Source organism: Panthera pardus, unplaced genomic scaffold, assembly GCF_024362965.1.
Source record: "Panthera pardus isolate Hobbes unplaced genomic scaffold, ASM2436296v1 HiC_scaffold_17, whole genome shotgun sequence".
NCBI lineage: Eukaryota > Metazoa > Chordata > Mammalia > Carnivora > Felidae > Panthera > Panthera pardus.
In genome coordinates, this window is record NW_026526732.1 from 62446268 (window position 1) to 62590446 (window position 144179).

General features: G+C 39.2%; 1 protein-coding gene across 3 annotated transcripts; it reads left to right on the plus strand.

Annotated features, from left to right (window-relative positions):
• The first annotated feature begins 29518 nt into the window (after positions 1-29518).
• FBXL4 (F-box and leucine rich repeat protein 4) lies at positions 29519-111860 on the plus strand. Of its 3 annotated transcripts, none has more exons than XM_019442922.2 (10): positions 29519-29669; positions 35304-35395; positions 47098-47215; positions 47871-48454; positions 57120-57465; positions 65268-65512; positions 73131-73344; positions 94285-94356; positions 98452-98764; positions 111310-111860. In XM_019442922.2, exons 4-10 carry the CDS (start codon positions 47943-47945, stop codon positions 111471-111473), a joined length of 1866 nt encoding a protein of 621 aa, XP_019298467.1. In that variant the 5' UTR covers positions 29519-29669; positions 35304-35395; positions 47098-47215; positions 47871-47942; the 3' UTR covers positions 111474-111860. The 3 variants fall into 3 exon arrangements, with proteins under 3 accessions (XP_019298467.1, XP_019298468.1, XP_019298466.1); XM_019442923.2 differs by having other exon boundaries at positions 35304-35377; XM_019442921.2 differs by lacking the exon at positions 35304-35395.
• The last annotated feature ends 32319 nt before the right edge of the window (positions 111861-144179 follow it).

The following is a 144179-nucleotide window of genomic DNA, read 5'->3' on the forward strand; positions in this document are numbered from 1 at the left end:
GGGGAAATCAGAGTGAGGGCGATGTGCTTAGGTGACGTGGCTCAGCAGTAAGGTGGGGAGTTTCTGGGTCAGAGAGCTCTGAAGGGCAACAGGGGTTTGGCTTCGTTTATAGCTACAGGCTTTGTCTTATCTATGGTGAGCAGATATTGGGTGGCTTTCACGGGGTATGTAAAGTAGTTAGGCTCCAAATAGGCTAAAAATATGTTTATTTGGAGTCTATTTAAAGCAATTGGATGTGTGAAAATTTGAGTTTGGTGCTGACAGGCTTTGGGCTAAAGGTCTTAGCCTGCTGTGAAGAAGTAAATAGCACGGGGGCCATTTTAGGCTACCAGGGGCTGTGTCTGGCTCATTTACATAACTCTAGCTCTGTTGAATTTTGTTTCTTTTAGATGTAAAAAATGTCTCTTTAGGACTAATGCACCAAGGTTTGTTCTCTTCCAGCACAGAAAAGTCTCTGGGAGTAGAAGTTTTGCCTTGAGGAGTATGGCCTATAAAAGGCCTGCAGTGAAGGCACTTTTCTGATCAAATGAAGAGTTCGTTCTGAAATCAGTCTAAGCACATGGCTGCTCATTTCACTTCCCACAGGGGCTCTAAAGACCCTTTTTTGATGGAAAGCTTCCTGAGGGCAGAGAAGCCTTAGGGACATCTGGAACGGGTCTTTCCCCTTCAAAGCAATGACTTTTGCCTCGGCTTCAGCTTGTGGCATGGTAGTTTTTCTTTGGCGCTGAGATTATATGTGTGAATTTGTCTAGTCAAACCTGGGGTGGACCAGCCGTGTTTCTAACGCTGTCTGTGGCCAAACCCTGCCTGTTGGTCTGTGGCCATAGCTGCTCCTTGCAAGAAATAACCGTCTTTGTCCCGGGGCTTTTGCTGAAAAAATTGTTCCTTCTTGCATGACAATTGCAGTCTACTACTGACAATAAATATATGTTGCTGTTGCAGGATTTTTTACCTCAATACCCGGGGTTCGTTGTCTCGCTGCTTCGAAGAATGAAGAGGTGGACACAAAATGAGCAGCAGGCAAAAGTTTATTAATGTATAAGATGGGAAAGGAAGAATAGTATGAAAGCTCTCTTTACAGAGAGGGGACATTAGAAAGTGAATGCCCTCACTGTAGGCAAAGGGCTTTGTTTTATAAGGTTCTGGTCAGCATGCTCTTCCCTTCTCCCCCACTTCCTTCTTGGGTCCTACCCTTAAAGGCTTGATAGCTCTAGGTGCTGGGTGGTCCATTCCTGATTGGCTTGGTTCCACTATATGAGGGGTAGCCTATGACCATGTCATTCCTTGTGAGTCATACCTTTTATGATCCAACACTTATTTTTAGTCTTTTGTCAAATTCCTGAGGGAAACCTGAGGGGGAGTGGGTGGTGTCTTTTACATTCTTAAGAGGAACCTTACACCTGAGGGGCTTTGCTGTGGTCAGACACTGCCAGCGTTGTTCCAAAATATGTGTCCCCCCCCCCCCCCACCCCAAGTCATGAGATCAAGACCTGAGCCTAAGTCAGACACTTAATGGACTGAGCCACCCAGGCACCCTTAGGGTTACTTACTTCTTTAGCTTGTTTATGTTATCTTTTTGCTCTCCTTGTTTATTTTAAAATTAGGAAAAGATTATAAAGTTATAATTAGGAAAATAAATTCAAACAGTATCATCAGTTGCTCCCTGGTTTCTCTCTCTTGACTGCTTTGGGGTAATAGAAATAGATATATTGGTCTCTGCTTCTGGTTCCTGACACAGAGCCCTTAAAACTCTTATAAATTCCTAAGTGGTAAGAGCACTAAGAACATCTTTTCTCCTATTGAGATCACTGTGGGTGGGCTCCTGGATGAGGACAGGTTACTGGAAAGACAAAACCTTGATTAGAAGTTGGGAAAAGTAGTGATTTTCATCCTTGCTCCTCATTCCCTAGAGAGAAGAGAGAGTCAATGATTGATCATACCTACATGAGAAGCTTCCACAAATCCCAGTGATAGTGGGTTCGAGAACTTCCAGGCTCGCAAACACACTCATATCTGAGAAGGTGTTGCACCCCCATCTCCACAGGGATAGAAGCTCCTGTACTCAGGAGCCTCCCAGACCTGACCTCACTCTATGTATATCTCCATCTGGCTGTTTATTTGTATCCTCTATCATTATCTTTCAATAAACTGGTAGATGTAAGTGCTTCGCTGAGATTTGTGAACTGCTCTAGCAAATTAATTGCCCCCAAGGAGAGGGTTGTTGGAACCTGCAATCTGTTACCAGTTGGTCAGAAGCACAGGTGACATACTGGACTTGCAATCGGTGTGTGAAGTTGGGGCAGGGAGGGAAGAGACTACAGTGGTGTGGGACTAAACTTTAACCTGTGGGATCTGGGATCTGATACTATCTCCAGGTAGATAGTGTTAGCACTGAGTAAAATTGTAGGATACCCTGCTGGTGTCATGGAGAGTTCCTTGCTGTTGTGGGGAAAAACCTCTACACATTTGATGACCAGAAGTGTCAGACGTGTTCTGTGTGAGTAGAAAAGGAGACTCACTAGGGAAAAAACTAGTAGTAGGGAGGAAGTAGATTTTTCCCCTACTTAAGGAGATGGAAACTGAGTTTTTCCTGTGCACTGCTGGACTGTGCTTTTTAACTCTGTTGATCTTATTCTTAGACTTGAACTCTTCTTGTGGTTGCAAGATGGCTGCCATTTGTCCTTGGGAAATAGCCTTCGTGGCTTATGCCCACCAGGGAAGTATGAGAATATTTTTTTCCAGTATTCTCATGAAAAGTCCTGACATTTAGTCTGATGGGACCAGGTGAAGTCATGAGCCCATCTTGGAACCAATCACTACAGTCATGAAATTTAACATATTGATTAGTGTAGGTCTGGGTTTACCCCCTTGGGCTAGCAGAGGTCTCATCTGACCTCTGATAATGAGAACTACTAGTGGAGGAGAGATGCATCACTAATCAAAAATTATCCAAGCAGTGTACAAGTGTCTACTCTTTCTGGCTATCTTCATTTGAAATGACCAAGAAAATATACACCAAAGCCACAATGTTGATAGTCTTATGACTCTTGCAACATATGCCTGAATTACCTTTCCTGTGTTGGCCACGATTTTTGCCATGGAGAGTTTAAAATGTGATCTTATTTTCTAGAAATTTCATATTGCTTAGTGTGCAGCATCTCGAGTCCCAGTTGTAGTGTTTTTTTCTTAAATTTTTTTTCCTAAAAGCCTGTGAAGAGTATGAATATGTGTATGGTCACTCTTAACTTTTTTTGGAAGGCTAATTAACAATGGTAATCAATGATGATAATAAACTCTTTACAATACAACTCATTACTTTTCTATCCTACATATATCTTCTAATAAATCATGATGGAAATTTGGTCACATCTAGAATATTTAGATACAAATTTTGACAAAAGAAGAAAATGACCAAATTAGTAATATATCAAATTTCATGAGGTTAATGCTTAGGAAAGGTAGCACATGTCCTCTGGATGCTTCTAGAACTGCGTTTTAAAAAACAGCCACTCAGGGTACCTAGGTGACTCAGTCAGTTAAGCATCTGACTCTTGGTTTCAATTCAGGTCACGATCTCATGGTTCATGAGATCGAGCTCTGCGTCAGGCTCTGCTCTGACAGCACAGAGCCTGCTTGGGATTCTCTCTCTCCTTCTCTCTCTGTTCCTCCACTGCTCTCACGCATGCTCTCTCTCTCTCTAAATACACATTAAAAAATATAAACAATGAAAAACAGCAATTCATTAAAGTACGCATAGAGTCCTGTAAAACATACAGGTCTGCTAACTCAACTTTCGATAGATCTACAGTGAGGGACTGAATGTGCAAACAGACAATGGCCAAGACATAGATAAAAATAGAACTCTGATATGAATGCCAGAACGCTAGAAAATAGAACGCTAGAACTGGATATGCTCATAACTTTATATCTCCACTCAGGTATAAGCTTTATGAGTGAAACATCTTAGTTTTATTCACTGATGTATCCCAAATACCTGCGTAGGTAGCAACCAGCCCAGGAAACGATACATTACCTACAGTAGCTAGCCTAGGAAACCAAACTGCTATAAGTCAGACTTGTGGAAAGTCCGATCACTATCTCTAGCAACTAATCCCGGAAGCCAAACAATAACATCTGTAACAAAATGGTCAGGACTTGATTGATAACTGACAGCTTCCCTAATTCTTGTCTCTGCTCCCAAGAACCAGCCAGAGAAAACCAAATATACACTCTTAACCCCTCACTTAGGATGCCCCACTTCTCGCTAGTCTGTTGACAGCTTCCCCATGCCAACAGCCTCCAATCAGAGCACACCTAAAAGGTCTCCTTTTTCTACTATAAAATTTTCCCACTCCTCTGCTTGCCTTTGGTCTCTGCTACAATGCAAGTGATGGTGGCTGACTCCCTTGCTACAGCAAGTTCTGAATAAATAGCCTCTGTTTGTTCTCATTTAGACTGTCTTCATTTTTTTCCACAACAGTTACTTGAGAAGTCACCTGATTGTCTAGTGCATGTATTCTCTGATGTTTTCTATGCATGCAATGAAAACTGCAATTTTGTTCACTTAGCTGGTATTTTCAGTTGCATAATATCAGATGCTCTTAAAATATTAATTAACTCTGCCAGGGTCCTCATGTTGGTATCTCCATTTTATAAATGGAGCGACCTGAAACCACTAAATTGAATAACCTGTAATAAATGAAAGGCAGAGTTAGAATTCAAACTTGACATTTTCGTTTCACAACTGATCTTTAAACAAACATATAATAGGAATTGTAAGAGAAAAATATAGCTAGAACTGGATTTCATGTTTTCTTTAAATCAAAGTCTGAGGAGAGACAAGATTGAAGTTTATAAAATAAAGAAAAGTGTGTTTACCATGGGCATCCTCTGATATTTGAAAGGCAACATAAGGGCAAATGAAAGAAATCACTATTTTATTTGACTGATTTAAAACATATTTCTTAGTTGCTGTGTTCTTTGGACTGGTAAACGATAATAGGCAAGTGGAAAAATTGTGTAGTTAAATGAAAATCAAAGGCCTAAATCCTGCCCCAGGACTGATCATATCTACCTGAGTAACCATGGTCAAGAAGCTCCACCTCTCTGGAGCTTAGTTTCCTCATTCTTCTAAAGTGAAGTTTATAACCTCTATCTGCCAGACTCTTGTAGGAATTAAACGAGATAACGTGTAGCATCTAATACATATTGGTTCTTCTTTTCTTTCTGTTTAGAGTGCTGTCATTCTCAGAATCCTAGCTGTGTATCCATCCTGGAGTATCACTGTTATTGATTTGCCGGCCATTTTCTCTCCAGGTTGAACTCCTCCAGGATAGGGAGAGAGTCTTATTTATCTCTGTATAACCAGTTATATTTAACTGTGAAGGCTAGTTAAATACGGATGAAGCAATTTCGGACTTTAGGAAGCATAAACTCTATAAGAAAAGAATTACATGTGTGATGTAATAAAGGAATGATACAAGACAGCAAACATTTGAGGGATAAAATGTGTGGCACTGAGTGAACGAAAAAAAAATGGGTCAATACATTTAAGGAAAACATCACCAAGGATGGATGAACCATGTGGTAGACCTTAGCAAAGGAGAAGATTTTGCTACCAAGATAAAGGTACAAAATATGGTGCCATGAGGAATGTACAAAGGCATACAGGTAGAAGTAGACGTGAATGGCTTGGAAGGGTGGTGAATACATGAGCTTAACAAGCAGAAAATTTGGGGAATGGAAGAGTGAAGAAAAGGTTGCATAGTTATGGCCAGATAAAAAGCCAGTTATGGCCTTGAGGTTGTCAACAGGCATGTCAGAGCACCTGTCCATGCTTATGCTTATGTCTATGTCATGCCTATGTCCTCTGCGACCCCCCCCCTCCACCCCCCGCCAAACCTCCCTACTTGCTGCTTCTGGAACATTCTATCTTTCTACTTCTATCTCACCTCCTCCACAAGGTCTACCTTGATCTCTATATTTAATATAGCCGTTTCTCCACCCCACCTCCTCTCCTAATTCCTCCCTAGCCTACTCTATAGTTTTCCTGTTCTCAGAGAACTAATCACCTCCTCATATACCACAGATAAACTTATTTATTATGCTCATAACTTTATATCTCCACTCAGATATAAGCTTTATGAGTGAAACATCTTAGTTTTATTCACTGATGTATCCCAAATACCCGGTACACAGTACGCCTAAAAAGGAGTTATTGAATGAATAAATGGAGAAGAGGAAAATATTTGAAAACGAGACTGAGGTCTCAAATTTAAGTAAACCCTCTGCCAGCCGGTATTAGGATTATTGACATTTAAGACTCTGACCATTTTGGCAATACCTGCTAAAACCTAAACACAATCTGGACTTGTATTTATTCACCTGAAAGTCAGTTGAACTTTATAGAGGTCAGAGGAAAAAAGAGAAAGTAATGGATAAAGAGCGACAGATTTCACACTGACGTTGGGTGAGGCTGAGGAGACAAATGGAGAACAGAAAGCTCTCAATCAATGAGTTTAGTTTCAAATGTGTATTAAGAAAGCCTGAAGTCTTAATTCCTTTTCTCAGAAATGTAGAAAGGTCAGGAACCTTTGTGACAGAATTGCGTTTGATCTCCCAGCTGAAGTTTCCAAATGTTTTGCAGACATTTAAATGTGGATAAAAGGTCAAACATCTCCAACCAGAAGTTACAATCAGGCTTTAAAATTTGGTGCATTAAATGGTTACACAAACTAAATCTCCATTCATTAGGGAGCAAGAGTAACTTAGAAACAAAAGCAAATGGCACTTAAACATCATCAGCACAAACAGGAATTTGGCAATCAGCTTAATTCTGGGCAAGAAAACTTTCTTTCCCAATGGGAATAATGGTTGTAAATATAATGAGACTTTTGTGCCAAATGGAGAGAAATAATTTAACCATACAGTCAAATTCAGATTGAAGTTCCTTATTAGAATGAATAATATTTATCCATGGGACTCCAGTCATGTGACTTTGGTACTTAGCCAGGAATTAAGAGTTGGAAGTTTGACTCATTTTTTCCCCCCTTCATACATTGTATTCTATTAATCAATCATCAGAATCTATGGACTTTCCTTTTGAAAGTTCACGAGTGCTTAGGCCTCTCCTGTTCTGTCACATCCTACTTAGAGTACGTTGGGTTTTGGTTTCCCCTCTATCCAGGGCCTGTGACTTATTGCTTCCAGAATAATTTTCCTAAAATTCCTCCTCCAACGTTCAACTTAATAAAGATTTATTAACCCCTCCTATGTGTAGTCTACCATGCACGGGTTAGGTCTTCCTATGCATTCCCTACTGGAAACCCAGGACTGATGCATTCTCTGCCTTGCTCTCATCTAACCCAGAATGTGGCCATCATGCCAGATCCTTTCCAGCATGTCAGTTTTAGTCTCTGAATATCTCTTATCCAAATTCCTCTCCACTCCTACGGTTACTGTCTTTGTTCAGTAGTTAGTTTTTGCCTTAATTAATGCAGCAACCTCCCAAATTGGCATCCATTCTTGTTTCCCTCAGTCCTCATTGTGTTCAGAGCAATATTTTAAAAATATAAACCTTAGTCTGCAGTGGCCCATGTAAATTCCTTCAATAACTTCTCAACTCCAGGATAAATCCAACTTCTTTAAAATGGCATGCACTATTTTTCTTGGTCTGGCCTTGTCTAACCTGAAATGTTGAGAGTGGGCCTTTTGGTGTCATTAAGATTGGCATCATTTTCATCTCCACCCTTCGTGTCCCCAGACCAAAAATTCTGGTTATGAGGGAGATAGGGCATTGTCAATCCAGAATACATGCTTTGTTTTGTAGGGTCAAAGCCCAGGCTTGCAAAAGATTGTGTCTAAAGTCGTCTAGTTAAAGGGGCACCTGGGTGGCTCAGTCTGTCCAGTGTCTGAGTCTTTTCTTTTTTTTTTTAATTTTTTTTAACGTTTATTTATTTTTGAGACAGGGAGAGACAGCATGAACGGGGGAGAGTCAGAGAGAGAGGGAGACACAGAATCTGAAACAGGCTCCAGGCTCTGAGCCGTCAGCACAGAGCCTGACGCGGGTCTCGAACTCACAGACCGCGAGATCATGACCTGAGCCGAAGTCGGATGCTTAACCGACTGAGCCACCCAGGCGCCCCCCAGTGTCTGAGTCTTGATCTCAGCTCAGGACATGATCTCAAGGGTCGTGGGATGAAGCCCTGTGTTGGGCTCTGTGCTGCCAGCTCAACGGGATTCTCTCTCTCCCTCTCTGCTCCTTCCCTTTGCACTCTTTCTCTCTCTCTCTTTCACTCTATCTCTCAAAATAAATTAATAAACTAAAAAATACTACCGTAGTCTAGTTAAAGATTAATTTCTGCTTAGTGCCAAAGAAGAAATTGAAAGCAGTTTCTTTTTTTCTAACCAAATGTATCTTTTCACGAGAAATCCAACTCACCAATTCCAAACCAAACCCAGGCAAGCTTCTTTCTAGCTTCCCCAGGCCCTGTGAATGAGGAGGAGGGGCTGTGTTTCTAGCCCGGAGCACAGTAGAGGGCTTCACTTCTTATCTTTTTAGGCAGGCTACATTGCGAGCTAGAAGTAATGGTGACAAGTGGGAGTCAGAGTGGCATCACCCCAGGAATGATGAAAATACCTAATCTGAGCAGAGAAGGGTCAGCCTTTCAGCCACTGGGTGTTTCCTGTTACTTCAGACTTCCTGGGAGAAAGTCATGGTGCTCTTCCTCTTCTCATTCTAGTTGGGTGTAGACCAGGTACTTAGTGATTGCAGCCGGGTTCTCAGGACTTGGGCTATAGGGGCAGAAAAGGGTTAACTCAGCAGACCACCATAGCTCCAACTCAGTACATTCCAAAGACTTGTCTTCAGCCTGGCCCTTAGCTAACTGCTAGGAGAGAACTTCTGAAGCCTTGGAATATTCTGCCTAATCAGTGTTTTCGTGTGCCTCAGGCCTCGGGCCATGCCACACCTGTTTGACCAAGTAAGCTTGCTCTAAAGGTGTGATTTATAGGTGAAGGTACAGGAACTCTCATTCATTGCTGGTGGGAATACAAAATAAAACAGCCATTTTGGAAGACAGTTTCTTATAAAACTAAACATATTTTTTTTTTTAACGTTTATTTATTTTTGAGACAGAGAGAGACAGAGCATGAACAGGGGAGGGGCAGAGAGAGAGGGAGACACAGAATCTGAAACAGGCTCCAGGCTCTGAGCGGTCAGCACAGAGCCTGATGCGGGGCTCGAACTCACGGACCGTGAGATCATGACCTGAGCCGAAGTCGGACGCTTAACCGACCAAGCCACCCAGGCGCCCCAAAACTAAACATATTCTTACTGTGTTCTTACCAGCAACTGGGCTCCTTGGTATTTACGCAAAGGAGTGAAACACATTTCCACAGAAAAACCTATATGTGGATGTTTATAATTGCTTTACTCATTATTGACAAAACTTTGATAGTTTTTTTTAATGTTTATTTATTTGGGGGTGGGGAGGGGCAGAGAGAGGGAGAGAGAGAATCCGAAGCAGGCTCTGTGCTGTCAGCGCAGAGCCCAATGTGGGGCTTGAACTCATAAACCATGAGGTCATGACCTAAGCTGAAACCAAGAGTCGGATGCTTAACTGACTGAGCCACCCTGGCGCCCCTATTGACAAAACTTTAAATTCACCAAGGTGACCTTCCGTAAGTGAATGGATAAAATACTGTGATAATCCAGACAATGGAATACTATTCAGTGCTAAAAGAGAAATGAACAAGCCGTGAAAAGGTATAAAGGAAAGTTAAATGCCTATTACCAAGTGAAAGAAACCTATTTGGAAAGGATACATCCAAATGATTCCAACTATATGACATTCTGAAAAAGGCAGAACTATGGAGATGGTATAAAGATCAATGATTTCCAGGGGTTAGAGAGACAAAGGGATGAATAGGCTGGGCACAGAAAGTATTTAAGGCAATGAAATTATTCTGTATGATGCTATAATGGTGAATACTTGTTATTACAAATTTGTTCAAACCCATAGAATGTACAACACCAAGAATGCACCCTGATGTAAACTATGGACTTCTGGTGATAATGATGTGTCGACGTAGATTCATCAGTTGTTACAAATGTACCACTCTGGTAGGGGATACTGTGAATGTGTGGGGCAGGAAGTAGATGGGAAATATTTGTATCTTCTATTCAGTATTTCTGTGATTCTAAAATAGCTCAAAAAAAAAAAAAGCCTATTTTATTTTATTTTTTTTTTATTTTTATTTTTATTTTTTATTTTTTTTTATTTTTTTAATATATGAAATTTACTGTCAAATTGGTTTCCATACAACACCCAGTGCTCATCCCAAAAGGTGCCCTCCTCAATACCCATCACCCACCCTGCCCTCCCTCCCACCCCCCATCAACCCTCAGTTTGTTCTCAGTTTTTAACAGTCTCTAATGCTTTGGCTCTCTCCCACTCTAACCTCTTTTTTTTTTTTTTTTTTCCTTCCCCTCCCCCATGGGTTTCTGTTATGTTTCTCAGGATCCACATAAGAGTGAAACCATATGGTATCTGTCTTTCTCTGTATGGCTTATTTCACTTAGCATCACTCTCTCCAGTTCCATCCATGTTGCTACAAAAGGCCATATTTCATTTTTTCTCATTGCCACGTAGTATTCCATTGTGTATATAAACCACAATTTCTTTATCCATTCATCAGTTGATGGACATTTAGGCTCTTTCCATAATTTGGCTATTGTTGAGAGTGCCGCTATAAACATTGGGGTACAGTTGCCCCTATGCATCAGTACTCCTGTATCCCTTGGATAAATTCCTAGCAGTGCTATTGCTGGGTCATAGGGTAGGTCTATTTTTAATTTTCTGAGGAACCTCCACACTGCTTTCCAGAGCGGCTGCACCAATTTGCATTCCCACCAACAGTGCAAGAGGGTTCCTGTTTCTCCACATCCTCTCCAGCATCTATAGTCTCCTGATTTGTTCATTTTGGCCACTCTGACTGGCGTGAGGTGGTATCTGAGTGTGGTTTTGATTTGTATTTCCCTGATAAGGAGCGACGTTGAACATCTTTTCATGTGCCTGTTGGCCATCCGGATGTCTTCTTTAGAGAAGTGTCTATTCATGTTTTCTGCCCATTTCTTCACTGGGTTATTTGTTTTTCGGGTGTGGAGTTTGATGAGCTCTTTATAGATTTTGGATACTAGCCCTTTGTCCGATGTGTCATTTGCAAATATCTTTTCCCATTCCGTTGGTTGCCTTTTAGTTTTGTTGGTTGTTTCCTTTGCTGTGCAGAAGCTAAAAAAGCCTATTTTAAAAAAATAAAATGTGATTTGGAATACCCGGTTTTAGTCTGGGCAGGTAGTGGATACTGAGTAGCTGTGATAGTGCAGCCGTGCATGTCTACATGACTGACCTCCAGTAAAAATCCCTGGACACCAAAACTCGGTTGAGCTGTTTATTTGGGAACACTTTATATGTGCTGTCAAACATTGGTGCTGGGAGGAGCGCCTGGGTGGCTCAGTCCGTTAAGCATCCGACTTCGGCTTAGGTTGTGAGCTCACAGTTTGTGGGTTTGAGCCCCGCGTTGGGCTCTGTGCTGACAGCTCAGAGCCTGGAGCCTGCTTCAGGTTCTGTGTCTCCCTCTCTCTCTCTGCCCCTCCCCTGACTGTGCTCTCTGTCTCTCTCTCAAAAATAAATAATAAACACTTAAAAAGTTAAAACAAAACAAAACATTGTTGCTGAGAGTATGAAGTACGTCCCTGTGCAGTCCCACTGGAAGGCGAGACTGGAAACTTGTGCCTGGTATTTCTTGACCTTCACCCTGCATACCTTTACCCTTTGCTAATCTTCATCTGTATCTTCTCACTACAATAAATCACTACAATGAGTCCTGTGGGTCCTTTCAACAAATCATTCAGCTTGACAGTGGTCTTGGGACTCTTGAAACAGCTGTCTGTACACATAAACCACCTAAGTATATTTTTATGCTTAGATTTCAAACGTCATGTTTTCACTTAAATTTAAATTTTTTTTAAGTTTATTTATTTCTTTTGGGGGGGGGGGAGGGGCAGAGAGAGGCAAGAGAATCCCAAGCAGGCTCCGCACTGCCAACGCAGAGCCTGATTCGGGGCTTGAACCTACGAATTGTGAGATCATGACCTGAGCCCAAATCCAGAGTCAGCCTCTTAACTGACGGAGCCACCTAGGCGCCCCTTAAATGTAAATTTATCGCATCATAAACAATGGTCATCATCTACTATTACTTTAATGCCTACAGGCTCCACTATAAGGCTGCCGTCGCTTCACATACCAATCTCTTCCCCAGTCAGGAGTGGCTAGAGCAGCCCGTGGTTTTCACCTGAAGCTGGGGACACATCTCATCCCAGCTTTTGAAGAAAGAAAAAACAAAACCAAAGAAAGCAGTTCAGGAGACTCCCCTTAGTGGCGGGCCCTTAGGTCTTCATGGTGTTGTGCCACATGATCAGTACCTCCCTCTCTCTCTACCTTACACCTTGTATGATGAACTTAATTATAAATAAATATCAAACACTATAGCACATACCCAGGATGGTTCCAGGTGTAGCTAAGGTAATGGTTTTTGTCCTGCCCTTGTTTGGATGCTTTTCTTGTATTGAGCTGGATCACTTGGTTTTTTCCGTTGCCCACTGTTTGGGTCCTCTATCACCTAGGTTAAAGCATCACCAGAGCTGTAGGGTCAGTTCCAGACAACGAAGAGCGTTTGCATCGGCATTCATTCCATTAGTGGTATTTCTCCCTGACAACATGCTCATTACAATGCCTGCCATGGCTTTTTGCTTTCCTAGGCGTGGGGTTTTTATCCGTGGGCCACGTTCTCTGCTCCCTGCATTGTCTCCCTGACTCTATCTATGCCCACTCTGCCCCAGGGCAGTGATATGGGTGGTGCTTTGCATTTCAGTCTCCATTTCTGGGAGGAAGGAGAGAGAGAATTGGGCTGAAGCAGGCTGGTCCACATTCAGAGTATCTGGAGTTTATGATACCTTGTGACATCTTGGGGTGTACTGTCTATTTCATACCCATTTTAAGAGCAAGTTATAGTTATGCCAACCATGGAGTGTCTGTGCATCTTCCTAGTTCAAGTTTATAAAAATAAAGGCCTTTGGGGGCGCCTGGGTGGCTCAGTTAAGCATCCAACTTTGGCTCAGGTCATGATCTCAGGGTTCATGGGTTTGAGCCCCATGTCTGTCCTGACAGCCCAGAGTCTGGAGCCTGCTTCTGAGTCTATGTCTTTCTCTCTCTCTCCCCCTCTCCTGCTTTCACTTGGTTTCTCTCTCTCTCAAAAATAAATAAACATTAAAAAATTTAAAAAAAAAATGAAGGCCCTTTTTTTTCTTTGCAGGACAGGATAATAATATAATTTCCCTTTTTATCTCTTAATACATTTTACACTATTGAACTATCCTTGCATTTTTGAAATTACCTTTGCTGGGTCATTCTTTAACATTTAAAAGTATTCAAAGTAAATGGGTTGATCTTTTCCTTGGGAGTTTTGTGTCAGTTCTTTCAAGGGTGATTGGTCTGAAGTTTGCACTCTTCTTGTTAAATGGATGCTAACTTCGTATAAGGAAGAGAAACAGTTTCTTTCTTTATCTGTGTTCTGGACCAGTTTATATAACATAGAAACAATTTGTTCCTGGAAAGTTTGAAATAATTCATCTGTAAAACCATCTGGGTCCTGCACATTTTTAAGTAGTAGTTCTGTGACAACTTTATTTTTTCCATGAAAATTGATTTATTTAGATTTACTACCTCTTCAAGGGCCAATTTTGGAAATTTATATTTTCTTAGACTACTGTTCATTTCTTTAGATTTTATTATTATAGAGCTGTGCAAAGTATTTTCTTGGTGTTCTTTTAATATCCTCTTTGTTCTCTTTTTCATTTCTAACTTTGTGTATAGGGCACTTCTGACAGCATAATTGGTTCTTAAAGGATTGTTAGAAGTCGAGTCATTCTTAGACAAATTCTTTTCATCTTATAGATATAGTGTTATAAATCAGAGTTCTGGTCCTATTCATACTATAAAAATAGTAATGTTAATCATTGAAGTAAATGCCAGGAAAATGCAAAATATTATTGTTAACTAGAAGCAAATATTTATAAATTTATGAAACAAATATTTAGAATAAAATATAGATTGCAAACACCTTTTTTTGAGGATTCCGCCCCCCCCCCCCCCGGGAATTATACTGGATAAACTTTCTTAAAAAGAATTCAGAAAATTTTGATTGGGATAGTCTTTTTCTATTCCTTGAAGCCGATAGAAATGGTCTTCGTTGATCACTTAAAATTTTCTGCCTTAAAAATTCCATTGTGCCAAGTTTTCGAATGGAAAGTTCTGCAAGGTGGGATTCTTTTTCATGATAAATCCATATGGCTGATCAGAGGGTCCAAGGGGTAGAGATGAATCTGGAGAAAGAAGTAGAGAGGAGATTACAATATGTCTCATATGCTATGTACCATCTATAGAATTTTGGGCTAGGTCCTACAGACCATGAAGAGCCACTGAAGATTCTTAACTATTCGTGCGGTAAATATAACTCTGGTAGCAATGGGTCAGAAGGGAGACAGCATGAAGGCAGAGATACCAGTTATAAAGGCAGGGAAAGGAGTTAGGAGGCAGGAGGACTGATTAAAATAATATTTACAGGGTAAAAATTCCTAGAAACCAACTAAATGTAAGGGGTAAGGTAAGGGGAGACATTTAGATTGCTTTCCAGATTACCCATGGCCTGAATGATTGGGTACATGATGATATCATCAGTTAAGGCAATTTGGAAAAGGAACAGGTGACAGTGGGAAGATGACAAATTGCTTGGCACACATTGAGTGTTCAATGAACGTTCTGTGGAACATTCAAGCTGTATCTGGGATCCAGCTGTGTGTCCTGAAGTTCAGCAGAGAGGTTTGAGCTGGATTATGAATTTCGGCACGATTAGAAAATGCTAACCAAAGCCATGAGATGAGTTTACACAGATAGAGTGTTTGGGGAAGAAATGTAGAGGCCCCAGGACCAAATTCTCATAAGTACCAACATTTCAAAACAATTATATTTAAATAAAGCATTTTAATTATTCCCTTCCCAAATTGAATACTTTCTTCTGACTTTTTTTTCAAGTACTCAGGCTCAAAGTTGGGAGTTGGAGTCCTTGCTCTCCTTTTGTGTGCAATTTTCAGGTACCACGGAGTCTCCTTCTATCATGTCTCCCACTGCCCCTTACTTTCCATTCCCCCTGCCTCGCCGTAGACCCCTAGCATCACCCACCTGGCAAGAGCCCTCCAGACAGTGAAGAAGCTCTTGTCTCTGATCATTGGGACCAATGGCTTGTCAGTGTTGTTTACAAGTATGTTTCAGCAAAGGATTATAAAAACAATACCTTGTGAACATATGAATGTTTCTTCACGCCCTTACGTTTTAGTGTAGCCGTAGCTTCTTCCCTTTATTGGTGTTCTGCATTGTCCTTCTTTTAAAAGCCATATCTACAGTGCATAATAATGATTAATAATAATAATAGTAATAATAGCCTTCTTTAATGCTGTCTAGCAGGTACTCCTTTATGCACTTTACTAATTTTACCTCTATTAATCCTCACACCAACTGTGAGGTAGGCACTATTAGTAACTTTTTTATAAATAAGGAAACCGAGGCACATAAAGGTTAAGTAAATTACCCCAAGTCACATAGATAGCAAATGGTCGAATTGGAACTAGTTTCATTAAATTTAGCTCTATGGGCTCTTAACCACTGTGCAACACCATAATGTCTATTCTGAAAGTGCAAAGCAAAAATCTTTCCAGATTTTCATTCCCCTGCCCCACTCCAACCTTTTACTTTTGCTCCACTCACCCTTAATCCTCCAGCAATTATTAAACCCTTTTTCGGTCTTTCCCAAGACAGGTAGTTTGATTTTCACAGAAACAACAACCCTCTTTCCTTTTACATCATCATTACTTTTGTCTTGAAATATTTAATTAAATTATGTAGTTGCCACTATGGCTCATAAACAGATTTGGGAACAAACATCCTGACTCTCCGTGAGCAAGCAACTCGTCTGGAAGGAATAGGAATACAAGGGAGTATTAGGGTGCACCTCACTGGTCTCAACATCCAGGGTGTCCGGCACACCAGTCCATGAATTTTGGAGACAACATTGAGAGCTGGGATTAATGAGGCGTTTCTGTTCAAAGAATTTCTAGTGTAGTCCCCACAGTTTAATTTTGCTTTTGTTTCCCTTGCCAGAGGAGATATATCCAGAAAAGCGTTTCTATGGCCAATGTCAAACAAATAATTGCTTATGGTTTCTTCTAGGAATTTCATGGTTTCAGGCCTCACATTTAGGTCTTTAGTCCCTTTTGAGGTATTTTTTGTGTATGGTGTAAGAAAGTGGTCCAATTTCATTCTTCTGCATGTAGCTGTCCAATTTTTCTAATGAAGACGTACAGATATCCAAAGACACGTGAAAAGATGCTCAATATCACTCATCATCAGGGAGATGCAAATCAAAACTGCAATGAAATATCACTTCACATCTCTCAGAATGGCTAAAATCAAATGCACAAGAAACAACAGGTGTTGGCAAGGAGAAAAAGGAACCCTCACACACTGTTGGTAGGAATGCAAACTGGTGCAGCCACTGTGGAACAGTATGGACTTTCCTCAAAAAATTAAAAATAGGATTACCATATGTTCTAGTAATTCTACTGCTGGGTATTTATCCAAAGGAAATGAAACACTAATTTGAAAAGATCTATGCACCCCACCCACCCTGTGTTTACCACAACATTATTTACAATAGTCAAGATATGGAAGCAAACCAGTGTCCATCCATAGATGAAGGGATAAAAAAGATTTGGTGTGTGTAAAATGGAATATTGTCCAGCCATGGAAAAGAATGAAATCTTATCATTTGCAACAACGTGGATGCATCTAGAGAGCATAATACTAAGGGAAATAAGACAGAGAAAGACAACACTGAAAGATTTCATTCATATGTGGAATTTAAGAAATAAAATAAACAAAGAAAAAAAGAGACAAACAAAACACCAGACTCTTAAGTATAAAGAACAAACTACTGTTTGTCAGAGGGGAGGTGGGTGGAGGGATGAGTGAAATTGGTGAAGGGGATTAAGAGTACACTTATCATGATGAACACTGAGTAATGTATAGAATTGTTGAATCACTACCTTATACACCTGAAAATGAATATAGCATTAATTATATTAACACATTAGTACATTAATTATGCTTGAATTAAAAAGGAGAGAACTTCTGTTTTCTCTCAGTTACCAATTTCTTGCCATCTGGCCCAGAGCTTTAGGAACGTGTCATTTTCTGGGGTGCCTCCACGGCTCAGTTGGTTGAACATCCAACTCTGGTTCAGGCCATGATCTCACCATTCATGAGTTCGAGTCCTGCATCAGGCTCACTGCTGTCAACATCGAGCTCCACTTCGGATCCTCTGTCTTCCTCTCTCTCTGCTCCTCCCCTGCTTCTGCTCTCTCTCTCTCAATAATAAATAAAACATTAAAAAAAAATGTGTCGCTTTCCAAAATGATTATGTCAGTCACCTGATTAAAACTGTGCAGCCATTTGTCCATTGCCACAAAACAAAGTCCCAAGTCCAGCATAAAACCTAAATTCTCAGCATGGCATTTAAAGTCCTCAATGATTTATCCCATGCTATCTCTTCAAATACTTTTATCCTTCCCACGCTCTAGGAATATGAATCTATATTGAGTTTGAATTTTGAAAACCCATAATAAGCTTTATTAATAATTCCCCTAAGCAGAGTCCAGGCTTCTTGTTAATCCTCTGTCTCTCTCTTCATTTAAGAAACCACAACAGTTACAAAAGTACAGGAGAGGGAGGGAGAGGGGCAGTAAGAGTTTGTTCTATGAACTCTTTCGGGCCCTCTGGCAGACCTTATTTTCCAAATATGGTTATAGCGGTAATTCTGGTTCAGCCTGCCCTTCAGAACCTTGCCGATCCTCCTCCCAAGTGGTGGTGTCTCTGTTTTCTCACCTTCAATTTGGGCAGGAGCTTTAACCCCTTCCACAGGCAATATATGACAGAAGTGATGCCGTCTGACTTCCAAAGCTAGGGCACAGAAAGGACATGTGGCCACATGCGGCTCTATCCCTTTGCACTCCACCGCCATATTGTGATGAGGCCAGACAAGCTTTTTTTGCAGAGACACCACATGGAGAGGCCCAGGTGGAGAGGAACTCTGCAGCCAACAGCCAGGGTTAACTACAAGATACGTGAGAGAATGAACCTTCAGATGATCCAGTCCTCACTTTCAAGTCTTCAGGTGAGGCCCAGGCAGCCTAGAACAGAGACACCAGCTGGTGCCACTGTGACGTCAAAAACTTGGCCCACAGAATCTATGAGTGTGATAGTTATTTTTCTCGATGAGGTTGGAGAGTAATTTGCTAGGCCGTCACAGAAAATGGAACAGGCCCTTTGGGCAAATGAGTAAATAAATGGTATATCTGGGGGGTTCCCTTCCCAGAATTTTGAGTTAGAAATGGCGGAAGAAACCCGTCCATTTCAGGATTACTCGCTCGATGCCATCCCAAACTCCCAGTGTCCTTTACCATGGGGTTGTAACTGTAAGATGAAATGATACTTGGTGCCCGGACTCACAGCCTCAGCTGACAGACTCTCACCCCTGGGCCTCTTGTGCTTTGCCGGCCATCTTCTCTGTGCACTGGTCCTAATCAGATGATTTTTTTTTTCCCTTTGGGTACTCCCTAGCCCTCCGTGAATGTTCACGGTGTTAGTTAATACCATCCTCAGTTGTCTTTGGCAGTTCACAGCAGTGAAATTATGGTGTAGGCTCTCCTTCAGAAATCACTCTCTGCTTTAGAATTTCTTCACATATCAATCTGTATTCAAAAACAATTTTTCACAGCACTGATGAGAAGGAGGTAAGATTATCACAAAGTGCTGAGGGTAGGAAAGAAGTAGGACAAACTTTGCCAATCTTTGCAACTCTCTCTCATTACCGATCCCAAAACGCTTTCTGCCTCTTTTTCCACCCCCCTGCAGGCTTTTTATCATGTTGTTGCCTTTGCCTGGAAATCCCTGAAATTGTTATCGTTTCAGCTCAGTTAAACATGCCAACTCCTTTAAGCGGCCATGCTTAGTGACAAGTTTGTCTAACTTTATGCTCACGCAGAATTTTGTTTAGAATGCTTTTAAACCCTCCTCTCGTGATTAAGATATTTGTACACATGGATATTTGTAAGCCTAGCTGGTGAAGTCCTTGTTAGACCTTATTTCCTCTGCAACATTTAGCAGAGTGCCTTTCACATAATAGATCCTCAATATAAGATTGTGGAGTTAAATTTCTAAATGAAAGGGATGGTGAAATATTAGAATAAAGTTATATTATAATAAGGCATATATGTAGTGAAATGCTTTAGAAACTTAAAATTGATTAAAGGCCTCAACTTGAGTCCAGGGTGTGTGTGTGTGTGTGTGTGTGTGTACATTTATACATAAGTCTATGTACATATGATGGAAATTGTGATATAAACTGGTATCTCATTTCCTTCAGCGTTTCTATAAATTGTTGCCACTATGGGCTTACCTTTGTACATAAACCCAGAAAAGGCTCTGAGAGACCTACCTGAAGGAAGTCAGTTATGGCAAGTTATCACACATACCTAGTATTTTATCTGTATAGTTAGTGAAAATCCGGTTCTGATTAAGAGTTAAACCCTCCAGTGACTATGACAATTTAGAGATTGAAATTAACAGAAAATATAAGAAAGGAGCAAGGAAGAAATTTCAGTGTTTCAACATAGCTTTTACTTTAAGTTAAAAATGTGTTAGCGTATTTCCATTTCAAAATGTTTCCTAAATACATTGAATAGCTTGTACTTTAGAAGGAAGATAAACCACATAAAATAATTGTTTAGAACAAGTACACATGAATGGATTATTTCTTACTAACAATATGATATACATCTTCCATTCAAAGGTATTAATATCAATCCTTTCATTATGCAAGACTTTTTTCCAGCTGCAGCATTCCAATTAACATACCCATCTATTTCCATATGAACAGGGATCTGCGCTAATTTTACACTAATTCCTAAGATGAATAATTGAGATATTGGACGCAACACCTCAAAAAACAAAGTCTTGTTTGGTATTTGAAGTGACAAGTCTTGAGCCATGAGTTAATCAAGAAAACTATACATAGGTCTTCATTAACATACTAAGAATCAGCCTACCAATAAAGAAATCACTGAACATGCACATTTAATGGTGTAAAATTCAATCGCACTTAACTCAGCCTGAAAATATCAGTATCTTAATAATTCTTTGTATTTATGTAGACCAGAACCTTTCCTGTGGAGAGAGCAAAGTTCTTTTGCATATCTTCTTTGATTAAGCACATTTAAGAGGAGATGCCATTATCCACACTTGACAAACTATCAAAAAGGTGAAGTAGCTCAGCCAAGGTCACACTGCCAGAGAGAAATCTAACTCAGCTCTAGACGTCTTGGTTGCAATTAGCACTCTCCTGAATCCAGAAATAAACAGGACAAAATCTATTTCTATACTTGGACACTTCCAAGATATTATAAGATCTCAAATACTCTCACCAACCTCTGCCTGCCTCGCAGTGCTGGATGTAATGCATGAGGAAGTGTGAAGAGAGATAAAGGAAGCACCTGACAGCAGTTACTGATTCTGGAAAAGGAATTAAATGGAAACCAGAGATATATCGATGTGTCCAACTGTTGTGAGCTGTGGCTTGGTTATAAACATTTTATAGTGTGGTTCAAGGGTTACTGTAATATGACCATACAGGCACAAAGCACTCACAGTAATATGGACCCCTGTGGAAATGCTAGAGCACAAAGGCCATCATGGAAGTGGTTCTGGGGAGCCCCAGGTGCCAGTCAGTGATGGAATAAGTAGGAGAAGTTTGAAGGGGAGGTTAAATGGATAGGGTTGTCCTACGCTCTTGGTATGACCCTAATCCTTCCTGAGATGTAATTTTGAGGTCAGGTTGGTACTTGTATTTAGCTAGGGAGTTGTATTTTAGGTGGAGAGAAGAAAGAAAGATAGAAAAGAAAAAGGAAGCAAAGAACAAGAGAAGGAAAGCATGGACTAGAAGTTAGGTTTGATACTAGACCTGGATTAGAAAATGAAAGGTACATCTACCCTCATCCCTCCATCCTGTGGCACTAGAAATGAAATTCAGTTGTCATCCTGGACAAGATGCTCTTTAGAAATGCTTCTAGTTATATCATTATCTTACCCTGCTTAAGTAAAGAGCTTTTACAAATTATAGACCAATACAATTTATTCCCCATATGCCCTCCCTGCATGCACAGAAGTGTGTTTTTTTTTTCCTTAAGAGATAGCTTAAGGCAAGTAAAGTACTACAAAGTCATCTCAACAGCAACAGGTAAAAGGGCAAGATGTCCTCTATTTAGATATGTCAACAGCAAAGCTCACAGAGAACGTGAACTGACTGATTCAACACGTTTCCAGAAGATGAAGGTATATTAGAATCCCGAAGAAAACAAGGCTAAGAAAACTTTGCCCATAAATCAGCAATTACTGGTAGTTAGTCAATATCACAGGTTTGATAAAGTGCCAGAGCCCACTAATGGTATGAGAACATTAAGTCTTTGGTCACAAAGTCACAGCAAGACCTTGCTCAGATTTACTTTGGAGCTGTCTGGGCCTGGAGCTGTTGCTGTGAATAACAAACCTGATGTTTTTCTTATGCCCTCGTTTCCTTGCTGCACTTGCGCTGGGTGAAAACAAAGGCGGGACGCAGCAGAACAGCGGCTGGAGATGTGACATTACTGGTGGAGAACTTTGACATATAGAAAGTTAAATTGGTCAAGCCCATGCGGTGTTGGCATAGGCCAGAATTTTATCCCCAGACTGTTCTAATATTGACTGCCGGCTCTCTCGATTACCTTGCAAGATGGGCCTGCCACAGTCTTCTGAGACTAAAGCGATGACCATTTGTGCCATCGCTTCACAGATTTTTCTCTTGTGCCTACTTTTTCAGTAAAACAGAAAGAGACTGTGGATTACCTGTCCCTATTCCCAAGGAAATCTAAAACTATTGGAAGGAGTCAATACAAATGTTTGACGAGACGCTATGCATTTACTTTATTCGAGTCTCCACTTGAAGTTGAGGTGTTGCTTTGTAATATTAGTACCTGTTCACCGTAAGTCTTCACAATTCAGACATAATACTCTGCTGGTGAAATGGCCTAAAGCTTTCTACCGAAAGTGTAGTTCAGAGGTCAGTAGCACCGGGATCATCTGGGAGCTTGTTATGAGTTCAGAACTCAGGCTTTACCCGCAATCAGAATCGTATTTTAACATGATTCCCAGGAGGTTCATATACACATTAAAGGTTTTTTTTCCAATTGGATAAATTGGATATGTGACATTGTGTGAGTTTAAAGTACACAATGTATTGCCTTGACACATTCATATATTGTTTTGTAAAAAATGCTTATTTATTTATTTTGAGAGAAAGAGAGAGAAAGTGTGAGTGGGGGAGGAGCAGAGAGAGAGAGAGAGAGAGAGAGAGAGAGAGAGAGAATCCCATGCAGACTCCATGCTGTTGGTGTAGAGTATGATGCGGGCTTGATCTTGTGAACTGTGAGATTATGACCTGAGCCAAAATCAAGTCGGACACTTGGCTGATTGAGCACCCAGGTGTCCCCTTTTTGGGGACACATATATATATATTACGTATAACATATAATATTACATATTGTAATAAGATTGCCAACGTAGCAATATTTATCACATTACATAATTATGCTACAACATTATCAATCTGTATTCATGATACTGTGCATTAGATCTCTATGGTTTATTTACTACTTGTTATAAGTTTGTACCCTTAAACACCAGCATTTTAATCCTTCCCACCCAAACCCCTAGTAACCATCATTTTATTCTTTTTTTTTTATAGTTTTAACTTTTTAAAATTCCACATAAGTGAGGTCTGCCTTATCTCACTTAGCGTAATGTGCCCAGGGTCCTTTCATGTTGTCACAAATGAAAGAATATCTTCCTTTCTCACGGCTGAATAATATTCCATTGCACATTGAAGTTTTAGAAGTATTGGCCTATAGGACTTTTACTATTTTTACCTAAATTGTATCCATCAATCATTCCATGTAAAAGAATGCCTGCTTAGATTCTTGTCTGTAGTTGAAGGCACAGACAAAATTGGAATAGAAAAGACATCAAACACAATTTGTATGTGAACTCTTTTAGTCTAAATGAACATGAATTATTATTAGTGGAAGAATAAAATACTAATATTGTCCCTTAGAAATATTATGGTGGCTCCTCCTATCCTCAATATGACCTTCAAAGAAAGTAGCTCAAAGACCCACTCTTCTGAATTTCAAACACTTGCATTGCTTCTCTAAAGAGGTACTTTTGACTGATTGCATTAAGCTTGTTTTCCAGCTGCACTAAAGGCTATGGAAAAATATTCATTATTAGGGAAATAGGACATACAAATATGAAATTAGCCCAAGACATCTTATCCTATAAAATAGTCCAACACTATATGAATAGCAATCTACTTAGTAAATAGTAAAGAAAGTGCCCGGTTCCATAACAGATCGATCCCAAGTGCCCATCGTTAAATCTTGTCTGGCCCGTCTCCAACTTGTTTGTGCCGTCCTGGCAGCCACAGGCGTTCTCAGAGGGCAGGGGGCCAGGAGGCGGGCGGAAGGGGGAACGCAGCCAGCAGGCCATCCTGGCTTCTCACCCTCTTCTCTTACTGACTTGCTTTATGAGTCATTTGATTTGGAGGAAAAGACCCCTACTCGAAAGCACTCAAATCTCTCACCATTAAAGGCTGAAATGATACACAAAACAAAAGAATAGCTATAGAACTGTATATAATAGGGAGCTTTGTCTTCAATAATGTTCTGAGGAACCTATTAAAGAAAAGCCAATTTCTCCTCAAAATTCTGGAACTTCTACCAATTTAAAACCAGGAGGGAATAAAAGCAAGCCTATTTGTAAATTTGTTTTCTGTCTTTTCTTTTTAAATGACTTTGAAATAGAGGAATTTTTCCCAATAAGGCATTGAGGAATCTAACCAAAAAACTCCAAACAGTTGGAGCATCTCAAAGATTGATATTTAAAGATGCACTTTTAGGGAGCTTTTGGTCAGATTACCACTGTCCTTTCACACACTATCGACGAGAGAGGCAGGGCTGCTGGATGAAAGAAACGCACTGGCAAAGAGTACTGGGTCTGAGGGAAGATTTATAATAAGGGTTCAACAATTGTGGTAAAGATTTCATTTTAAATTATGCTTAATAAATTATTCTTGAGTCATTTGTATTTACTATATACATTTTATTACTCATATTAACCAGATGGGGAAAATATTTATGGCTCAATAACACAAATAGGATACACTCCTTTATTTTCCAAAGAATTTAGGTTACCCAGAAAATCATATTTTCAATTTTTTTAATAAGAGGTTTTCTCTTTTAATTTTTGTAACGTTTTTTATTTATTTTTGAGACAGAGAGAGACAGAGCATGAACGGGGGAGGGGCAGAGAGAGAGGGAGACACAGAATCTGAAGCAGGCTCCAGGCTCTGAACCATCAGCCCAGAGCCCGACGCGGGGCTCGAACCCACGGACCGCGAGATCATGACCTGAGCTGAAGTCGGACGCTTAACCGACTGAGCCACCCAGGCGCCCCTCAATTTTTTTGTTTTAAATACACAGACTATATTACAGTGGGGAAGGGACAGTCACAGTTGTGCAAGGGCACAAATAAATAGGTGAATGATGAGTGTTTATCTGGGTAATCCAGTCCTCTCGAATCTTCCATTGAGGACAAAATAATACTGAGGGATTGCAGATTGAATTATGTGGAACATTAATATTGAAACCCTCACGTATTTATTTTACCTGTATGGACAGAAAAACTTTGCTTTTTTCTATTGATTACCATATCACTCTATGAATAGACCACAGGGATCTTCCTCATGCAAACACACAGGAACTCTTTCAAAAATATATTCACTTAAAAAAAGAAAAAGGAGGAAGAAGAGGGATTGTAGCCTCACTTGGCCTTAGCTGATGCCCTGGCCATGAACATCAGTTTCATGGCTGTGTTTTCCGTCCTCACAGAACCCTCGGCAGGAAGTTACCTCAGGAAGAGATCCACTTCCAGTGTTCTGTCCACTGTTTCCAGGTGGTATTTCTCCCATGTTATTCTCAACCATTGACAATGTTTTATGAATGTTAAGTTTTTAAGTAAATGATCCAAGCTATAGGAAAAGGAATAATACAAGTCAAAACAGCACAAACAGTATGAGTTAGATACGTTTTTATTTTTTAAATATATTTTTTAAATACTTGTAAAAGCGTTTCAAGATATCCCTTCTAAACTTGTATAAATTCAGTTTAGAGTTTAATCAGATTTGGGGCACCTGGATGGCTCATTCAGTTGAGTGTCTGACTTTGGCTCAGGTCATGATCTCGCAGTTTGTGAGTTTGAGCCTTGCATCCGGCTTGCTGCTGTCTGCACAGAGCCCGCTTCAGATCCTCTGTCCTCCTCTCTCTTTGCCCCTCCCCTGCTTGCACACACACACACACACACACAGTCTCTCTCTCTCTCTCTCTCTCTCTCTCAAAAATAAACATTTAAAGTTTTATCAGATCGTTTTAAACCATCTTACTGGTTTGTAGTTAGTGTTCACTTATCAAACATATTAGAAGTTCATTGAAGTTGCAAGTTAGGAGACTTAATTCAAGTCCTGGCTTGCCAGCAACTTGCTATAAGTCTTTGGATAATTTATCCTGTCTTTTGAGGCTTTTCTCTCCTCTGGTGACAATTCAAAGGATTAGAGGAGAATGAACATGAAGGTTCTATTCTGACATTTTGTGCTGGAAAGATTCAACTCTTATCTTCAACATGTTTTAATAAATATTAATAATATTCATACATTTGCATACTACTTCATAGCTTGCAAAGTGCTTTCACATATATGATCTCTTTAAGTCTTTCCAGTGTGTGTGAGTTAGGCACATTTCATAGAAGTGAGAGCAAGCTCAGAGAAGTTGTAACTTATCCAAGATCACAGAGTTCTTATACAGCAGAGCTGGATAGACAGGTCTTCCTACTCCCAAGTTCAATTTTCTTCTACTGTATTCAGGGTACTTGAAGGTGATGGTAATATGGATAGTTAAGTTTCTGTTAAATCATAAAGTAATGTGGTATTATTTTACAGAGGGTATTCTACCCTCTGGATGTAGAGTCAGAGAACTAGGTTTCTTTGACAGACAGTATGATTTGGGGAAGTCAACCTCTCTGAGCTTCAGTTTCCTCATTTGTAATAAAGGGATTTGGACTACGTGACTTTTGGGCTTACTTCTTGCTTAAAATTCTTTTTTCTTAAGGCTGTCACTATGCCTAGATTAAAATTGTGGTAGACTAACATAAAACTTTTTATAGACTATAAGAGGTTGAAAAAAGTTCACCACAAGATCATTCCTACTGGCTATTATTCATGCTCTCTGGCCATTGGCCTATTAAAAACCTTGGACTGACTTATATTACTGACCAAATAATAGTTTTCAGTAGACTAGTTAACTGAAGATTTCATAAAGAGGTACATTATTCTGCCTGAGCTACATAGTCCAAGGCATGGAGTTGCATTTTCAGAGAGATCTTGACTCGACAGAAGACCTTACTTGGTAACCAGTGGTAGGAAACCTCAGGGAGCACACTGTGAAGACATTTTTGGCCCTCCCTGCAGTGTGCTGAATATACGCTATCTCTGCCTCTCTGATACACTGTCTCGTTGTCATGCATACGCCTCACCCTGAAAGGTTATAGTTGGTAGGCATTTCGTTTTAAGACACAGACGAAATCACTTGAAAACAGTCGAGGGTATGATGGTGAGTGTTTTAAGAGTTAGAGACAAAGAAGAGTTTTGAACCTGCTGCTTCTTTGCCCGCCTCCCCATCTGAGTCGAACATTGTAACTTTTGAAGTGAACATAGAATGGATCATAACTAGCTTGCTGAGCTGGTTCTTTATGCACAATTAAGCTTTGTTGGGACTTTCTTTATTTGTAATAGTGCTGTTACGGCGTGGGATGCTATTCAGCTCCAAACAACATTCCATTTAATAACTAGGCATTAGTTCACCCATTAAATCAGCGCCATCACTAACTGATAAGTATCGCCCTTTTCCTTGGCCCCACTTGGCTCTTCCGCTTAGAGAATGAAGCATGGCAATGTTATGGCACTTGAGAGGAGAAGGTTGGAGGGAGGACAGACTGAGCCATGATGACCCAAATTCCTCTAGTCACAGAAATGGAACTTTGCCCCGGTCTTTCCCTTTCCTTAAACATAAACTTATATACTTCCCAAGCAGCACTCTAAGTGCCTTTAAAAACAAAACTAAACCAAAGCACTAAGCAAAACAAATAATAGCACCAACTACTATATCTCTTATACACCAAAGAGACAAAACTGTATTGGGGGGTGTGCAAAAGATTTGCAACAAAAGATGTGAATAAAAATGTTCATAACAGCATCGTTTGAACATTGTTTGTCAAACCCAAAAAATAGCTCAATGTCCATTATGGTATATTTATACAGTGGAAACTCAAGAAACTACCACTATACTCAACATACTCAAAAACATGAATAGTTCTCACAAACCTAATGTTGAGAGAAAGAAGCCACACTGAAAAGAGTGTATAATGTATGAATCCAACTACATAAAGGCAAGAACCACTCTGGTATTAGAAGTCAGGAAAATGGCTACCTTTGGGGAGGAGTGAAGGATAGAGATTTAAGAAAACAAGGGGGTCTTCTGAATGCTAGTAATGATCTATTTTTTTTTATCTGAGTGAATACATGAGTGTGTTCATTTTTCATGAAACTCTCCATTGGTATTTTGTGTCCTTTTCTGAATATATATTTTATACCTCGATGAAAAATTGATTTCAAAATAATGTTAGAAATGAGAAACTGTTTTAGTTAGACTGGGGCTGAGTGCCCTAAAGGTGTCAACTCAATGAAGTCTCACGGGCAAACATAAAAGGGCAGGTTTTATTTACTCATTAGTGAATTTATTTGCACTCCACTTTTGATTTTAGAATGGACTTGAGATTTGCAGAAAAGTTGCAAAGTTGCAATGGTGGTACAGAAGATTCTGCATACCATTCATATATTTCCCCCTTATTTGTTAACATCATATATTATAATAGTACATTTGTTACGACTAAGAAACCAACATTGGTACATAACCGTTAACTAAATTCCATTACTATTTTGCTAGTTTTCCCACTAACATCCTTTTCATGTTCTAGGATCCCATTCAAAATACCATGTTATATGTAGTCAACCAAGTGTCCATCTGGTCTGTGACAACTTCTCAGTTTTTCCTTGTTATGTTTTTTTCCCATTAACTTGACAGTTTGTTCAGGTGTTTTGTAGGCTTTCCTGGTTTTTCTGATGTTTCAAGGTCAGACTGGGTTTATGACTTTTGAGGAAGAATATCATGGAGATGAAGTACCCCTTTCTCATCACAGCATATCAGGGTGCATGCTAGAACTTGATTTATCACTGATGCTAATTTTCATCTGGCCAAGATAGTGTTTACCAGGTTTCTCCACAATAAAGCTTTTTTCTCCCTTCCATATTCTTTGGAAGCAAGTCACTAAGCTGCCCACACTCAAAAGAGACTGAAAATTAAACTTCAATTCTTTTTTAAAATGTCTAGTTTTGCATACAATTTTTACCACATATATCAGCTCAGTTCATATACTTTATAAATAAATATCTTTATTTTTCCTCTTTAGGAGCAATTAAATAGTAACGAGTAAGCATCTCTTCAGTATTCAAGGTTTTTCCATCTTAATAAAACCTTGTAACGAGATCAATATAATGCAAACTTTAAAAAAGTGGTATTGTATCTACTGAAAATAAAAGTAACCGAGTAAGGGAGATGTGAGAGCATCTCGTTCATGAGAGGTAATGGTCACAGTTTCCAAATGTTGTGAGGGAAATGAGTTTGCAGGACGGATTTGTATCTGGGGCAGAAGAGGTTTGCAAATTTGGTGAATTATGCCTCTAGAGCGCCTGTAATTTATTTTCCGCTTTTGCTCTGAGGACCTTACCACCCCTAGGCATCACCTGACCCACCAACTCTGGACTGCAAAAGCCCTAGCAGGAGTACACTACAGATGGCAGGCTGGCGCGAGGAAGGGATTACTCCTGCAGCGAATTTAAACCACTGCCTGCTGGGGAGTAACTGGGCGATTTATAGGGCAAGACTGAGTCTGGGAAGTCTGTAGGAAGCTCCTCCCCTCAGCCTAGGACAGGGCGGTCCAGACTCCGCGCAGCGTCTCAGGCCAGAGCGGCGCCCCACCTCTCCCCTAGCTCCGCCCCTTCCCCGTCTCGGCCCCGCCCCTCCTCGTGGCCTTCGCTTCTTCCTTCCGGGTCGCGCTGGGCCGCGCTCGCCGCCGCCGCGCCGCAGCGCGGGACTCTGGGAGCCGCCCCCGCGCCGGTGTCTCCCGGTGCCGCCTGGGTCGCTGGTGAAGCCCACGGCGCGCACCTCTCCCGGACCCTACAGGGTACGGCCCTTCCTTTACTTCTTCCTCCTGCGGGTCTCCGTCTTCCTCCTTCGGCGCTGGGGCGGGGCCGGGCCAGGGCGGAGCGCCGCGCTTCGGGGAGCCTGGGCGCAGGGCAGAGGTCCCCACCGATCGCCCCTCCCCCGAAGCCCGCGTCGCGCTGCGGAGCTTGCTGGGCACCTGTGAATGGCTTACGTGCCTTGGGTGCTGCTTCTCTGTCCCGCTCTGTCTGCAAGACGTGAGGCGTGCCGGCGTTCACCCTGCCTAGGGTTGTTTACACCGCGGTGTCCCTGGGCCGTGCTGACCCAGCAGCCACCCCGTCGGCCACCTGCCCGGCTGTGTACTTGTTGCTCTTGTGCGTGTTGCCTTGACTTCCCTCTGGCATCGATGGTTTTTGACTAATCAGGCCCATGTCTTCAGGGCTGCCACAAGATACCGGCAGTTTCTATGTTTAGGGGTGTCCTTAGAGTGTCGTGTTGACTTTAACCACCCACTGGGCTTCCTTGTCAACCTGTTTACAATGGGAGTGATTTTGGATTGCCTTGATGGTTCCCAAATGCTTATTGTCACATAGCCTCAAGAGGCCGTCACTGATTGAAATATATACGGATAAATAGAAAGTTAAGGTGATATAAACCTGTGGTCAGGTAGTGGCGTTGACAGGATACCGTGTTTGGCGTTATGCCGTGGAGGACTGACTCTACGCCAGGGGCTGTGATCTTGCTTGTTCCAATTTGGTTGAGGACACAAGCTGCCTTTACTGCTGCCTGGCCTGTATTCCTTGGTATCAGGCACATTTTATCCTTAAAAAGCTCACCTAATGCGTCTGTAGATCTGTACTGCATATTGTAGCTGTTGGTTAAGTAAAGGGACATTTTCCTAATACATCATCAACTATCCTATAGTCCTTTATTAGATACTAAGTTATTGGGAGAAAGAGACGGTGTACTGGTCTTCCTAGTGGCAGTGTGCATCACCCTATGGTAGGAACTCTCTTATTTCTCATTGAATTGGATTCTTCTTTTCATGCTTCTTTTCTGAGTGCCAACTTCTTACACTGTCTCAAATGTTGGCTTTTCTGAACCTTCAATTTCCTGCACTTCTCTTCTGTTACTGACTTGAAAAGCAGGGAGGTCAACTCAATGTAAAATGGTTAATTTCTTCTTTATAATGCTGTGATCTAGTGATGCAATTATAGTACTCTGTACGTGGCATCTTAAAATATTGCTAACTGCTTATCTTTTACTTTGAACATGGTCAGTTAGCAAAAACTGCCCCTTTGTTCTTTGCTCTCTTAGTCTCTGCCTTAATTTTCCTAGGATCAACATTCTGTCTTAAGGAGCTAACTTTGCTGCCCTCTTAGACCTTTTGCCACATGAGGGGTGTGTGTGTGTGTGTGTGTGTGTGTGTGTGTGTGTGTGTGTGTGTATGTATGTATTCACCTCTGTTTTTTTCTAGTACTTTTTTAATGTTTGTTTATTTTTGAGAGAGCACCTACAGGTTCTTGTGTAGGAGGGATAAAGAGAGGGAGAGAGAGAATCCCAAGCAGGCTCCTGTGTTATCGGCACAGAGCCAAAGGCCAGGCTTCATCTTACAAATTGTGAGATCACAACCTGAGCTGAAATGAAGAGCAGGCACTTGACTGAGCCAAGCAGGTGCCCCTCTTTAAGTACCGTTAATGATCTTATTCTTCCCATCTATAAATCTTTAACCTACCTCAAGAATATTTTCATGTGAGAAAAGAAGTAGGGCGCTTTCCCCCACCCAAAATTGTTAGCCAGTGATCCCATCTTTATTTGTGGGATTCTGTTTTTTCCTACTGATAACAAATACTCCATTTATCCAAGGCCTTAATTCTTGTGTATTCTTAGGATGTTTTCTGAACTGTTGTTCAGTGATCTCTGGCTTCTTGTGCTGATACCGTGCTGCTTTTCTTATTCTAGCTTTATAATGTGTTTAATATTTAGTGATTAAAATAGTGTCTGGTATGTTGTAGGCCACTAAATATTTTTGGAATGATGACACTTGGTAGGGGTAACTTGATTTCCTTGTTACTCCTCTCTGCCCCCCCCCCCCTTAAAGTCTCTTGTCTATTCTTGAAATTATTTTTTAGCTAGACTTTTTCATGGTGAGTTGAATTATTAACCATTGTTAGATAATAAATCCCTTTTCTTGGTACCTCAGAACTCGCCATGTAGAGTTGCTCCTCAGAGTTGTAGGTAGAAAAGCAGCTGTTCAAAATCCTCCTGTCTCTAGACTTTGCATTATGTTATTTACCAGTAAGTGTAGTGTGTCTCGTCAGCTATGACTCAGGACTTTCTCTACCTGGTTTCAGCAGCTCTGAGGGATAAGTGCCGATAAAAGTGATACCCAGGACAGCCCCATGTCCATTTGTATTTTACCATCCCAACTGGACATCTTAAATGTAATGAATTTTCAAGTGCTGCTGTAATAGATCCTCAGAAACTTTATTAGATTATAAAATAAATATATACATTCTTCAAAAAAAGTCAAGTAATACAGAAGTAGCCAGAGGAGAAAGTGAAAGTGTTGTGTGCCCACCTACCCCATAACTCCATTTCCCAGAGATCATCATTATTTAATTATTTGTTCTCTCTCCTTCCGGACGTTAAAAATACATATGTATAAGTCTACATTTATTTCATAAATGGCACTGTAATAAATATATATATATATATATATATATATATATATATATAATTTTCTATAATTTCCAGCTAGTAATAATTGATGAGCATCTTTCTATGTCACTGCATTTAACATTATCTTTTTAAAGTCTTTTTGGTATTTCAGTGTAGGAATAACCTAAAATTTATTTAACTGATCCCCCTGTTGATATTTAAGCTATTGCAAATTTATTTCTATCAGAGACAAACTGCAGGGATCATTTTTGTATGTATATGTTTATTTGCACTTTTGTTTATTTCCTTCGTGTAAATGCTTAGATAAGCAACTGCTGGGTCAAAGGCTGTATACATTTTAAATTATGATAGATTGTCATATTGCTCTTCAAAAGGTATTGGAAGAGTAAATTTATATACTTTATAAGAATGCTGCTGCTACCATATCATTGCCAAGATTTGTCACAGATCTGAGATTTTACCCTATTTGCAAACCAACAGTTTCATGGATACTGGCAGAAGACACGAGACTCCTGGGCCAGAGACAAAGCACAGCAACAGCAGTAACCAGAGTATCATCGTTTTCTTGTGCTTCCTTGAACCCCAGTTTCTGTGGGGTGATGTGATAAGGACTAGGTGACTCTAGCACACACAGTAGATTGCATTATAGGACAGGAAGCCTGAGTGTAGGAAACCTGAATCTTTCATTATGGGCTGCAAGTAAACTTGCTTAATCTTTGCCCTACAGAGAGGCATTATATTTATTTTGCTGGTTAATAAACAAACCTGCCCTCTGCTCCAAAGGGAAACCTCTCTTTACCATGGACGTTTGCTATGTAGACATCCTTGAAAAAATAATCTGGAACAGAGGCCATCAGTGCCTCTGCTTATAAGACCTACAGAAACATGAGAGACCTGTGAAGAATTGTCTCAAAACATAGCTGCTAAGATGATACCATCATTTTTACTTTTTTTTACATTTTAGTAATTTTATGGATGAAAAATGCTATTTTTTTACTCTTAATTTTTATATTTCTGTGCTTATTGGTGGAGTTAAATATCTATAAATGTTTACTGATCATTTGTATTCTTTTGTAACTTACATGTTCTTCCTCTTTGCTTAGTTTTCTGTTGAAGTATTTCTGTTTTTCTTAGTGGTTTGTAATAGTTCTTTACATGTTGTGGCTCTTAGTGACTTGGTATACCATTTGATAATATTTTTTTTTCATAGTCTATATTCTTTTAATGTTTCTGGGAACTTTTGCTATATATACATTTTTATAGTATTTATGTTGTCAGTTCTATTATTCTCTTCATGACCTCTGAATTTCTACCCCAAGATTATTAAGATACTTTGTACATATTCTCTTAATTGGATATTTTGTATCATAAATTTAGATTAAGAAATAGTTGCTATGTTAATATCCTAAATTCACTTTTCTAAATACCTGGATATTTTTCTAAAACATTTATTTTCATAAGCCATCCTTTCCCTGTTGTTTTCATTTGACACATTTATTATGTTATATTATTTTTTCTTCAAAATTGACAAATTAGTAAGTAAAATATGTTGGTTTCCTACTGTGACTACGAATGTGGTTGAATTTATCCTATGTGTAATCGCTTGGATTTTAATCTTAACAAAATACAAAATATCCTTTTTTCCTTGTTTAATGATTTTTTTTGCCTTGAAGTCTATACTGTCTGATATTATTGTTGGCATCTCTGTCAGTTTTGTGTGTGCCAGATCTATATTGCCCATGTTTAATTTTAATCAGCCTACATCATTTTGCTTTACTTGCCTCTCTTGTAAACCTTAGACATCATATAGCTGGTCGTTTCTTTCTCCAGTCTTTCCCCTGTCTTAAACTGAAAGTCTGTAAAAGAATAATTATAGATTCACATGCAATGATAAGAAACAATATAGAGAAATGCCTATGTACACTTCACCTAGTTTCCTCCTGTGGTGCATCTTGCATAACTAAAGTATAATAGTACACCTAGGAAATTGACATTGGTACAATCTACAGACCTCATCTAGATTTCATAACTTTCACGTGCTCTCTTGGGTGTGTTTGCATTTAATTCTCTGTAGTTTCATATAGATCTTGTGACCACCACCATAGTCAAAATACAGAACAGTTCCATTACAAAGATTCCTTGTGCAAAGGCTTTATCTTTTCATAGGAAAATTTAACCTATTCATATTTATCTTTTTTCTTCTCCCTTGCAAGTCTGGAAATTATAAAACCATCTATATAACTGTTTCCCTTATACTTCCTTTTAATAATATGAGACTGTGACTCCTTGCCTTCCCTACATTCTTAGTTTTATTGACTTGATTTCTTTTTTATATTACTTGTTTTTCCCCAACTGTCCTTTTCACCTTCACCAGTACTGTATCTGTAATGATTCGAATTTGACTATAAAGTCACTAGTGACTTGAATATTATGTCTTTCCCTTTTAAAAATATTTATTTTTACTCTTGTTTTTTGATTGGAATACTTTTTAAAGACTGTTTTTAAGGAGAGTTATGGGAAGTATGTTTGCATGTCGAGAAATATTTTTCATTTTGTTCTTTGTTTTTCTGTGTGAATAAGAGTTTAAGTACATTTTTTTTCTTTAGGATTTCTGAAATATTACATTATATTCTAGCATGTACTTGAATTTTCATCAGCTTCAGTCTCTTGAATCCATTTTATATAGGCATTAGGTTTCTTGCATTTGTATTCCAAGTCACTTATCATTTTTTCATTTAAATTTTTAACTTTAGCCACCATGTTTTTAATTTCAAAGACCTTAACATTTTTAAAAAATTAGTTCTACTTGTTTTATGAATCCCATACTCTATTAATCCACACGAAAGATAACAACTGTTATTTGACAGTATTCTTCTATCATTTATTAACTTTTATTGGAGACCATTTGTTCTAATTGCGCAACTTGTTTCCTGGTCTTTAAGATGGCTAATTCTACTCATATCTATAAATGCAGATCCATGTTGACTGATTTGTACCTGGTTGGGAATCTCTGTGGTCATGAAGGTCACTGTTCACTCTTCTGCACAGGTAGTTTCCTAAAGCCAGGTGGGTGGTAGGGGCTCTGTGATGCCGCTTTGTGCTAGACATAATGAATGGGCAGGACATGCCAACTAATAGGTATCTTTCAGGGTATGCTGGTCAAGAAGAGGCCAATAAAGTAGGGCTCCCATAAACAAGCCGGTATGGGGATATTAAATCTCCAGTTTGACTTTCTTTTGGTCCAAAACAAAGACTGAAATCGAAAGCACACAGAACAGTTCCATTACCCTATGAATTCCTTTGTGAGGGCCGTTTGTAATCATTGGAGTCAACCCCTGTCTTTTCCCCTAACTCTCTGGCAACCACTGACCTGTTTGTCTTCCCTATGGTTTTGCTTTTTCCTAGAGTGTCTTATAAATGAGGTTATACAATATGTAGCCTTTCAGTGTGGCTTCTTTCACTTACAAAATCATTTTAAGATTCATCTGTGCTAGTGGCTGAATCAGTGGTTCATTCCTTTTTATTACTGAGTAATATTTCATTGTATGGATAGTTGTTTAATCTTTCATCTGTTGAGGGATATCTTGGAGTGATTATGAATAAATATATAAACATTTGTGTACAGATTTTTGTCTGAAAATAGGTTTTAATACACTTGAATAAATAAAGTAGGAGTGAGATTGCTAGATGTTTTGGTGAGGGTATGTTGAACTTTATTATAAACTGCCAAAGTTTTCCAAAGTGGCTATACCACTTTGCATTCCCACCGGCAACGTTTGCAGCATCCAATTTGGTATCATCTTAAAATTTCATTAATCTATAATTAACTGTTCCCAGGTTTAAGATATTAAATACTATCTGTCCCAGGGTTTACCTTTTTGAAATTATGCTTGACATTGCTCTTATGTAAAATGTTTGCTAGGATACACAAAAATATGCAATAAAAGAAGAAAATGATAGATTGGACTTAATAAAAATGGAAAACTTTTCTCTTTACAAGATATTATCAAATAGATGAAAAGCCAGGCACAGACTGGGAGAAAGTGTTTGCAAAACACATCTGATAAAAAAAACTTGTATCTAGAATGTATAAAGAACTCTTACAACTCAATAATATGACACCAAGAAAACCTGATTTTAAAAATGGACAAATTAGACATCTCACTAAAGAAGATACAAATGGCAAATAAAGATATAAAAAAATGTTCCACGTCATTAAAACAAGATATTTCCACCCACCCACTGGAATGGCTACAGACTGACAACATTACCTACTGATGAAGGTGTGGAACAACTAGAATTGTCACACACTGCTGGTGGAAATGTAAACTGCTGCAGCCATTTTAGAAACATTTTGGCACAACAAAACGAAATGTTTATCAGCAGGTGACAGGATATGTCCACATAATGGGTATGATTCAGCAGTAAAGGGGAACAAACTGCTGATACACATAATAACAGGGATAAATCTTAAAGATAGGCTGTGCCAGATAAACTAAACAGAATACAGATATATTATTTCACTTATGTAATTCTAGAATAAAGGACAATCTGACTTACAGTGATAGGAAGCAGATTATTTTTTATCTGGTGCAGGAAGTGGATGGGATGGGACACCTGAGTGGCTCACTCAGTTAAGCATCCGACTCTTGATTTTGGCTCAGGTCATGATCTCGCAGTTTGTTAGTTCAAGCCCTGCATCGGGCTCTGTGCTGACAGTGCACAACCTGCTTGGGATTCTCTCTCCCTCTCTCTCTGCCCCTCTCCTGCTCGTGTGCGTGTACATGTACTTGCACCCTCTTGCACTCTCTCTCAAAATAAATAAGTAAACTTAAAAAAAAAAAAAGGAAGTGGATGGATGATTGGAAGGGGGCACCAAGGAAACTTTTGTGCTGAATGGAAACATTCTATATTTCAGTTCTGGAAATGATTACATTGGTATGTGTCTTTGTCAAAACTCATTAAACTATACTCTGAGCCTGGGTGGCTCAGTTGGTTAAGCGTCCAACTTCGTCCCAGGTCATTTTCTCAAAGTTCGTGAGTTGGAGCCCTGCATTGGCCTCTGTGCTGACAGCTCAGCACCTGGAGCCTGCTTGGGATTCTGGGTCTCCCTCTCTCTCTGCCCCTCCCCCATTCGTGCTCTGTCTCTGTGTCTCTCTCTCTCCCTCTCTCAAAAATAAATAAACATTATGGGGCGCCTGGGTGGCTCAGTCGGTTAAGTGTCCGACTTCGGCTCAGGTCATGATCTCACGGTCCGTGGGTTCGAGCCCCGCGTCGGGCTCTGTGCTGACAGCTCAGAGCCTGGAGCCTGTTTCAGATTCTGTGTCTCCTTCTCTCTGTGACCCTCCCCCGTTCATGCTCTGTCTCTCTCTGTCTCAAAAATAAATAAACGTTAAAAAAAAAAATTAAAAAAAAAATAAATAAACATTAAAAAAATTAAAAACAAAAACTATACACTTAAAGTGGAGTACTTTTTTTGGAATGTAAATTGCACACCAAAGTTAATTTAACAGTACTATACCATTTTAGTTAGTTGGTCTTTTTGCAAGAATGGCTAAGTGACATATCTATGATCTTGTAGTTGGATTTTTGTTAGGGAGGCTAAGTATAAATGTAATATATTTCTGTTAGGTAAAATGCTCTTTGTTTTACTGTACAAAAATGTACAGTTAGTATTTGGCTAAAGTAAATTCAATATAATGTATGGTCTTAAGAGCTAGAAAGATTTTTTCTGGCTTCAGTGAGTCTATTAAAATTGCCCTTAACCAGATATTCCAAATATTTTAGACTTTAGTTAAATGTACATTGTGTATCTGCCAAAGGTTTAGGGTTATTTTCCCACTCAGATGGTTTATTCTTACCCATTATTAACAATGAAGAAAACGGTAAAATATAGATAATATAGCATGGTGGTATCTGTACCTAAGGTACTTTATGTATCATATCTGTGTTTTTAGGAACATGTCCTTCCTTGTCACTTTTTTTTTTTTTAACTTTAACTCAGTTTATTGACACAGTAACACAGCACACTTGCCTCCCTGACACCCCCACTCCCCTCACCCAATCTAGAGCTTTCCCCCTTCCTCCCCTGTTAGAATGAGCTGTTCAGTGAAGACAGAAAAGGGCAGGCCACTTCTACACCCCCAGTCCCACCTTTAAGCCCTACGGGGCAGGGTCTCAGGCACTACTCAGAATCTGTTGAGAGAGAGGAGGGGCAGTCAGCACTATGCAGGGCCAGGCAGAGGCATCCAGCCCCTAAGAGCAGATTCCCACACAACCCCCAGGTTCCTCTTCCTCTCTGCTCTTTGTGACCCTAGGAAGGGGACATGTTGGGGCCTGGGCCTGCAGCCGGGAGCAAGAACTCCTGACTCTGATTTGCAAATTGGGAGTTTGGCTAATGCTTTAAGGCCTAGGGCCCTGGCACCCTCAAGAAAGCCCTGGTGGTGGGAGTGAACTTCAGTGCCCCTGTTTAAAATGTATTGATAACATTAAAGAGATTAAGCCGGCTTAACCAAATGCCAGAATAACCCTAAACTGTAAAGAAGGAGGGGATCAGACCTGGTTTCTCCAGGCCAGACACAAAACTTTTGTTTTGTTTGCTTTTTTTTTTTAAAAAACAAAACAAAACATTGACTCCTTAATTCCTTTCTCTTGCTACTAAAGAATGGTCATGAAGTATTTCATAAATTGAGATTTAGTTGTTAAAGTATAGGAAAGAAAGAGAGAGAAAACATTCTGCAAAACTAACCATGATCAGTTTCTAGTTTAAATTGATTCTAAATCTTATCCCTTGTTTTCTGACAGGTTTATTTGTAATTTGACTTCCTCTGTACTTCTTGCTTAGTCCTCACCGATCATTCATCACCTCAGCAGAAGTTTTGAAATGCTACGTTTTGTAGTTTTGAGTGCTACTTTGATTCCCAGAAGAGAAAGAAGTACTGTTTGTCTTTGGTTTTCAGGATTTTTCCTCCACCTTTAGATTTTTCTTTCTCAGTGGTTCCCCTGCCTTCTTTTGCTCTAGATTTTCAAGAATCTTTGAAGCTGGATAGGAGGCTCTATTTTCCCAGTTCCTATGCTTGGTTCAGTTAAGAACTCTACACATTTATTCTATATTGGGGCCTTGTTGGATAAAAACTAATCAGAGTAAAAGTGTTTTAACTAGAGGAAGATTTACTTAGAGGAAGGGAGAGGCACATCAGGTAGTAATATTCCGTCTCCGGTAGTCTCCTTGCTGACAGTGTTACATTATTTTAATATAGTACATTGTAATGTAAATAATTATGGTGAAGACAGAGGGCTGCTTTGCCTCGGTCTGTGCTCCTTCGTAGCTCATCTAATACCAGAACTGTATCAACTTGTCTTTTTACCCTTGCTCTTTTTTATTGTTGCCTTTCTCAGCTTGTCTGTGCCCTCTTGCTCCTAGGTTATCACTTTTTCTAAGAATTTACTTTTCATTCATAGTTTTTCCAGTTCTTAATCATCCTCCGGTCTTTAACATAGATTTGGAGTGCTAAAAAAAAAAAAAAAAAAAAAAAAAAAACTTCATTGTATTTGAGAAAATAGTTTCCTTTTACCTTTCCAATCATCTCTTTCATGAATCTTTCTTTAATTTCAATCAGTTTCTTTGTAGCCAAGGTCAAGTCTCTTTTATGGGTTCTGGGGCTGCTTTTGTACTAACAGAGGTTACTACTTTTTTACATTCTCTTTGAAAAGTAAAATTTCAATATGTATACTGTTCCTTATTGGATGGCTTCAAAGAAGGTCCTACATTTGATTCTTACCTATTGTGTTTCGGTTTTTATTATCCATTTTTTCCCCTCTTTTGCTCTGTATCAAGGTATGGAGCTCCTTTTGCTTCATTTTTCCATCTATGTGTTCTTACCTTGAGTCTCTGGCTTCATTTCTGTGTTTATTTTAATTCTGTCCAGCCATCTCCTGTGCCGGTCTTCAAAAAACAGAACAAGTGATTCTTGAGCATATATTGGCATGTGCTAGGCCCTAACAGTGTAGTTACCATTCAGTGACATCTCAGAACTTGAGGAATTCATTGTCTGGGAGGGCAGAAAAAATGTCTCACCATGTAAGAAATGACCCAGAAAATGTAAGAGCAGAGAAACAGTGAGTGAGCTGACGGACCCTAACAGATGAATAAGGGTGTGCCAAGTGGGGGAAGAACAGGGGCATTCCAGAGCAGCCCAGCCTCAGTGGAAGACTTGAAGACGCTGAGGTGTGCAAGCCCAGGTGTGGTGAGGGCCAGGCGGATGTTCTTCGGCAAGAGTGGTGAGTGTGTAGAAGCGGAAGGGAGGGGGAGAAGACTGGTGCACAGGTAGGTGGAGCATTCTGGAGTATTTTATCAGAAAGTCAGCCCTTGTTCAGTGGTACCTCTGTATATTTGAGGATGAAGAGGAAGAAGCCCCGGGGAGAAGTGCTCCAACAAGAGGAGGAGATATAAGAGCATGTGATGGCAGAGAAGCCTGGAGGGGGCAGGCCAGGAAAGAGGGCTGCTTAGGAGGGGCAGCTGCTGCCCTGAATTCAAATCTGATTCCATCCATTCTTCTTGACCGATATGTTCCTGCATGTGCCCGTGTCTTGATTGCAAGACACCTCTCCTCAAAAGCGCGTCTCTTGGTCCGTTTCAGCAGGATTCAGAAATGATACCATTTCACGTTTGGCCTTTCTTCTTGATACCTTACCACATTATGCACTCTTACATTTTGGTATGTTGCTGCGGAGCGGCCCCGACCCTCGTTTTCCCCCAGCTCTTCTCGGGCACGTCTCCACGGGCCGCTCTGCGGAGGTACCGTGATGGGAATTGCCTTCAGTGTCTGGCCGTGCCTTGTTGCCCGTCCTCTTTCCTTTTCCTGGATCTTTTCACTTGACGTGGAGAATCCTCCTTGAGTTTTCAACTTGTCTCTAGCTTCTTGCCTCCCACTGTGAACCTAGCCTTGGCGTGGTCCTGGCTGCGGTTCCTTCTGATTGCCTCCTTTTGTTTATTGTATGAAAAGCCCTTTCCATCCCTCCTCTTCCCCGTGCCGGAGCTCTAGCCGCCTTCTCTGCAGCGCCTGCCATCCTGCTTCTCTCCGCCTCATCGACTCCCCATCTCACTTCAAATCTCAGTAGAAAACATATGTTCTCCCTTGTCTACACCTCTTAATTTCTCTTCTCCACTGTTACTGCTTTCTCTGCAATTGTATTATTTAACTTTGTTAAGCATTTTAGAATATGAAAGATGTAGTTGAAAATAAAGTTGTATTATAATAAAATCATGTCGTGTAAAGCACGTTGTTTCCCAAGGAGTATGAGAGTCTCAGGATAGAAGTTCAAATGGCTGTCGTTCTGTATTCCTTGATTGTGCTAGTAGAAAAGTTCCATGTGTTGTGGAGAATTTCTCACCTCCTAGCCATTGTTGGCGAGTAATTGGATTAAATGACTAACAAGATAACAATCACCCTATTTCTAATTCTGACTTGTTAAGTGGAAAATAATATTTGTATATGTTGTAAGAGTTTTAAAAATTAAAGGTGCATTTTGAATGAACCAGAAAAGAAAATGCCTCTCAAAAGGTATATTTTATAATCATCCTTTTGGACCAGTTTAGTGTAACAGACTAATATTTATTTATTTGAACCAGGTGGGAAAAGTCATTTTGCCTTTGAATCCCATTCTCCCCATAAAATAGAGTTATTGTATCTTTTGCATTTGGTTCATTGCCCATTGGGATATTCATTGGTTATCACAAATTGCCTCCATGCCTTGGCTAAAGTCCAGACAGTACGTAGACAATTTGGACTTAAGCATTGGCCATTGCTGTCCACATGAGTCCTGAGACTATGGCTCCAATCCCCTTTTCAGCAGCATTTGCCAGGGAAAAGTAGAGTGAGCTAGCCTTTCTTCTCCATATGTTCTTCCCCAGCCGCCCCAAACATTTTGATGTGTCATCTGAGTGATTGGAAAGGAGTTTAGAATCAATGAAGGGTGTTAACAATGGGTTTGCACATTTCCTTTTTTATTTCTATGCCTTGTTTATTTTCAAAAAGCAGGTTTTAACTTTATTACATTTTTCTGAATAGTACTGCTGGAAAAGAATAAATATATTTGCTTTTTCCGTGTACTATACACTGCTTTTCCTTCTTTCAAAAATTTCTTTTGTCATTTTTAGCTTTATCTTAAAAAATAACAATTATTGTTATTCGTGGTTGGAAAAAATAAAGCATCCATTTACATTTCTCTTCTACTCTGCAGAAGTTTGAATACATAATACATATATTTACAGTTTATAACTCACTTTTACATATGTTGCTTCAATGTAAAATTTTACTCTAACACAGCTTTAAAATGATATTGCTCATATGGCACTCTTGCTGCTTTTGATATTATCCCATATTCTGTAGTAGTAAAAGCTAGCTGGGAAACAAAGTTTGTGGCTGAGTATGTCAAATAGAATTTGGCTATCCCAATTTGTCTCCATCTTTTTGCCCAGAATAATTGTGAAAGTTCACATGAATGATGATAATCTTATTTTGAAGATGTATCTTTGGTTTTATGAAATTTTTACTTTCTGATAAATGCAGTTTTATAAAGAAAGTGAAAGAAACTTATTCGAAGCAGTTTACAGACTGTGGAGTGAGAAGTGATGTCCAAAGATTATAAAGCCAGACCCATCCGTCCACCTTGCAGGTGGCCTACCTGTCACGCTCATGAAGATTTCCAGGAATAAAACTTGCAGTCTTCCAGTTGTCTGTCACTTGAGTTGGATACTTACAAATTGTTCTTTATTTCCTAAATTTCATTTTGCAGTTTATTTTACTCTTTTTCTTTTAAGAGACAGAAGGACCAAATAAATTCTTTGGGAAATTACCCCTGTTGATTTACCTAGGAGCGTATTTTGGAATGAAGTGTATATGATCAAAGAGCTGTATCATTTTAAATTTTGGCATTAAATATTTGAGATTTGTGCATTTGTAAATTTTTTCTTTGCAACAGATTTATACTTGTGGTAGGTGAAATATTTGAATAAAGAAGTGCATACTAGATAATTTTTTTTCCCACACTGATAACATGACCTATACTTTAGCACTTGGTGTTACATTTTCTGAGGTGAATCCAAATTGTCGATTCCTGGTACATCAACTCTAGGGACATGTGCTGCAGACCCACCTTATTTATTTTAATACATGTTTTGTTACTCTTCTCCAGAAATTGTCTTGTTCAGATTGTTCTATTATTTCTTGTTCTTGGAGTGCAAGTTCCTCCACTTAGTGAGTCTGCCTACTGACTGTCCTTCATCGTGGTTCATTTTGTCTTGTAGTCTGTGAGTTTTTACTGTGCTGTATCTTTAGTAAGGGTTTAGTCTGTCCTGTGTCGTGGAAGCATCCCCGCAGAGAGGTTTCCCATCTACCCCTATCAGCTTCTAAAGTTTTACCAGCTCAGGACTACTTTTTTTTGTTTTTTTTTGGGGAGGGGGGGCTTAGGGATGGGGTAGCGTGAATTTAGGCCCATGCTTTTTGGCTTAGGGATGAAGGTAGTGTGAATTTAGGCCCATGCTCTTTATGAGGCATGATATATGCCTAATAGGGTCTGATTTCCCTCTAGCAACTTTTCTCCATTGCCTAAATTGGTGTCCTATCTTCTTAAGCTTCTTGGCCATTGAGCTAAGTTTTTATATACCTGGTTTCCCAGATAGGATGATCTTTCCTAATGTTTGGCTTTATGAAGATCTTCCAGAGGTCACCTCTGGCTTGAAATAACCTTCCTGCATGGGTGTTAGAAAGTCCCCTAATAACCAATAAGGCCTGTAACTGGTTCCGAGAGTTGTATTAGCTTCAGCGCCTGCTGTGTGCTGTTTGTTTCTCACAGCTGTGGATTTTCCTCACTTGTTTCAAGCTCAGTTCTTTCATTACTGTTTTACTGGTTATATTTCAGTGTGTTTGCATCTGGCTGGGATTAAGAGGCACAAGAATGCTGTTATATAATTTTAAATTATTTTAGACTTTTATAGTGTTTTTTGTTTGCCCATCACCTTTCTGTCAACACGACAGTATTTTGTACCTACCATGTTCTTCGTACTTTGAGAAATGAAGATCTTTGGCTGGATTCCCTCCTTCAAGAAACTTAGTTTTAGTGTAAACCCTTGTGGAGCTAAGGTATATATCTGATACCAAGGTGGTGTCAGAGACTAAACATAGTGAGTAAAGTGGCTGGAAAAGGAATGATAGAGGCAGACAGACCTAGAGTAATACAGTGTTTAGAGGTTGACTGAGTTTACTGGGTTAGACAAATAGATGTGGGTCTAGCTTGAGGAGAACCTTGGAAGGTCAAACTGAAGAACTTAGATTATGTCTTATAGGTAAGAAAAAAATTATTGAAGGCTTTTGAGTGGCAGGGACATTTAATGTATTAGTCTTAGTGTTAAAGTTTTGAAAGGCTCACCCATCACTCTACTAAAGAAAAGTTATGTTTTCTTAGGAGAAGTTAAACTTCTGTTAAACTTCTAAACCTTAGGTACAGGCATGAGTATATTTGAATTCCTTGTTTGTGTAGACCAGAGGTACCTACTCAACGTGGACAGAGGTTAAGCCTGTGTTACAAACTAATGAAGTTGGCTGGGAATAATGGCAGCTGCCTGGAGAGTATAGAGCTCTTCTAACAGGGGGTCCTCTTGATTTTTTAAGGGTTACAACCTAGTCAGACTTTTAAAAAGTACTATTTGAGTATGGTATTGGCACAAATATAGACATATAGATCAATGGAAACAGAAAAGAGATCCCAGAATAGACAGCCCATGCTTATATGATCAATTAATCTATGACAAAAGAGACAAGACTCTACAATGGGGAGTAAACAGTCTCTTCAATAAATGCTGCTGGGAAAACTGGACATCTACATGTAAAGGAATGAAACTGGACCACTTTCTAACAGCATACACAAAATGGATTAAAGACCTAAATGTGAGACCTGAAACCATAAAAATCCTAGAAGTGAACCTAGATAGTAGTTTCTTTGACATTGGTTAGAGCAACATTTTTCTACATGTGTCTCCAAAAGCAGAAATAAACCATTGGAGCTACATCAAAATAAAAAGCTTTTGCACAGCAAAGGAAATAGTCGACAAGGCAAAAAGGCATCCTACTGAATGGAAGAAAATATTTCAAATCATATATCCAGTAAGGGGTTAATATCCAAAATACATAAAGAACTCATGCAACTCAATACCAAAAAAACAAAAAAAAAACAAAAAAAACAGTCTGATTAAAAAGTGGGTAGAGGACCTGAATAGTCACTTTTTCAAAGAAGACATACAGATGGCCAACAGACACATGAAAAGATGCTCAGCATCACTAATCATGAGGGAAATGCAAATCAAAACCACAATGATATATCACCTTACACCTGTCAGAATGGCTAAAATCAAAAAGACAGGAAATAACAAGTGTTGGTGAGGATAGGAGAAAAAGGAACCCTCACGCACTGTTGGTGGGAATCTAATTGGTATAGCCGCTGTGGAAAACAGTATGGAGTTTCCTCATAAAATAAAAAATAGAAATATGATCCAATAATTCTACTACTGGCTATTTACCTAATGAAAATAGAAACACTAACACAAAAAGATACATTCACCTCTGTGTTCTTTGTAGCATTATTTATAATAGCCAAGATATGGAAGCAACTTAAGTGTCCATTGATAGATGAATAGATAAAGAAGATGTGGTGTGTGTGTGTATGTATGCACACACACAGGAATATTATATGGCCATAAAAAAGGATGAGATCTTGTCATGTGACAACACAGATGGACCTAGATGGTATTACACTCATTGAAATAAGTGAGACAGAGAAAGACAAATACCATGTGACTTCACTTATGTGTGGAACCTAAAAGCACAAATGAATAAACAGCATCAGACCTATAAATACAGAGAACACTGTAAGTTGCCAGAGGGAAGGGGGTTGATGGATGGGCTAACTGGGTGAAGGGGAGTGGGAGATACAGGCTTGCAGTTATGGTATGAATAAGTGATGGGAATAAAAGGCACAGCATAGGGAATATAGTCAGTGATATTGTTATAGCATTATATGGTGACAGATGGTAGCTACACTTGGGGTGAGCACAGTATAAGTGTATATAGTATATTGTAGAGATGCTGAATCACTATGTTTTACATATGAGCCTAATGTAACATTACGTATCAATTATAATCAGACTTTTAAAAAAATAAAAATAAACAATGAGATAAAAAGTACTGTTTGGTCCCCATAACATGTGTCTGCCCACATACTTTGACCCGTAAGCTATAGGTTTGTAGCGTTGATATAGAAAGGGGTCATTATATTTTTAATACATTCTGTCATGAAATTTTGGTTTTTCATTAAAATTTTTTTTAATGCTTATTTATTTTTGAGAGGCAGAGCATGAGCAGGGAAGACTAGAGAGAGGGAGACCAAGAATTTGAAGCAGGCTCCAGGCTCTGAACTGTCAGCACAGAGCCTGTCTTGGGGCTCAAACCCATGAACCACAAGATCATGACCTGAACCGAAGTCGGACACCTAACCGACTGAGCCACCCAGGTGCTCTTGTCATGAAATTTTAAATAAATTATTCAGAATTGTCCACAAGATTCAGAAACATGTAACCTGTTCAGTTAGAAAGTTCTATATCAAATAAATAGCTGTTTATGTTTATCTGTCTAAAAGATGATCTATAATCTTTTTGGGTTATTTGACTTCCTAAATTGGAAATAAAAGTATCTTCTAAAACTCTTATCTTATAGGTAAAAGAATGTGACATTTCAACATTTGAACCTGAAATCAGCATGCAATTTTCAAGGCACATGGATGAATGCCAACTTTTACATTTCCTGTGTGTATCCTGTGACCATTCTCTCTGGGGTGAGTGATTTCTAAGAGTGTCTGGCAGCTAACCAGATGCCAGCCAGCCATGGACTGCCCTAACAAATACTGCTAAGAGTTATAAATTAAACACTGTCTGGTGATCTGTGAGGTGTAAGGCAGTTAATTTAGTTGGTCTGGATTAACTGTCAGCTCCAGAAAACTATATTCCCATAATGTGAAATCTGTACTTAGTATGTTTGGAGGTAAGTAATAATTAACAATAGGGAATCATTTGTTAAAATGTAAAATTAAAAAATGCCTTAAGGTTCTTTCAGATTCACAGCAGTGTTTTAGTGGTTCACCGTATATTTTAAATAATTTTAATTTTAAAAGTTCAAGGATTTTAGTATTTTTTGAAAGATAGAACTTTGTATGAAATGGAGTTTTTTGGATCATATATACCTTCCATTGCCTTATAATATCAGTTTTGCTTCCCACATAGCATAGAATTATATACATTTTCAATATTTAGGTTTCTTAAAAATATATTTGATAAGTTATGCCAGAGATTTCACATTTACAGTGAGTGTGCTTTTTCAGTTTCATTCTGGGAAATTAGATTGGGAAGAAAACCTAATTATTACCTTATCCATGCATTTTTCTGCTTATTTAAGTTATTTTACTTTACCAAGCCATTCATTTTTTTTTTTAGAACATCCTTCAAAGAGTTCATGCGTCTTACTGAGGACACCTGACCTTTTGAAGCTTCATAATTCACACCTAGATGTCACCAGTCTTTCCCATGTTAACCGTTCTGACTATGTTTTATTATATATGCCTTCGGCGCCGAGCCAGGACAGCTACAAGAGGAGAAATGATGAACAGCCATAGAACTATAGAATCAAACAGCCGGACTTCCCCTCTCCACGCAGAGGTGGTCCAGTATGCCAAAGAAGTAGTGGATTTCAGTTCCCATTATGGAAGTGAGAACAGTATGTCCTATACCATGTGGAATTTGGCAGGTGTACCAAATGTATTTCCAAGTTCTGGTGACTTCACTCAGACAGCCGTATTTCGAACTTACGGAACATGGTGGGATCAGTGTCCTAGTGCTTCCTTGCCATTCAAGAGGACGCCACCTAATTTTCAAAGCCAAGACTATGTGGAACTTACTTTTGAACAACAGGTGTATCCTACAGCCGTTCATGTTCTGGAAACCTATCATCCTGGAGCAGTCATTAGAATTCTGGCTTGTTCTGCAAATCCCTATTCCCCAATTCCACCGGCTGAAGTAAGGTAAGACTCAGTTTTTAATGACCAGATTTTATGGCTGGAAGGTTTTGGATGTTTTAATATTGGAGGTCTTTTTTTATTCTCAACTAATTTAAACAAATTGGATTAAAACAATTTTTTTTTTAATGTTTATTTATTTTTGAGAGAGAGAGAGACAGAGCTTGAGAGGGGAAGGGCCAGAGAGAGAGGGAGACACAGAATCTGAAGCAGGTTCCAGGCTCCGAGCTGTCAGCGCAGAGCCCGATGCGGGGCTCGAACTCACGAACCATGAGATCATGACCTGAGCCGAAATCTGACGCTTAACAGACTGAGCCACCCAGGAGCCCCTAAACAAATTGGATTTTTAAAATTTTCCTTAGTTTTCTAATAGGGAAAGAAAGATCACACATTTTAAGATATGATGAATTCTTTGTACCTATAACACCTTACACTGTAGCATTCATATGTCATGAGATTTGTGTGTCAATTTACTATAAACAAAAAAAGCATGATTTGAACTAATTGGGATGTGGGCCAATCTGAGAAGTTAGTAGGATATATGACCTGTAACATATTTAAGAAAAGTATCATATGATTGCTTTTACATACAGTGAGTAACTCAAAGTAGGCCTATAGAGTAATACTTAAGGTGGGGTATTGGGGGGATTAGCTTTAATATTAGGGGGATGTTTTTGTAACAAGCATATTCATTAAAAACATGTTGCTTTGAGAAATTCATGCATTCTTTCTAAAAGCCTATTTATATCAATTTGCATACCAGTGCCTCTCTTTTGTAGTTCAGCCTCCTGTGTTCTAAAAATATAATTATTTGGGGTGCCTGGGTGGCTCAGTCTGTTAAGCATCCGACTTCAGCTCAGGTCATGATCTCATGGATCATGAGTTCCAACCCTGCATCAGGCTCTGCGCTGATAGCTGGGAGCCTGGAGCCTGGTTCGGATTCTGTGTCTTCCTCTGTCTCTCTTCTCTTCCTCAGCTCACACTCTATCTCTCTCTCTCTCCCCTCTCTCTTACTCTCTCAAAAATAAACATTAAAAATTTTTTTAAATAAAATAAAATAAAAATATAATTATTTGACTAGGTAATATATTCGTACGGTTCAAGAATCTAAAAAGTACATAATGCAGTCTTGCATATATCCTGTTCTCCATGTGCCTAAGACCCATCCCTCCTCAAAGAAACCACTTTTATCCACTTACTTTTTCCAGAGTTTATGTGGATATAAGCAAAAACAAATATTTTACTTCTTTATACACAAAATAAGCATACTATTCACATTGTCCTATACCATGTTTCATTTAATACTACATATTGTGTCTTTTCATATAAGTACGAAGAGAGAGAGGTTCCTTATTCTTTTCTATAGTTGCAAGTAATGCACAGTGTATATGTATCTCAACTTATTAACCAAACGCCTATTGATGGGAACTTAATTTTTCCATGCTTTTGCTATTTTGAGAATTAATGCAATGAATAACCTTGTCATGAATCACCTCACGTGTGCAAGTATGTCTGTGGGTTAAGTTCCCAAAAGAATTGCTGAGCCAAAGGTCTGTGTATTTGTAATTTTGATATATAGTGCCAAAATCTCTTCAAAGAGTCTGTTTATTTATATTCGTATTAGCAGTGTATGTGCATACGTGTTTTGTCAAAGCCTCACCTACAGAGTATGTTAATTTTAATATTTTTGCTAGTTTGGTAGGTGAAAATGTTATATAAACCTTAAGTTGGAATACTTTTATTATCTTCAAGCTTGAATATGTTTTCATGTTTAAAAGCCATTTAAATTTCCTTCTCCTTGAACTGTCTGATCATCTTATTTGCTCATTTTTCTATTACTTGTTGTTATCAGTTTTAAGATCTTTATATCACTTTATTAATTTGTTCATTAAACATTTATGTGTGTCTACCATGTGCTAAGCATTGTTTTGGGTATCGGGGATACCTCAGTGAACAATGAGCAAAATAGACAAAAAGCCCTGCCCTTTTGAGTGTATTCTAACTCCAGAGCAGTTTGTGGGCACCTGTTAAACAGTAAGACTCTAGCTGCCAGTGGAGGAGGAGTGGGGATAAGGATCAGTTACCACCTGCCACATTGCTTCCTTGAAGACCCTTGTCCCCTCAACTCTAAGGGAGTACCTCCCCGGTGTCAGGAAATAAATACAGCTCGAGCTGGAAACTGCTGGAATAATCTCTATTTGTTCTTTTCAGAATGACCTCGAAAATTCATTGTGAATAATACTACTGATAAATCTATTTTTTTTTTTTTAAACACAAAACCAGCATCGTTCAATATACAGGTTTGATTTTTTTTCCCCCTGAGGGAGAAGTCCTTTGGGAAGGATCCTTTCTTACATGAGAATTGTTTAATTGGACTCTGTCATTCTTTGTCTTTTTCCTACAAAGTTATCCCCTTTTTTCCTGAAAAGCTAAACAAATTTGGGAATGAGATCTATGAAACATGCAGTATCTTTAATCTAAAACATAATGTCTGCATAACTGATTTTGAGTGTAAATCATGCTCTTGGATTCCTAGCTGAGAGTTGGAGTGTGTGGTTGAGGTTAAAGTGACGACTTTATTTATAGATATATCTCTAATTTGTTTAACTGAATTTTATCTTTATTCCATAGACAATACCCTTACATTTTAAGAGAAAAATAATTTAGCCAATATATATTATTGCAGAATAAAAAAGGACCTTTAAAATTTTACTGATTATGAAATCAATAGGTGTTTCATTGTTTAAAAAGACTTGTTATAAAATATCAAGAAAGAAAACATACAGGAAACAAGACCTCCACAATTCTCCTCAGACTCAGTAACTGTTAACATTTTGGTGAATTTCTTTAAACAGTCAGAAACATTGAACACCTTCTCTGCCAGTTCGCTGCTGCGAACAAAACAAAGAACCAGACAAACATGGCTCTTGTTCTCTGAGTTGTTGTAGGTCAGTCTGGAAGAAGGCCATAAGATCACAGGGAGCGTGTGTTGGTGGTGGGAAGACCTAATCTGTGGGGCTCAGAGAAGTTTTCCCTGAGGAAGTAACTTAACCGAGAGCCGAAGGTTGAGTGAGGCTTTAGTTTGGATGGGAGAGGTACAGAGAGAACCACACATGCAAAGGTGAAATCATGACATGAGATCTGGGTGTTTGAAGAACTTTCTGAAAAAGGTTCAAGAGTGCGGAGAATAAGCTAGTGAGGGGCCACAAGCGTGTAAGTGCCATTCTTAAGATCTAGCCTAGTGGTTTCCACACTTTGGGAATCGCAGGGCTCTTGGATCCAGTTTTCCAGAAGCAGACCTTCAAGACTGCTGTTATGCAAATGATTTGCTCTGGAAGTGCTCCTGGAGAAGCCAGGAGAGCTAGGGAGAGGAAGAAGTCAGGCAAGGAGGCGCTTTCACGTGAAGTCCCAGTCTGCCTGGAGGAAAAGTTATTAGGGAGGTGGGCTCTTATACTCCCCGCACCTGTCTTGGGCTGTGGCCAGGGGAGTGGGAAGGGGAATGGAAGTCTCTTAGGCACATGCTGCCCTCTGGATGGAGAGACTGTACTTTGAAGAAGGCTGCAGGTCGAGGCCCTTAGGAGCAAAGCAAGGAGATGTGGAAGGTGGGCACACAGAACTGACCAGGAGGTCTAAGTGGACTACAGGGAGAGAAAGCTGACGGTCTTAAACTAGTAAACATAATAAAAATGATCATAAAAACTGATACAGGTTGTCACATTATTTACTTTGCTAAGTACGCGTTAAAAACACAAACAAATGGAATACATCATTTGTCATCACCATCATGTCATAAAAGAAACCTCAGTTTATACTGAGAAATTAGCATGATCAGAATCTTAAAGAATGGTTGGCATTTTACATGTATATTTGTGCATATTTTTTAAATATGAAATTTATTGTCAAATTGGTTTCCATACAACACCCAGTGCTCATCCCAACAGGTGCCCTTAAATGCTCACCACCCACTTTCCCCTCCCTCCCACCCCCCATCAACCCTCAGTTTATTCTCAGTTTTTAAGAGTCTCTTATGGTCTGCCTCCTTCCCTGTCTAACTTTTTACCAGTACATTCCTTATTTTTCACATTTATTCATGGAAATCTCCATCACACGCTGTTATTTGGGAACCACTGGACTCTACTACCTAGTATTTTAGTTGAGTACATGGTTTTATGCCTATCTTAAGAGTTAGCAAACAAGGGAGTGTGTTGGAGTCGTTCAGGAATTTGTTTGCAGGAAATGGACTTGTAGTCCCGGAACATTCAAAATTCAAAAGCAGTCTTTCCCCATTTCGTCTGGTTGATTTCTTTGTTCAGTGAATGAAGTAGATAAGTTACAGGTAGTTCTGTAAGATCTCAGAGTCTTCTGACTTCTTGCCTACTGCCCTATTAAGAGAAAAGAAAATAGGTACTACACAGTGTCCTGGTCCTGGGGATAAGATCTTACTGGATGCTTGTGTAAGAGTCAGAAAAAGGCTAGTACAGGGTTACACATTGGAAGAGAGAGACAGAAAAAGAGGAGAAAGAAAATGACAAATTGAGGTCCTGTTAAAGAAACTGACTGGAATAAAGTTATTTGGGGATAAAATTTAGTGGTGTTGATTTTTTTTTTTTTTGAGCGTTAAAAGAAAGCATTTAATTATATAATACTGAAGTCAAGAAAGGAGAGGAAAAGAAAGTGGCTGTCACATAGAGAATTTGCTGCCAAAGGAAGTTGCTTAAGTAATGGTTTCCCAAATTGGTCATAGTCTAGTCCTGATTTTGTAGGCCAAGAAGCATGATTTTGTCATGGAAGTCGCCAGGCCCTAAAGTGGTTGGTTCTTAAAGCAGATGCTAGTTAGTTCCAATTAGAGATAGGCTGGGAGGCAGGGAATGAGTAGGTATACTATCGGAATCCTTTTCTTTTATTCTTGTTGGTTTTCCTCTTCTATCCATTTACTTTCAGCTGGTGAAATGGAGCAGTGTTGCCAAGAGAATTGTCTTTGTGCTGACTACTACATATGCTTACTAACCAGGAGAAATTTTGGTTATAGGAAAGCTTTTTGCATCTGTGTGCTTGACTTCCAACCTAAATATGTTGGAAAACTTGCTTTCTCTGGTTTCTATTGGTGAACATCTCTCTCTCTCTTTTGGTTTACCTGTTGCTTCCTGGGAGCCTTGGAGAGCCTTTCTCAATGGGGAAACGAGATCAACAGCATAGAAGGAGTGGTTTGTTTCTTTGTTTCTAAGAACTGGACACATAGTAGGCGTTCAGTATCATCAACAGAAAGGGAAATAAGTGGGCTGGTGAAGTGAATGTTATTGGTTACCATCCCAGAATTAAGTGTTCTATAGTGCAGCCAGAATGGGATTCAGAGCTGAATCCTGCATACGCGATAGTGTAGATTTAAAATACTTACATAGGGCATTTAGAGTTGGTCAGACTTGTCTGGTAGATATATACAGTGTGTGAGCATATATAGTAAACACTTAAATGTGTGGACTATGGAGCACAATTTAAAGCGGTTTAATCTTGTTAATGCTGTCCTAAATCTAGAGGATTAAAGGAGTTGGGGCTATCTCACAGAATAGTGTGTGTGTGTGTGTGTGTGTGTGTGTGTGTGTGTGTACATACACCCACACGTGTGCACATGTACATTTGTTTGCATTTGCTTGTTTTCATGGACTAGTTTTAAGATTCTGGTTTTAGTTTTCCAGAATAAAATGATACTGGCATATTTTCTTGTTGGATAAAATAGATACCTTTCTCTTGCTAACTTTGAAATAATACATTCTAGTTCTATTAAGAAATTTTAAATAAAAATTCACTTTAATGCACACACCTCAGGATCAATTTGATTGATCTCATAGTTAATGTTAACTTAATTCAGTTGGCCACAGACCTATAAAATAATTTTTCTTTTCATAATTTTTTGTTACTTTTTACATTATCAAGACAAAGGTGAAATATAAATAACCAATTTAGATACTTGAAAGTTTTTATATTTAGACATATTTTTAAATATTTCTAAACACTGATAAGATGATGATGATGTTCTCCTTTAAGTATACTGTCACATTTACAACTTAAGTTATATGTATAGGTAAATATATAATATTCATGCTATATAGAAAAGCGAAGGTGATGCTAAAATAGCATTAATCCTGATATACCACAAAAGTTAAGGAAGTCAATTTGAAGCATCATCTAGCCTTGTCCATTCTGCAGAGTAGGTAAGGAAGACTTTGGTAGATTAATACCTTATTAACATAGAATATTGCTGCTCTAGTCAATGCTTTTCTTTAAGCTTATATTTGTACATTTATACAATATACAATATACAGTTCAAACTGCACATGAAGAGCATGTATTAGCTGTATTTATTTATTGCAAAGGATCTGGCACAGGTGATTTCTATGTCACATTTTCAGTGTTTCCTGTTAAGCTTTGTAAAAGCTCCTCATTGAAGCTAAATAATAAAACAGACTGGGTTTAAGATCACATGTGTTGTGAACCAGTACAGGCAGTTATTTCAAAGGGTCCTGACTGGTCCTTCTTTCCTAGACATGAGACATTTCTCTAACATCATCTGATGTCATTTTGCCATAGCAACAACAGAATGAATAAAACCGTTTACCTCCTGATTCGTGGAAATATACTGTTCAAAATTAGGAATGCATTTTCCTACCAGCATGGTTTTAAATGATTCATACGTCAGTTCCTTTACATGCATTTATGTAAATGCATAAATTTATGTGAGATTGTTCAAATCAGAACTGTTAGGAACCCTCAAGAGTTTTGCGATTAATCTGTAGGGGTGCCCAGGTCTAGGCTGGCATTCCAAGTGTGCTTGACTGCCATGTTACAGGAAGAGGAAGATGCCCAGCCTGCTTTCCTTTCCTTCTTATACCCGCCACAACCTGCTCTACTCCTTAGAGTAGAACTCTTCCCCAGTTTGTCAAGGTGGGTCATAGAGTGGGACCTGTCTCTCCACTCTTAACTCTCATGTTGTCTCCAGATACGGGACTCACAGGCTCTTTGTGTTTGATGAGTTTTATTTCTAATTTTCAGGAAAGAACCAGCAAAAGTAGCAACTATGAGGTGATTATAAAGCTTCTAGTAAGTGCGAAAGTTGCTACTATAGTGGGTAGTGATCCGTTTACTATGATCCCTGTGAGCTTCTGCTGTGTGCTTTTATTCCCACAGGTAGAAATGATCATGCTTCCTTTCTCCATTCCCCGTATGCCCTTCTTGCTGCCATCTTGGCTTAAAGACCATGAGGGTACCTACATGTTGATGACTCACGCTTTTTTGTCTATTTCAGTTTCCTAAATGTCTTACCGTAATCAGTTTTTACTTAAATCTTAATAGGTCACTGGGCCAAGGAAATGAACTGGCAATATATTAGAGGAAAAAAACCCCTCATATGATTAATAAGTTTATGAAAATATTTTAAATATTGTTAGTAATCAGTGAATTATAAATTGTCATGTGGAGATATGGCTTACCATAAAATTAGAGATTGTTTTTAAAAATAAATAATACTTTCAGTAGCCATTCTTGTATACTATTAGCATAAGCTTCTTTGAAAGCAGTTTGTAGTATGTATTCAGATTTAAAAATATTCTTAGTCTTGACATAAAATCTGTATTTAAAAAATTCTGTAGCTAAAGTCAATAATTAGAAATGGAAAGATGTTTATTGAAGTATTTTTTTTATCTGTGTTTCTAATTGTTTTCTAATGTATTTGGAAAGAGTATTAGAGAAATGGTTACTTGTGACACATGTGGAAGAATATTACATATCTGATGATCCTAGGTTATGAAGAATCTTTACATAATTTGGGAGATTAGTTTTATTAGGAGACTTCTATGAAGAGATGGAATCTGAGTTGGGCCTTGAAGAAGAGATGGGCAGATAATTGCAAACTGGGCATTTCTTTGTGGGGAGACAACATGAGCAAAGACACAAAAGCAGAAATAAGTTTATTATCTGGAAGGTAATGATTAATCTGGCTGGAAAGTAGAGTTCGTTTTGGAGGAGTAGAGAAGATATTATTTATCTGTTATGTGTTAGGTACTTGCCAGATAGAGACCACACTCAGATGACTAAAAGAGGAGAACAATGAGAATTTAGAAGAAGAGCATAGAGAAAGGATGATTTCATGAAAAATTTGACAAAACTTAATGACTCAATAAGAGAAAATCAAAGATAATGGAAGTGTTGAGTTTGTGTGATGTCAGTAACAGAAATGGAGAAGCTGGAAAAGGAGAGCTTGGGGTGACAAGATGATCATGTTGGTTTCCACTGTTGGCTTTAGGACATGTACACAACAGAGCTTAATTTCCCCTGTGTACCTCATTCTGACTTCAGGTATCCTTTTCCTTTAAAACTGAGTGGTGTTCTTGATGTAACGCTAGCTCTTCCAGTTTCTAACTGACTGATATGGAATTAGCAAAAAAAGTACTTTCTAGGACGTTAGGAAAATAATTCAAGTAGTACAAATATTTCAAGGTCTGTGACATTTAGTTTATAAATTTGTTTATAAACAAACAACACTTGTGTTTGATTCTGTTCACCTTATTTAATACCTTTGTGTGTCACACTATAACGTTTTGGGCGTGGGGCCATAACCTTAAGGTAACAGTAAATCTCATTCTAAAGTGTATTATAGGTAAGTTTCTTTCTTTGGCAGATGGGAGATTCTTTGGTCAGAGAGACCGACGAAGGTGAATGCTTCCCAGGCTCGCCAATTTAAACCTTGTATTAAGCAGATAAATTTTCCCACAAACCTTATACGGCTGGAAGTAAATAGTTCTCTTCTGGATTATTACACCGAATTAGATGCAGTCGTGTTACATGGTACGAAGGACAAGCCAGTGCTTTCTCTCAAGACTTCACTTATTGACATGAATGATCTAGAAGATGATGACTATGAAGAAAAGGACGGTTGTGGAATGGACAGTCTTAACAAAAAGTTTAGCAGTACTGCCCTCAGGGAAGGGCCAAATAATGGATATTTTGATAAACTGCCTTATGAGGTAAGCCAAAGATAATCAGTAGCAATATTGGACATAACACTATAATTTTTAAATGTTTAGGTATTAATGTTTATTTTGCTAGATATCAGAGAAATAGAAACATTGGTATGGTGTACATAATCTCATGTATCATATACAGTCAACCTGTGAACAACACAGGTTTGGACTATGTGGGTACACTTAGATATAGAGTTTTTTATAGTATAGTATGATACATCTGTTTTTCTCAGGATTTTCTTAACAATTTCTTTTCTCTAGCTTACGTCACTTTAAGAATATAGTACATACTATGTTTAACATACAGAATGTGTTGCTTGACTGTTTATGTTATCTGTAAGGCTTCAAGTCAACAGTAGGCTATTAGTAGTTGACTTTTGGGGAAGTCAGAAGTATATATAGATTTTCGACTGGTGGAGGGGAGGTTGACACTCTTAACCCTTGCTGTAGTTCAAGGGTCACCTGTATTTTGACTTTGAAAAAGCTGGACAAAATTGTGTTAAGTAATTTTACCGCTTTTGTTTTGCATTAGAGTATTAATAAGACCGTGAGAAGGATGCCTATTCTCTTTGATAGTCCACAGTTTCTCCAAGTCTCCTTTATGCTTCTATATCAATTCTCTTTTATATCCTTCTGGCTAGCTGAAATTTTTGGTCTAGGCAGGTGCAGAGTGCCTTTACTTAAAGTCTTATTTTCAGTGTGTCTTTGCAGGCACCTTTCTGCAGTATATTTAGCGTCCCTGGCCCCGAGGCATCGTATGCCAGAAGCACACCCCCTGGTGGTGGGGGATCCTGCCAGGCATTTCTGTCCCCTGCTGACAAACTGCTGTGTGTGGCTAAAAATAATATAACCAAATCTTTTTAAGAAAAATGGTGTTTTTTTGTGTTTATTGTGTTTATAACGCAAATTTTAGCCAATTTAAACTGGCCGCCTTCCAAATTGGTGGGTATTTCAGCTTTCACTGTAGTAACACAAGTAGCTTAACTTGCATAGAACAGCAAGATAGTCTCTTGAAAGCCTAATGGTTACTACAATGCCTGTGCACCATTCTGCGGTTAAAATGCTGTCGTGTCCTGCGAAGTAGCTAGAGCTGCCACATAAAGATGAAGCGAAGGATCCAAGGTAATTGAGTCAGTAAGCCATGAACAGGACCCCACCCAGGCCGTCTAGGTCAAGTCTTGTGTTACAGAAAGAAAGCTTCACGGATCGGACAAGACCCTCTGGCCCTTAATGGGAGGACTGGGGAAAGGTGAAGGAAGAGTTGAGCTGGGGAAAGAGAGGAGGGTAGGGTGCTGACAGTGTTGTTCCCCAGGGCTTCAAGGAGCAGTTGTCCTCACAGCAGTGGGAACAGTTCATCAGGAAGAAACAAAAGCACTTATTTGATTCTCACCCATTTCCTAAAACGACAAAATAGAAACTTAAATTTGGCCAATACATTTGAACAGTGTTTGTTTGAATTTTATCCAGACCTGATAAAATGCTGACACGTAGCATTCAAATGAACACCTGAGGGGAACTTCCAGCAGAGGGAAGAGAATGTACAGAGGGGAGAGGAAGTATAACTTTGTAACCCGTTTGGGAACAAGATGGCTGCAGAGGATGAAATTGGATGGAGGCTTAGGACTGCCTCGATGCCTGACTCCCCAGGACACCATTCGTGTAGATGACAGTGATTGGGACAGTCTAGCATTGGCAGTATGCGGCCTGCATCACTGCTGCATCAGTTTACTTTTGATGAAAAATTAGAGCAGATCCAAGATTATACCTGTAATAGTTTCATACTCACTTTCTTGTGTTGTCTTGTATTCATAATGCTTTTCTGAATGGGAGAGAATGGTGTGGAATAGCTAACATTCCAGGAATCATCCACAATATGTAGGCATTTTTGCACACTTCTTGGCCCACAATTCGAATAATTGCCCAGGTGTTTGGCCTTCGTGTAAATTTCGTCTTTCATATGTGTCATGGTATAAACAAGAGAGTGAACCTTTTCTGTGGTCATTAGGGAAACATCGAAGGTTTTATTTTGTTTATTTTAAAAATGAGAATAACAAAATGAGATTTCTGTCTTAGGTAACTGTGTTGGTAAATGAAGAATAGGGCAAGAGGAGGTCAGGGTGGGGAAGCAGGGACACCAGTTAGGAAACTACTGCCGTAATTTTGGCAAAAAATGATGAAGCCTGGATATTGGAAGATTTGGAAGGGAGATGAGTAGGAGAAATATTCCGGAGATCAGGAGGTAGGAATTGAAAGTAGTAAACGTTTATCTACAGATGAAGCAGAACATCAGAGACCCTTTTAGGTTTCTGGTTGAAATGACTAAGTGGATGGACATGCCATTAATCATAAAACAGTGGGTGAAGGTGGGAAGGATATACTGACTTTGAGGTGCCTGTGATTCATCAAAGCATCTCCGCTGTCTGGTTGAGGACAGTAGGCAGTTAGTGTTTCAGTCTGAAATGCAGGAGGCAGGTCTGAGTTTACATTTGAGTGAGTCCACTTGAAAGAGGAGAGGGGCATCATGGTAGATGAAATTAACTGGTGACACTCTGTAGAGTGGGAATAAAGGGCCAAGGACAGAATTCTGGGAATACTAACATCTAAGAGTCTCATAGAGAAGACCTGTCAGAAAAGGCGCTTGGGATAACAATGAGAGAGTCTTAAAAGCAAAGCAAGAGGAGGCCTAGAAAACACAAAAAGGACCCAGTCAGCCACATGGCTGCAGAGAGCTAAGTTACAAGTGCCCACAGGTTTTGGTTATTGGGACATCTTTGATAATCCTTTACTGTTATCGGTTCAGTGGAGCCATGAACATAAGGTGAGGGATGAGAAAACCTTGCCATATTTGGTTAAGGCATAAAGGAGGGAGAAAGAAGCAGAGACAAAAACTGTTTACTCTGAGTATAAGCAGAAAAATACTTCTGTTAATATACTCTGGGGGCTGTAACATGGATAAGACTGTCCGCCAATAATGAATAATATTGTCATCTTGACTAACACTCCACCCCTTTGTATGGCACTCAAAAAAGGCATATCAAAATGAAGGAGAGTATGAATTAGAGGTATTATCTGTTCTAACTTGCCTTCTAAAAGGAGAAAAGACAAATGGTGGAGGAAGCAGCAGATTAGGAAGTTTTCTGTTTGTGATGCAGTTTGGGAGAGGTTTCAGCATGTTTCTAGGCTGAAGGGAAGGAGGCAGTAGAGAGGGAAAGCTTCCAATACAGGCAAGGGGTTTGGTCAGTACAACAAGGGCATGTGGGAGAAGGTGAGGGACAGAGTCTGTAGTCCTGAGAACATTAACCAGCCATGATGAAAGCAGAGTACATTGCATAGAGAGTTAATGCTGCAGAACACTGAATGATCTCACCGTGACTAAAAGGAGAAATTAAAAAAAAAAAATACCCAAATTATTTTTAAGATAATCTAAATTATTTAAAGTGAAAAAACCCCCAACATTTAAATATATCAAGTGAGTGTTTCCACAGTTGAAAATAAGGGCACAATTGAGCCCTTGCCAACATCACATCCTGCACTCGCTGTGGTAGCAAATGGTACTTCATGCTGGGATACCCCTGTATGAAAACATGTTTTTATAGACACTAGACAAATAATGATTAATGGGTATTCTCCTGTAGGCCTGAAACCAGTTATCTCTCATTTAATCAAAATCCCAAAGTGCATTTTCACATGTCAGTGTCCTGGTCTCAGTGACTTTTCATTATTCTTTTTCTATTTGGATATTTGCTTAAAATGTAATATTAAGTTACCATAGAATGTTTTCACACAAAATATACATCTTTTCATATTGGTGACTTTTGTTTGGAACAATGCCAGAAGTTGCTGGGTATTATTTAAATTACAAATCATCTGGAAAAAGTAAATTATTGATCCTCTGATACAGAGATATACTTAATTTTTAATGCCTTTTTGCACTAACTGCCTTTACAAATTCTCTTGAAATAACTTTTAATATTATAGTTAAACCAATGGATTTTTAATTCATTCTACAAATATTTAAGGTCCTACTATTGCCAAGTCCAGGTGGGTCATAGGTTCTTTCAAACATTTAAGAAACAGATAAACCCTATATTATTTAAATTATTTCATGGCATAAAGAAAAAGAAAAGTTTTCAACTTTTTAATGAAGCCAGTATAACATATAGTACCTAAAAATACCACAGACCAATTGTACTTCAGCAAACAAATAAAATAAATAGACTTATTTTGAAAGATAATACAATAAAATCATTCAGCATGTATTCCTGGAATTCAAGAGTGTTTTGGTATCAGAGAATTATATAATAATACCATAGTACTAGGTCAAAGGAGAAAAATCCTATGTCATCTTAGTGGATAAACAAAATTTGTTGACAAATGACAGCTGGACAGATATCCAAATTTTTAATCCATCTCCGTTAAAAAAATAAATACCTTGTTAAGCTATATGATAGTAATTGTCTACTACCAAATATCATTAACCAAAAGCTAACATATTTAATTATCAAACACTAGAAATGCATTATCCAATATGGTAGCCACTAGCCACATGTACTATTGAGCACTTGAAATATGGCTGGTCTGAATTGAGATGTGCTGAAAATGTAAAATACAAGATTTCAAAGACTTCATACAAAAAAAAAAAAGAATAAAATATCTCAGTAATTTTATATTGATTTACATGTTGAAATGATCATTTTTAATGTTATTAAATATATTTAATATTACCTGTTCCTTTGCCTTTATTCTTAACTTCATTAAGGAATAATTGGTAAATATAATTGTATATATGTGAAGTGTACAACATGATGATTTCATATACATATACATTGTAGAACAATTACCAAGATCGAGATAAGTAACACATATATCACCTCACATCGTTAATTCTCGTTTTTTGTTTGTGTTGAAAATGCTTAAGATCTACTCTCAGCAACCTTCAAGTATACAATAGAGTATTATTAACTAGAGTCTTTTGACTTAAAAAAATGTATTTACTAAAAATTTGAAATTATATATGTGTATCACATTTGTGGCTCACATTTAAATTAAAGCCAGGAACAAGACAACAATGTTACTTAACATTGTTCTGGAAGTACTAGCCAATGCTGGAAGATGTGAGAAAGAAAAGGCATAATTTTTGGAAAGGAGGCTGTAAAATCATCATCATTTTTTAGATGATAGGATTCTGTACTAGAATACTTCGGAGACTAGACTAAAAACTATTAAGAACAGTAAGTAAAGTTGGCAGGTTACAAAGTTAATAGACAAAAGTCAATAGCTTTAGAAACTCTAGGAACATGAAAGATCATTAAATGATAAATCATCCCATGCCCTTGAATAAGAAGATACAATGAAGTAAAGGTGTCAGTTTTCCTTCATGTATTCAATGAAGTCCTAATTAAAATACAAACAGAATTTTTGTTCTTTAATTGAAAATTTCACCTGAAAAAAACGTGAAAATACTCAGGAAAATTCTGGAAAAGAAGAGTGCTAGAGGGGGGCACTAGTCCCACCAGATAACAGAGCATATTATGAAGCTATAGGACTGATATTTGTGGGTCAACAAAGAAGAAGATAGAGTCTCATTTGCAAGCAAACAATCCAATGCACTCCCACAGATAAACTTTTAAAAAATTAGAACAAAACTCATTTGACTCACAGGGCTATTGATAAGAGAGAAATAATGAATAAATAAATGGAACAATAGAATCCAGAAACAGATCAGAAGAAAAGAAAGAAACTTTGGCAACTCCCTTGGCAAAGGGTTACATTTCTGTAGTAAAAACAAAAAAAGAACAGCAATAAAAAACAACAATGTCACACTATTTTATTCTCGTTTCTTCCTTTTTTGCTTTCAGAATGGCAAGATTTAAAGCATTGATACCAGTACTGTCTAGGACATCCGTGAATGGGTACTTTTTTACACTGTTTCTAGTAAATTGATGCTCTGAAGGGCAATTACCCTGAGGTATATTTGCAAATTTTGCCAAATATGCACACACACAATGATATTGCAGTATCATTTGCGATGGGGAAAAACCCAGGAACTCTGTAAGTGAGAAATTAGTTGAATAGTATGCCACATCTTTAAAAAGGAATGGGGTGGATTTCTATGTGCAGATAAAAAGATGCCTACAAGATAAATTATTAAATGAAAAAAGCAAGGTATAGCTTTTAGTGCAAATCCAAAATAGGATTTCATACATATTTTATACATATTCATACATAGGATTTTATACATATTCATGCATATTTGTCTGGAAGAGATCAGAAAAATGAACAGTGCTTACCAATGGGGAGAGGGTTTGTTAGATTTGAGGATAGATAGGGAGAAACTTCTCATATACTACCCTTCTTCAGTGTTGGGTTTTTCTAATGTTTTACCCGAATTTTCTTTTTGTTTGTATAATATTTTACATGTCAGCAGTTTACCTGTTATCGGGGTGATGAGATTTTAGACTAATTTTTAATTTCCTTATATTTCCCTGTTTTTTTTTTTTTTATAACACATACTCTTAATATTTTTAAAGTCTAGTTCAGTGTTAAAAATAAATAGTAAAAACCCTCCAAACCTCACGGAGCACAATATTTATGTTAGTTAGCAGTGCTCATACTTTATGCACTCTTTATGCTTATTTTAAATATCATGTTGTCACTATTTTGTAATCTTTTGGCCTAAAACAGTGAAATTATGACTTGAAACTAGTATTGGGTTTACGTAGTCAAATAAATAGAAGAACATCATTTGGGTTAAGGGGCATATTTGCAAAACAAAAATGTAGCTAGATAAACATACTGTGTTAAGCAAGAAACTCAATATTCTGTCTCATCTAAAGATTTTTACCATTTAGCAAATATTTGGTCTTTTTTTTCTTTGTGTTTCTTGGTTCAGAATAGGCTATTCAACAGTATTAGTTTAGAAACCCCAAATTGTGCACCGTCAAGAAAAAACAAATCTTGAACTAGTTTGAGGAAAACGATTTTAATTAGAGGTAAAAATCCCTTGGATTCCTCCCCTTTAATACTTTTTGTATCCGTGTGCTACTCCATCATCACTGCTAGCAGGCCCGTGGTTTCTCTTTCCTCTGGGAATTCTGTAATCGCTCCTTGACCGGTTTCTCTGCTTCCCTGCCTCCCTGCCTCCCTGCCTCTGTGCCTCCAGTAGTACCCTCTGCAGTGGGCTTTCCAAACACAAATCTGACCCTGTCACTCTGCAGTTTATATCCCTTCAAGACTCCTTCTTGCTTTCAGAATAAATTCAAGTTCTTAGTAACCCAGACCCTACCACTAACTAGTCTCTCACCTCGTTTGCCTCTCGCCCTTTAAAGCTGAGCCTTCCTCGTGCAAATACACTCTTCCTTCGAGGTTAGGCCTTCTCTTCCATAGCAGCCTATGCTCCTCTTTTTCGAAGCTATTAAAACATCTTATTGCACTAACCAGTTCCCACTGGGCCCTGCAAAACTCTGGAAGTCGGAGCTCTCTTCCGTAACCATGCTTGCTGGGCTGTAGATGTTCAGTACATGTTGAGTCCATGAAAAATTGATTACCAAATTGTTTATACTGGAAAAAAATGAGTAGTCAATCTGAACTTGAAGTACCTTGTAAACAATTTTGAATGTAATATAGTCTTCTGCATGCATGCTTTCTTATAATTTGGATAATTTGGATGAATCTTGGTTTATCTAGTATGTGAAGACACTGTCATCAAATTTGATACAATTGTTCTTTATTAGACCATGTGATGTACTTACGTGATACTGTTTCTTTCTCCGTCCTGATGGTCTTGGTTTCTCTGTTTGATGTAGCTCATTCAACTGATTCTGAACCATCTTACACTGCCGGACCTGTGTAGACTAGCACAGACTTGCAAACTACTGAACCAGCACTGCTGTGATCCTCTACAGTACATCCACCTCAATCTGCAGCCGTACTGGGCAAAACTAAGTGACACCTCTCTGGAATTTCTGCAGGCGCGCTGCACCCTTGTTCAGTGGCTCAACTTGTCTTGGACTGGGAACAGGGGCTTCATCTCTGTTGCAGGATTCAGCAGGTTAGTGCCAAGCCTTGTTGCGGTTGTTACTACGTGGTCTTTTCCGTAACCAAAGTTCGAAAGTATCTACCATACACCATACGGAAATAAAAAGGAGATCCATTCTGTGTATCGTCGTGTTCTGCTTATAAATGTGAGTTTCTTCATCCCCTTCAGCGAAACTTTATAATGAGATAAAAGGAAAGTCTGCCCTTTACCTCATATGTTTTAAGTCCCAAGTAACTTTGAACAGAGCCCCCCTTTTTTTTTCTTTCTCACATTTTCGGCATAGATGATTAACACATTTTAAAAACTATTTCCAAATCAAAATCCACCTCTCTAATGTGATTTGTCAGAAATGGAAAACAATTTATTATGGAACATTTTTAATTAAATCTTAATTACATGTGCAGTACATCACCCAAATTTAGAAGCTCATTTAAACTAATTATGTTGAAAATGCAATTGCATGCTAAGTAGGCGACCACACTTGCAGACCTGCCCAGGTGTTTCTGCTCCTTTCTATTGAAGCATTTCGTTTCCTTACTATTAAATGTCACCTGTTAAACATTTGAAAGCTTGCACAAGTGCATATTCATTTAGTAATGCCATATTAATTTTTCTTATGATACAAACAGGTGTTTTTCTCTTAACCTTGCTGAGAGTTATTCTCATTGTATGTTACACTCTAATCCCATCATTTCATTAAGTTAAATAATGAAGGAGTAGAAACTTTGGGGAAATTACCTGTGATTTTTGATTAATGAATAATTTTCTGTCCCGTTTTTAGAATTTAAAAATGAACAACAGCTCTCCCTTCACGCATCCTCAGTGGATACATTCTTAAACAGAGGTTTATGAATTAGAAATTTGTATATTGAGCCTTGTTTTCCCTTGACTAGACTATAAAAATAAAGATGCAGTTCCAAAAATAAATATTTGATAGCATAAGATTCAGATGAGATAACTAATGTCACAATGTGTTCAAAGTGCTAATATTGATAGTTCATGCATCAAAGTAAAAAATAAACACAAGCAGTGATGGCTTATGGCACATGTTGAAACCATGGATGCACTGAATTCCTTTCTTTTCCTCCAAAAATAGAGCCAGGGAAAGGAGTTCTTCGATAAAACATTATGGTGTGGTGGGTCAGAGGGTATAACGATTTTATAACATGCTATGTATACATAATGGTTTCCATTATGTGAATTTTCTTAAGAGGAGATGTCTGTGGTAGAAAAATGGGCATTTCTTTTTTGGCAGTGTGATTCTGGTGAATTTTTGTAGAATCCACATTTTAAAAATTGCTAGACATTTGACAGCAATCCAGTGAAACACAGCTTAATCCTTTCTACTTCCCCTTGGCCCAGATACATTCGCTTCATTTGAAAATTGTGCTCTCTGCTAATAGGACCAAGAAGAACTGAGCTTAATGATAACTGTGGATATTTAGAGCAGGCCCTAAGGTCAGAAATCAAGGCTAACTGACTCTTAGAATAACTGTGTCAGTAAGCATTATTTTACATTCTTAGGACCTTTCAGGTATTTTCATTCCTCTTGTAGCTCTTTCCTTAATGTTTCCCACTACTGGGAATTTATTGTTTGTTTTCACCCTTTGTGTATAAGGAATTATAGTGAGTGTTGTTGGCCACATCAAGAGATGTTGAACACAGTCCTACATCAGGCTACAGAAATGATAAAGATATAAAGATAAACATGTAAACATCCTATATTTTTATTAATAAAATTAATAAAATAACAGTATGACAACTAATGAGTGTAGACATTAAAGAAAACATTGATGGCGAACAGCTGAAGCCCAGCTTCTTTGGGAAAATGTTGCATATGACCGTGATATACTGAGTAAAATGTAGCAGTAATATTAAATCATTGTTTTAAAACTCCCTTTATGTAGCTCATCCTGATGCATGAGCAGAGACATAAGTTGTAAGAAGAAAGTTTAGTAATGCTACTTTTTAATTTTAGACTCATAAGGGATAAAGATCTGCAAGACTAAATCTCCAATCTACTCTCTCTCTAGCAATTTCTCTTCCATTTTCAATTCAGCCATGTTAGTTGCTGTGGGGCTGTTTAAATAATCACGAAGGTACATACATACATTTAAGTTTTCCATATTTTACTGTAGTATTTCAGATAGTAAAACTATAAATCTTGATAGCATTCCTTTAAGCATAGTCCTTGTTCCCATTAAGAAAGTAAAAAGTTTAAATACCAGGGAGAGAAGAGAGAATTCTTTTTCTGGGTGGGAGATATTGGAGTTTTGCCTACTGATTGCTGTTGGCCCCCTTGACTTGACTGCCGAATTGATAGTCATTATGCCTTGTAGGCAGCATTCCCAGAATAAACAATAAATATTCATGGCTTGATTATTAATGAATAATCTATGAATAAGTACGGTCTATTTATGCTCATTACTGTGAAGAAGACTTATTTATAATACTTTAAAGAAAAAAAAGTACATTTTTAAACCAGAGACCAGTGATGATGAGTAAGTCTTTGGGAAAAGTTTGATACCGTTTGTTTTTGTTGCCAAAAAACCTTATCCTCACAAGTTGGAACTGTTTAACTGGATTTCAAAGAACTTTTTAGGAATTTATATTATTCAGAAGAGCAGGAAAATAGGTTGAATCGGAATAACAAGAACTTAAAAGTTTTAATCAGTTATTAAAATCCTATTCTATCCCCAGATTTGTGATTTGCAACTTCAAGTACTGCTCATGCATATCATTACTCATTAAAATCACATCTTTTATAATTCCACTTTTCTTTTATAATACAGTTCCCTAAAGTCTTGGATATTTCTTTGCCCCCCTGCCTGTTTGTGCTCTGAGGCTTAATCATATCACTCTGATGCTCAAAAAGCCTTAGGTTTATTTTTCCACTACTGTTTTTCTTCGGATAGTTGCCCAAATTAATCACCTTGATCTCCACCTCAGCTATGCAGAGATTTTTACCCCTGACTCCTCTCATTGTTTCCTTTAGAAAACATTCTTGGATGCTTTTTAGTTTCTAGAACTTTATTAGATGTTTTGACACAGAGCTACAATTTTATGGGATAAAGAGCTCATTGCCTGTTTATTTGTTTACTCAGTTGCCTACCTATGCTTTATACAGTTGTCTTTTAGAATGTCCAATTCCCAGAGATTGGAGACAACTTTAAGACTTTTTTCCCCTGCCAGCAAGTTTTGTTTTTAACGGCTTCATTTTGGATCAGATGTATTAAATAATGTTCCAAATTACATGGGATTAAAGATTATCTTAAAAATGCTATTTTATAAAACTCAGTGAGAGTCAGCTAACAAAATGTACAATTAGGAATCAGAAGCCATAGATATTTGTGTTTAATTCTCCCCTTATCTTTATACATCAGGCAAGTGTGAGGATTAGTGTCTTTTATTTTGATGAGTAAACTCAAATCATTCATTCATATGATTTTATTATTTTAGGCTGCAAGTTTCCATTTAGTAAGTTACTTCTTATGTACTTACATTACTCTGGACAAATTAATTCACCACATAAGGATAAGCCATTTATTTCTTTTCTTATAGCAGGAGACCTAGTTTGGGATTGTTCGTGTGAAATTAAGTCTTCTCATAATACCCCCAATATCAAGAAATACTTTATGAGAATTCACACCGTGGAATGAATAGGCTGTAGGAAATAAAGAAGCTTAGTTCTCATTTTGAGTGACCAGTGTCATGATTGAGATGAATGAATACATGACCAAGACAAAAACATACATGTAATTATGCATTAAAATAAAATTTAAATGAGGAGCATTAAGGAAAGAAACGAGAGTTGTGTTCAGCTAATTAATTGACTCTGCTGCTACTTCTCCCTTCTTGAACTGGAGAGATCATGAAAAATTAGGTAGTGTAGATCCTATAAGTTCAGGAAAACAGAGTATAGGGATATTGACTAATCTGCTCACACTGAAAATATGTAATATAAAAGAGAGAGGGAAAGTCAGAAAGGTAGTACAGGCATGATCATTATCTTCATTGTGCTTTCAAATTCTACCATTCATTAAATCAATTTGGGAAGTTTTCTAGTCTGTTAACCGGTTGGTTTTCTGCTGATTGGCCTGTAAATTCTTTAGAGGAGAAAAGTTCAATAATGGGAGTAAGGAGAAAAGGGATGTCCAAGTATTCCAAGTCCAATTTGGGAAAGAATTATAGAACAAAGTACTTTGCCAAATAATGAAGACGTTCAAGAGATAAGATGCGAAAAGATTTTAAGAGTTAATATGCTCATTTAACTTCTATAATCTTCAAATATTTATAGAAGTATCAAAGCAAAATAGGTTCTCTGAAACCCTACGTCCATTTCTAGGTTGCTAGTTTATAAAAATACGAAGAACCACCTATAACTATTATTTATACCCAAAGCTAGGAAAACTGTTAATTTTGTCCCATTTCTTAGGAATAGTTTAACCTACAGGAAAAATACCCTGAGTCCATAGAATTTAGTCTGTTTAAGAATAGAGGAAACATAAATTCTTCAAGTGGAAGAATTTTCATAAGTGGAATTCAAATTTTCATAAGTGGAATTTGAGGCAGCTTATAAAGCTCAATATAAATAAGTTAGTAAGGGAGGAAATTGTAGTTAAGAGGAAAAAAAAGGGGGGGCGCCTGGGTGGCTCAGTAGGTTGAGCATCCGACTTCAGCTCAGGTCATGATCTCATGGTTTGAGGGTTCGAGCCCCACATCGGGCTCTGTGCTGACAGCTCGGAGCCTGGAGCCTGCTTCGGATTTTGTGTCTCCCTCTCTCTCTGCTCCTTCCCTGCTCACATTCTGTCTCTCTCTCAAAAATAAACAAAGATTAAAAAAAAAAAAAAAAAGTGAGAGAGAAAAAAAAAGTAGTAGTTGAGGAATAGATGAGCCTGAGTTCAATTCAGTGTATAGAGGTATGTCATTATTTATTTATTTCAAAAAAATGTTTTAATGTTTATTCGTTTTTGAGGGAGAGAGAGAGACAGTGAGAGAGAGGGATAGGGGAGGGAGGGGCAGAGAGCGAGGGAGACACAGAATCCGAAGCAGGCTCCAGGCTCCGAGCTGTCAGCACAGAGCCCGACGCGAGGCTGGAACTCACAAGCCGTGAGATCATGACCTGAGCCGAAGTCAGATACTTAACCTCCTGAGCCACCCAGGCTCCCCTGTCATAATTAGTATACATTGCCTACCTTTGAGGTAGATCCAGAACCTGAATATTGAGCACCACATTCACTGCTACCACCTGGATCTCGTGCACCATCTTCTCTTTCCTGAATATTGTGACCTGACTGCCCCCGTTTTCACTCCTCTTCCCCTTGAGTCTCTCCTCTACCTAGAAGCAAGAGTGATCCTGCTAAAACACAAGGAGTTTGTGTCACTCCTCTGCTCAAGACCCTCTGATGATTGAGAAGGCCATCCCCCTCAAAGTAAAATGTAGACACTATATGAACTGCCTCTTATCTCTCTGACCTGTGCTTCATCTCCCCCTCACTTTGTACCTCCCGCATTAGTCTCTTCACATTTCCTCAGTCTGTGTGGTATCCTGCCCCCGAGCCATTGTGCTTGCCTTTCCCTCGGCCTGGAAAGTTCTTTCCCAGATACCTGCTTTGCTTATACTGCTAGTTCCTTTGGGTCTTGAGTCATCTCAGTGAGGTGTCTCCAACCACCCTATCTACCCTTGATACTTCCTGTTGCCCTTCCTTGCTTTTATTTCCTCCTTGACACTTTTCATTTTTTTTTTTTAAGTTTATTTACTTATTTTGAGAGAGAGAGAGGGAGAGAGAGAATCCCAAGCAATGTCAGTGCAGAGCCCAGTGTGGGGCTCAAACTCACGAACCGTGAGATCATGACCTGAGCTGAAGTTGGATGCTTAACCTATGAGCCACCTGGGTGCCCCGACACTTTTCACTTATTATTTGTTTTACTCATTTACTTGTTTATAGCCTGCCTCCTACCAAAATGTAGTAAGCCTCCCGAGAGCAGGGACTTTGTTTTGTCCACTGCTAACTCCCCAGTGCCCAGAGAAATGCCTAGATCATACTAGGAGCTCAATAAATATTTGTTAAATGAATTAATGAACATGATTGATGCAAATTGCAGTTTACCTAATTCAACTTAGCAAAGGTAACAGTAGTGGGATGGGTTTGAAGAAATCTGGGAGAGGGAGTAGCTTGAGGAGTGTCAGGGAATCTTAAGGAAGGGATGGGCAGTTGTGCAAGATGCCACAATAAGTCAAGTAATTCAAGCACTGAAAAGAAAGGGCACTGAATTTGGCATTTAAAAGGAAAGGGCGAATTTAGGGAGAACAGAACATATATTGCATTGGATTGAGAATAAATGGCGTTCAGGTGTAAATAAGATATGTGGGCAATAGTTATTTTCAACATTTAAAATAAATTGGTAGCAACTGAATTTTTTTATTGTTGTTTGAATGTGAGTTGGCCACGATTTAACTTTTATTTTAATGTTTGTGGGGTGCTTTGACCTTTACCAACTGCTTTCACATATTGTTTGATGTTCAAAACCATGAGGCAGTGTGGTGAGTGCTGTTATGTAATTCTCGTCTGCCTTTTACAGCTGAGAAAATGCTAAGACTTGGGTAAATGCCTTTTCCAAGGTCACATGCTTAGAAGTAGTGGAACAGGGCCAAAAATTAATCCTTTAGTGTTATTTCTTTTATTTTCGTGATTGATTTAGTCAGTTTTATTTTATATGTGTATTTGAAAGCTAATGAGGAAAAAAGATGTGGCATAAATAAACTAACAGTATGTCACTGATGTGACATTGTCATAGGCAAGAAAATGTCGAGAGACCTGGACAGGGATGATTTGGTACACTTAAGGGTTCAATTTGCTTAGGTGATAAAGTTTCATGGATTCAGATACTCTTAGACTCACATCTCCTTTTATATTATTTTCAGATGATGATTATGGACGGGACTGTTCCCCCCCCCCCCCCCGCCATCTGTAATGCAACTAAGATAAATATTGTTATTACCAGTCTGATACGGAATTTTATGTCCACCGTGTTGAATAATTTCTGTGTACTTGACGCGAAGCTGCAATTGAATATCTTGTAATAATTTCAGCATCAGTATGGTAAATAGTAACAAACATAAGGAACATTACAATAGTATGGTTAAACCAATTCCACGTTTCCTTAGTTAAGAGGAGGTTAGTCTGATGTATTTTGAAGTCATTTAATTAAAGCTTTCACTTTGTGTGTCATATTCAAAGTAAATTATCCAGCACTGAATGGATATTGTTTAGGGGGAAATATCTTCTAAGAGTTTTGTTATGTTTTTGGATTTTGGCTCTACAAACTCAGGTGTGAATTTTAGATAGATAGGAGAAATGCATTCTTTGCTTTCTTAATTTTTCACTTAGCATTGGCTGACTTTTTCCATGATGTGAATACATCTTATCATATCGGGTTGATTTATTTTAGCCTAATCATGCCTATTTTGGTAAGCAGTAAATGAGAATTTAAGTGAAACGAGCTTTACATTTTCCCTAGTAGAAATCCATTCTTCTGAAGGTGCCTATTAAGAGTTGAGGTAATTCCAGTGTACTTGTAAAAGTATCATTTAGTTTTACAAAATTCACATGGAACATTGTTTTTACAGGTTTCTAAAGGTTTGTGGATCTGAATTAGTGCGCCTGGAATTATCCTGTAGCCACTTTCTTAATGAAACTTGCTTGGAGATTATTTCTGAGATGTGTCCAAATTTACAGGACTTAAATCTCTCATCCTGTGATAAATTACCACCTCAAGCTTTCAACCACATTGCCAAATTATGCGGTCTTAGACGACTTGTTCTCTATAGAACAAAAATAGAGGTAAGAATAACCATCCTTTATGTCTTTGCTACTGTGATAGCCAACCGAATACTTAGTTGCCTGTAATTGCTCATGATAATGTGCTTTCTGATTTTTAAATAGATTATGATGCCACCTGACTATTCTAAAATCAATAGAACTGATTCAGTCATTTCAAAATTATTTCAAGTGTATTGTGTTGTTTTTATAATTATAGGAAGAGGTTCTTCTCTGTGTTCTTAAAATTTTTGTAATACTGTTCATGTAATAAGCAATGAGCTGAGATGAGCTGAAATGCTGGCAGGGAATGAATTAGAAAAAGAGGCAGAATGATAGTATGCAGGAGGGCTAAGAAGCAAAGTGGAATTTATCCAGGGCCAGACTTAGGAGTTAAAATTCTTGATACCATATTTTAGGAGGCTCATTAATGAAAAATGGAATCTTGTCATGTATATTGACCTACTTTCTTTTTTCATGTAACATCTCTAGGACTTTTTTCCAGATCTCTACATATACCACCTGACACTTTCCACTAAGTGTGTAGTGTAGGTTATACCATAATCTATCTATTCAGCCATTTCCCAAGTGATCAACATTCAGGTTTTTCCAATTGTTTTCCTTTTATAAACTATCTAGCAATAACATTGTTTTGTGCAGAAATTTGCATATACATGCTGTTATTGCTGTAGGATAGAATCCTGTAAGTGGTATTACTGGATCAAAGAGTATGTGGCTGGGACCTACTAGGGGCCACTTACTGTCATATACTTGTTTACTTTTCTTCAGTCATGTTGGCCTTCTTTCTGGTACTTGAACATTCTGATCTGGTCCCAGCCCTTCTGCCTGTCTAGAATGTTTTCTAGCTTATTACATGGCTGCCCTTTTCTTAGCTCAGTGTTCAACTCAAGTATTTTTTTTTTTTTTTTTCAGAGATCACTTCTTGGACATTGATAAAAAGGTAGCCCCTTTCTGGCTCATTCCTTTCATTTTATCCAGTATTATTTCCTTTCTAGCATCTGTATCACTCTGAAATGATTTTGTTTTCTTGCTATTATCTGTCTCCTTACACTGGGATATAAATTTTAACGAAAGTAGGAGCCTTGTCTGTCTTTTTCATTGCCGGGTTTCCAACATCTAGAATAGTACTTGGTAAAGATTGGCTCTTTGATAAGTATTTATTAAATGAATGAATACAATAACCAAATTACTTTTCCAAAATGGGATACCGGTAGTTTTCCCACTATAGCGAACTCTTGCCTGTCTTGAGTGTTACCTTAGTCAGCCTCTGGTATTTAACCTCTGGTATTTCTGTTTCCTTTTCTCTAAAATGGAGAGACTAAAAATACAGATATTAGGGTCGTTGTGAGAATTAAATTACATGTAAAGCGCTTAAAGGGTGCCTAGAACATAGTAAACTCTCAATAAACATTAGCTGCACGTAACAGTAGTAGTGATAATAGTACCATCATGGTAGTTTTGTAGCGTGTTTTACTCTGTGGTGGGGGAAGTCTCATTTCTAAGCTTTTAAAACTTTTTTTAAATCCTTGTATATTCTTCTGCCACTTACAGCTTTTGGCAAGGGATTTTATCAGAAGTGTATTCGTTTTATTTCATTTTGCTTTTTAATAAGGCTTCCTGTCTGTCATGTAAGCCTTGCTTTATGTCCAAGAAAGAGCGTATTGTTGTTTTCTTCACTTAGGTTTTGTATCTTTCTAGTTAAAAGGTTTATTTTTTGCATTTTGTAGTCGCAGGTACTGTTTTCTATTTAATTTTAATAGGTTATTGTTAAAGTTCATTGTTTTTGTATCATTATCTTGTATCTGCTCACTTTCCTGAATGCTTATAATTGTTCTAATTTTTATTTATGTCTTTTGGATTTTCTAATGATACGATTACATAATCTCAAAATTACTATACCTTGTCTTTTTTAATATTTAAAGTGTTGCTTTATTAGATAGAAATTAATAAATAATGTGCAGCAAGAGTCATAACAGGTGTACCGGTGTTATTTTTAATGTGGTGAGAATGTCATTAATGTTTCATTTTAAAAACATCTATACAACAAACGTTTGACTATTGTGTGCTAGGTACTGTTTTAGGCACTGGAACTTTAGTATCGAACTAAATAGACAACTCCTCATGCAGCTTACTGGGTTTATATGTTGTTTGATATTGCTTTCTGATAAATAGTCTTTATAATTTTTGCTTGCTTAAGAATATTTTATCAAAAATGTATATTAAGCCTCCATTGATACATTCATCTTTTTTCTTTCATCTCAATATAATGACTTATGTCGAATAGTCCTTGCCTCCCTACATGTTCTTAATTTAATACAAAGCTGGGTTAATTTCCTAATATTTTGGAGCCAAATTAACCTGAGTTTGAATTCTAGCTTTATCACTTATGAATTGTTACCTTGAGGAAGTTTCTTGACCTCCTGTACTTCAGCTTTCCCTTCTGTAAAATGGAGATAATAATAGTATGCACCACAGAGAGTTTTTGTGAGGATTAAATGATTTACTATACATGAAGTTCTATAGCAGTGCCTGGTTCATAGTTAGTATCTTTTAAGGATTTATACTTATAAATAATTTTTACATCTGCTTTATTAAGTGAGATTGAGCCGTAGTTCTCCTTTTCCTGCTGTTTTATCAGGTCTGAGGCTAGGATTATGACAACGCAGCAAAATGATATGGGAAACTCCCATTTTTTTCTTTGATCTGGAATAGCTTCGATAGATGGGAATTATCTGTTCTAGAATTGACCTATACAACCATCTGGATATATAGCCTTTTTTATTGGTAGATCAGAGTATATACCCTTGTATAGACATGGCGTTTTTTCTAATCTATGGAAGCCTGAAAGTATGTGAGTATAAGAGCGTCTGTTTAATACAGTATTTTCAGTTTGGGGCACAATGTTTAGCCAGAGTTTAACCGGTAACCTGGTATAGTGGAAAGAAGACTTATTCTGGTTCTGGCCCAGTGACAAGCTTCATGATCTAGGTTGAGTCACACAGTCTCTCATATTCCCAGATTCTTCTTTTGTGAAATACAAGGGCCGTTATCCCTGAATGCGTGTTTAAGTATAGTGTTAGCCCATGTTTTAATTGGTCTGTCGTGAAATGACTTACCACTTGTGAGTGTAAAATTGTCAGCTATCTTTTCTTGGGTAGGTCTGTCCATTCTTAAATTATGCCATACCTTATTTTTACTGATATATTAACTCTTTTATTGGCCTATGTACTATAAAGTCTGAGGTCCTCTGAGCAAGATAATGCCTCATTTAAAAATTTTCCAGTGAAATTTAACTTTAAGAAGAAATATAGCACAGTTAATTATTCAGGGAATTTTCAGGAAGAAAAATAGGATAAAAACAAGAAATTATACTAACTTGCTAGGCACCTTACATCTACGGTGATTTTTAAGAATCGCTGGGTTCTACTCCTGAAGCCAAGACTACACTGTGTGTTAACTAACTTGAGAATAAAAATTAATTGATTAATTTAAAAAATAAATTAGATACCTTAAAAAATGTATAGCCTGTGGGATGCTTTTGAAATGTTCTATATCAACAATATCTAAGTGTCAGGAAATCATGAAGTAATCCAGTTTTCTTTAATTTACCTCAAGAAACTGATAGAATATGACTATATATTGTTAAACTCATTTTCTTTTCTTAGTTTCAGGGATACAATATAATGATTCAACAATTCTGTACATTAGTGCTCATTGTGTTAAGTGTACTTTTGATCCCCTTTTTCTATTTTACCCATCCTCCCGTCTACCATTCCTCTGGCAGCCACCAGTTTGGTCTTTGTATTTAAGAGTGTGGTTTTTTTTTTTTTGTTTGTCTCTTTTTTCTTTTGTTCCTTTGTTTCATTTCTTAAATTCCACATACGAGTATATTTTTTAAGAAGTGTGATTTGTAAAAGCCTGAGAAGATTTCCTATCTCCAGAGTGGAGATCTATACATATCTAACTCTAGATGGCAAGCATCATCTCCAGCTTCCCTCGGTTACTTAAACACAGATGTAAAATCATTGTAGGAATGCATTAAATAAAATTCGTGTGGTAGTTCCATCTGCTAAAATATTATAAAAATAATTTATACATTTATTTTATACAATTTTCTGACATTGAGTGTATAAAAAATTTATAAAGTTACATTTTAATGATTTACAGTTAACTTACAGTAAAATAAAAATAATGCCATTTGAGTGCTGTAAATGGGAAAATTCAAAATTGGGAAAAATTTACCCAGGCAGTGTTTACTTTTATTGCTTCTCAAGTCTATATTCAGTGCTCTCTACCTATACTTAGTATTCACTTCTAGTGTCTTCTCATCCTTGGGATCTGTATCAGATGCTGACGTGGGCACTCAGTAGGTCACAGGAATAAAGGGAGAAGGCAGCACAGTCCTCTGGTCTCTTAAAACAAGCAGAAGCTACAACACTGGCATTCATACCAATCTGCAAACACCTCCGTTGTCACTTAGGCACGGCATTATGTCACCCCCTTCTTTCTTCCATGAATGTACACTTCTGTCCTACACTCAGTGATGTTGGTGGATGGAGAACAAACAGGGAATAAGACAAGATTTAGGGGCTTGGCTTCTCTCTGAACCTCCCGTGTAATCATTGGCAGTACATTCAGATGTTATGAACTGTTTTGAAAAAAAGGAACAGCAATTAATTTTAAATGCCTCTGTCTGCTCTGAGGAAATATATGAGAAGAAAAAAATAAAACAAATTTGAACTTCCTGGGAGAGTTTTTTTTTTTTTCTTAACAAGCAATACAAATTATCCAGTGCCACTTTCACCTGTTTTTCTAAATTCTACAAATTTTTTAAATAAGCAAAAGTTAGTATTATTAAATGTTGAGTCTGTTATAGCATTTAACTTCAGAGAGATCAGATTGATGGTGTCGTAGAGTTATACTTTACAGGCCTCTATATAATTTACACTAATAAACATAATACATCTGTGCCATTTTTATAAGACTTAAGTCTGTGTGCCTAGTGAGCAAAGCTTTAGAGGATGTTGGAGACCTGGGTTTTAGCCCCAGTGTTTGGGAAAGCTTACTGAATGTATTCTGTTTGCTGTCCTAGACATTTTGCGTATTATTTAATTCTTTGCACTAGTCCAGTGAAAGTAGGTGTCATTCTCATCTTACAGATGATCAAATGAAGGTTCCAAAAGATTAGTAACCTTCCCAGTGACACAGAGCAGTATGTTAGAGTCAGGATTTGAACAAGTTTGGTGGTCTCAGTGTCATAGTTAAAACTGTATGCTATGTAAAAGCACAGAATGGTGGTTATTCTAATAACTTGACTGCCTCTATTTAAAGTAGAGATTTTTCCTTACTACCTATTAGAAAAGATTTGCAATTGGTAAGGAAATATAACATTGTAACTAACATACACAACATCGTGATCCAGTGTAAAATGCAAACTAGTAAGTTATATTCTATAAATATTTTGTAGTTGAAACTTCTACAAGGAAGTGGAATTCTTGTCTTTTATTTTCATTATAACTAAACTTATTTTGAAGTCTTAATTGCTCTGCATTTATAAATAACAATTATTTAAATTACATTTAGAAAATTTAAGTAATAGTTTGTGGAATCAATACATAATAATGCTTTAAGCAAATGGGTTCCATAGGCCACTTCTCAATGTTATACCCTAGTGGACAGTAGCATTGGGACACATAATCCCCCAAATAATTTTAGCAGGTAAAACTATGTGTTGTTGATGTCTAGGTGGTATGTTCCTAAGTTGTTAGGCATAGCCAGGCATGTTGCAGTTCTGATTACTCAATAAGACTGAGAACCCAGGAGAATGAAAGTATAATCAGGTGAGAATTGCCTAATATGCCAGTGGATAGATCCTGACATGCTGACGTGGCCCCTTCTGAGCCAGCGGTGAAACAGGCCGTGAGCCCAGGGCAGTGGGCTTCTCTCTCCCCGACAGATTTCACCATCAAGGCTGTAACTTTGTCAGGAGCTGGGGTTGTATTGTGGTTCATATCCTTCATATTGCTTGATTGCTGCTTTGGTAGTACACTGAGAGCAACCTTAAAATAAGTCCCAGTGCCATTGTCACCAATTTTTGAGCCCAACCTTTACCTGGCCTAGTTCATTAAAAAAGTCAAACCCATAAATAGATAAAACAGAATAAAATGGTAGTTACCAGGGGATAGAGGGTGGGGGGAGGGTAAGATTGACGGTGTTTAAGAGATCTAATGCACAGTATAATGAGTATAGACAATAATACTGTAATGATACAATACAAATATTTCAATTGTAATTGCATTTCAATATATGAAAGTATTAAAGTCACTCACTGTACACCTTAGATTTACAAATTACAATGAATCAAGTTTATCAAATTAAAAAAAAAAAAAGATTTTCTGCCCAGTCCCACTGCTTTGGCTGACTATGGCCAGTACCCTGAAGTGAGAGAAAGCAGCAGTAGGATCTTGTTGAGACTTTAGCTATGATTAAAACTTTTGCTTAGCAGTAGGATTCAAGTATCTGATTCACACACTATTTGATAATTTAAAAACTGAAAAGATATTTGTTATTTAGTCTGTATCATAGACCCAAGTCATACAACTCAGTCCTTATCTTGGCTTTTCCACTTAAAAGATTTATGTGTTTGGGTAAGCCACTTGTACTAAGCTAAAAGTTTATTTATCTATTAAAAAAAAGCCAAACTTACCCTATCACATAAACTATTGAAAAGACCAAATTAGGTCATATGTATTTAAAAAAAAAAAAACAAACCCACACTTTATAAATTAGATGGACCTGTATCGTTGTGGAAATAATAGTATAGATTTACCCAGCATAGTCCTACACAAATATTCCCACCTTCGTCAAGTATTCTTGTATATCTTCCTAAATAGAAGTATCTTTTCCATCATGTGTGAAGGGAGATTGAGGCTGAATTATCTCTTTTACCCTTTTGATTTATTTCTGGTGAAAGGAATGTTCATTCCTAAATTAAAAACTCCTTGACGGGAAGGACCATGTTTTTGACTGTTTACTTTTTTTCACGACTAGTGCATAGAACAGCGTTCATTATAGTGAATGTACATAGTAGGTATTTAGTAAACTTCTGTTGAATGAATGAGTGATAGCTATCTCTTATCAATTCATTTTTTCATTAGTAGATAAGCATATCTATTGAACAGATGGACAGTTAGATCTGCAACTTGAAAAATGTAGAAGAAAATATTTGAACAGATCTGTATTTGTTCAGAAGTTTTAGCCCTAAAAGATAGTGCAATATAGTTCAACCTGTTTTGTTCATTTGTTTCATGAGATCTTTTTCATTTTTTAGATGTGTTTAGGGTTGAGATGAGAACTGGTTTCATCAGAGAAATAACAAATGTCTTCTTAAAACATCAACCAAAAAACATCACTAAATAAGCTATTTGCAGAGTCAGTGGTATACACTTGTTGGAATTCAGTAGATGCAAAGAGCAGTAAACATATGCCTAGTGAAGAACAAGCTAATACTATGATAAAGAGAGACAAAGCAGGCTGGTGTGCAGTAAGCCCACATGCATCCAAGAACGTCACAGGTGTGTGCTTGGTTGGAGAATGGTCTGTTGTGCAACCTTATTGGGAGAAATGACCCTCCAGCCAAGACTTAGGCCTTGTTTACTGTATGATTCCAGAATGACTAGTGAAGTGGGTTGATAAATAGGGTAATTTTCTTTGTAATGAATTTGGTGGATCTTTTAGGTGGATTTGTTAGGCAAAAGGTGGGAACTTAGAACAGACAGGAAGGAAGCTTTGTTGTACTTAGGATCTTCTGCTATCCATGACAAAAGGGTAGCTATAATGTATAATGATGTATGTACTATAGCTATATTATAGTATATATTTAGTATATTATATATACTAAAGCTATAGATGTATAAAGATGGGGCGTACTTTGTTTCAGTCCCTTTGGTCCTTTTCTTCTCTGTTCACTAGATTCTTTTTATGTTTGATAAACACTGATTGCAAGCATTTCTCCTGCCATATACGATGATGTCTTTTCGTGAGAGGAGGGCTGTAAAAATTTAACTCATTAAATAGACCTTGAAATACTTAAAAGGAAACCTTTAATTTCAAACTAATTTTAGACTTAAAGAAATGTAGCATAAAAAGTAGATTCCCTTACCATACGCATAATTTTTTTCCTGAACCATTTGAAAATAAATTAGAAGATACAATTCTTTGCTTCTAAAGGGACATGTATCTGTAACCTACTGTTAAATACTTGTGTTATGAGCTGAATTGTATCTCCCTAAAATTCATATGTTGCAGTCCGACTCCCAGTACCTCATAATGTGAGTGTGTTTGGAGCAAGGGTTTTTCAAGAGGTAATTAAGGTTATATGAGGTCATCAGGGTGGGGCCTAATCCAATATGACAGGTGTCCTTATAAGAAGAGGAGATTAGGATACAAAGAAGCACAGAGGGAAGAGCATGTGAAAACAAGGGAAGAATATGGCCAGTTTCAAGCCAAGAAGAGAGGCTTGAGAAGAAGCTAACCCTTCTGACACCTCAATTTCAGACTTCTAGCCTTCGGAATTGTGCAAAAATAAATTTCTGTTGTTAAAACTACCTAGTGCACGGTACCTTGTTGTAGCAGCCTTAATAAACTAATGCAGTTTGTAAAGGATGGCATAACAACAACTTTTTCACATATTGCATAGAAAGTGTCTTGGAGAGAGGTCATGTGCATTTACTAAAACAATGTGGATTAGCGGTGGAAGTTTGAACCTGTTTACCTTTTCTTTGTTTGTAGAAAAAAAAATATCTGGAATGGGTGTGAGATGGGGCATGATAGTAGCTCAGTAAGAATGTCATTCTGTTGCTTAGCAGCAGACAAGAAAACCAAGTGTGTTTTTTAAAAGTTGGAGTTATAAATGGAACACCTGCATCCAGTTTTGATTGCCTCACTTCAAGAATGATAGAGCATAAATTGAAAGAATCTGAAGAAGTGAAAAAACTGATTATAGGTATTGTGGGGGACTAGTGTATGATAGTAATCCGAAAGTATGGTTCAGCAACTGTTTACTTGGCCTACTAGGCAGGGACGACAGTTTCAAGGACCCCACTGGCTTCATCTTCATCAGCTAGAAGACGACAAAAGTAGTTGATCTTTACTTCTCTTGGATAGCCGCACTCTCCTTGTATTTTCTGCTTTCTGTACCAGTTCATTTGGCAGAGTAGATATGTAGGTAAAAATGCATCTGACCCCCGTCTATTGATGAAAGTGCCTGGGCTTTCCCACTAAAGATATATACACTGTCTTTTGAAAACAGTTTGGCTTGATTTAATGACATGAATTTGCTTCTTGACACAGAGATAATGGTGGCCTCCTTACTGCATTCTTACTTGACTTAAAGAGCACATTTTTTATACTGGTAAGTAGAAGCAGGGATGGCCTTTCCTTTAATGGAACCAGTGCAGCTAATAAACTCAAATGAAAGGGATGGCCTCTCACTTAACAGAGTCAGTGTAGACAACCAAGACCAAGAGGAGAAACTGAAACAGAAAAAACCTATGCTGGTCATGTAAATTGACTAATGCAGGGCACCATTAGCTAACTGCCACCTAAAATGCAGTCCACTTCAGACAGATTAATATAACACATAAAACAAAAAGATTAATAATTACTTTGTTCTTAAATAGCTTAAAAGTTAAGATTTTTAATAACTTCTATATAACTGAACTATCAGATACTAAAGTTAACAATTTTTAAAGCCTTTAATATATGTCTCCAGGCAAGAATATATCTATACTTTTCTTTATCCTGATAGGCTTTATAGAAGTTCCAGTGGGAATATGAGGCTTTTGGTGGGGTTGAGTATATGTGGCCTGAGAGAATAGGCTGCGGTTCATTCAGGGTCAAGAAGCCTAACTTGTCAGTGCAGTGAGGTGGGATATAGAGAGCGTGTCATCTCTTGGGGGTCAGACTTGTTATCATCCACCAGTAAATCAGGTAGAAGAAATCTACCTGGAAAGGACATCATTCATTAGAGATAGCTGATCAGCATATTCTCTCACTGTTGGCATGCCACTAGGGAAACTATAGTTACAAGACTTACTTGGTGAGTTTAGAATGAGAACACTGAGAATTAGTTATGTGACTTAAATGATTGAAGGCATCAGCACAGAACAGGTTGACACTTTCATCTCAACAGGAAGGAAAGAAGATAAAGTCTTTGCACTAGTACACTCTCTTTAGACGAACAGTGTCAACCAGCATATGCCTCAGACTCCTCTTACATGCTTCTTTGACGGTCCAGCCCTTCTACCCCTCTGATTGAAACATTCTTTTTTTATATGCTCAGTAAGGTTACTGTCAAGTCCAGCTGGTGTGGAAACTGCCCTGACTTTGTGACTGTAGATATCTGCTATCACCCATTATGGATTGATACGGAAATTGATCAGCCTAGTCATCTGTGAGCAAAGATGCATTCAACTGTATGATTGTAGGAGAGATCCACTACAATAGTAAAATGGTTCTGAAATGAGACTACAGAGCAAGGCAAACATGTGTGGTTTAGTCTTAGATTTTGTTCTGTCACACAGATGGGCTTTTGGAATTTAAATTATTTGAACCTTATTTTGAAACTTGTACCATATAGCCAAATTTCTGAGTCTTTGGTCTAGGGTAGCTTTAACTCTAGTTAGTTTTAGAAAGCTTTCCTTTTTTTCCTCGAAGGTAGGTGTAAGAGCTTTATTAATTTATGTCATTTATGGTCTTTAACCTTTTCTTTTTAGAAACCAATGAGAAGTCTAACTTTTCCACCACAATGTTGATCTTAAAGTTTAAGGTATAAAAGACAAAATTATTTTCAAGTTGTGATTATGTATCATTGTATAACCTATACTGTACTGTACATTTGGACTGTATAAAAGAGAACAATTTGCAGTAGATGGTTTATAGCAAATCTCTATAAAGTAATTGAACTGAAATACTCTGGAATGGTGATTGTTTCTGCATATAGTTAGTTTCAAGTGCTTTAAATAGTTCTCAAAATGCTTCAACTTTGATTCCATATTCACCTTCCTCAAATTTATTGAGATTGGGATACTAGGGCAAAAAAAAATTAAATTGAAGAAAGATTCATATATACAGTGTATACTTTTTTTTTTAAAGTAACGTCCATGCCCAATGTGGGGCTTGAACTCATGACCCAGAGTTCAAGGGTCACATGCTCTACTGAGTCAGCCAGTCAGTCACCCATACATACATGTGTATTTTAAATTCTACTAATTGATTGTGTTCTTTGGATTTCTTTGGTGATATTTGTTATGCAAATTTATGAATACTCATGCAGGGAATATACTTGTATAAAATCCCATCTCGTTACTCTGTTGTGTTTGAAATATATCATGGTCAGTGAATGTACATTTGTTTGTGATCAGGTGATGTCACTAGTCTCTATATTTTAGCTAATATATATCTGTAATACATAAACTTATTTTAATGTTGCTTCAATTTTTTTTTAATGTTTATTCAGTTTTGAGATAGAGCACGAGTAGGGGAGAGGCAGAGAGGGAGAGGGAGACACAGAATCCGAAGCAGGCTCTAGGCTCTGAGCTGTTAGCACAGAGCCCGATGCAGGGCTTGATCCCACAGACCACAAGATCATGTCCTGAGAGGAAGTCAGATGCTTAATCGACTGAGCCACCCAAGTGCCCCTATAATGTTCCTTTAGAATGCTTTCTAGGAGTCATTTTCGTAGAGTTAGAGAATACTGATTTGGAATCCTATCTTCCTATAGTAAGAGTGTTATAATTAAGGGTTAAATTCTTTACTGAAGATAAGCAACAGTTAATTTTAACTGAGCAACAAAGGTCATAAACTAGTTATAACAACTATAAACCTGTATTAATGTAAAGTGGTAAACACAGTACTGCAAACATTGATTAACCAATGTCTCACTGTATTATGAAATGTACACGGTATGATAAGTAGAACTCTACTAAGCCATAAACCTGGACTGTCTAAAACTTATATGTGAGTATAATAAACATCAGTTACCATCTTACTAAGTATTTTTCCTTAGTACTTTCAAAGTCTGGAGGATAGAAGGTTATGTAGTGTATGGGTAGCATTTCCTAAAAAAAATGTGAATGAAAATTTGAATTTCCTTCTTTTACCCCTTACTAAATTTCCTTATAGCAGGGAGAGGCATTAATAATAATTCTCTGTGACTAATAGCTATCTGTTGGATTTTGGAGCTTTTGAACAGGGTTAGTAGGTAGATTATAGGTGGAATGCAAAGGGATTCTTTTTTTAGGAACATATATTCTACTACTAGATGCCAGCATTCACTTAGGGTATGTTTTGATAATTCTGTAGGAGAAATTAACATGGATCCAGTCACTCCTTAGTGGATTCCTTTCCAGGGCAATTTAAATAAGGTTGGCCTTTGGGGCGCCTGGGTGGCGCAGTCGGTTAAGCGTCCGACTTCAGCCAGGTCACGATCTCGCGGTCCGTGAGTTCGAGCCCCGTGTCAGGCTCTGGGCTGATGGCTCGGAGCCTGGAGCCTGTTTCCGATTCTGTGTCTCCCTCTCTCTCTGCCCCTCCCCCGTTCATGCTATGTCTCTGTCCCCCCCCCCCAAAAAAAAAAAAAAGTTGAAAAAAAAATTTAAAAGAGTCACTGGATATTTAAAAAAAAAAAAATAAGGTTGGCCTTTGTTTAAAAATGACAAACTCATTTGAAAACGCATCTCCTGCCTTGCATTATTAAAGCTGATAGCTATTTAAATAAATTGTATTTTGATTTTATAGAGCTACTCTTGTGTTCCTATTGAATTTTACTGAACTAACCAGCAGAATTTGTGGACTTTAGGACCTAATAGATGTCTTAAGTCTTAAGTCAGAGGTTCATACGATTTTTCACTTTTTTATTTCTGAATGCCTTTTTCACGGCATACTTGCTAATGTAGCCTTAATCCATCCACTTGTGTGTTCTAGAAGCGCAAGTACCCAGTGTGATAGAATTGTTCTCTTAAGTAGGGGTGGGCAAACTTTTTCTGTGAAGGCCCAGATAGTAAATGTGTTAGGCCTTGCAGGTCATATGTGTAAGTGCAGATGCATTCAACCTGCTGTTGTAGTGTAAAAATAGCCATAGACAATACATAAATGATAGGGTGTGTCATTGTTCCAGTAAAACTTTATTTACAGAAGCAGGCAGTGGGCTGGATTTGGCGTTGGGGCAGTAGTTTGTCAACTCCTGCTCTAAGTCATTGAGTTTGTGGTCTCTCCCAAATCAGGCCCTTTTATATTTGGAAACAAAGAATTTCTTCTCTTTGCTTCATCATCAATAGCAGAACTTTAATTCTGAATACTAACAGCATAGAGAAGATCCTAAACATTTTCTAGGAGGAAATTGGTTAAATGGATTTAGAGAGACTGCAAACTATTGTTGTGTTTTCTAAACCTGGGTACTCCCACAGTCTCGGGCTTCTCATGAGCTCTGCTGGAGAAAGTCATGGAACTGTAAACTTGTGCTTGTTCACCTCAGTGCTTCCTGTCGGCCCTTTTATTGATCTCTGTTGACTCCTTGATATATTCCTCACAGCATCTCTTCCTAGGCCATCCTTGTTCCCCCTAGCCATCACCTCCATCCCCTCGTGTGGTGGTCTCAGCATGTCTCACAGCTCTTACTTAGCAAAGATGTGTGATGTCATTCAACATGAATCTTTTATCCTATATTAGCTCCTTCTTTAAGGTAGGAATGAAAATAATAGTTCTGTCTACCATTAAATGAATTTTTAATTCCCAATTTAACGTGCAGACTGTAAGTTATTGTACAATATTTGCATGAGTAAGTATAGTATGCCATGAATTCCTCTTCCACGGCTTGTAATTCCTCTAGAATGCATCTGCCTTTACACAAGATGTTTCGTAGTTACGTAATTATGAGAATTTGAATTCAGAAGTGTATTGTCTGTGCCTCAAAATTATAATCGGTAAGCTAGACAGTAAGGAATACACGTGGCTCCTCAAAGGAATAGTCAAGACAGATTAATACGGCGTTCTTGGCAATACATTTTTTTGTCTTACTCTTACCTTTAATTAGAAGAACTGATTTAACAGGAGTTCATCTCTTGATAAAAGAGAATCTTACTGTCCCAACACGGGTGTAGTCAGAATCAGGGGACTGTGTTACGTGACTGTCCAAGCCACCCCAGGGGTTGGATGGAAATCTTAGAGAAAGGAGGGATTTGGGCCTGGGCACATACAACAAAAAGTATATAGTGACCTGGCATTGGCTGTACCTCATTGTCAGAACTGAGCCAAGCCTCTCCTGGTTCTGCAGTATCTCCGGTACCACTGCAGAGCAGGACCACTGCACTTTCAGTAGAAGTCCTGGTTCTGGGGACACCTGGGGGCTCAGTGGGATGAGTATCTGACTCTTGATTTCAGCTCAGGTCATGATCCCAGGGTCATGATCCCAGGGTCATGGGATCGAGCCCTGCGTCAGGGCTCTGAGCATGGAGCAGCCCCTCTCTCCTCATGCTCACTCACTGTCTCTCTCTCCCTCTAAAAAAAGAAAAAAAAGGAAAAGTCCTGGTTCCAGACAGAGGCAGTCTGCAAGACCATTAGACAGGGAAGAATACAAAGAGTGAAGTCAGGGGATGGGAGTTCAAAGAAGTAAATGAAAGCATCCTTTAAAATGGAACAAGAAATTATGGAACATAGAGTGAAACAGCAAGAGCAAGTAGTTGTGGTAAAGAGCTAGTTAGAAATCTAGGAAATAAATGATAGTCATTATAATAAAAAATTAATTAAGTTCTAAATTGGACACAAAGATATTGCTAAATTAGAAAGGTTTGAGGAATGCACTTAAACTTGTAAAAGCTTTGGATGTCAAGCACTATTATATGTAGTTTGTATGCATTAAATATATATATGTATATACACACACACGCATATACACACACGTACACATACATTCGTACATGCACACATACACCTCACTTAATCCTCATAGTAATCCTGTTCATTGCCTTAATAAATATATACTGTGTCTATTCTATGTGCTAGTCACTGTATTATTTATTTATTGTTATCTATAGGCTACCCCAAAACTGAGTGGCTTGGAAAGGCTGACATTCATCATCTAACATAACTTCTCAGGAATCTGGGAGCTGTTTGGCTGGATAGTTTGGGCTCAGGGTGTCCAACAAGGTTGCACTCATCTCAGAGCTTAACTGCAGCTGGAAGACCAGCTTCCAAACTCACACCCATGGCTATTAGCAGACTTCCTCTTTAGCTGTTGGCCAGAGACCTCTGTTTCTCTCTACACGAGCCTCTCCATAGGCCTCATGAGTGTCCTTCTGACATGGCAGCTGGCTTTTCCTGACTGAGAGATGGGGGGAACCAAGAGGAGCAATAGCCTTTTATAACAGTATTAGTCAGGGTTCTCCAAAGACATAGAAATAAGAGGGTGTGTGTGTGTGTGTGTGTGTGTGTGTGTGTGTGTGTGTGTGTGTGTATAGCTTTATTCTAAGGAACTGGCCTACATGATTATGGAGGCTGGCAAGTCAAAAAGCCCACAGGATAAGTCAGCAAGCTGGAGACTCAGAGACCAATGGTGTAGTTCAGTCCAAGTTCAATGGCCTGAAAACCAGGAGAGCCAGTGTTTCTGGTCTGAAGGCTGGCAGACTTGAGACCCAGGAAGAGTCAATGTTTCAGTTTCAGTCTGAAGTCAGGAATAAGCTGATGTCCCAGGTTGAAGGATACCAGGCAGGAAGAATTCTCTCAACTTGGAGGAGAGTCAGCTTTTTGTTCTATTCTGATCTTTGACGGTTAGATGAGGCCCATCCACATTAGGGAGTAATCTGCTTTCAGTCTGCTGATTTATCTGTAGATGAATGTTCATCTCATTCAAAAACTCCCTCTCAGAAACACCCAGAATAATGTTTGACCAAATATCTGGGCACCCTGTGGCCCAGGCACATTGACACATAAATTAATCATCACAATAACCTAACATACCATCACTCTGCTATGTTCTTTTTGTTAGAAACAAATCATTAGATCCAGCCCCCACTCAAAGGGAGAGGAACTAAGTGAGCTCCATCTCTGAAAGGAAGGAGTATAGAATAAACTGTGAACATACTTTTTAAGCTACTCTGGGCACTGGTTCTTGGGAGACTCAAATGTTTATGTAATAGGAGTTCCAGAAGAAAAGAAACCAGACCAAATGATAGAGAAGCAATATTCGAAAAAAAGGATTGTTAAGAATCTTCATCTTTCTTTCTTTCTTTCTTTTTAATATTTATTTATTTTTGAGAGACAGAGCATGAGTGGGGGAGGGGCAGAGAGAGAGAAGGAGACACAGAATCTGAAGCAGGCTGCACTGCAGTCTCTGAGCAAGCTGTCAGCACAGAGCCTGATGTGGGGCTTGAACCCACAAACTGTGAGATCATGACCTGAGCCAAAGTCGGATGCTCAACCGACTGAGCTACCCAAGCGCCCCAAGAATCTTCATCTTTCATGATGACAGTTGGAGGTCTTCCAGTCAAATGTTCACTCAGGATACCAAACAGAATAAGTGAAAATAAATCTTTGGACACATTGTGATGAAATTGCAGAATATGAGATAAATGGATAAGAGCCCCCAGAGAGAAAAAATATATTACTTACAGAGGAAGACAATTAGACTGCCTAAAATTTTAAGCCTGGCTAAATTTTCACTCAGGACGGAGCGAAAATTAAAGACTAACTATGGTATTTAACTTTCTGTGACTCAGATTCCTAATTTATAAATGAGAATAACAGTATCTACCTTATAGGTTATTATCTGCTGTGTTTACTGATATATCCCAAGTGTAAACAGTGCCTAACACAGAGTAGACATTCAATAAATATTTATTAAACAAGTGTGTAGGGTTGTTGTGAGGACTAAACAATGTATGTAATTTACAGCAGTACCTGACATGTTGGTAACTACTCTATAAATATGTGTTGTTAAGGTTTTACCACTCACAGACACTCGCTAAAAGAACTCTTAAAAATATTCTTCAACAAGAAGAAAAATTCAGTGAGAAGGTATCAGATATAATAGACAGTTAATGACACAGAAATTGATAAAATGCCAGTAAAGTAAATACAGTTGACCCTTGAAGAACTTGGGTTTAAACTGCATGGGTCTACTTATGTGCAGATTTTTTTTTCCAATAAATGTAGTTCAGTACTGTACGTGTATTTTCTCGTCCTTATGATTTTCTTAAATTTTTTTTAATGTTCATTTTTGAGAGAGACAGAGACAGAGCTTGAGCGGGGGAGGGGCAGAGAGAGAGGGAGACACAGAATCTGAAGCAGGCTCCAGGCTGAGCTGTCAGCACAGATCCCAACACGGGGCTCGTGAGATCATGATCTGAGCCGAAGTCGGACGCCCAACTGACTGAGCCCCCCGGGCGCCCCGACATCCTTATGATTTTCTTAATGACACTTTACTATCTCTAGCTTTACTGTAAAAATACAGTATATAATACACACAGCATACAAAATATGTGTTAATTAACTATTTATGTTACTGGTAAGGCTTCCCGTCAACAGTAGGCTAGTAGTAGTTAGGATATAGGGGGTCAAAAATTATACCTGCAGAGTTTTTACTGTGCAGAGGTCAGCATCCCTAACCCTGATGTTGTTCAGGGACCAACTGTATTGACCATGGGGTAAGAAAGAAAGAAAAACTAATCTTTTTGTATTACTTTTAAAAAGGTAAACTAAAATCCTCAAGGTGTTTCTAAAATTCATATCAAAGAGCAAAGGATCAAGAACAGCTAAGAGTTTTGAAGAATGAGGAAAAGGTGTTTGCCTTACCACATATATAGACTCATTCCAGATTATAATAGGAAAGACTGAAGTGTTGGTACAGGGGAAGGGCAAATAGACAAGTGAAACAAAATACCCAGAAATAGACTCATACACATATGGAAACTTGAAATATAACAGAAGACACCGCAAATAAGTGGATAAGGTAGAATCTTCAATAAATTGAACCAGGACAACTGGTTGTTCTTAAGGAAAAAATGAAATTTGATATGCTCCCATGTATAAAAATCAGTTACCACTGGGTTAAAAACCAGTGTAAAAAAGAAAAACTTTAATGGTGTCATTTAAAAAAAAAAGAAGAAGAAAAAAAGAATATTCTCCCTTGGGTAAAGAGGGACCTTTTGGAGAAGACAACAGAATACAAACATAAAGGAAAAAGATTGATGTGACTATATTAAAATTTGACGTTTCATGTCGCAGAAGATTCTATAAATAAAGCAAAAGACGTGTTAGATTTAGAGAAGATATTTGTAATGGATAAAACTGACAATGATTGGTATCCAGCATGGAAAAGAATTCCTACAAGTCAGGAAGGAAGGAACAATCTAATGGAAATAATCAGTAAAGGATATGATTAAGCAGTGTATGGAGCAGGAGATATGAGTGGCCCATAAACATATGAGAAGATCTTCAATCTCACTAGTAATCATACTAATAAATATTCTAACATTCCATGCTCATCAGATAGGCAGACATTAAAAAGGATGAAAAGATTATATGTTGGCAAAGATGTGGGACCCAGCGCTCTTGCATTGCTAGTGGGCACGTCAATTGACGCAGGCACTCAGGAGCGCTGTTTTGCAAAATCTGATAAAGTTTAAGCATACCTAAACACCTAGAAATTCTTCCTCTGGCATGTGCTCTAGAGAAATACTCTTCTATAAAATGCACAAGGAAACACATATAAGAATGGTTATTTTAACATTCTTTGTTATGGTAAAAGTTATAAACAAACTAAATATTCACCAAATGGGAATATATGTTGCATAACGTAATAGGATATACAACAGTTAACAGGTCAGTGAGCTAAAGCTGTGAGTGTCAACACGGACAAATTTCTCACAAACATTGTCGAGGAAGATGCAAAAGTATGTGCACATTTATATAAAACCCCTGTTTTTATATAAAACCTCCCTGCAGAGGGAAAGAGAGAGAGAGACAGACAGACAGACAGACAGACTGAGAATCTTAAGCAAGCTCAGTGCCCAGAGCAGAGCCTGACATGGGGCTCAGTCTCATGACCATGAGATCATGACCTGAGCCGAAAGCAAGAGTCAAACCCTCAACCAACTGAGCCACCCAAGTGCCCCAAATTATATAATTTTCAATCATGTTTTTAAGCACTGAGTGATGATAAAGGTTACCTCTAAGGAAATATATAAATGGATGGAGGGATTCACAAATAAATAAGGATAAGCAAAGCAGTATGCTAAGATTTGATAAATCTGAGTTGCAGCTACCTGGGTATTCATTTCATTGGATTCTGTACTTGTTCATATACCTGAGGTTTGCCATTGTAAATAGTTTAAAAATAAATTATCAGCAAGTTCTTGAATGGAGTGTGCGTATAGGGGTGGGGGAAGGGGAGCCATTTATAATTTTGAATTGACAAGAATATATGGAATTCTCTATAAAAGTTCTCTAATATGTCCTGGATCTTGCTCATGGGAAAGTCTTATCAAGCAACCTTGTCATAGGGATCTGGTATTTTAATAAAAACAAACCTGATGTCATTTTCCTATCTGTTAGTAAGTTAAAATAGCTAAGTATTATGGAGAAGCAGAAAATTAATTTATCTTGATAGATCTCTTCTAATGTCAACATTCTGAGAGCTAGATGGGATTGTCTTATAAATGTGATAAGTTGTGTTGAAACTTAGGTATAAAGTCATAAAATGAATATAAACTTTTTTTTTTTAATTTTGCTTAAAGAAATGCCCAGCAGTGAAACAATTAGTCTTAAGTCTAGTTTTGTTCTAGGACCTCTTGTAACTATTATTTTATTTTTGCCTTAACTAAGTTTATTTTACCTGATATAGTTCATTATTTTCTCTGGGAAAATCTTACCTGGGTTCGAACTAATGTTTTGTATCATCATTGACACATTCTTTGTCCTTTCTCCAGCTAATACTGTTCAGGTTTTGAACACTTGGAGCAGATTAAACAGAGGTTGTACAGTGTCATCGTCATTTTTTTTAGATACGATTTAGTTGAAATGTTTAGAAAGAAATTTTGCCATGTTAGTTCGAGTAGTTTTTTGTCCTAATAGAAAAAAGAAAACTAGAAATGTGAATGTTTTGCTGCTTTTTTTTTTTTTGGTAATTTTTCATGGCAGGCATTTCATCAAATGAACTTATGACTAGAGATATTTTAGGTACCATGATTATGTAGCAGTCTAGCATATCTTTGGGTTTCTTCAGTGGTGAGACCGTTTTCATTGCACAGAGTAGATGGGCTTAAATGGCAGGAACATGACTAGAAAGTGCACGTTATATATGTTTCAGTCAGCATGTTGCTAGTGACAGGTGCTCAATGGTTGTTGGTATCCTTGTCAGCAAAGAGAATCCTTTGACATTAACGTCACCAGCTCAATCCTGATTTGGGGTGACTCTATTGGCAGCTCCATCAGGCGGCAGCTGATCAGTGAATGTCAGAACTGCCGCTGTTCTTCAGAGTGTCACCAGGCCTCTCTGGGTTTTTGTTTTCTTACTTTTTTTTTTTTTTTTTTTTTTGAGGGCGGGGTTGTTAAGCTTGTCTTGCCGTTCGGTCTTAACCAGACTTTCAAATTGCTTACCTTTGGGAGATGAGCTGAGAGGTCACAGGGAACATAGGTGTCTGTGGGGCCCACAAAACCATCTACGAAGTGGCGACTTACATGGAAACTAGTAATGATTACCTTGACTTCAAGCCAATCAATGGTGGGAGCACCTGGGGACTCATTAAATGGCATTTGTGCTGTCTGTAACCTCGGGTTTGAGCTCTATTTCAAGAAAAGCGGTGACAACCTTTAATGTCTAATTGACCTCTCCTCTTTGTTTCACTTTCTTTCGCTTTCCATATTTGCCGCCAATGTGGTCCCCGATGGCAGCAAACAGCACTGCTCAGCATTTTGAACTTCTGTTCAGAGCTTCAGCACCTTAGTTTGGGCAGTTGTGTAATGGTAAGTATTTGAAAATTCTTTACCTATACTCCATCGCTTGTTCTCTTTTTCTTCCCATGGGTGAATTTTATCCTGACCCAGCCACTCCACACTCACCCACAGCTTTTCAGATTTATGGCGAACTACCGTGTACCCTACTTTCAAACATTTTTCTTAAATTCGAGAGGATCTCTTTGAAACATCAACATGATTTATCCAGGAGAGCAAGGAAAGTAATGTGTTGTGGTAAAAAGAGTTTGGTTCTGCCTCGAGCCAGACAAGCTTCAGACAAGCTATGTACCTCTCTGGATTTTTTTTTTTTTTTTTTTTTTTTTTTTTTTACAAAATAAGATATCAGTCATACCCAAATGCTGGTAGTTCAGTACGTTTGTCACAAAGCTAATTTTAGTTTTTAAGTTCTGAAATTATTTCCTGGAAATGTTGCTGATAGTAGGTAGGTTTATCTTTGTTTGTTTGTTTTGCTGTTGTTGTTTTCAGTGTGTGTTTGTTTTACTGTCCTTACTGGTTAAGGTAAATGGACACCCTATGTTAGAACTCAAATTTTTTTGAAATGTTACTGGTCCATTAAATCCAAATGCCTAGGGACTGTTGAACTAGATAATCTTTAAGGTCCTTCCAGATTAAAAATTTTAGCTTTATGGTGCCATTGAAAGAGTTCATGGGATGAGTTAAATTCTTTTCATCTAAATTATGTGGCTTATAAGTAATACTGAGACTTCAGGGACAGGAGAACTCTTGGTATTTGTATGTGCATGTGTGTGTGCATACATGTACACACACTCAGAGGAAATGCATCTCCCAATATAACTGACTGTAGGGCAATCCATCCCTCTTTTCTTTCTTACCTTCCCCTCGCAAAACAGATTCAGGAGATCCCAAACCATTCCGATTTTGTTTTGTTTTGTTTTTAATTTTTTTTAATGTTTATTTATTTTTGAGGGAGAGACAGACAGAGCACGAGCGGGGAGGGGCAGAGAGAGGGAGACACAGAATCCAAAACAGGCTCCAGGCTCTGAGCTGTCAGCACAGAGCCTGACGTGGGGCTTGAACTCACAAACCATGAGATCATGACCTGAGCCCAAGCTGGACGCTTAACCAACTGAGCCTCCCGGGTGCCCCCCCCCAAACCATTCCAATTTTGTATCCACTTACTAGGAAGACCTGAATAAGCAGGATGGTTGCAAGATCAGAGAAGTTCTCCTGGCGTCCTAAGCTTGGATTCAACCTAAAAGAAATTCCATGTGAACACCTTTTAGAGTTCAATGATGGCTTCTGAGATGCTCCAAGATTTGGCAATGTAGGCTAGAGAGACCTGTTACGACCACTTGTTTATCTCCATATCACCATATAAAAACCATCCTGGTGGTTAGGCCTGATTAAACTACCAGGTGTGGGCTCAGACCAACCCCGGTCTTTAGAAACAATCTTGGGAGCCCGTTAACTCAACATTAGACTTTCCTTACTTTTGATCAAATTCTTATCTTCGTAAGCCATTTCATGGGCTTCTGTTGGGTCCCTCTGATGACTTTTCTGGATGGGCCCAGTTACATTTGATGGGACTTTCTGTGATGACAGACCAGCCAGTTACTGCCGCTTGGATTGTTGCTTATTGCTAGCTCGCCCTCTTTAGATTGGTAAGGCCGCTGTTTAACCTTGGCCAGAGGTACCTTTTTCTGCCTGTTACTTACCTCCCTTTAAACTGGAACAACATCTTCTAGAAAAGCAGGAGTCTGGTCACACATACTTGAGATTTGGAATCACATATATGTTTGTAGTTGGAATTAGTATGTTTTAAGTCAACATTTTCAAGTTGACTCATGCAACATTAGTCCTAAAAGATATTCAATTAAGAAAAGATGTGTATTGGGGGGCAGTGAGGTAGGGATTCCTGATTAAGATTAGGAAATAATGCTACCCTGCCTTCCTCCTAGAGTTTTCAATGGTATATCCTACAACAAAGAAACTGTGTGCCTTTGTGTATGCCAGTGTTTTGCAGCTTTACCTGACTCCTGAACCCATTTTCTCCTTGTACTTCTGTTAATGTATGATATACTGTAAGAAATGCTACTTAAGTGCTCGCTTCGGCAGCACATATATTAAAAATAGAAATGCTACTTAAGATAAGTAGGCTATTATTAAATTAAAGTATGTAGCTGCCAGTAAAATATTGTTGCTTTTGATATTTGTTTGTCAGGAAATTAAGTTTTAAGGACTTGACATTGAAGTTCAGAAATATTCGTGATATTGCTGATACTATTATTTACGTTGTGGTGGAAACGTTCCACACTTGTCATAGAAATACTGTTCCCATTTCACAGCAGGTCCAGGGTTCACCAGAACAGTAACACAGACAGATCTTTGTTGATATTTTAATACCATGTTTATTTCAGCTTCTTTTCTATCAGTTGACCAAAAGGCAGGATGATTCATTTGATTTTATTTTTGACTATCAAAACAATAGCAAGTAAGCATCACGAGTGTTGGAAAGCTTGACAATTCTTTGTAAAGGAGTTGATTGGCTGCACTAATTTTCAGAGTTAAAGTGTATTTGGGTACACTCACTTAAGTAGTTGTATTCCCCTCAAATCGTTTCTCATGGTCTTCTGCTTGATTCTACCATAACAGTTCCTGAAGACCGTAGAAATCCCCATGACTTCATCTAAGCCATCAGCCCTTAGTTCTGACTCAAAATATAGCTCTATAGCTCCAAATGTGTCCATTTCTCGTTTCACTGCTTGCAAACTCATTGCAAGCCCCTGCCTCTCTCCACTAAGCTAATGCAGGCCTCTTTGCTGGGCTTCCTCCCTCCAGTCTTACCGACCATAGACCATACTCCACACAGAAACCAGAGGGGGGTTTTGTTTTTGTTTTAGTGTAAGTCGTATTTGTTTCAAACCCTCCATTGATTTCCTTGGTACTTAAAATAAAAATCCAAACTCTTTCATGGCATCACAGCCTGGCCCCTGCATATCTCTCTGCCCTCATGGCCTCTCTCCTCACTCCCCTTGGGCCATTCCTGATCCTACTTCTGTTCCCTGAATACACCAGGTTCATTCCTGGAAATCCCAACAATCACCCCTCTCTCCCCTGCTCCCTTCCTCCACTGCATGTGACCCTCTGCGCATCTGGCAGTCTGATCACCCTATTTCATTATTCTAACACCACTTACCACTCACTGGATTTATTTTGCTCGTTTGTTTGTCTTTCCCAAAAATGTGAACAAAGTCTTTGTTTTGGGGTTCACTGTTGTTCCTGGCCTCTGGAGTGGTCCTGGCACATGGTAGTTGAAGATATGAATAAACAAATGAACACAAGGAAATGATACCTGGAAGTGTTAGCTATTTTGTTTCCTTTTGACTTCTGGTGATAATTTTGATACCTGATTAAAAAATAATCAAATCAAACTCTAAAGAAACCTGTTAAGAAAAACATTATTAAAGCATATAAAGCCCGTGAACTGAAATGTTTAATCCCTGTTTAGTAGAGAATTATCTTGTGATCATGAAGTAAATCGTCGGACACTTCCAGTAACTGAGACAACATATCACAATCTAAATTATTTTTGTGTTGTACGTTCAGTCCCTAAAGGCCTCATTTAACCCCAAACTAGTATCATTATTAGGACTCTCAACATATTCACATACCATTTTAGAGTGTGGTGAAGTGCCCACCTCTATTAGGGGGCTCTTACATACCTACCACAGTTGATGAATTATATATAAAATAGAAGAAACGAGGTCCCGTGAACCGAGCGAGTAGCAGCAGCAAGGTCAAAATGGAAGGCGTGCAAGAACAACACAAAATCCTCAAATTCTTTGTGAGGGACTGAAGATTTCATACTGCTCTGGGATTTAATTCATGAAGCCCTCTGTCTAGAGTTCTGTTAGGTGGATTTTTAAGTAAGCGATTATTCTTGCTGTTGTAGGAAACAGTGGCAGATCTGTGAGATGAGTGGGTAGATCTATATTAACAAGAACGTGGGTCTGTTTACATGGAAGCAAACAATAGGAGATGATTATGAATGTTTTAACTTGCTCTATGCAGTCTGTATTTCTGAGCATAATATGTAAGAGACTGGAATGATTTGATTTCCAGATTGAAGACTATGATGTGATAGCCAGCATGATAGGAGCCAAGTGTAAAAAACTCCGAACTCTGGATCTGTGGAGGTGTAAGAATATTACTGAGAACGGGATAGCAGAACTGGCTTCTGGGTGTCCGCTTCTGGAGGAACTCGACCTTGGCTGGTGCCCTACACTGCAGAGCAGCACCGGGTGTTTCGCCAGACTGGCACGCCAGCTCCCAAACTTGCAAAAACTCTTTCTTACAGCTAACAGATCTGTGTGTGACACAGACATTGAAGAACTGGCATGTAATTGTACCCGATTACGGCAACTGGACATACTAGGTAAGGATACAGTATATATATTTGTTTTATTTTTTATTTTTGCTTTTTTTTTTTTTTAAGATTTTTTTTTTAAATTTCTGGGAGAGCGCAAGTGGGGGAGGGGCAAAGAGAGGGAGACAGAGGATCCAACCCAGGTTCTGTGCTGACAGGCTGACCGCAGTAAGCCCGATGCAGGGCTCAAACTCATGAACTGCAATATCATGACTTGAGCCGAAGTTGGATGCTCAACTGCCAGAGCCACCAGGGTGCCCCATGTATAAACTCATTTTAAAGCCTTGATGTGAAAGCCAATCTCAGACTTTTTGCAAGGGGGGAAAAAAAACTTACGTACAATAAAATTTTGTCCTGATAAGCCTGCTTGGTTTGAAGAAGTGCAAGATAGGCCAGTTGATACAGAGAGTAATTATATCTGTACTTAAGTAAAAGAGTGAGGACAATAACAGAATTTTATAGTTGAGCCTATCAGAAAGCTCTAAATAAACATTAATTCTTGGTCTAGTAAGAAGAGTGAGAATTTATATAAGCTGTGTTCTCCATTTTAAAGACAGAGAAGAAATTAATCCATTTGTATAATGAGTTATACGTGTGTGTGTGTGTGTGTGTGTGTGTGTGTGTGTGTGTGTGTGTGTCTGAATGCTTCTTGATGTTAAACTCATGATTAAGGAATATTGTCAAATCTTCATTTCCAATAATTCTAGATTTTAGGAGTAGTTCTACCCCAGGGCAGATCTATTGAAAATCCTTTCCAGTTCTGGGATTCCTTGTGTCCTTCTTGCAGTTTATCAGCTGGGAGCCCTGTGAGGCTTCGTTACTTCTTACTTTAGCCGGAAGTGCTGGCAGCACCATAGTTAAAATTGCCCACACAGTTGGAACTTTGTGAATTCATATAGCACCTGTACTGTGTTCTCTGGTAATCTGTTAGTGTTGATAGGTTAGTCCATGGAGTGGACTCTGTCCTTTCCTGTCTGTTAAACATTCAACCACGGGGAAATGTGAAGATTTTCAGCATCTGAATTTGTGGTTTCCTTGAAAATCTCTGCACAGTCCAGGTTTATGATACATTTGTGGATGTTGCTCATATGGTTGCATATTACTTATTCAAGCTACTTTTATCAGAAACTCTTGCCTAAACATTTAGGGAGAAATTCTTGCCTGTTACAGGTACACTTTTGGCTAGATACCTCATCTGTGTTATATTTTCTTTATTCTTCATAGCTCAGGGAATTGGATATCATTGTGTTTTCATAGAAGAGGGACTAGAGTCCAGCAATTAATATATGGCAGAGCCAAGGGTTCAAATGCAAGGTTTTGGGCCCCAACATAGTCAGTACTGATTTTTTATAACACCACGACTGCTTTCCTTGCTTATTTCTTTTCCTTTCTGCCTACCTACCACTTTGAATTAGTGTAGACCTTTTACAGGAGAAATATTTTGGAAAGTTTAAGAAAATGAGAGAGAATGAGGAAAGGTAGCTGAGGCCTTTAAAATTGGATCACTGATTACATTAGGCTTCACTTCAGAGGATAGGGGCTGGCGTTGGTTAATATCTGTTTTACAGTCACCGCCCCCCCCCCCCCCCCGCCCGAACCTCATACAGTAGAGATGAGGAGTAGCCAGTGTCTTAAAGAGATGCTACAGAACTACAAAGAAGTTGGTAATGATGACTCTCAGACAAAAGCACACTTGTGAGCACTGGGGTTGGTTTTCAGGTGGCCTAACGGCTTACAAACATATGAATTACTTGACAGAGACATGAAAGACAAATAGGGAAGAAGTATAATGGCTTCTTTTTGAAAACATTTGTAACTTTCCCAAGCAAGAGCAAGGAAATATGGAGAGTTCCAGTCCGACATCGCAACATAGGAAGACTCTGAACTCAGCTCCACAGAACACAGCAGTTTATACCTGCTTATAGAGCAGTTCCTCCTGAGAGAACTGAGGGCTGACTAAACAGCTTCTGCAAAACCATAGAATGGCAAGAGAACAGCAAGAAAAACTGAGACACAGTAACAAAGGGAACCTCCACCTCTGACAAGGCCAACAGCAGTTGGGGGAGGCGAGGGGGGATAGTACTGAGGGACCAGGAACAGATCTCTGTCCTTGGGCACAGGATAAAAGCCTCAGTGGAGAAGAACAACTAACACATAAGAGAGACAACAGTAGAACTCTACCAAATTGTAGAGGGACTGTGGGTCACTCTCCAGGTCAAAGGGACTGGAGGACAACACAGTTTGTGTTCCCACCCCACCTTAAAAGCCTAGACCCCACCAGGATCTAGACACCAGCAGGTCCGGTCATCAGAGTGCACCTGTAACCTCAGCAAGACCAGAGTCCACAGCCCATGCCAGCTTTGGGGGCAGTGGCACTGGGGCATAGAAAATAAACTGGGTTTTTTTGTGCGTGTGTTTTTGGTTTTGTCTTGTTTCGTTTTTGTTTTCCTTTTTTTTCCCTTTTTATCCCTTTTTTTCTTTTATTTTTCTATCATCATCATCATCATCATCATCACCATCACCTTTCTCTAAAAGCCATGGTTTAAAAGAGCAACTAGCATATAAAAGAGTCAACTCTAGAACTCCACCAAACAGTGGGGAGAGCTGCTAGAATGCTCTCTGGGTGGGAGGAGCTTATGTACATGGTCTGCACTCTCCCTCCACCTTAAAAGCACAGACCAGTGCACAGTCTGGCACCCTAACTGGCCTCCTGCCTCAGTGAACCCTGAGCCCTTAGCCCACACCAGCCCCAGCTGTCCTACCTAGGCAGCCACAAAGTTGTACACACCAGGACACCCCTGGTTAGTGCTCACTCCAGCCCCAGTCTTCACATCAAGGTGACACAGGTGCAGACATCCCAGAACACTCCAGGCGCACACCAGTTGTGCTTCCAGTGACTTGCTAGGGCACCCACAGTGCAGAGTGCTTCACCATCTTTGGCTGACATCTGCTTCAGCTCCAGCCATCCTGCCAGGGCACACCTGTGTGGAGCACCCCAGAACACTTCCACCCATGCCAACCTCAGCTCCATCCACCCAGCCAGGGCGCCTCCATTGGACAACCTGACTTGCTCCTAATTCAGTTTCAGCTGTCCTACCAGGGCATGTTGTGTGTGGAGAGCCCAGGGACCACATCTTTGCTTTAGTTGTCCTGCCAAGATGACCCCTGCATGGAACACCCCAGGACCTCCCAACCTATACCCCACACCAACTACAGCCATTATTCAGGGCACCCTCTGTGTGGAAATTCCAGAAACACCCAAGTTTATATCCATTTCTGCTTCAGCTGTCTTTCCAAGGTGCCTCTGTGTGGAGAGCCCCTTGTCCCCCCAGCTTGGACCCACTTTAGTTTCAACTCTCCTGCTAGGGTACCTTCTGCCTAGAGAGCTCAGGGATCTCCTGGCCTGCACATTGCATCAGCTCCAGCCATTCTGCCAAGGTACCCCCTGCACAGAGCACCCTGGGACACTCTGACTTGCACCCATTTCAGCTTCAGTTGTCCTGCTAGTGTGCTCTCCACACACAGAACCCTGAGACATCCTGACCTGAATCTGCTTCAGTTTTAGCTGTCCTGACAAGGGACTCACTATGTGGAAAGCACCAGGTTCCCCTAACCCATGCCAGCCACAGGTCCAGCTTGCCAGCCAGCAAAAGTCACCAAGCATATAGTCTACATAGGGGATGACCAAACACAAGACCATTCCTTCAAGTTCAGGAGAATTAGCTGCACCTCCTAATCCATAGAAATAAATGCAGAAAGTCAAGCAAAATGAGGAGACAGAGGAATATGCTTCAAAAGGAAGAACAAGAGAAGGACCAAGTGAAATAAAAATAAACAGCATGCCTGAGAAGGAATCTAAAGTAGTGGTCATTAAAATACCAGGCTGGAGAGAACAGTGGAAGAACCCAGTGACACCTTCAGTAAAGATATAGAAAATATAAGCAAGAACCGATCAGAGTTGAAGAATACAATAACTGAAGTAAAAAACACACTAGAGGGAATCAACAGATTAGCAGATGCAGAAGAGATCTGGAAGACAGGGTAATGGAAAGCACCCAAGATGAACATCAAAAAGAGAAAAGACTTTTTAAAAATGAAGATAGATTAAGAGAACCCTTGGACAACATCAAGCAAACAAACATTCACATTCGGGAGTCCCATAAGAAGAAGAGAAAGGGGTGAAAAACTTATTTAAAGAAACAGTAGCTGAAAACTTCCCTGATATAGGGAAAGAATCAGACATCCACATCAAAGAAGAGAGTTCCAAACAAGATGAACCCAAGGAGGTCCACACTACAACATGTAATAAGTAAAGTCTTAAAGGTTAAAGATAGAATCTTAAAAGCAAGAGAGAAACAAAAAGTTACCTACAAGGAAAAACCTATAAGATCATCAGCTGATTCTTCAGCAGAAACTTTGCAGGCCAGAAGGGAATGACACGATACATTCAAAATGCTGCAAGGAAAACACCTACAACCAAGAATAATCTACTCATCAAGGGTGTCATTCAGACTTGAAGGAGAGAGAGTTTCCCAAACAAAAACTAAAGGAGTTTATCACCACTAAGCCAGACTTAGAAGAAATGTTAAAGAGACTTCTGTAAGTCCTAAAGGAAGTGGCCATAATTAGACATAAAAAAATTATAAGTAAAAAGATGTAAAATAGGACCACATATTCATAAAACATGAAGGGGAAAAAGAAAAAGAAGGTTTTATTTTTTTCTTTTTTGTTTTTAGAATGCCTTTGAAGTTCATCAAAGTAATATAGACTGCTGTATACTTAGGATGCTATATTTGAACCTCATGAGGTACACAAAAAATAAGGAGAAAGAAAGCCAAACATAACACTATAGAAACTCATCACTCATAAGGAAAGAGAGCAAGAGAAGGAAGGAAGGAACAGGGGAGAACTACAAAAACAACTAGAAAACAAATAATAAAATGGCAGTAAGTACATACCTATCAACAATTACTTAAATGTAAATGGCCAAAATGCTCCAATCAAAAGACATAGGGTGGCAGAATGGATTAAAAAAAAAACAAAAAGCAAGACTCATCTTTATACTGACTATAGGAGACTCACCTCAGACCTAAAGATACATACACTGAAAGTGAATGGATGGAGAAAATACCATGCAAATGGAAGTGGAAGAACAAAAAAACAAAAACAAAGTAACAATACTTATATCAGACAAAATAGATTTTAAAACAAAGACTATAACAAGAGACAAAGCATTGCATAATGATAAAGGGATCAATCCAATAAGAGGGTGTAACAGTTGTAAGTATCTGTGCACCCAGCACTGGAGCACATACCTACAAAGAGCAAATATTAATGGACATAAAGAGAGAAATTGATGATAATACAGTAATAGTAGTGGACTTTAACATTTTACTTAACATCAGTGGATAGATCATCCAGGTAGAAAATCAACAAGGAAATAATGTCTTTGAATGACATATTGGACTAGAGGGAAATAACAGATATATAGAGAACATTCCATCTGAAAACAACAGAATACACATTCTTTTTTATTGTGCATGGGACATTCTCCCGAATAGATCATGTATTAGGCCACAAAACAAGCCTCAATAAATTTGAGAAGATTGAAGTCATACCATGTGTCTTTTCTGATTACAACAGTATGAAACTAGAAATAAATCACAAGAAAAAAATAGAAAAGACACAAAAACCTGGAGACTAAACAACATGATAATGAACAAGCAATGAAGGGGTCAATGAAGAAATCAAACAAATGAACAAAATTAATGGAGACAAATGGAAATGAAAACATAATGGTCCAAAATCTTTGGGACACGGCAAAAGCAGTTCTAAGGGAATTATGCAGTGATATAGGTCTACATCAAGAAACAATAAAAAGCTCAAATAAACAGTCTACACCTAAAGGATCTAGAAAAAGAACAAACAAAATCCAAGGTGAATAGAAGAAAGGAAATAATAAAGATCAGAGCAGAAATAAATGATATAGAGACTAAAGCAAAAAGCAATAGAAAAAAAAATCAATGAAACTGAAAGCTGATTCTTTGAAGAGATAAATAAATCAAACCCATAGCTGGAGTCATCAAAAATAAAAGAGAAAGGACTCAAATCAGAAATAAGAGAGAAGTAACAAACTGACACAACAGAATACAAAGAATTATAAGAGAATAATGTGAAAATTTACATGCCAACAAACTGGACAACCTAGGAGAAATGGATAAATTACTAGAAACATTCAATCTTCCAAAACTGACCTAGGAAAAAATAGAAAATCTGAATACGCTGATTACAAATAATGAAATTGAATTGGTAATCAAAAAAGTACCAAAAATGAAAGTTCAGAACCAGATGATTTACAGCTGAATACTACAAACATTTAAAGAAGAGAACACTGGTTTACCTGGGTGGCTCAGTTGGTTAAGCATCCAACTTTAGCTCAGGTCATGATCTCGCGGTTTGTGAGTTCGAGCCCCACATCAGGCTCTGTGCTGACAGCTCAGAGCCTGGAACCGGCTTCAGATTCTGTGTCTCCCTCTCTCTCTCTGCCCCTCCCCTGCTCATGTGCTGTCTCTCTCTCTCTCTCTTTCTCAAAAATAAATGTTAAATAAATTAAATAAATAAATAAATAAATAGAGTTAGTACCCATTCACCTTTATCTATTCCAAAAATAGAGGAGGTAGGAAGGTTTCCAAATATATTCTATGAGGCCAGCATTACCCTGATACCAAAACCAGACAAACAGACCACAAAAAATGAAAACTATGGGCCAAAATATTACAAACCTCGTACAACAATACATTAAAAAGATCATTCACCATGACCAAGTGGAATTTATTCCAGGGGTGCAAGGATGGTTCAGTATTTGCAAATCAGTGTGATACACCATATCAACAAAATGAAGGATAAAAATCATATGATCATCTCAGTAGATGCAGAAAAAGCATTTGATAAAATTCAGCATCCATTCGTGATAAAAAAAAAAAACTCAACAAAGTAGAATGAACTTACCTCAACATAATAGTAATAATAAAGTGGACAACATACCTCAATGTAATAAAGGCCATATATGAACAACCCACAGTTAACATCACACTCAGCGGTGAAAAACTGAGAGCTTTTCCTCTAAGATTGGGAATAAGACAAGGGTGTCCACTCTCACTGTGTTTATTCAAGATAGTACTGGAAGTCCTAGGCATAGCAGTCAGACAAGAAAAAGAAATAACAGTCATCCATATTGATAAAGAAGTCAAACTCTCACTATTTGCAGATGACTGGTTACGATACATGGAAAGTCCTAAAGATTCCACAAAAAAAAAAAACTGCTAGAAGACATGAATTCAGTAAAGCTACAGGATATAAGATTAGTATCCAGAAATCAGTAGCATTTCTATACACCAATAATGAAGTAGCAAAAAAAAAAAAAAAAAAGAGAAAACAACACCATTTACAGTTGCACGAAAAAGAATAAAACACCTATGAATAAACTTAACCAAAATGGGGAAAGAACTGTTCTTGAAAACTATAAAGCACTGATGAAAGAAATTGAAGATGATTCAAACAAATGGAAAGATATTCCATGCTCATGAATTGGAAGAATTAGGATTGTTGAAGTGTCCCAAATATTTCCCCAATCAATCTTCAGATTCAGTGCAATCCTTATCAAAATACAAACAGCATTTTTCACAAAACTAGAACCAACAGTACTAAAATTTTTATGGAATCACAAAAAACCTCAAATAGCTAAAGCAGTCTTGAGAAAGAACAAAGTCTTGAGGTATCACAATCCCAGATTTCAAGATATACTACAAAGCTGTAGTAATCAAAATAATATGGTACTGGTATAAAAAGACACATAGATCGATGGATCAGAATAGAGAGCCCAGAAATAAAGGAGGCAAGATTATATAATGGGGAAAAGACAATCTCTTCAGTAGATGGTGCTAGGAAAACTGGATAGCTATGTGTAGAAGAATAAAACTGGACTACCTTTTAATACCCTACCGCAAAATAAACTTAAATGGATTAAACACCTAAATGTGAAACCTGAAATCACAAAAATTTTAGAAGAGACCACAGGCAGGCATTACTCTAACATCAGCTGTAGCAACTTTTTTCTAGATATGTCTCCTAAGGCAAGGGAAACAAAAGCAAAAAGAAACTACTGGGACTACGTCAAAATAAAAAAAAATGCACCATGAACAAAGCAAAAACACAACCTACTGAAGGGGAGACGATATTTGCAAATGATATATCTGATAAGGGGTTAATATCCTAAATATATAAAGAACTTAAAAACTCAATATGAAAAAACAATGCGATAAAAGAATGGGTAGAGGATCTGAATAGATATTTCTCCAGAGATGACACACAGATGGTGAACAGACACATGAAAAGATGTTCAACATCATTATTCATCAGGGAACTGCAAATCAAAACCACAGTGAGATATCACCTTATACTTATTAGAATGGCTAAAATCAAAAACACAAGAAATAAATGTTGGTGAGGATGTGGAGATAAAGGAACCCTTGTGCACTGTAGATGGGCATGTAAACCGGTACAGCCACTATGGAGAACAGAATGGAGGTACCTCAAAAAATCAAAAATAGAATTACTGTATGTTCTAGTAATTCCACTATTGGGTATTTACTCAAAACAAACAACACAAATTCAAAAAGGTATATGCACCCTTACGTTTGTTGGAGTATTATTTACAGTAGCCAAGATATGAAGTCAGCCTACGTGTCTATCAATAAAAAATGGATAAGGAAAATGTGGTATATAGGTATGCAGTGAAATATTACATGGCCATAAAAAAGGATGAGACTGTGATAACATGGAGGGTATTTTGTTAAGTGAAATAAGTCACACTGAGAAAGATAAATAATACATGATTTCGCTTGTAAGTGGAATCTTTAGGAAAAAAAGCAACAAATGAATAAACAAAAAGAATCAAATCTATAAATATAGAGAACAAACTGATGGTTGCCAGAGGAAAGGGGGGTGGAGGGATGAGCAAGATGTGTGAGGAGGAGTGGGAGATACAGGCTTCCAGTTATGGAATGAATAAGTCCTGGGAAAAGAAGACACAGCATATGGAATATAGCCAGTGATATTGTAGTAGCATTGCATGGTAACAGATGGTAGCTATGCTTGTGAACATAGCATAATGTATAAACCTGTTGAATCACTACCTTGTATATCTAAAACTAATATAACATTGTGTGTCAACTATACTAAAAAAAAATAGAAGAGAGAGCAAGGAAGTATTATTATGGCAAAATAAATTATAGGAAGAGGACCATCATGCAAATATATTAGAACATCTTATTTCAAATATAAAGAACAAAGTAAAATAATGTTAACAGCAATGGGACTGTACGCTTTATATTGTTCCGAGCATATACTAACCGATTTAACCCTCACAGTGTTTGAGATAGCTGTTATTATAGCCACAGAAGTGGAAACAGGCTGAAAGAAGTTACGTGATTTGCCAGAGTCTCATGTCTAATGAGGAATCTGAATTTTTTTTTTTTACAATTTTTTAAAGTTTGTTTATTTGAAAGAGAGTCAGCGTGAATGGGGGAGGGGCAGAGAGAGAAGGAGAAAGAGAGAATCCCAAGCAAGCTCGTGCTGGCAGCACAGAGCCCGATGTGGGGCTCGAACTCTTGAAACCACAAGACCGTGACCTGAGCCGAAACCAAGAGGTGGATGCTTAACCAACTGAGCCACCCAGGTGCCACAGGAATCTGAATTTGAATCAGAATCTATGCTCCTAAACCACTATGCTAAAATTTCATTTTTATTGTTGTTTATGGTTTCCTTAAGTGTTTGAATCCATTTTGAAAAAAAGATTCTTAGTTAAACCAAGCTTATAGTCATTATTTTGTCATTTTGTGATTGGTTAATCACAAATTAATGAAATGTTAATTGGTCTGGCAAATGTTAAGTGGCATACCTTCTTCATACTGAAAATGCTTACTGACCAGTACAAAGCTGAGTAACATATAGTCCCTACCTTCAGAGAGTTTATGACCTGCCCCCCCCCCAAAAAAAAACCCCAGTAAAACAATTATAAGTAACTTTAATGCAAGCCAGAAGCAAGTTCATTTGGGGGCTCAAAGAAAAGAGAGTATATATGATTAAAGAAATATGAAAAAGTTTACTTGAAAAGGTTAATAGGGGGCACCTGGGTGGCTCAGTCAGTTGAGCGTCCGGCTCTTGATTTCAGTTCAGGTCATGATCCCAGGGTGGTGGGATTGAGCCTTGTGTTTGTGTCTGTGCTGAGCCTGAAGCCTGCTTAGGATTCTCTCTCTCTTTGTCTCTCTCTCCCTCTGCCCCTCTCCCCTGCTCGTGCATGCTCTCTCTCTCAAATTAAAAAAAAATTTTTTTTTAAGGTTAATAGGTATTTGAAAGGTATCCTTGAAAAGGGAATAGAAAATAGGAGGAGAGCATTTTAAGCAGAATGAGGAGCATGAAACAAAAGCTTAGGAGTTAAAAATACAGAATACCTTCAGAGAATTGGCAATCTAATTTGACTTAGAACGTTAGTATAATGCAGGCTTTCGTGGAGAGTTTTGAACACAAGGATGAGGAATCTGCACAAAATTAAACAAGGAAGAGCTATTACTGGGTTTTAATTTGGAGCATGAGTGATATATTTAGAGCTGTGGTAGGGATATTAATCTAGAAACAAGTGGTAGGTGAATTGGGAGAGCGAGGAAATCAAAATCGGGGAGATTAGCTATGGTAATCCATCTAATACGGGTCCAAACCAGGGTAATGGTATTGTGAAATTAAACACCATCCCTTCATTCTTTCATTTATTACACACTTACTGAGCATACACTGTGTCAGGCATTGTTTCCAACACTGGAGATAGGTCAGATAGACAGATGTGGCCCCTGCCCTGAGGGAGCAAACTGACTGAGAACATAGTTGTGTTCTAGGTGGATAAGAAAACAAAAGCACACAGTCCTCTGGAAGCATAAGACAGGACACCTTAGCCTTGTTAAATTTTCAGTCTTCCAACTTCCTTCCCGGACATTCTATTCTCTTAGGCTTTTAGGAATTTCTAACTTACTAGGAAACTCAGATGCTAATGACCAAGTCTGGCAAATAGAAAAGAGTCACAACCCTAGGTGAAGAACACCAACCACATAGCCAAGTGTCCCAGCTGAGGTTCTCTTATCTTGTACAACAGAAGCCCACTCACACTAACTTCCACATAAGAGAAGGAACATTATTGTGAAGGTACAGGTGTCTCTCTGGGATCCATAGGTAGGAGTTATGGTCAGACCTCAGCAGAGACTGGAAAACTATCAAAAGGCAAGAACGTTGTTTTCTCTTTTTTCTGCCTTTTCCTGTCCTTCATGCTCAGGCGCCTGCCCCACCTCCACTGCCCTTGTACACTCACCAATAACTTTTACATCTGCTTTTCCCTTTGTTTTTGCCTTACTCTTTTCTTGTCATGCTGGCCATCTCTGTCTTCCTATGTACATGTAGCTATATGATACAACAGTCCCAACCCAGTTTTTCGTGTCTTTAGTTCAAGGGATCTATGGACACTGAAGGCTTTAGTGAGTTCCAGTTCTCCTGATTCCCAGGAGAATCTGTATGGGTTTGGCACGGGGCTAGCCGCAGTCAAGGTAGCAGTATACTGCTTCTGGAGCCCACGGCAAGGAGGGGAGCAGAAAGGATTTCTCAGGGGAAAAGGCATAAGTTAACGTCTCAGAAACTTCAGTTCCATCACATTAGATGTGTTTATGTGATATGACAGTGATTTTTTTTCCTCCCTAGAAAACCCACAGTTAAAGCATGCATGCGTGTTTTACAATAGATGATATCTTCAAGCCTAATGATATTTGTTATTTATTGAGTGCTGACTTTAAGCAGGTGCTTTTCATAACGTATATAATGTGGCTTCTATCTGAATAGCCAGTAGTCTCTTCAGATTTAACGTGGGCTAAATGGAGTACTGCTCAGCCATTATGTGACTTCCGATAATGCCATTTTATACCCACCACTTATCGAGTTGTATTGTAACTATTTGTTTTCAACTCTGGTCAAGGAGTTCCTTAGGGCAGACACATGTCTTATTCATCTTTGTATCTCCAGTGCCTGAAACAGAAGTTTCTGCAGTGGTAGTTGCTCAGTAATTGCACTGCATGGAATATGAGGTTGAATCACTGTAAGCATTGCTGTATGATTTGACCCATGGGTTGAGGAAAACGAGATGTGTAGACAGTTTTGAACTTGGGTGACAGAAATAGGAAAAGTCTGGAGGAGCTGATTGGAATGGCCAGGAGGTAGGAATGAAGATAGTGAGTAGACTATTGACAAAATCCAGGTCCTAGATGCCAAATTGGATGGAACAATTCAGTTTGTATTTTTTTTACAAGGCTATTTCAATATGTCTTTTGTTTAAAGAAATGCTTTTAATTTTTAAAAGGCAGTTTACCTTAAATGCATTTTAAATAATAAATAATAAAGGGGTTCTTTATCCGGACATTATATAAATATGATACTTAAGGTGTTTTGTTTTATTTTAACAGGAACAAGAATGGTAAGTCCAGCATCTTTAAGAAAACTTCTGGAATCTTGTAAAGATCTTTGCTTGCTTGATGTGTCCTTCTGTTCACAGATTGATAACAGAGCTGTGCTGGAACTCAATGTGAGCTTTCCAAATGTATTCATAAAAAAGAGCTTTACGCAGTGACTTCGTATATGTTCTATAATAAAATCCATGTGCTTTCGTAGGGTTTTATTTTGGCGTTGGTTTTGTTTAGTTTTATAATGGTGGGAATGTCTTGCTGCTCCATTAAGGCATTTGTAGATTTTAAAGAAAGATATGAAATTGTCCATTAAATCAAGTAAAAATGTAAAGAAGTGTTTTCATAAAATATTGTAAATGCTTTTCTTCAAGAATATGTGAGTGGGTCACATTATTTTTACCTTATGTTCATCAGTAATATTATTCTTTAGTCAATAATTACATGTGTAATAAAAGAGTAATATGGAAACCTTTTAACTTATTTTTAAAGGAACACGTTGAGCCAGAAAGTATCATGATGTTTAAAAATAAAATTAATTTTTCACACCCTCATGTAAAGATGTCTTATTATAATAAGCCTTATGACCTGGCCAGTGTTTTGTTTGATGTATACAGAATTTTCAGAGTTAGTTGGAGGAAGAGTCTTATTTTTTCATGTTGTTATTATTTTTTAAGCTGATACATTAACTCTTCAATTTGACGGTTTTAGTTTTTCCATTTTTCTTCTGACTTATTTATTTTACTACTGGATAATACCAGTGTAGAAATGTGGGCGTAATCAAGAACAAGAGGTAAACTACTAAACAAAATAACTTTCCAACTATTAGCAGATGCCTTAAAAATTTGCCTGAGGGAGAGGCTTAAGACTTCTGAAATATACGTGGATTATATCTATTTTTTTCTGTGTCCCAGCACCTTAAATCATTAGAAATCAGTTACAGTGGAGGAAAAACAAACATTGTTTTGTTAAAATAGTGAGTTGGTTTAGTTCTGTTGCTAAGAAAGTAAACAAAATATTTTGTGGCATGAAAAGACAGGGCTGTTTTGAGTAGCAAACTAATATTAAGTGTGTAGTATAACCAAATTTACTTTCCCACATAGGACAGACTGCTAAATTCCAACATCTGCACATCCCAGAATAATCCTGTAGAACTCTACTGTCCTATCTGGCAGCCACTAGCCATATATGGCTGTTTTATTTAATTGTAGTTAAGTGTAATTAAAAATTCCATACCTCAGTTGTGCTAGCCACATTTCAGGTGTTCAGTAGTCACCTGAGGCTAGTGGTTATCATATTGGACATCATTACTCTAGAATTTCTTGTAGCCATTTAAGAAGAAGCACACTTAGTTAAAAAATTAGCATGCTTAATATATATCTCTGGGCAGTTTTTGAGGGCATTCTCAAAACTACATATATGAAAGCATTTTTCCCCCAAAGTGCATAAGCTAGTGAATTTATGTATATGACAAATATTAGGCAGTCAATAAATATTTATTGAATGAGTAAGAATATATTATTGAGCTAAGCCATATAATATGTCAAACCTTAAAAACGTAAAGGCTATAGGGGCTCCTGGGTGGCTCAGTCAGTTGAGCATCAGACTTTGGCTCAGGTCATGATCTCGTGGTTTGTGAGTTCGAGCCCCACATCGAGCTCGCTGCTGTCAGCATGGAGTCTGCTTTGGACCCTCTATTCCCTCTCTCTTTGTCCCATCCCCCACTTAGGCTCCCAAAAAATGAATAAAACATTAAGAACAATTTTTAATGTAAATGTTATAAACTAGTACTATGCTTACTCTTTTCTAGAATATAAAGAATGCAATACTGTGACATTTGAAATATTAAAATAGCAGTACAGTCTCTTCCATATAAGAAACCATCTATATGAAGATTTCTGTCATGGGGCAGGACCCACCCTATCTTCTGTTTTCATGGCAGAAGCAAGGGCCAGTTGGGAGAGGGCTGGGTTATCCTACACATTACCTTCATGCACTTGTATTTTCTTTCCACTCACAAATGTATATAAACATTTTAGATGTTTTATCTGGTGGAACTTTTAGGAGGATGAGATTTATAATTTGACTACCAACTGGGTGAAGTGGTACCTTTATCGTAAATTAGCAACTGACATTGAGTTGATGCTTACTTTGGCCAGACCCTCTTTGGTAGGCTTTGTATTCCCTGAGTCACTTAATGTTCGCAACAACCCTGTAAGATAGATACTGTTGCTTGCTTCCGGTTACAGTTGAGGAAACTGAGGCAAAGAAAGATTGAAGAACTTCCTCCTGTCCACATACCTGCTGGTGGCAGAGCCATTTTACACACCTTGGACATCTGGCTTTTACACACCTAGGCAGTGCGTTTAACCTGTGTTTTAAGTGTGCAGGGTGACTTCTGATTCCGGAGCAGAGGTCAGCAAACATTTTCTGTAATGGACTAAGAGGCAAAATTGAGATTATTATGTAGGTATTATATAATGAGAGAGAGAATGAATTTCCACAAAATTTTTATTGACAGAATTCAAAACATAGTAATGGAAAACAATTTTTTTGTGATACGGTTCTACTAAAGAAGAATGGAATACTCATGGGGAGGATAATATTTCACTCGATTGGGATTCAAAGTTACTATTTCCTATCATCAGAATTGATTGTAAGTATTCATCTGTTAATGTTGATCTCTAGTAAGATTTTACATATTTTGTCTTTGAAAATATCTTTTCAGACAGATAAGAATTGCCAAGTACATATGTTAATCCATGAGAGTATTTTCCGGAGCATATTTATCACTTGGAAGGCATTGGTAGAATTCTATTAGATTCTTTCCTCCCTTGGTCTTTTCCTTTTAGCCTGCTAGAGCCTTGCAGATTAATCCCTTCCAATTGAGGGTTACAGCGTTGGTGGTATAGTGGTGAGCATAGCTGCCTTCCAATTGAGGGTTACGTGGAAGCTCCTGAATTGCATAATTGAATGGATTTTGAAAAATGGAAATTTCCTTTACATTTGCATCAGGGTCCAAAAAACACTGCCGGACCTGTGGTTTGAGCAGAAAATGTATCTGCTGCAGATTTGTGCGACAATGGAAATACTGCTTCTTGTCTTCCCTCTTGAGAGCACAGGAATATATAAAACTCCTGGGTGTTACTTTGTGATTCAAATCATGTTAGTTGTCATCAAAATTACTCTAGTGTATGTTTCCTGCGTGAACATTGTTTTGCTGTCTCCACCTCCAGAGCTTCTGATTCAGTAGAATTTGCATTTTAATGAGTAATCAGTCGATGCTGATGCTGCTGGTCTGAGGGCACTCTTTGAAAAGCACTACTCTAGAACACTCTGAATCTGGAGGAGCCTCTTCCTGAATCCTACAGACAGTGGGGATAACTGTTCCCATTGTTTTGCACTGTCTCAATTTTTGGTTGAATTCATTACAGAACATCATCAAGTCTGCAACCAAAGCTAGATTCCAAAGCCATTCAGTGTTCCGTAACAGTAGTTGAGGGTGTTTTCTTTTGGTCCAGAAAAATTGCAGTGTCAGTTCTGAACTCAGAAACTCACAATAAAACTACTGCTGCTAAGCCAACTGGTAGAACAAATCGGGATGTCACCTTCCATAGCTGACAAAAGATAACAACTGATGCCGGTTACATGAAGTTCAATGTTGAGAGCACTAGTTCATTAACACAAGATGAAAGTCAACCATATTCCACAAAAACCTGCTGTATATAGTACAGTGAATAACCATAGGGTTTTAATACTTTGCATCTTCACAAGTTTTGTAAATTTGACCACCTAAGCCTTTTTTTGCTCCACACGTTCTTACCACCAGATGTAACACATCTTAGCAGATTCTACTTCAGCTTGTACCAAAGTCACGTTTTCTTAACTTCTTAGAAAACACTCTTACCTATAGTTGTTGCACACAGACTATTCATAGAAACTAACTCTTCAATCACTTCAGCCTCAGCATTGACTTATCAAATAAACCACAATAACCAGGCAGTAGCAGTAACATCTGTTGACTCATCAAGAGCCAAGGAAAACTACTCAGAATCATTTGCCTTGTTTTTTTGTTTTGTTTTGTTTTTGTTTTTTATTGACTGTTGATGTTGTTCCCAATGTTCTCCACCCTTTGAGCGACTGTTGTTGCCAAAAGGCTAATTAAATAGTCTAAGCAAGTTTACTTTGGACACTTTACTTTAGTTGATGAATCAAAAACATTTTAACTCACCATTGGTAAATGGGTCTCCTTGCTTGGCTAACAAGTGAACCGCTCAGAAGCTTGTTTTGGCTGCGGCTGTATTTTCATGTTTTTATTTTTATAAAGAAATTCTGTAATGAAATGAGATACCTTGCTTTAAGTTTTCTAATTTTTCTGGCCACTGTGATGAGTACTTCACTTGATGATTCCAACGTATGTATAGTATTCTTCCAGAACAGCCGCAGTGTCACTGCATGTTGAACACAGTGCTTTGCCATCTAATTTGATAACAGAATTATCCAGACTGCACCGTGCCTTCAGCACATGAAACTTGGAGTCCACGTTTCTTTTTTTCCTTTCCCTTTCTTTGTTCTGGCATGATGAGTATCCACTGGTAATAAGTAACTATTGTGGAAGGACCAGATGTGTGGTATTCAGAAGGCGAAGAGTTCTAACTGCATCACTGGGATTTGTAATGAGCCAAGCAGAAGAGCAGAGCAAGGAGAGCACCGTAGGTCTCTGTTGTAGCCACTTAACCTCTTCCCCTGTGGTGTGGTAGCCACTATAGACGATGTATAAATGAATGTGGCCACATTGCTTATGGACACTGAAGGTTTAATTTCATGTAATTTTCATGTGTCACAAAATACTGTTCTTCCTTTTATATTCTTTTCTTTTTTGCCAATAGAAAATGGAAAAACCGTTTTAAGTGGCAGGCTGGTGGAGCAAATTTGTAACCCGGGTTCTAGGATATTCTCAAATCAGTGACTAAGCTCAGGTTTGCACACTCCTAATTTTATACACTGCTCTCAAACCTCTTCTCAGCCTTTATCTTTCTCACTTTACCATTTAGATTTTAATATGAAGAACCATATTTTATTGACTTAGAAAAAAACAAAAATTTTTGCCATAACAAAAGAGAATTTTGAACTTTTCTTTTTTATTGAGGTATATTTGGCAACTAAGAATTGTATATGTTGAAAGTATACAATTTGATGATTTGATACACATTATATAGACATTGTGAAGTCATTGCCACATTCAAGCTAAATAATGTATCTTTTTAGATAGTTACAGCTTTTTTTTTAATTTTGGTAGTGACAAGCACATTTCAAGCATACAGTAAGTACTATTTACTGTAGTCACATTGTACATTAGATATCCAGAAGCTATTCATCATGCATAACTGAAACTTTCTTTTAACCAACATCTCCCCATTTCTCCCTCCCCTAGTCCCTGGTAACCCTTACACTCCTGTGAATTTGACTGTTAGATTCCACATAAAAATGAGATCATGCAGCATTTGTCTTTCTGTGTCTGGTTTGTTTCAGCAAAGTGTTCTCCAGGTTCATCCATGTTATTGAAAATGGCAGTATTTCCTTCTTTTCAAGGCTGAATACCATTCATTCCGTTATTATATGTGTACACAGTATAAATGATATGTGTGTGTTGTGTGAGTGTGTGTGTGTGTGTGTGTATAAACACACATCACCTATTTTTGTTATCCATTCATCTGTTGACAGATGCTGAAATTAATGTGGGAATGCAGATATCTCTTTGAGATCCTGATTTTATTTTCTTTGGATATATACCCAGAAGTGGGATTGCTGGATCATATGGTAGTTCTATTTTTAATTTTTTGAGAAACCTCCGTACTGTTTTTCATAATGGCTGTACCAATTTACATTCCCACCAACAGTGTACAAGGATTCCGTTAACAAGAGAAAATCTGTAGACTATCCATTAAAATTTGAAGACAACTGACCCATTATTATTAGTATTGTCAGCTAACTTAATTGTTTTAATATTTGTTAGCATTTTGGTAAGATAAAATATCTTTCCAGTGACTAGTAATAGATAAAGCTATGTCCCTGACTCTGAGCATAATTAAAGGAGCCTCTCAATTTAAACTGCCCTAAAATAAGACCCTAAAAATATACAATATATAGAAAAAACATTTACATAGTTAATATTCTTCTTTCTTGTTGGGGTGATTAATTTTGAGCCAATATGTAGCAAAGAAAAAGTGATTTTTTTTTTTTTTTGCAGAAGTGTTTTTATTTTTGGTGTTTCCCAGGAATTAACTAAAGACTGGAAACTCATATTTACAAGTATAGTAATACTAACCAAAGAGCTATAAAACCAAATGAAAATTTCATTTGGCTACCACATAAATTAAAAATGATTGTTTGATTTTTCATTTTTTTACTTTACAGTATTAAAGGATACCTATTCTTGACACAGTAATTTTCATTTTCAAAGCCATTTATCACACATTTCTTCAGTGCTGCATCTAGTTTCCTCCTGTTTAGCACATTTAATACTAAATTAATACTTCAGAAGCACTTTTCATTTTTAGCCATTCTGAAAATGTCAGTGACCCTTACCAGAATGTTAGCTCTTGCTAAAACACTATTCTAGCAGCTGTGATTTTTTTCCTTGTAACCTGGTTCTCTAGCAGTTATGTTAATGTCAATAAGCAAATGAGGTGATGATTGACAGCAATAGCCACAAGTCAAAAGGGAAAAGATAAATTACTTTAATCAGATATCATGATTTATTATATATATTTTATAACCGTGGACAGAGGCCAAGATTTTTTCCTTTGACACAGCAGAAAGTATATAAAGATTTTTGCCTATAAGTCTAAATTTTGTGCTTAAATTTTTGTACATATGAATACCATTAATGGTTTGTTTGATTACATTTTGAAAGGAAAAATGTAATTATGTTGAAATTAACATTTTCAGAGGAAAGAAGTTTTTTTATTGGTGTATTTGGCAAGTAAATTAGTGCAGTTTTAGCTATAAAATTTCAATGAAAAATTTAAAAGCAAAGCAGTCATGTGATCAGATATATTGAGTAGATTGCACTAAAGATAAAACAGCTCTTTCTGTTACAAATGAGGATCTGTACAGACAACTGAGATGTTTTAAATTTTATTTGTATAAAAATGCTGTTCAATATCTAATGATTTTTATTGTTTGTATTATTCTGTACTTCAGAATAATAAGATAAGCTTGAGTATCTCATTAGCTCACTTTCAAAATTGATCATTTCAAGACACTGCTGAATATAATGGAAGGTTTGGGTAAATAGGTTTGTGTCACAGCCTCTATGAAATTAGACGAGGCTAAGCCTAGTAGATGAGCGATCATCTGTGTGCTAAACACTCACAATCCGTCCTCATGTTACGAAATGACATCCGCTCATTTTAAACTCAAAAATTACACGAGTCTGCAACTAAACTGCAGCCTGCATGCACACTATTATTTACTTCTCTTTCCTTTCTCAGTAATTCCCCCATATAACATTTATTTACTTAAAGTTTGGTTGGCTTGTTACTTAAACCAGAGTTTGATACAGTGTTTAACTGATTTTACTTACAGGGTATCGTGTACTGTGGCATTTGCTTTTTGTGGAAGCCAGTCCCTTTCTTACGAATTAGCTCCTAAGAACTGCAGTTCTTGTCGCGCCCAAACTACTTAGGTGAACTAGAACGGAATGAAGTACACAAGATAAGACACATTCATCCATCCACTTAGTCAACAGTATATATATGGACAACAAAGACGTGTTGAGATCTCTTGTGCTAGCACATAATTAGGTGGGCAGATCAGGTTTACAGAATGCATATAAATCACCAAAGAGCGCATTTCAAAAGGGGTATATGTGCCAAGAAAAAATTCTATGGTGAAATAAGCACGGGATACCAAGAATTCAGCACAGTTAGGCAGGTTTCCTTACTGCTGAACTTCAGAACCTTGATATTTAATGGACGCTGTGAAGGTGAGATGAGGTAAGGTTTGTGGCGTTTCCCAATTTTCTGTGGAATACTTGTCAACATTTCTTGGAAACTAGTCTCTCAGAGCACTTTGGCAAGTGTTACTAAGCAGTACACGGTGTCTTATAAAAAGTATTGACTACAGGGGCACCTGGGTGGCTCAGTCGATTAAGCGTCCGACTTTGGCTCAGGTCACGATCTCACAGTTTGTGGGTTTGAGCCCCGCATCGGGCGCTGTTCTCAGCACAGAACCTGCTCCAGATCCCTTGTCTCCCTGTCTCTCTCTGCCCCTCTCCAGCTTGAGCTTGCTCGCGTGCTGTCTCTCTCCACAAATAAACATTAAAAAAAAAGTATTCACTACAGTTACTTTTAAATGCTTCCTCAAGATCCTGCATTGTAATTTCTTAACAGTAAAAATATTTAAAATGTATTATTTAAGAGGAAGATTGGGAAGTTGACTGGTGCTCTGGTGATACGATGAAAAAAATATTTCTGGGCATGATTTCTTTTTATTTGGGCCCATAATTTCTAAGTCCATTTTTCTTCCTGTATTAGATTTCTAGAATATGTATTTACTTTAGGTATCCTAAAATTTGGGGAACATGAATGACAGTCTAGTCATTGGGAATGGCTAAAGGAATTGCCATCATATGATGATTTTTCATATTTGTATGTAGGGTTTCACAGTCAAGTTGCTGTATTTACTCTTTGTATCTTGTGCTAGTCCATAAACTATTCTAATCATCAATTGTGTAGCCATAGAAAGAGTAGAAATTTTAGATTAACTTCTGAGCAGTGACTACTTAAAAATGTATAATATGTAGTATGTGTTTTTTAAAGTTACAGTAACAACAGTTCGGAGCTAGCACCTGTTTTGCTGAAGTCTATGAATCAAAGAAGCTGGTAATTTATTACAAGACCATTTCTTCCCAATTAGATACTTTTACATTACGTGAACCCTGTTATATGTGTAGTCATACATACATTCATATATTCTTTTCAGTCTTTTAGGTAAATATGTGTTTAATTTTGTTAATTTTTTTAGTGAAAAGTTATATTTCTGCAGTGCTTTCCATAGAATATTTGTAAGTTGCTGCTAAGATTACAACCATAAAAGCTAGAGAATTATTAATACTAATACAGATTCTGTCACACCATTGTTTCATTTGAGATGTTTTTGCTCACAGATACCACAAATAAAGAATTGATCGTGTTGATTCCTTTGTTGAAAAGCCCTAAAAATAATTCCACCCAGTAAAACCTAAAATAAATATCCATAAGTATTTATAACCAGAAATATTTGTAAAATCGAAAGACTTTCACATGTGTGTTCCTAGCATATGTTACCTTAACATTTGTCAGCGCTGTGTCTGACCATGCATAGCTACACAGAAAAGAGAGAAAATATTAGACTATTGAACAACTATTCTGCTTCTTTCAAAGCATCTTCTGATCGCCCATGTATATGCGCTCCTTGCCAAAGCCAGGGGTCTCATTTCCTACTCTCGGCTCTGTCTTGTTTACCGGAGCCTGGAGTCTGAGCAGAGTGCTGTCCTGGGGCCTCCGCCTTACCCCTAAGCACCTTCGGTCCTTAACCTCTGTAACAAGCCACTAGCTTCGGTTTTAACTCGGTAGCCTTCAGTCCTCCCTCATAAATCAAATTAGGCCATCTATTTTTTTTGATGTTTTGAACATTAAAGTACCAAATGTTAAAGAAGGTGACTTTTTAAGCCTTTTGATAAATGTTCAACCACCGACTCTCTGGTGGGGGAAAAGCCCTGATTTGGAGTGCCTCCCAATTTTTGTCATGCAAATATTCCCTGATTTGGAGCTTTCAGTGTGAAGTGACTCAATGCTGATTTGGGATGAGATGCACACACTTTGTTCTTTTGAGCTGATGCAATCTAGCTCCCGCTCACCAACGCCAGATGAAAATAGGCAAAAGAAGCTATAGCTAGTTTTCCCGCCAAGGTGGTATTATCTGTCCTCAAGTGATCCTTCAAAATCTATGAAATTCTTCCTTGCCACCAAATACATTGAAAAGAATAAAATTAACAAAGTTTCCTACACTATTATCAAATCATCACCAGTAGGAGGATTAAGAATACTAAGAAGAAAAATACTTTGAAAAAACTTACAAGGAGAAGCAAAATATTTTTGCTGATGTAAATCTGACATCGGTCATGTAAATTGAAAGAGCATTGTGTGTTTGTGGGATTATAATTAAAAAAAAAAAAAACATTTCCCTATATTTCCACGGACTTTGAAAATTATATCCCCAGATAAATTGTGACATTTCCTTTCTGCATGTTGGTGCCATTTTACATTATGAAATTGTCATGGAGATTCATTACATCTATTTTCCAAACACAAATGACCATAATTCAAACATGTACCTATCATATACCAAACTCTAAACTGCATAAAAACATTCTATCACTAAGGTATATGTAGGCACATTGATAAGATGTGTACACAATTTTGTAACAAAGATTCTGAGCTTGGGAACCTCAGAATTTTTACTTTTGATATCCTTCTGCCTCAGGTACCAGATTTTTGGTCCAGATTTGGAAGCATTTATGTATTAGCTTTTATCAGGCTACAGTGAATAACGACTTAAGAAATACAAGTGGCTTCCAAGAACATCTAATTCTCACTCATGTGGCATGTTAGCTACTGTGGGTTGATTTCTGTAGCTACCTCCAGGATGTGGTTCAGGTTCAGGTCTGCTCCATCCAGGACCCAGGCTGAAGAAGGCCCAAACTGGGATATGCCCTTCCAGTGGCAAAAGGCATGATGGAGGAGAAGTGGAAGCAATGTGAAATGCATCTATAATGTCGAAGTGGATAGGCTGCTCATTAGGTCCGCTCACACTCTGTTGGCCAAAGCCAGGCATGTGGCCAAGCCCAATCATCAGGCAACAGGACTGTTCTCCTTCAGGGAGCCATTAGAGGTCATAGCCAAAGGTGTTGGGAACAAATAATTCTGAACAACAATACTCCAGATACCGCAATTTTCCACCAATGTTTGAGCTCACTGTAAGCAGCCAAAGTATGTCAAGATAACATGAGAGGAAATAACATCTTCATTCTTTACAAAGAAATGTATTACTGATAACGTTGGTTGACGTTCAGAATTTTTAGGAGGATCCCCACTCTTTCTATAAAAAGCTTGTCTCAAATACCACTATCACCTAATTCTCTAGGAAATAAAAAATAGGATAAACTAATTGAAATGGCCCTAGAGAATTGATGGTGTAGGAATGGAAACAACAGAAGGGGAACAGGAGTCCGGAGGAATCCACAGTCTGGACTGTGCTACATCGTAGTTGTTATTTAACTTTTCTGTGTCTCGAGTTCCTCATGTGTAAAATAAGAAAGTTGTTCCACAAGCTTCCTAAGGTCATTCTTACTATAAAGCTCTCATTCTAATGCTTTTTTATTGTCGTCTCATTAACAAAGCATATCCTTCTTCAATTTTTATTATAGTTTAACTCGTTGTTTTTCTTAGAATTATGGCAGAGCAATGGGATTTTAATTTTCTTTTATTCATATCCTACCCAATTAAAAAAGGGAGTCAAGATAAAGTAATAGAATACAATCCTCCTTGTTTTTAATCTTAATATTCAAGCTAATACTTCCTTTACTCTGAGGTTGCTGATTTAAACATCACTATATGTAAGAATCATCTGGGAGCTTGTTTAAAATGTAAATTTGTAGCCCCCAAGCCCCCGGAGATTCCAAGCCTAGACAGAACCCAGAAAACTACATTTCTAACAAGCATCCCCAGTATCCACACTAGTCTGAGCAGTACAAACTCTATATATTGATGATAATAATGACAGTAACAACAACCCCAAACACTGAAATACTAAATACCTAGCCTAATAATCTGAAATCAGTTACTGCCATGCCTCTCAATTATACATTCCTTATTTGGTGGCTGTATTTTGTCTTCATTAATTTAACCTTTTCTTTCCTGCATTTAGCTTATTGGACCTCTGTAAGGTATGGAATTATGTTCATATATAAATTTTAGAAACGCGGCAACCAAAATATCTTAATACTCCTTTGAAGTGAAAGTGCTTCGGTTAGTATTGGCTTCTTCAAATCCATAAGGGTAGATCCACCTGAGACTGAAATACTACAAAATTAGCACTACTGTTAGATTATTACCCCCAGTCCCCTGCTTCTTCCCTTGTTCCTCCAATCTAATCTCCACATCCACATACTCCTTTTAAAACATGCTCACATCATGTCATTTCTCTGCTTAAAATCCTCCAGAATAGAAACCAAAACCCTTATCTTCTAGGATCTTATCTCTCCAACTGGCCCCCACCCCCACCTCTGCACCTGCTCTTTGCTGTAATGCTCTTCCCCCTGTATCTCCACCATCCCAGCTCTCACTTTCCTCAGGGTTCTGTTCAAATATTGCTTCTACAGAGAGGCCCTTATTGACAGTTGATAGAGTAGTGTATTCTCTCCCACCTATCAATCACTACCCTTTGTACCCTGTATTTTTATTTATAGCGCTTAGGACTCTCTGACATACTATGTGTTGATTTATATCCATCCCTCTATAAGTTTTACCTCTATAAGTATAAGGGCTTTGTTTTGTTCACCTGTCTTCCAGGAATTAGAATAATACCTGGCACAGAGTAGGTACTCAATAAATATTTGTTGAGCAAATGTTGGAGATTGTACACAGCTTGGCCTGTCTCCAGTATAAGGCAAGACTATTAAGATCCAAGTTTTATAAGATAGGCGATGTTTTTAAAGGCAGTTTTATTTTCTCTTAATGCCCCATCTATTTTGAAAGTCGTTTTAATTTATTACTTTTAGATTTATCATCCCTTTTTGCAAACTCTCTTCTTTCCATCTTTTTCTAGTCTCTTTTTTAATTATGTGTGATACTTTATTTTGAATTATGGCAATTTAAAGATGATATTTCATTTCAACAAGTTTTAATTACTTAATTGAAACACGAAACTCCCAACTATGAATTCAACGTTGGTGAAAGGCACCAGATTTACATTCCCATAAAACTGAGCACTTATCTTCATGTGATACATATATGGGATAGGTATATGAATGTGTAATAGCATTCAGGATTTCCTCTGAAAACTAGAAATCTTCTTGATTAAAAAACAAACTAAAAGGATAATTTATTTTTCAGTACCGTCTGATACATGCCCTCTAAAGCCAACATATGTACTGGTAGATATTTTTATGACATAAAAATATGCCCGATTGGGGGTGCCTGGCTGGCTCAGTATGTAGAGCATGTTAACTCTGGATCTCAGAGTCATGAGTTCAAGCCCCACGTTGGACATAGAGCTTACTTAAAAAATAAAATAGGGGCGCCTGGGTGGCGCAGTCGGTTAAGCGTCCGACTTCAGCCAGGTCACGATCTCGCGGTCCGTGAGTTCGAGCCCCGCGTCGGGCTCTGGGCTGATGGCTCGGAGCCTGGAGCCTGTTTCCGATTCTGTGTCTCCCTCTCTCTCTGCCCCTCCCCCGTTCATGCTCTGTCTCTCTCTGTCCCAAAAATAAAAATAAAAAAAATAAATAAATAAAATAAAATAAAATAAAAATAGATGCCTGACTGAAACAGAACTGAAGTTACATAGATAACAGGTCCAAAGCCCTTTGAAAACTGCAGGAAAAAAATAGCTGCTGTAGTGTTTACAACATTTTTAGTAGAATAAGTTTAGACCACATTAAAACAACCCACTTATTTGGGCATTTTCCCCTCCCTGGCCTGGATTTCCCTAATTGTTCCTTACTGCCTGGTCTGGTCCTAGAAATGTTCCAGTACACGGTCAGGAATGAAGGTCTGGGTCACCTCACCATGTAAATAACCAAGACCAGCAGAGGTGCTTGCTAAAGGCAAAGGGAATACCAAATGGCTAGTGGAAGGAGGTAGTCGTGAATACCAGCTATGACCTCATGACCAGTTACAAAAACGAGGGCTTGTTGTCATGAGTACTTACTCTTATTTCATTATGAAGATGTTTGGGTATTTAGATAGCACACAACTTTGTTTTAGTCTCTCTTTTATCCCCTTATCATGTAATAAGATGTGTTGACTTTATATCATAGTATTTAAGTATTATTAATTTTACATCATAGTATTTACATTACAGGATATCAAGGAGACTAAACATCATCTAAGGACCGTGCATTTTCTTCCGGCGAAAGTGTTAGTGGCTTTTTCATCGTATGCAGGGTACTTGTATCATGTAGGGTGGAAATCTGACCTTATTTTCTTCATTTGGAGATTAAGTACAGTTTCAGAAGCTGTGTAGGGATGCCAGGTTTAAAGGGGTACACGTGTGATGGTTGATTTTATGTGTCAATTTGGCACCACTAGGTGCCAGGATATTTGATCAAACATTATTCTGGGTGTATTCTTTGTTGACATTAACATTTAAATCAGTGGACTTTGAGTAAAGCACAAATGCCCCCATAATGTAGGTGGGCCTTATCCAACCAGTTGAAGGCCTGACTCCGACAAAAAGCTCGGCCTACTTCAAGCAAGAGAGAATTTCTCTAGCATGCTGTCTTTGGCCTTTTTTTTTTTTTTTAAGTTCATTTATTTATTTGGAGAGAGAGAGCAAAGATGGGAAGGGGCAGAGAGAGGGAGAGAGAGAGAATCTCAAGCAGGCTCTGCACCAGCAGCGCAGAGCCCTATGCGGGGTTCAAACTCCTAAACTTCAAGATCATGACCTGAGCCGAAATTAAGAGTCGGATGCTTACCTGACTGAGCCACCCAACTGCCTGTGCCTTTGGGCTTTATCTGCAACATTGGCTCTTCCTGGTTCTATAGCAAACTGCCATTGGACTCAAACTGGAACACTGGTTTTCCTGGGTCTCCACACTGTCAGACCACCCTGCAGATTTTGGATATGCCAGCCTCCATAATCCCATGAGTCAACTCCTTTTGATATTGTATGGATATTTAAAAAAAATTGTTTTTAATGTTTATTTTTGAGAGAGAGAGACAGAGCATGAATGGGGGAGGGGCAGAGAGAGAGGGAGACACAGAATCGGAAGCAGGCTCCAGGCTCTGAGCCATCAGCCCAGAGCCTGACGCGGGGCTCGAACTCACGAACTGTGAGATCATGACCTGAGCTGAAGTCGGACGCTCAACCGACTGAGCCACCCAGGCGCCCCTGTATGGATATTCATACATACATACATACATACATACATACATATAGACATAGCCTCTTGGTTTCATTTTTCTGGAGAACACTGGTTGACTAATACACTTCCCAACAAGGCCAAAAAAGCTTGTGACCTAAAATTATATATGAGAAAATAAAGACATTTTATTAACTAGATTCAAAACATTGTATATGTACTAATGACCATGTCATAGGATCCCCTAAAGCTAGCAGCAGTTTGCATAATGCAGCTTTATTGACGAGATCTAGTCATTCACTGGGCCTTCCACGTGTAGCCTTTTCTTTAAAAAAAAATTTTTTTTAACGTTTATTTATTTTTGAGATAGAGAGAGACAGAGCATGAATGGGGGAGGGTCAGAGAGAGAGGGAGACACAGAATCTGAAACAGGCTCCAGGCTCTGAGCTGTCAGCACAGAGCCCGACGCGGGGCTCGAACTCACGGACCGCGAGATCATGACCTGAGCTGAAGTCGGACGCTTTACTGACTAAGCCACCCTAGACGCCTCTCATGTAGCCTTTTCTATCACCATGCACTCGCTTACCTTACAAACATCTTACTTTATTTTTCAATAAACATGATTTTTGTAGGACTTTTTGCTTTTTTACGAACTTGAGACCCAGAATATTTAGGTTACTTTGTCACTGCCAACATTTTTTGTAAATCCTGTAAGTTAACATAACACTGATGCACAATGAAATCTATTTTTAACCTTCTATATTGCCAATAATGGTAACTTAATTTTTTTCTTATAAAATAGTAGAAAATGTTTTTGTTGTTTCTGTCCTACCTAATAGCTGAATACAAGCTCGGACAAAAAATAAAAATCAGATGTATATGTTGGCTACTAGATTCATTAAATCAATTACATCTGAAATTGAGCCATAGAAAAAAGTAAAGAATTATGGGATATTGTTTCTGAATCATTTGAGAAACTTCTGTGAGATACTGAGGCTCTGTAGGACAGTTTACAAAACAACGTACAAGAAATTAGAGTATAACATTAGTCGGCTTCCTACAAGAAAAAAAAAAGAACAATTTTTGAAGTTCCTTCAAGGACAAAAGATAATGGATGTTTTTATAGTTTGCATCTGGACTAACTCTATTAGCATCATTAGTGGTAATGTATTCCAGAAGCCATTTAATGTAATTATGCAGATAATATTTTTTCGTTAAGAATGTTGTGGAATTTCAAATAAGTAAATTTTTAGATGAAATCTTTTAATCTTCTAAGAGTAGTTTCCTAGAAAAGTGTATTACCTCTGCAGTAAGAACTAGGGAAACTGTAGGTTAAGAGACCAATAACATTCATTTTTGTAACTCACTTAAATAATGATATAACCTTTTTTTTTTTTTTTAAGTTGCTAAGTCAAGATAGAGTTCTGCAAGTATCCTTTCTTTTAGGTCGTAGTCTAGAAATGTCTTTTTTTTTTTAATTAAAAAAATTTTTAATGTTTATTTTTGGGAGAAAGAGACACACAGAGCGTGATAGGGGGAGGGACGGAGAGAGAGGGAGACACAGAATCCCGAGCAGACCCCTGGCTCTGAGCCGTCAGTACAGAGCCTGATGAGGGGCAAGATCATGACCTGAGCACACATCTGGCACTTAACTGACTGAGCCACCCAGGCGTCCCTAGAGACTTTTTTTTTTTAATGTTTACTTATTTTTGAGATAGAAAGAGAGCAAGCAAGCAGGGGCTTGCTTCAGAGGCTCTGAAGCAGGCTCTGGTGCTGACAGCAGATAGTCCAAAGTGGGGCTCAATCTCATGAACCGTGAGATCATGACCTAAGCCGAAGTTGGACACTTAACTGACTGAGCCACCCAGGCGCCCCTAGCCTAGGGACATTTAAAAAAATATAAGCATTACTGTACATTGATTATAGTAGACATTATTTTTCTTTATTCCTTCCCCCCCCCCACCTCCGTTCATGCTACCTTTTAACCCTTCTGGCACCACCCCCCCCCCCCGACTTCCTTTGGGAAAACCCCTCTTGGACTCTAGGGACAAATGGTTTAGAAAGAGCTGATTCCTTGTATTTAGAAGTTGGCATGTGAACTCAGGCTGGCCAGTCAGAGCACTGCAGCTCTTACACACGCAAGCACACACACATACACACCACACACTGTTTAAAAAGAATGAGCAGTGAGACTAATTCTTGGCCTCAGGTGCAACTCTTCAAGATGAGGCTCTTTGTAGTACAGAATACAGACCTAACTTTTATCATGAAGCCAGCAATTCTAGTCACCAGAAGGAGTTCACCTGTCAGGAGATGAAGAGAACCTGACTCAGTCCTGATGATGCAATTTGTCTCCCTGGGCGAAGTCATTTCAAAAGTTCTATGTTTCATGATCCAATAACTTCCTTGGTGTGTGTGTGTGTGTGTGTGTGTGTGTGTATTTGGAGGGGCAGTGGTTAAGCCCGCTTTATTTAGTTTCAGTGACATGCAAATGGGAGAGTTCTAATAGTCAAATACTAGAATTCAGAGGAAGAAAATATTCTTATAAGCAGCTATTCCTCCCACCCATTTCCTATGAAGGGAAAGTTTCCTTTGCCTTTTCCAGTTGTTGCCTCCGTAAAGCATCAGCCCTTTTCTGCTGGATCACATCTCCTCATCTTACTGAACATTGCTAAATCGTTTTCTTACATTACTCTTCTGAGCTTTGAATTCTCCAACTAAGAATTCTGAGTCAGCTTACCCATAATATTCATATGCTTTTTAAAAATTTTTTTAATGTTTATTTTTATTATTGAGAGAGAGCTAGAGAGAGCGAGCGTGTGAGCAGGGGAGGGGCAGAGACAGAGAGGGAGACACAGGATCCAAAGCAAACTCCAGGCTCTGAGCCCTGCACAGAGCCCGATGTGGGACTTGAACCCAGAACCTAGGAGATCATGACCTGAGCTGAAGTTGGACACCCAACCAACTGAGCCACCCCCGCGCCCCTTCATATGCTTTTGTTGTCCTGGAAACTGGTACGGATTTGTCTACTCAGGTTATAAACTCCTTTTGGTAATTGTAAACACTATCAATATCAGAATAGTTCAGGATTCCCGCACACTTAGCTATAAGTGCAGTGTCATTTGACCTGGTTGTTTGAAAATTTTCATCTAGTGTAAAGGCTCACTCCTAATTGACATACCTCAGAGGATGGTGAACGGGCAGGAGTGGCACCCTACGAATTTTTGAATATTTAGTTTTACTAAGATGCAGAACTGCTAAGACTCTTTTGTGAGCATTTTTTTTTATGACTTCACCTCACAGTGCAACTGTGCCAGACCTACAGCGCAAACCCATTCTCATATTTCTCTTTCTTTCAGTTACTTACTGCTGCATGGTAATTACCTCAACACGTATGGCTTAAAACAACAATGATTTATTATTTCTCACGACTCTGTTGTTTGGCCCGTTCTCCTGTTCTTGCCTGCAGGCACTCGTAGCTGCTTTCGGCCAGCTCATTGGCCAGACTTGGGTTCAGCCAGGTTGTTGGCGGATGCACCTCGTCTCTTCTTTCCCTCCAGGGGTTCCAAGAGTTCAAAAATAGAAGTCACACGGACTCTTAAACCTTAGTGTTGCAAGCCAGGGAGAGGCGTTCCTAATGGCCTCATTTTCTTGATCAAAGCCAGTGGGCCAGCCCAACTGAGATAGGACTTGTGGTCCTATCTATCCACCATGTGATGAGACAACGGCAAAATCTCATTGCAGAGAATGTGCGGGATGGGGGCTATTGTTGGGACCATCTCTGGAAACAACCTACCTCAGTGTTGTTTTTATTCACCATTGGAGAAGGAAACTACTGTACCTTTTTATTTCCAAATTCTCTTGGCTCATGTCAGTAGAATCCTTCCTGAACCATTTAGTACTTACAAGAGTACCCAAAATGAGAAGACAATGCTTTCCATTGGGAAATGAATATTTCTGAAGTGGCAAGTATTAAGACATACAGTTATTTATAAGTACACACATAGGATAGTCTATTTGGCTTATATGTACAACTAAGGTGATTATTTGTAAAAATATATAGGTTTTGCTTATTGAAAAAGGCCAAACATAAATATTGCAATTGTTATCCATTCTTCATTTTACTACGTCCTATGGAGCTTTAATTTTTGAAAGCATAACTGGTTTAGAATAGCCATATAGGCTTTTGAACCAATATATTACGTCTGAAATAAATAAATTGAACCAATTATTAAGTCTGAACAGGATAGCAGTGTATCCAAGATGTCAGTCTTTTGCATTTGAGATCTTTAACATTTTTTTATGAAGTGTGGCTTATTCAAAGGGTTTTTTTTTTTAAGTTTATTTGTTTATTTTGAGGGGGGTAGGGGAAGAGAGAGAAAGAGAGGGAGAGAGAATCCCAAGCAGGCTCTGTGCTGTCATCACAGAGCCTAACATGAGGCTCGATCTCACAAACCATGAGATCATGACCTGAGCTAAAACCAAGAGTCAGATGCTTAACTAAGCCACCCAGGTGCCCCTCAAAAGTTTTAACTCATTTATACAATGCAAAGTTTGAAAAACACTAAAAACTCTTAAGAATAAAAATATATGTGTAATAATATAAAGGCATTAATGGGTAGAAAATACTAAATCCAGGACAGTAGTCACTTCTGATGGAGAAGAGAAGAGAAGGCCACAGCGAGCCATAACTGAGGGGCACATAACATATTGGCAATGTTCGATTTCCAATGCAGTGTGGTAGGTAGGCAGGTATAGGTGATATGTTCCTTTAGATCTTTCTATATGAACTACTGCAAAATTATAAAGAGAAGGCTATACTTTGTCATCTGATTAAGATTACCTTCAAATTGATGCTACCTGAAACTCTTTCAGAAATATTTTTTTGTTGGGTTCTAGAATGGCGCTCCACTATACAGATCATTCTAATCGCTCAGCCCCCACCATGTACTATTTTATACTAGCTCTTTCTCTTCTTTCCAAGTTAACTGTGGTGATGACAGGCCCAGAAAAGAGGCAGGCAACACTGGCCAGTCCTCCAGTATACACGTGCACCCTCTAACTCAGAGGGCTACCCATCTACCCAGTTGCCCCCGAGAGGTTTTTACAGGATGCGTTTTGTAAAATATTTCAGGCGGTGGTGTGGGCTGAGAGTAGAATGTTTACATCCGAAAAAGTGCTTTCAAAAGGACTCCAGAAAACTCTAATTCCTTTAACAAAGAAGGACTAAATCCTATTCTGACAAATATTGCAGAAAATGGTTTCTCATGTTTTTTCCCCAGGATCCCCCAAATATTCATTTGTCACAAACATTTTCTGGGGAAAAGTTCTTTTCTGAAAAATGGAGCTCCCAAGGAAAAAAAAAAAAAATCAAGACCGTCTGGCTAGTGTGCTTTTACATGGAGAGTGGAAAGTAAAAGTAAGCAATGTAGACTTTAGCCTCTACTACAAAGCTGTCATCATCAAGACAGCATGGTATTGGCATAAAAACAGACACATAGACCAATGGAATAGAATAGAAACCCCAGAACTAGACCCACAAACGTATGGCGAACTCATCTTTGACAAAGCAGGAAAGAACATCCAATGGAAAAAAGACAGTCTCTTTAACAAATGGTGCTGGGAGAACTGGACAGCAACATGCAGAAGGTTGAAACTAGACCACTTTCTCACACCATTCACAAAAATAAACTCAAAATGGATAAAGGACCTGAATGTGAGACAGGAAACCATCAAAACCTTAGAGGAGAAAGCAGGAAAAGACCTCTCTGACCTCAGCCGTAGCAATCTCTTACTCAGCACATCCCCAAAGGCAAGGGAATTAAAAGCAAAAGTGAATTACTGGGACCTTATGAAGATAAAAAGCTTCTGCACAGCAAAGGAAACAACCAACAAAACTAAAAGGCAACCAACGGAATGGGAAAAGATATTTGCAAATGACACATCGGACAAAGGGCTAGTATCCAAAATCTATAAAGAGCTCATCAAACTCCACACCCGAAAAACAAATAACCCAGTGAAGAAATGGGCAGAAAACATGAATAGACACTTCTCTAAAGAAGACATCCGGATGGCCAACAGGCACATGAAAAGATGTTCAACGTCGCTCCTTATCAGGGAAATACAAATCAAAACCACACTCAGATACCACCTCACGCCAGTCAGAGTGGCCAAAATGAACAAATCAGGAGACTATAGATGCTGGAGAGGATGTGGAGAAACAGGAACCCTCTTGCACTGTTGGTGGGAATGCAAATTGGTGCAGCCGCTCTGGAAAGCAGTGTGGAGGTTCCTCAGAAAATTAAAAATAGACCTACCCTATGACCCAGCAATAGCACTGCTAGGAATTTATCCAAGGGATACAGGAGTACTGATGCATAGGGGCACCTGTACCCCAATGTTTATAGCGGCACTCTCAACAATAGCCAAATTATGGAAAGAGCCTAAATGTCCATCAACTGATGAATGGATAAAGAAATTGTGGTTTATATACACAATGGAATACTACGTGGCAATGAGAAAAAATGAAATATGGCCTTTTGTAGCAACATGGATGGAACTGGAGAGTGTGATGCTAAGTGAAATAAGCCATACAGAGAAAGACAGATACCACATGGTTTCACTCTTATGTGGATCCTGAGAAACATAACAGAAACCCATGGGGGAGGGGAAGGAAAAAAAAAAAAAAAAAGAGGTTAGAGTGGGAGAGAGCCAAAGCATTAGAGACTGTTAAAAACTGAGAACAAACTGAGGGTTGATGGGGGGGGGGGGGGGAGGGAGGGCAGGGTGGGAGGGAGGGCAGGGTGGGTGATGGGTATTGAGGAGGGCACCTTTTGGGATGAGCACTGGGTGTTGTATGGAAACCAATTTGACAGTAAATTTCATATATTAAAAAAAATAAAAAATAAAAATAAAAGGCCCATGTTAAACTCAAAAAAAAAAAAAAAAAAAAAAAAGTAAGCAATGTAGGTTGACGATCTGAGGCATACAAAAGAGGAAGAGAAATCCTATGGAAGTCCGTTCATGCTCTCTTAAAGCAGGCACTCGCAGTTACTTTATGCCATATTCAAGAGAGTATCAACAGACTCCTGTTCCACTGGCCTCTGCAAATTGCCCTCCTTTCTTCCTAACTCAAAGTAATCCACTATAGTGTTCCTATTTTTTCTTTTCTTTCTTTCTTTTTCTTTCTTTCTTTCTTCTTTTTTTCTTTCTTCTTCTTTCTTTCTTTCTTCTTCTTCTTTCTTTCTCTTTCTTTCTTTCTTTCTTTCTTCTTTTTGAAGGCAAATAAATCTTGGAGAGGGGTTTGTGCACTTTAATCGGGAAGTAGTAGTAAATATAAACAAACATATTATCCCCAAATCTAACCCCCCATTGGTTTAGATCCTTGACTTGTTAAATAAGGCAAGTTTAATGTATATCTAAATTTCTTTAAAACAGACTTCTTGGGGCTCCTGGGTGGCTCAGTCGGTTAGGCAGCCGACTTCGGCTCAGGTCATGATCTTGCAGTCCGTGAGTTCGAGCCCCGCGTCGGGCTCTGTGCTGACAGCTCAGAGCCTGGAGCCTGTTTCAGATTCTGTGTCTCCCTCTCTCTCTGACCCTCCCCCGTTCATGCTCTGTCTCTCTCTGTCTCAAAAATAAATAAACGTTAAAAAAAAATTTAAAAAACAGACTTCTTAAACTCCCTTAGAAGCAAGTGAAGATTTAGATGAAAATATGTAGTAGAAAATACATGAGGAAAAAAAAGTGATATGCCTTAAACAGGACTTCTTCTGGGAAGTTACAAGAACCCTGGCTGTGGTCTATTAAGATTTCTCACATGGTTGGCACCTAGTATGTAGGAAAAACATTGTGACCTCTGATATATGTTTGTTTTCTCTTCCTTCCTATTCTTTCCAGTTCAGTTCTAGAGATGTCATTTAGGAAAGGGTCTAACATATGATAGGTGCTTAATAAAAATTTCCAGAATTGAAATTAGGTTGATTTTACTGGCTTAGCCTCAGAGGTAGATTCAACAAATAGATAAGTTGTTGCTGAAAAACCTGCTACAGTGATTACTGTGATACTGTGTGTGTGTGTGTGTGTGTGTGAGAGAGAGAGAGAGAGAGAGAGAGAGAAAGAGAGAGAGAGAGAGAGAGAGAGAGAGACTAGTGAAACCAGTACATCTCAAACTGAACACAATTTCTTTGTTCCCATTTCTTCTTGTCCATCTGATCCCGCAAGAATGTAATCATGGTCTCGCAATTCTTTATCTCCCCTTTTAGCCCCTACAGCCATTTCAGTACCATCATCTGCCTGTCTGTTTCAGACTTCCCTGACAACTCTGAGTCAGGACTGCTCCTGCAGCCCCCTAGCTAACCTCTCTGCTTTTCATCCTCTCTAATCTATCTGATGCACGGCGCCAACTCTCTTCCTTTCTGAAGCATTATTTTCATCGGATCACTCCTCTACAATGGCTCTTAATTGCCTTTTGAATCTAATTAAAACTTCTTCAAGATCCTCTACCAATTAACTCTGTATGCAGGCTCCTTTAGCAGCCTTCTTATGCGGGCGCCGGCTCCTGTTCTCAGGCCTGGCTCAAACCTGCTCACCCTCTGCCTTTTCCTGCTCCCCTGCCTCACTTTGTGCCAGTTTCCTCCTACCCACAGTGCCCACTCCACTTCTTTCCTCTTTGTGCCAAAATACTCTCTCTCTCTCTCAAAAAAACAAACAAAACAAGATTGCTAAATTACCGTTCCCTTCCAGCTCTGATTACTCTAAGAATCGTAATGGATTGAGCATGGGTCTGTCCTTTTGGAAATGCCTGTGTATTCATGTACCTGCATTATCGACGCCTTGCTGCGGGGAGCAGTGCCCACACACCTCTGGTCAGGGACTCCGCGCATTTGGAAGAAGTCCTGCTGTCCTGGGGCTAGTGGTTTAGCTTCTACAACCAGGCAAAGGTGCACCTAGTGTGCAGTCCTTGGCTCACGCCAGATAGGCATGATCTGGGGCGTCTTGGTACTACCTCGCTTCCCTTCTTCACCGGCAAGGCGTGCTGCCCTTGGCGGGGGGGGGGGGGGGGGGGGGGGGGGCGGAGGGTCCTCGGGCAGCCTCGGCTGCCCCTCCCTCCCCACCCCCGAGCGCCTGGACTGAGGAAACCCCAGGGGTCTACAGGCGTTCGGAAGGTAACCATCTAGGAGAGAGGTCCTTGGAGCACGGCTGGGGCCACCAGGGCGGTGGACCGTAAGGTGCAGGTCATTTCCCGCCTGGGCCACCTCCTCTTCAGCGCGAGGCGTGTTTGTCGGGTCCCGGAGGGGGCTCCGATGGTGGGGCCCAGCGGGACGGCGACCGCCTCCATCTTCCCCAGGAGAACTCCTGGGAGACAAAGTGTAAAAGTTGGCCCTGGCCGCCCCGCGTAGCCAACAGGGAGAAGAGGGGGCAGCCCAGAAGCGGCCCGGGGCGAAACTCTTGCTCCGCCTGCACTTCGGGCGCCCGGAGCCTGCCCGCACCTTCGAGTCTACAGCGCGGGGACCCGCGCGCAGACTTCGCCCCAAGGGCACGGGGACCCGAGGCTGCAGCGCGGGCGGGGAAACGCCCAGAACCTCTCCCTCTACCCCCCGCCCGGCTGGGCGCCCCAAGAGGGCCTCCCGACGCAGGCAAAGGGAGGGACTGGCCGGAGCCACTCCTCCTACGCCAAAGTGTCAGAAGGGACCCCCGGACCGGCGGAAGGGACTTTAGGGTGGTGGAAGGACGCTCCGAGTGGGATGGGATCCTCTGAGTAGCGAAAGGGACCCTCCACCCCCCAGAGTGGGGGACCGGCTTCCGCCACAGCGCCCCTCCGGGGAACTCCCGGGTGTCGCAGAGTGACTGTTGGATCCAAACTGTCTTTATTGCCCAAGCCCAGTGACTGGATGTGGCCCGCGACCATTGGAGCTCTCCACAGGTGGGAGGCCTGCTAAGCTGCCGGTGGTTGGTGCTAGAGTTGCTGTTGCTGCTTTATGTGTGTGTGAGTGGTTCTAAGTGTATGATCCCAGGATTCTCTTCTCGACTAATGCAGGCTGCTATAAATGACACCTAGAGAAAGATGCTATAAATGTCAAGAGGTTGTAAGACGTTAAAGAGAGCTGGGGCGGGGGGTGGGGGGAGGGGGGCAGTGGTTCACTGGAGTACTGGGCTGACCCTGGCATCACAGCGGAACTACAATCGCTGCGACTACTGTTGCTGGCGCTGGAGGCCCTAATGATGGTTTTAGCCACAAGCCAGAGGTTGAACATCCAAAAAAAAAAAAAAAAAAAAAAAATCCCGTGCAATGGTAGCCCTGATTTAAAGCTAATCAGAATCCATGGTTCCCTTCCTAGATAGTGCAATTGAGATGGCTATTTTTTTTCCTTCCTCCACACTGATAGACATAAGGCTGCATCATTATTTTTTAAGCTACATTTTTTTTTTTTTTTCCTGAACAGTCAGCAGAGGCCTCGGGTGGAGTTGGCGGCAACAGCTGTTCACATCGGTCTTGCACTTTATACACTTTCTGGTACGTTATTTCAGTTGAGCCTTACTTTAAATCCTGTTGGAAAGAAAGAGGGGGTATTATCCTCATTCTGCAAAAGAGAAGGACTGAGGTCTGGAGGTGTCCGCTGACCTCCCCTAGGCTGCTCACACCTAAGTGCAGAGCTCCTACACAAATGCAGGTCTTCTGACTGTAGGCACATTGTCAGCTCCCTTAGTACTGCGGCCTGTGGTCCTTGGCCTCCTCTCGCTCCTTATCACGTTGCTGGGATAACAGAAGAGGGAGGAATCACCATTCGTGGCGAAAATGGCCTACAGGGTGGGAGAAGGACTAATTCACTGGGCTCTGAAGGAAGCAAAGTTCAGCTCCATATACCGAGTTGCTACTTTTGGTAGTTTATTTGGGGGAGGGGTGTTCTTATTCTGGAAAGCTCTTCCATGGATCGGTCTCTGTTCAAGTGACCGCTAGAAACTCGCTTTTGAAAACTAAGACTGAACAAACCTACTATCACAGGTGAAACCTAGGCGGAATTAAAATAGCATTTACTGGGGCTCCTTTTTTCCCCCCGACGAAGCATCCTATTATTAACCATTACTTCTTACCTAGTATTCCAATGCCCCTCAAAGGCTAGGGCTTCTCTGAGAGACTGAACACTTGCCAAAGTCCAAACACGTAAGGATCATAGGTTGGGGAGCAGTTCTTTCTTCTTACCTTTATTTAGGGGGAACCTTTCTGGTATAAAATGTATGGTCTTTGCCGATGAAGCTTTTCAAGTCCGTACTCAGGAACTACCTAGACCCGGATGTTTAGAGACCTTCGTATGAGTCATATGTACAGAGTCACCTTCGTAAGTGTTTGGCTAGGAGGAGTTGAGGGAAAGTACGAGTGGAGAGGGAGAGAAAGAGGAGGGGGAAGGCAATTGGTTCTGAAACAAAACATTCGAACAGATTGGGAGGCTGTAAAATCAAGAGTCATTCCGAGCCGATGCCACTGTGGGGCGCCAAAGTTCTACTCGGCTAAGGCCTGCGGCCGTGGTGCGAGGTGCGAGGACAGAAGTCGTGGCGAACAGATGCACTGGGGGAAGAAAAGGGGGAGGAAGGAGGGAAGGAAAGGAGAGGAGGGGTGGGGCTGGGGTGTCCTTTATTCTCCAGTTAAACCCGCCGGGGAGATTTTGTTACATAACAAGTCTGTGCGTGGTGGAGGAAGACTTTGTTGGAAGGAGGAGAGAAGGAGGGTGTGAATGGGGGGGCGGGGGGGGGGGGGAGATCCTAGAAAAGAAGACAATCTCAGACCACTGGGCTGACCAAAGAACACAGACGCTCCTCTTCGCCTCAGAAATTCTCGGGCTTCTTCTCAAACTGGGGCCACGACCTCTTTTAAAGGGGCGTGTGAGGGAGGAAGATAGATTAGGAGAGGATCTGCTTGCTCCCCACAAACACTCCGGCCTCCCCGCCCCACTTCCTCGCCTCCCCCCACCCCTGTTTGGGGGCTGTCGCCTCCGGGAACCGGGGCTCGCTCTGTCTCCTCCAGGGCGCTGCAGGGCGGCCCAACTCCATCTGCAGCCCCCGAGGACTCCTCGGCCGGGATAAAGGGCGGCCTCCCTCCGCCTGCGAGCGTCCCGGATGCTCAGCCGTCAGCTGCCGGGCCGGGAGGCGCTGATTTCATTCCCGCGCGGCTTTCGCGGCGGGCGGCGAGGGGCGGAGGGCGGGGGGCTGGCGGGGCGGGGTGGGGGCGGGGGGCGGGAGGCTGCGGCCGAGACCCCGGGAGTCTGAACCGCCCGGCCCCGCCAGGGTTTATTACATCGCAGCCACCGGCAAAGGTTAGGAACGCGCATTCAGAGACGGGATAATCCGAGTTTAAATATTAACAGTAAAAGCAGAACCGGTGGAATATTTACCTAGAAACTGAGCAGATCTCCTTTTGCCAGGGGAGAGGAGCGCGGAGGAGGCCGGGCTCCCAGGCCTGCGGCTCGGAAGCGGCGCTTCCCGGTGGCGTCTCCGGGCCGGCCAAGACCCACCTCGGGAGCTTCCTCAGATTGTGCTTAAGGCGGGGAGGGCCGCTGACCCCCTCGCCCTGCCAGGTCGATCCGACTCTGCGGGACTCGGTCCAAATCTTCTGCTTTGTCATATTCTCCTTTTTAAGGGTCTCCCCGAGCAACACAAAAGGTGCAGGAAAGTGCGTTGGATCAATAGCAAAGATTGTTATTTAGATAACGAATTAATCTCCCTGTTATAATACTTTTATAGTGAACTTTGCACCCCTTCCATAAGAAAAAGGAATTTAAAGGGAAAAAAGTCTCAAACAGGATTAAGGTTTTAATTACAATTCCCTATCGAAATAGTATGTTTGATGAGCTGATCTTATCAATTAATAGTAACATTAAAGCCCAAGAAACAGATTCACGGAAAATATGCTTAAGGGCGTCTTTTAAAAGTAATCGCACCCAGGGAACCAGCGGGGCAGCAGGCCAGCGATGCGGCGCCAGAGCGGGTTTCGGATCCACGACTGCCTGGACTCGGCCAGTGCCGGCGCGCATCTAGGGCTCGGGATGGGGCGGGGGCGGCGGGGCCCCGGCGCTGGGAGACGCGGCCGCGCGGGTGGGAGGGAAATAATAAATAACAAACGCCTCTTCCAAGCTGAGGCCCACATCAAAGTTGGGGCCCCACAAGGGCCGTGCAGTTCACTGCGTTTGGGTCAGCGTTATATTCCAGGGGCAAATAAAGTAATTTGAACATGCACCAACAGTTTTCCATAAAATACGAGTTAAAAGAAGTAATAGAACTAATCACTGTCTCCTCAAATCAAGTAGAAAACATTTCAATGCACTAATTAGAGTAATTAGAATAATAAGCCTCTGCCTATATGTGGTAAGACAATGTGTACAAACAACTTTATTTAATGTATACTGGTAATCAGCGATGCGTGCCTGCTTGAATGCTTAGCGCAATAAAACTACCCTCCGTCCGCCCAAACAATCAAATACAAATTAGTTTAATGATTGTGCCTGCTGAATGTCTTAGAAATCCACAGGCAGAGGCGAGTAAATAGAAGCATCCTTGTTTGCGTGCGTCCTCGCCCGGGATGGCCGCGGGGCCCGGTGAGTGGCCGCAGGCTGGCGCGGCGGGAGCGAGCAGGAGGCCCGGAGCGCCCGGCGGAGGCCGGGCCAGGCGCCAGCACCGACCTGCGCCCCGCCAGAGCCCCTGCTTCCGTCCCTGGCCGCCTTCCCACCCCTCCTCAGCCAGCTTCCCGCCTCCCTGGCCCCGCCGCGCCCCCCAGGCCCCAAGAGCCCCTGTTCCCCGCCTGGCCTCTCCTCCTCCAGAGGCGAAAGGCCGTGCTAGAACTCCCAGCACCTGTCTACGAGGGCTTTAAGAACTGAGGATCTCTTCCCATTAGGCGACTCCTCCCAGGAGCCTTGGAGGGCTGAGGCGGGGGTTGGGGGCGTCCGGCCCGTGCTGTGAATGCCCAGACTGCAGAGGGGAACTCCGTGCCTCTGATCGTGGGGTGTGGCCCCTCCCCGCTCGCTGCCCGCTTCTCTGACTTGGGATGCTGGGGTGCCCAAGAAGGGCTCCCTGGTTCCCTTCGCTGGGGAACTGGTTTTCCTCCTGTACTGTAGATACAAGAGCGACTTTAGACCCAGCAGGGAGTGGTCCGTTTCCGAGGGGTTTAGAGGTTCGTTTTCTTCCAAGCTTCAGCATTTGGTAGGTAGGTTCTTCTTCATTGGAGGCAGGGAGCTGAGGTCAGGAACAGCCAGAAGTTTGATGGGTGTGGGCTGAAGGGAACATGCTTCAGAACTTCGTTTGCCAGCTCTTGGCTCCTTTGCTCTACTCTTTGCCTCCCTCCCACTCGCCCCCCCAAACAAACAAATAAACAAGAAAGGGCCAAATTGCTCTCCTTCCCCCTTTCCTCCCCAGTTTTCCAGCAGTTGCCTCCTCTGCCCTCTTCTCTTGGGGCATCTTCTCCCACGATTGCCTCTCTTGTGAGGAAAGCAAGGTCCTGGGCCCAACTTTGCAGAGTCGAGCGGAAAACCCGCGCAGGCACAAAGCTCGGAGATTCCCTGGCGCCTGGACCCTCGACCCTCGGTCACCTCTGCGCCCCATTGCATCTCTGCCCCAGCCGCACGCGCCCCTAGAGAGGCCCCGCCAACTCGCTGCGACTGTAACCAACTTTCCCGGGGGCGGCAGCTGTGCCCAAGGCATCTGCCCTCCCCCGCCCCCACCTCTACCTTCAGCTTCGGGTGGGAGAACCCACCACTCGTTGGCTGCCCCCCCCCCCCCCCCGACCTCCAGGGTCTCCTTGGAGAGTGAGTGCGATGGAATAGCCGGCGATGTCCGGGCTATCGACCCTCCCCGTAAAGATTCGGACGTCGGAGCCGCGAGAGCCGCAGAGTCCCCCGGTTCCTGGCAAACACTCTGGAGCTGTTCGCTGTCCCGGAGCGAGGGCCGGGGATGGAGTACAGGGAATGCCCAGCTCCCCGCGCCTCTCTCCTCCCTGCGCCGGCAAGCTGGGCAGTCTGGGCCTTCCTTTCAGCGGCCTGGGCTTCCCCGAGGTGGGGGTGGCACCGCGGGGCTGGGGTGCCTCCTTGGGCCTGAGCACCGAGGAGAAGCGGCCGGCAGCACCCTCGACCTCCTTGGCCAGGCGCTGTAACAACTTTGAAGAAATATTTGGTGAAGGGAGCAAACAAACAAAAAGTTATTAATGTCGAGTCATTGTCTCCAGAATCGTGCGCTGTGGAACGTAAAAATTCTTCTGCCGGAATGAGATTTCTGAACAGAAGGAGGGAAAGAAGTCCCCCCCCCGCCCCTTTCCACGAGGATTTGCCTGAACCCTAAAGCCCAGTGATTTACAATGGCTGATGTGTATTACACACCCGCAAGAAACTTTTTCTTTTTTTCCCCAGTCTCCTGCCAAACTCTGGCCAAATTTGTGTGTGTGCCTTACTCTCCCCCCCCCCTCCCCCAAATTTAAACAACAAACCCAGAGGAAACACTGGCGGGAGGAAAAATATATGCCCCAAATCAAAAAGGATGCAGGTTCAAATTTACTCCACAGCGAGGTTTCCTACTGCTGTCGTTCTGCACGCCGAGAGTTAATCGTATACAATTTATAACAATCAAAATCCCCTCCATATTGCTCAGATGGGGTCCTAATGCTCCCCTGTCTTTCTAAAATCAGTGACAAGTGAGTCTTTGTGGGGCATTTATTTCCTTCTTTTTTTCTAGATGACAGGTCCCCATTCTGAGAGCAAAGAGCTGTGTGCCGCCAGCTACAGACCACACTCCAGAGCCCAGACTCTTCACGTACGAACCGCATATGGAAGTTTTTTTGCCCCCCTCCCCCCAAATCTCAGACAAAGAGCTATAAAAACTCAGAAAGACGTGAAAGGAATAAACTTTAAGATATAGATGCACTTTTACTGGTGTATTAAATAACATTTCAGACATGTTTTGTTTTTTTTTTTAAAGAAATACATCTTAATGTTATCAACAACCAGAATTCTAACAATAAGAGGCCAGGGTTGTTTTGATGGGATATGATATTGTTTCTAAAACCTCTAACAGCTAAGCCAAGCAGAGTTGTTATTAAGGTAAAGGGAAAGTACTACATGATAAAGTTAATTAACTTTCTTTTTCTTAAAAAATAAAGGAGGGAACAAATTTCCCAGCTTCCCACAAAACGTAAGAACAATGTGAAAGTATTCTGATTGTTTATCTCCATAACCAAGCGAAGGCTTTAAGAAAACTCAAAAGCCATTTTCTGGTCCTCCTGTACCCACCTCTAGATAAGGATGCATTGGAATAACTCTGGCCCAAGTTCTACAAAGGTGGGCAAGTTTATTCCACAGTTTTCTAGCTGAGAGGCAAGCCCCTACCACTTTTGCATTATTTCCTGTACTGAATCCAGCGGTGAGAATAGGTACCAGGAGCCCTGGTTCTCCCCTCTCACCATCTGCCCCCTGGTAAGAGATTATGCATCACTGAAAAAGTAAACTTTCCCGAATAGGGATCCTGTTGGTATAAAATTTAGCTGAACATCCCATTCTGTCATATTGTGAAGCTTCATTCATAGTACCTCCAGATGTACTTTCATTTTAAATAGACACTGTCCCTTTTGCCTCACTGAAATATACAAGCAGACCCAAAGAAACACTTTTACCTTTGACCCTCCCTTCACCATCCTTCTTTCTTTTTCTGTAAAAGCTCCGCTCTTTATCTCATTCTTTAACTTGTCTAGGCATTCAATAGAATCTAGAACAGAGTTCTATAAACCGATTGAAAAAAAAAATCAACAAAGACAAATCACAGAAACCAGTGACAAAACGATAATTTCTCTCCCCCAGAAACACAGCACTACCCAAGCTGCTTCCATAGTAAGGCAAAGGAAAGGCGGATGTATGCAGCTTAGAGATGCACAGGCACAGGTACCAAAGCACTCCCATGCCATCCCCCCCTGCCCCCCATTGTTGCTGTTGCATCTCTTTATTAGTTGGCTTTGGAGAAATAAGAAGATAGAAGGATGAGTGCCTTTATGAAAGCCATTTCATCAGAACGTTTTGCCAACCAGTGTGTGGCTTTCACTGGTAGGAGCAGGAGGGGAAGGAGAGTGCTTTTGTTGCCGCCATCTGAAATATAAAGGAGGTAACTTCATGGGAACTGAGAATGTCTACAAGTGCCAAGCACAATGTTATTTGTGGCCATTCCCTCTATCTGACCTTCACACGACTCTCCCACATGATCCGTTCTCCCCCATCGTACACCATAAATTTGAAAAGTGACATATTTTGAGGAAACACAGGAGCTTTTTCAGGACGGCCGCGTTCTGCATTATTGTCTTTGGGGAAAAGAAAGGGTTTGTCACTGTGGCTAGCCAACATCCTAGGGATGGCTGCCCCACAAATGTCTCCCAGTGGCAGTGATGGAGTTTTTTACGTTAGCGTGTAATACATTCCCCAAACCGGCAATGAAAGTGCCCGAGTAGCTTTCTAATCTGAACGGCAAGCATGGGTCAAAACCATGGCGTGTCCGTTTAACACGTGATGGTTTCCAGTCAGTAGCCCCTGTGGCTAAGAACAAAAAACGCCTTCTCAAGGTCCACTAAAATGCCCTGCAGAGGGCAGATGCTGCTTGTTTTCTGCCTACAATGGAGAAGGATATTGACCCAGAACTCAAATCTATATCCAGCTTAAACATTTTACCCATCAGCATGTCTGCGGTCACAAAACACTTCTTCTTTCTGTCACTTCTCGTTCAGACTATTGAT

Excerpts from the sequence above, each read along its gene's own strand:
- FBXL4 (XM_019442922.2), top strand. The coding sequence starts at position 47,943 with ATGTCACCAGTCTTTCCCATGTTAACCGTTCTGACTATGTTTTATTAT. Across the intron at positions 73,345-94,284 it reads TCTATAGAACAAAAATAGAG|CAAACAGCACTGCTCAGCAT; the intron begins GTAAGAATAACC and ends CCCCGATGGCAG. Across the intron at positions 94,357-98,451 it reads GTTTGGGCAGTTGTGTAATG|ATTGAAGACTATGATGTGAT; the intron begins GTAAGTATTTGA and ends TTTGATTTCCAG.